The sequence below is a fragment of the Vulpes vulpes genome, chromosome 15 (assembly GCF_048418805.1).
Source record: "Vulpes vulpes isolate BD-2025 chromosome 15, VulVul3, whole genome shotgun sequence".
NCBI lineage: Eukaryota > Metazoa > Chordata > Mammalia > Carnivora > Canidae > Vulpes > Vulpes vulpes.
This window is the reverse complement of record NC_132794.1, coordinates 64,692,693-64,836,871: the sequence shown is the minus strand read 5'-3', so window position 1 is coordinate 64,836,871 and position 144,179 is coordinate 64,692,693. Positions and strand designations below refer to the sequence as shown.

General features: G+C 38.3%; 1 pseudogene; it reads left to right on the top strand.

Moving 5' to 3' along the window:
- Positions 1–35,862: 35,862 nt before the first annotated feature.
- Positions 35,863–94,815, top strand: LOC112917153 (ATP synthase subunit f, mitochondrial pseudogene; annotated as a pseudogene).
- Positions 94,816–144,179: the final 49,364 nt, after the last annotated feature.

Sequence of the window (144,179 nt, the reverse complement as noted above, 5' to 3'; positions counted from 1 at the left end):
AGCAGTTTCTCTAACTCTTTTGGTCTGTAGTCCACCATAACTGAATCACCTAAGCCACTGATTTTATAGTTAAGATATCCCTTAGGACACCTTGCCAAAGAAAAGAGGTAAAATGGCATATATTTTTGTGAGAACATAATGGGATAATATGTAGATTTGTGACATACTGTATAATAATTGTCCATGTCCAGTTATAGGTGCCACCTAATCACTGATTTTAAAAAAGATTTTATTTATTTATTTGAGAGAGAAAGCACGCGTGCACAAGGTGGGGGGTGTGTGAGAAACAGGCTCCCCATTGAGCAGGAAGCCCATCGTGGGATCATGACCTGAGCTGAAAGTAGATGTTTAATTGACTGAGCTACCCAGGCACCCCATGACTTTTTTTCACTAAACTTTTGAGTGCCTAGTATGAGCCAGGTGTGATGTCACTGATCTGCACAGATTTGTAAGAGGTCAACCAGCCTTTGGATTCCTGGTAGGTTATAGGCATTATTTGAAGAGCCATGGCCCAAGGTGAGACATAATAGAGAATTCCATAAATTTTTGTGGTAAAAATTGCTTCGTGTGAAAGAGGATGTTGTAGAGGAGAAGGATGATGATGATAAAGATTTTTTTAATAAGATAGACATGAACTGTTAATATTTGGTTAATTAACCAAATTAATTAATATTTTATTAATATTTGACTGGCCCACTCACAGGGAGGCCCGGCTTGTGGTCCTGACCATTGCCAACACGATGGACCTGCCAGAGCGCATCATGATGAACCAGGTATCAAGCCGACTAGGTCTCACCAGGATGTCCTTCCAGCCCTATACTCACAGCCAGCTGCAGCAGATCCTTATATCCCGACTCAAAAACATAAAGGCCTTTGAGGACGATGCCATCCAGCTGGTAGCCAGAAAGGTAGCAGCCCTTTCTGGAGATGCACGACGCTGCCTGGACATTTGTAGGCGTGCCACAGAGATCTGTGAGTTCTCCTGCAGGAAGCCCGACTCCCCTGGCCTGGTCACTATAGCCCACTTACTCCAAGCAGTAGATGAGATGTTTTCATCGTCATATATCACTGCCATCAAAAATTCCTCTGTTCTGGAACAGAGTTTCCTGAGAGCCATTCTTGCTGAGTTCCGTCGGTCAGGACTGGAAGAAGCAACATTTCAACAGGTGTACAGTCAACACGTGGCACTGTGCAGAATGGAGGGACTCCCGTACCCCACCATGTCAGAGACCATGGCAGTGTGTTCTAACCTGGGCTCTTGCCACCTCCTCCTTGTGGAGCCCAGCAGAAACGACCTGCTCCTTCGTGTGCGGCTCAACGTCAGCCAGGATGATGTGCTATACGCGCTGAAGGAGTGAAGGGCTTCACAAGGAAGGACTGTGACCAGCTCTTTGCAAAGAGCTTGATTTCCGCTTTCTAAGCACATGGGATTGTTGTAGCAAAGTATACTGCATGGAAATGGCTGTCATGACTTTTGAAATTTTCCATTAAATAATTTGCTTTTTAAAAAAAATATTAATATTAATATTTTATTAATTAATATTTTATTAAATAATGAAAACAGCTAAGCAGTTGAGTTTTATTGTAATGAAACTTAAAATGGTGAGCTCATTTATGTTTGATTTCAAGATATAACAGTATACTTATGAGGTCCATGGAGAATGGGTTAACTACAGTCAATCCTTGAAGGGAAAAGAACTTTGAGGATTCCTGTCTACACAGGTATTTTCTTATTAAAGCAATATCAAAATGTTCAAGACTGGATGTTTTCTCCTGTGTTTGTAATTACTGACATTGTGTTAGTTCAAACTTTCATCATTTCTCACCTGGATTATTCTGATAGCTTCCTAATTAGTTTCTCTTTCATGTCTTTGTGATTGCCAAGGGATATTCCTGAAAAGGGAGCCCATGTGAGAGACAGCCCCTTGGCTTCTATCCTTTAGAGGCTGCCATTGTTTTCAGGATCAGTCCAACTTTAGATGAGCAGCAGCGCTAGTGTGGACTAGGTTCAGTACCTTCTTCACTATTATTTCTAAATTCTTCCCCTCTGTGACCTTTGCTCTAACTTTATAGAAATGCCTAGTTTCCTGAGTAAACTCTTCTCTCCTCCCCATCCCAGGTCTGTGTCTGTACTATTCCCTCTGTTAAGAAAGCTCTTCCTTTTCTTTCCTCCCTGACTTAACTCCTCCTGAATCTTCAAGAGTCACTCTCTCTGAGAAGGTGGACCAGGTCTCAGAAGCCCTTCCTGAGTTCCTCTTTAAAGGAACCAGGACTATTGATTGATTATTACAGGTCTGTCTTTCCCATGAGACCCGAGAGCATGCATAAGTGGACAGCAGGCTCTAGAGCTAGGCAGCCTGTGTTAGAAGGTTAGCTTTTCCATTGGCTAGACATGTCCTCAGGTAAGTTACTTAACCACTCTGTGTTGCAGTTTCCTCATCTGTGAAACAGGGATAATAATGGTACCTATTTCTTAGGGATATTACGAGGATTACACATAATACAATTCTGGAAACAGTGCCTGACAAATAATACATGCTATCTAAGTATTAGCTATTACTATTAGTGGTAATAGTGGTAGTCATAGATGTAGACTAATTTAGAACAGTGCCTCACATGTAGTAACTATTAAATTAATTGTTAGTGATAATGATGATTAGCTTCACAAGGCAAAGTTGGCTTGGGAGCCTTGCAGTGAAGGGTAAGGACTCAGAATGTAGAGGTTTGTGGTATCATTGAGACATGTCACTAGAAGGATATTGAATGATGACTCCTACGCTGAAGGAAGCAATTGTTCCCTGCATTCCTGGCTCAGATGCCTAGAATCTCAGCTCAGGATAGTTACGTCAGCTTTGCTGTTGCCCTGGAGATAGTTTTTGGCAAGCAGCATAGTTCAAGATCTGTAAAAGATGGCAGCAACAAATGTGGTTCACGGCTGACTGGTTGACCTTGGCAGTGACTGAGAAAGTCAATATTTAAAGAGCAATTTTTTTCCCCTCTGGTAAGAAGTGATACTGCTGTTGGAAGGTGAGGGAAGGGGGGCAAGATACTGCATGAAACCTTCATTTTGTGATATGGAAGATGTTCTCGGTGTAAAACCACTCAGTCCCAGGACTGCCTATTTCCCATGTTGTTCTGGAGTTCACTAAACAGTTCTGGAACCTGGGACGTCTAAGTACATGGCTTTCAAAATAGGAAAGGCTTACGTCATGGAGTTCCTCTGCCTCTTTACAGGTAAAGTTGTTCTTGTTTTCGTTTTCTTGCAACAGCTTTCATTATCTCTTGTTATCATGTTTCATTATCACTTTTGTGTCTGTGTGTGTGTATGTGCACATTCCTTAGAAGGAAAGGTGGGCCTAAGCAGGAAAGCACATTACTTAATTTCATTAAAAATTAAAGACTTTAGTTCAATTTTTTACCAGTTGATCCTGAGATAGAGCAATGCTGAGCCAGCAATGGCCACATGTATTTTGTTAGCAAAGGCATTTCTTTGCATTTGGTTTGCTGATCAATTACCTAAAGAGGTGTATTTAAAAGAGGAAGCAGAAAGCCAAGTGTAGGAAATGCAAAAGCCAGTTGCCTGCCACTCAGTAGAATCCAACCAGTCATGAAAAGCAGTACTACTTACTGTACTTAGTCCTTCAAACCAGATTGGTGGTCACATACTGAATGTACTTGTAGGGTTTGCCATTTTTGGTCACCAAGGCTATTGGAGGACACCCACTCATTTGCAAATTAAGCCCCTGAGTGACCTTAAGAATTCTTCCCAAGAGTTATTAAAAAGGGGTTTTCAGCTTTTACTATTATGGAATGGAAATTCTCCTATTGGCCATATTGTATAGAGGGCATGAATAAAATAATATGAGTGACCACCCCAGTGTTGTTGCCATTTATGTTTTACATCAAACTAAAGCACATCCCATTGTGTGCTGGCTCCTCTGCTTTGAGTTGTCATTCAGCTCTTAATAACAGTACTTTATATTGTTGGACACTTACTATGTGTCAGGCACTGTTATGAATTTTACAAACATTACCTCACTGAATCTTCTTAACAAACTTAAGTGGCAGTTACTGTTATCATCTCCATTTTACTGAAAAGAACTCTAAGACCCACAAGGTCAGTCAGACTGTAAGTGGCAGAGCTGATTTTATTTTATCTTATTTATTTATTTATTAAGAGCGAGAGCATAAGCAGGGTGATCAGTAGGCAGAGGGAAAGGAAAAAGCAGACTCCCCACTAAGCAGAGAGCTCGATGTGGAGCTTCATTCCAGGACCCTGGGGTTATGACCTGAGCTCAACGTAGACACTTAAGTGACTGGGCCTTCCAGGTGCCCCAGCAGAGCTGATTTTAAACCGAGGTCCATCTGAGTTCCAAGTGACTGTTTTTAGTTTGAGCCCTGTGCAAGTCCCAAGATGTACTACCATTCCCATGGAATTCCATAGTTAGTCTGAGGATACATGTTATTGACCAGATGCCCTCTTGCAGATGAGCTTTTTACCCTCAAAGCCTGGAAAGTGTTTATGTTGGGATCAGCTTTGCCTTGACCCCATATCTCTTTTCTCCCCATACTTGGGAGTCTTTTGTCATTCCCTGCTCCTGCTGGGGGACAGTTCTGGACAGAGGAGGTGAGCATGGACTCTAGTGCATCTCAGCATCAGCCAGCACTACATTAGTCTGCCCCACCCTGGTGCTTGGACCAATATTACTGCCAGGGCCTTACCTTGTCCCTGGATTTGGGTAAATGGGTGCCTGCTCTATAATGGTGCCCTTGTACTGGATATATTGATGTGCTCTGCTTGTCTATCAGGGCATACTCCTTCCTCCTTTCTATTGCTAAGGTTACCTGGACTCTTCTCTGTTTCCTATGATTATCCTTTCATTGTAGCGTCTGCCTTTCTGATGGCACCATTCCCACAGTGAATGGTGCCTACCATTTACTACCTACCACCTGACCATGGGCACAGCCAGCTTTCAGCTTCAGCTCTTTTACTGTCTACTTTCTATTGGTAAGTTACCATTCTGTGTCCAGCTGCACTATTAAACAGTGAGAGTTATGGATACCACATAAGTGATAGTAATGATTGACCACCATGCTATTTCTGCCCCCAACCACAGTGTTTGACATTTGGTGGGAATTATTATTAAATAGTTACTGAGCGTTTGAAATATATAGTGCTATATTGTTTGCTTGACACTGCTAGTTTTGTATAATTTATCTCATTTTGTCTTGTCTTTTTATATTGAAGTGTATTTTCTAGTTTATATACATTAAAATGCATAAATCTAAAGTGTACAATTTGATGGATTCTGACATCTATGTGACCAACACTCAAATTAAGAAATATAAAGAACTTTTATCACCCCAGAAAGTTCTCTTGTGTCCTTCCCACTCAATCCATGAACTCTTCCCAAAAGGAACCACAGTTCTGATTTCTTTAGATGTGGCTTGGTTTTGCCTGTTTTTGAACTTCACATATGACCAAATGTGTGTGTTCTTGGTTGATGAAGGATGGAGTGCAACTGTTACTCAATGAAGTCTTCCTAGAGGGAGGAAAAAGGGACTATAATTATTCAAGAAGATTTAGGGCTAATTTCTGGAGAGAGGCAGCTTAGGTTAAAATCTCAGCCGCTGACTAGCTGTGTGATTTAGGGAAGTTACATGATCTCTCTAAGCCTCAATTTTCTAATCTAAAAACTAGAGATTCTGGGAGTGACTTCATAGGGTTAGTGAAGGGATCAGGGACCATAAAGTGTATGTGAAGTACTTAGCTTGTGCCTGGCATGTAGTACAGTAGTACAACAGCTCTTCCTCCTCTTTCTGATTAAATGAGATGATTTGTATATCAGGCATAGCACTAGGAGCTCTCTATGATCACACTTAGAACTTTTACCAACACTGAGCCAGTGCTATCATACCCTTTTTACTATTGATAAAACTGAGGACTAGGAAAAGAATAAATGGCAAACTTCAGAATCCAAGTGAGATCTGTGAAATTCCTTTTTTTTTAAAAAAAAGATTTTATTTATTTATTCATGAGAGACACAAAGAGAAAGAGAGGCAGAGACACAGGCAGAAGGAGAAGCAGGCTCCATGCAAGGAGCCCTACATGGGACCCAATCCCGGGTCTCCAGGATCGGGGCCTGGGCTGAAGGCGGCGCTAAACCACTGAGCCACCCAGGCTGCCCAAGATCTGTGAAATTCTAAGCTCAGTTTTTCCCTGATTTGACATTTGATTTTGCAAAAAGCCTCTTAAGCTGAGCTTCCAAGGAGTGGTGAGGCATGATATGAGAGGAAGGAATAACAGTAACAATAGAAATTGCTAGTAATTGGGCTTGCTGGGTGGTAGGTACTGTGCCAGACCCTTTCCATACAGCCTCATTGATCCTGACCAGAAACCTCCAAGGTGAGCACTCATAAATCCCCTTTTGTAGAATAGGATATTGGGATCCACACTGGGTAAGTGAGTCTTCCAGTGTTAGCCAGCTGATAGGGGGCAGTTTCAGGAATTTCATATGTGAGGAAATGGGACCTGTTCTTATGTTGGACACTAGAGGTGAAAAACTTGGCTAAGGGCCCATTCTAGTATCCAGAGAAGTGATTGGTATGCATAATTGTGAGGATGCACACGATGAAATGAGACAACTGGCCCCAGTTCCAAAGGTCCCCCCTCCTTTTTTTAAAAAACAGCTTTGCTGTGATGTCAGCAGGTTCTGCTGACTTAACTGTCAGTTCTGCTACTTACTGTCTGTACAGCCTTGTACAAATTATATTACTTCTCAAAGTTTCATCACTGGTTAAAACATGACAAAATATGCCTATTCCACAGAATTGTTAGGTAATTAAATTAACCATTATATGTAACATGTATGTCATCCTGCAGAACACCTGGCAGGCCCTCCATAGGTGATGGCTATGATTATGACATCACCCTCATCTTGGAAGGCACAGAGGAGAAAGAGGAGTCAGGATGAATTACAGCTTATCAATAGAGAGCTATACCTACTACTGGAAATGGGGGAATGTTGGAGAGGAGAATGTTTGAAGGGGGTTCATATTGGGCAAGGGTGGGAAGAAGACCATGAGTTTCATTTTGGATATAGAAGAGTGTTAGAACTACTAGTTGGAAGTAGAGATTGGAGAAACTTATTTGCATACATGTAGCAATCAAATTCATATGAGTGGATGGGTTATTTGCAGGAATAAGTTAAAAGTGAGATGGAATGCACAGGACTGAGTAGCATCTGGTCAGTAGTAAGTAGTAGCTTATGTTAGAGAGAGAGAGAGAGAGAGTGTGTGTGTGTGTGTGTGTGTGTGTGTGTACGCGCGCACGTGCATAGGGCAAAGTAGGGGGTTATGTTTCTTATAATAACTGCTGTGTAACAAGCACTGGAACTTCAGATCAAGGACATCTTCCCCTTTCTAATAGCTTTAAATAATTGCTACAGAACAGGCAAACAAAGTAAGATAAATTTTGCATTTAGCATATGTGGAAATATTATGAATAGTTGCAGACTCCATTCACTTTGATGCCCTTTGACAATCTGATAATTTTTGCAAAGATGTACTTAAAATGCTGTTTCATGCAAAGTTCAGATATTTTTCCCTTGTTTAAAAAATACACGACATCATTAATTTGCAGGCCTGTATATTAATTTTGCTGAGAGCACCGTTTATTTCTCTTTCCTTCCACTTTGTTTAAAGTCAGTTGTTGACAACTCTCAAGCGTGTCAAACTCTCATCGCCAATAATTGCTTAAGAACCCCTAACTTCTACAAATGTTGGTTCCAGCTCCAAACCCCATGCTAGCCCTGGAAGAAAAAAAAAGAGAGGAGGGAAGAAAGAACTTCTTCTGATGAATTTTTGATTTTCCTTCTTAACAAAGAAATGTCTGAGATTCAAAGCAATAGCTTAAAGTGATATTATAAAATAGAATATGGAGTGCACTGTTCTGAATGACTCTTTGCTTTTAATGTGGGGCTGAAAAATTGTCAGTGCCTTTTTTGATTAGATGGGATTTTTTTTTTTGTTCTTGATCTAAGAATTGAGGAGAAAAACATGCTACTTGCATTTGAATATGGCATGAGCAGAGCTGTAATGTATTGGAGATAAAGTAATAGCAGCAATGCCTTAAGGCAGCACCTGTATCTCCGGGTCAGTGCCATCTCTCTTTAGATCGCCGCTGCGCCACTCTTTTTGCGGCTGCTTTATTAGGCCTAATTAGGCGGGCTGTCACTTTTATTGGTGATGGGAAAGGAAGATAAGTAGATCACTTGTGTCATCTATCTCTATCCGGACGTGTCTAAAAAGTCTAAAGTGATTGCTGTAGGCCACAAATATATACCACAAGAGGGAGAGGGAGCAGGGGAAAAAAAAAAAACAACCCAGAACTGTAATAAAAAAAGAAAAGAAAAGAAAAAAAACCTCTAGAAATGCCTTACCTTTGGCACTGCTGTGTATAATTTCAAACCCACAGAGAAGAGCTTGTGAAACATCCTGGAAGCCCTTTTGTTCTGAGGGAGAAGGTTGTCTAATGGATTTTCTGATAGCTGAATGGAATAAGGGTAGGGGAAAATGCTTCCTACTTAGGAGTCTAGCAAGTGGGTTCTCAAGAAAAAAGTTGGTTGTAACAAGAATCACACATATGGTATTGCTGAGCAGTAGAGTCACAGTTAAGAATACCGAAGCTGTTATATGTGTGTGTGTGCGCGCACACGCATGTGTGTGTACATATGTGTGGTGATTGTGATAGTGGCAGGGAAGGGGTTTCTGAAAGTTATAATAATTGAATTCTATATGGGAACAAATAGTGCCTCTTGTTTGCCTGTAAAAATAGTGCCAATAAAGATAAATAGCCCAGAGAAAATTGGTAATGTTCTCTTCAGTTATGGTTAACTGCCTGAGGCTTTCAAAAAAAATGGCTTCATTTCTTCTCAAAAAGACTCCTTAGCTAACTGGGCATTTATGATAAGGCCTGGAAAACCCAGCTTTTTCCAAATATTAGCTTTATGCTATCTCACCTCATTGTGGGGTGAGCTCTAGTTACTGGATCTTGATTATGGTCTGGTAGTTATGGCTTTGAATGGAATCCCTTTGTCCAATCACATCTCCTTAGTAAGGTGATAAATTATACATAGAAGCCATATTTTACACTTTTCTTCTATCTCCATGCCTAGAACTGTGCTAAGTATGTACCAAGAGCTTGAAAAATAGTGGTTTCATTGGCTTCTTAATTCCTGTGACTGAGTTTTTCAGTGTCAAATGAGAACTTTGTTCTTTTATATGGAAAATGATGACCCTCATAAAATAATTTTAATAATAATTATGAAGTACCTCTTAATGATACTTACACAATACCAAGATGTTTGGGCCAACTCAATCTGAATTTTTGTTCATTCCTTTTATGCTTGTTATATACATTATCAAAAATACAGATTGATGGGTGGAGTTTATTCTTGAAAAGTCTGTAGTTTACACCTGCTATTCTGGGAAGACAAAGTTATTATAATTGGGAAACTGCATTGGAAAGGCAAGGTCATGTCAACTGATGCTAGTCGGTGTATTGGTAGACCTGATCATTTTTTTATATCTCTTTAATGCATCTATCTAAAATAACTGCTATTTGTAGCACCTGCTATGTATCAGGCACTTTGCTAAAAGTGCTTTATATACATTACTTCTTTTTAGTTTGATCAAGCCCTCTAAAGTTGCCATTACCCATTTTATAGATGAGAAATCTGAGGTTATGAGCAATTGAGTAACTTTCCCAAGTCCACATAGCGAGTAAATGAAAGAGCTAGAATTCAAATTCATGTCTGTTTGCACAGTCTGCACTCCTAACTGCTGTTAGGCTCAGTCTCCTGCTTCCGCATGTTGTTCATGAGAATGTTTTGCTTTTTTGAGAAAAAAAAATTATCAACTCATGGACTCCTGGAATTTTAGGTTAGAAGCAACTTTTATCACTAATTTTGTGAATTGATTGAGTAGTCTTAGAGTATGATAGTGGGACTTAGGAACAATTTTTATTTTGATCTTTGACTTTAAACATTAAGCATCACTTGTAAATAATTTGGATTCATTTTGTCTGAAATAAATGGTGCAGCCATCAGATTATGGAAACATTTGGCATCTGAAGCTAGAAAATGACTTCTAAGCAGTGATAGGACTTTAAGGGCACCAAAAGCCTATTTGACCAAAATATTGCGTCCTTTTATCCTATCAGTTTATTGTATAAACAAGAATTTTAAAGCGCTAATAGAATGATCATTATATGTCATGCAGGTCCATGTGTTATTTAATCCTTTCAGCACCTCTGAGATTAGGGTATTAATACTCTTTTTTTAAACAGATAAAGAGCAGAAGTCCTCAAATCCAGTGCCTTTTTCCATTTTTTTGTTGCTTTCTAGGAAAAGGTCTTCTGATGGGCATAAAGAAAATGTTGCATTGCCTAAAATTTCAGGGGAGGTATGGAGTGGGGGTACACTTTTGGCAATTGAAATGTTGGAACAGGACTATGGTTGTCTGGAAAAAGGAAGCCTCCTATTTGACAGTGTTGAGATAAGGATAGGACTGGAAGGACTTTAGGCATGTTTGGGTCACCTCACGCTTTTGTGGGTATCAGTTTTTGTCAGTTGGTACAATATATGATCTGTACCCAGAAAGGTCAATTTTTTAGGAGCTATTTGCTAGATCCAAGACAATCTGTCTTCTCATTCTATCTATTTCTAACAAGTCAGCATAGTCTAATGCAAGGGTGGCAAATACCTGACAAACCGCCACTCTCCTTTCCTGGTGTCATGGCAGACATTGCCAATTTGTCACAGTGTCTTGCTTTCCAAGACCAGACCAGAATCTCAGCATAGTGCTTCACATAGTTATTACCAGTTGGCATACAACTTGAGACCTATTTCTCAACCAGGAGTTGATGGGGCTAATGCTAATCCTTCCCTCTTATAGCTATTTGCAGAAACTGGGCAAGCATTAGTCTCTCTGAGCCTCAACCACCATAAAGAAGAGGTATTACCTGACTGACCCAACAACTCCTAGTTCATGGAAGTATCAAATGAGGTTTATAATAAAAATAAGAAATCTCATTTTCAATGTAAGGAGGTACTATTTTTATTGAATTGACTATTTTGACAAAGCCATAGTCCATTAGTCCAGTCACCCAGGGAAGTATTGTGTTGATTTTACTCTTTGCTTCATTCTCCTACAACCAACTAGTCTCCAGATCCTGTTGCTTTTGCCTTAAATCATTCTTGAATCCTTCCCCTTTCTTCCCAGGCACACTGGTATGGAGTCTGTGCCCTCATTATGGGCCTTTAGGGTAAGTGGCCTTTCTGCCACTAGTTTCCTCAGCTTCTAGTCTATTCTTTACTATTCTATGGCCAAAGTGACCTCTTCAGAAAAGTCCTGTTCCTCTCTATATACTTACCATAATAAAACCTAAACTAACCTTGTCTTGCCATGTGGCCCTTCACTTCCCCAGTTCTTCCATCTCCTTTGTATACCTTGCTCTGCTCCTCATTCTCTCAATCCCCAGACTCTTTTATGACACTGTATTGTTCCTCATATTGTGCCATCTGCAAGTGCCATTCACTGTCCTTGTCCACATGGCAAACTGAGACTTCACCTCTTATGGCTTAATTTACTATTTTTTGGCTGGGCCTCCAGAAGAATTGTAGTGAAGAGAAACATTTCTGTAGATGGCTTAGGAATGGCAACCCTTCTCTGCAGCTAGGAAGCGAGCTATGGGACAAAAGGGCTCCCAAGACAGAGGCAGGTGGCAGCCTTCAGTTCTAAATACTCACAGACTAATAGTGTGGCTTCTCCAGGTCAATATGTTCAAATCTCTGAAGAGTACTTAGGGCCTGAGAGAAAGAAGGAAGGGAGAGAACTAGTTGTGTAGATTTAAAATTTTGGTAAAATCCTTGCTTGCTCTGTTCAATGAGAAATGTCACTTCTTGTGCACACCTCAGACTCTGGGAGCATGACGGGACTTCTGCTCTCTGTGGTTGCCCAAACACCCCAGCAAGTGCCTGAGCATTACTCCTTACCCCCTCTTCCTTTTCTTCCACTTTGTGACTTCCTCATTTCTTGTAGTTAGTAGTAATTATAATGATATTTTTATTTTTTTAATTTTTTAAAAGATATTTATTCATGAGAGACACATAGAGGCAGAGACATAGGCAGAGAGAGAAGCAGGCTCCACGCTGAGAGCCCAATGTGGGACTCGATCCTGGGACTCCAGGATCATGCCCTGGGCCAAAGGCAGGTGCTCAGCCACTGAGCCACCCAGGCATCCCTATAATGACATTTTTAAATTTACAAAAAAATTTCACGTATATAACAACCTTATGAGGTGCATAGCTGTTATATCTCAGTTTTAGGGATGAATAAATTGAGGTCCAGAGAAGTTCAGTTATTTAAAGTCACATAGTTGGTAGGTTTTGGAATTGGGATTTAAACTAGGTCTTCAGGGCAGCCTGGGTGGCTCAGCGGTTTAGTGCCACCTTCGGCCCAGGTTGTGGTCCTGGAGACCCGGGATTGAGTCCCACGTCAGGCACCCTTCATGGAGCTTGTTTCTCCCTCTGCCTGTGTCTCTACCTCTCTCTCTCCTCCCCCCCCCTCTCTATGTGTGTCTCTCATGAATAAATAAATGAAATTTTAAAAAATATGTAAATAAATAAACTAGGTCTTCAGCTCTAAATCTCAGAGTTGTTTATTTTTATTAAGTATTGTGACATTGATATTTAATTTGGAATGGTGTTTCAATTTGTTGCATTTTTCTTGGTATTAAAAAATACTGTTTTATAAACTCTCTTCAAGCATCTTGCTTTGATTGCTCTAGATAAAAAGCCATTTTATATGCCTGCATGATATCATGTATCATAACTTGCCATTGTACTTCTTATCTTATAAATCTCTCATTGTGTTGGTCTCCCAAGGACTGTGATCAACTGCCAAGCAGAGTTTATCACATACCATGTCTGGTTTATCACATATCATCAGGCCCAAGCATATAGGCCTGGTGCAGAATAACCATGTAATCAAATTTTGTTAAATGAAAAAAAAAGCAAATTTTGTTAAATGAATGAATGATTAATGATAAAAATGAACATGTATTGAATGCTTAGTATTACTAGCCACTTTGCTTTCTCTTTCTATACATTAACTCCTTCAATTTCAGTTAATTACAACAAAAGTTCTATGAGACATGTACTGTTATGATTCCCATCTTACAGCTTAGAAAACAGTCTTAGGGAGGTCAAGTAACTTGCTAAGGGTCATCCAGCAACTAGTAGATGGTAGAGCCAAGATGTGAGGCCAGGGCATCCTGTACACTGTCCCTGAGACTCTACTGCCAATCTAGTGAGTGAGTAACATCTGCATCAAGGGGTGTGATGAGAAAGAGGTGCTTTGACATTGTATCTGAGTCCCAACTCTGCCCTTAACCAGCTGGGAATCTTTGAGTAAGGCTCTTAATAACTCTGTGCGTCTCAATTTCGTCATCTGTAGACCAGGTGATAACATACTTCACAGGCTGATTGTGAGGCTCAAACTCCATGATTGCTAGGATGTTTTATAATTCTAAACAATTCTCTAGATATGCTGTCAGTGATACTATTGCTGTAGTTGTCACAAGGCTGACAGCAGTCCCTTCTGGTGAGCCACAGGTCTCCTGTGTGTTTTGCTCAAGGCTGGCCCTCCAGGAGGCTCCCCAGCACTGCATTGCGTCCAGCAGGGAGCCAGTGCCCCTGGACTCATCAATTAGCTGTGGAGGGGTGTTTCTAATTATTCTTTAGCCCCAGGGTGAGCCAACACATTTCATCTTTATCTTCTCAAAAGAAAAAAATTCTCTTTTGACCTTTGGGTGAAGCAATCAGAATTCTTGACATTTTTTGCCTTTTACAAGAAAAGTAGCTTAGCCATACCCTTTCCTCCAGTTCCTCAACTCCATTCTTTATTTATGTCTTTTTCTTTTGTCGCTCATTGGCAACATAGAACAGAGATGAGAAGCTCATATAACAACTTGAGAATCAGTTCTTTTGTGAACTGCCTCTTCAATTTCATTCTAGATAGTAGGATTTTTCTGGCTTCTTGCCTAGTGTAAAGGTTAAGCTTGTGTGCTATGGGGTCAGATTTGCCTGAGTTCAAATCCCAGCTTTAAAGGTTCTTTATTGTGTAGAACTCAGTAAGCTACTTAGCTCCACTAAGCCTCAGTTTCCACATCCGTGAAAAGGGGTTAGTAGCAACAATGGCCGTATCATGGGTTTTTTGTGGAACCTAAATGAGCTAATGCTTATAAAATGTTCACAACCCTGTCTGGTGAATCATAAATACTCAGAAAAGTTCTTTAAAAGATGTCTCATTGTTTTAAAGTCTACCACATGGATAAACCTAAGCTGCCGATCACAATATTGAATACTTTGAAATAATTTCAAAGGAGCAGGGGCAATAAAGTTTCATTAGGCAACTTTTTAGATGAGGCCTAAACCTCTGGCTGAACAAAGAGAAATTGACTACTGTTTACTTTTATATATAAAATCCTAAAAATTTGGATATTTCAAAACAGTTGTATAAGCTAATAAAAATGTTCACTTTGTTTCAGCATTACCTAGTATGTAGAATCAGCATTGTGCTCTGGTTTAGGTGAGGATACCACTTTAGTCACCCAAGGTTTTTAAGCTCAGGGTTATAATGCCCTGATGTGTAGTGATCAGTTGTGAGGTATGACCCAAAGAATTGATCATTATTGATACTGTACTTAAAGTTGTGAAAAATTTTTTTAATTTCTTACTTTCACAAATTAGAATAGATTCAAGGCTACATCAGTAATAATACTGTATTTTGAACTTTCTTGTATTCTGGGACATACCTTGAGTGGATGAGGCTGACTGAGTTATAGCTAGTTTCCTGAGACCTGTAAGTATTGTTAGCATATGTGGAGCCTGGGAATTCTTGTGGTGCTTTACTTCTCCATGAATTTTTTTGGGATATTTGAATCTGTATATATGTTCAAGTTCTCTATGTTAATTATCACTTGCTGTGTGTTTCCCAGTACAGAAAACTTGAGAATTGGTGGGTCAGTACAATCTACCACATAGTTTTGCAGTTGTTTTTAAATTTTATTTCTTAGAGGGCAGCCCCGGTGGGTCAGCGGTTTAGTGCCACCTTCAGCCCAGGGCCTGATCCTGGAGACCCAGGATCGAGTCCCACGTCGGGCTCCCTGCATGGAGCCTGCTTCTCCCTCTGCCTCTCTCTCTCTCTCTGTATCTCTCATAAATAAAGTCTTTAAAAAAATTTTTATTTCTTAGAGCCTTGTGGTACTGCCTGAGGAGACTTGGGGGTAAGAACAAGGTGAATAAATGGAGTTCTAGGTTCTTCATCTTTTACTTCAACCAGAACAGTGCTGATTTCATTTGTGTTATATTTTGGGATTTTATGTGAGGTTTTGGGAAAAATATACTACATTTTTTCTTGAAAATGCTATTAATAGCACCCATGATAGTCTTTTAGTCTTTATTTGAGTGCCTCTACCTTATACGTTACCCTGTTCATTGCATTACTGTACACCTCTGCTGAGAAATTCTCATGAGGCCCTGAATCTGCTTCATTTTAGCAGTTAGCCCTGGTCCTAGTTTTGTCTTCTGACAAAACACAGAACAGGTTTCCTTTTACTGCTAAGCAACACATGACTATAAACACTTTTAGAATTAATGCTTCTGAATTAATGCATTTTTAGTTTTCTTGGGGGCATGGATTAGAGTCATTATTTAGAGGATGGTCGTAAGAGTCAGTTATTTGCCAAGAAGTCATCTATAATCCATATCTTTATCTTCCACCTCTTTATCATTTCCCCTTCATCATTATGTATGCAACAATTCTCTTGAAATGAAGAAGAAAAAAATTCTCATTTCCTCATGGAAAGTGGTCCTGAAAAATACAGTAATTCCTATTGCTGTTGGTGAAGAAGAAAAGCAGTCAGGTTTTATGAAGTGATGGCAGGGATGTAGTAGGCCACTCAAGAATTTTAAAACACTATATGCTTAATATGACTGTTGGAATATTTGTGTTAACCTGAAATTATAGTTACAGTCAAACATCTTGTCTTAATGGTCAATAAGAGAGCAAGGAGAACTCATTAGCTTTTCTGTTATTCAGAAAATGACCTAATTGTATTAATGATTTTCTGAATTCCCATATAATCATATTAACATTAGTTTTACTCCTTGAATTAAAAAAGCCACTTCTAAAATGTTCAAATATTATTGTTCTAAATTAAGGCTTCTTCATCTAATTAGTGAGCATTATTGTTGCAATATATTTATACTCACGCAGCACACCAGAGGCAGCACAAACCACTCTTGTGTACAAGCACGCACGAAAAGAACGAAAAAGAGATTTGCAGAACAGTTCTGTTCTTTGACATTAAAAAAAAAAATCTCATAGCTGATTTCCTAATTTTCACTTGCTTGGTAGTTCTTGGTCCTGAAACACTTCAAAAAGTAGGGTTGTTGATGGGCTTCCCCCTCCTCCTTTAAAAGCCCTGTCACAAAACAGGATTGTGTTGTAGCCCCTGTTTGAATATTGAGCAGGCTAACTTTGCTTTTGCTCCTGCCAGATCTCTTCAGGCAGGGAGAACAGGCCACCTCCCGGCAGAAGACAGCATTCACTGCCCACTGCAGGTGATATAACCTATTTGTGAAGCACATTTTAAAGAGAGATTCTGTATTTTAATGGTCAGTTAGTAGCTGGCTACCAACTGTCTGTGCTCTCCGCCTGGGGACAGAAATGCCAGGCTTATTAAATATTGAGAAGTTGTTCATTACTATGGGGATCTGTGACAACAGCCTATCTGCATATTGAGAAAACAGCAAATTTACATTCTTCAGAATAACTGCTCCAGTTCTGGGGAAGGACTAATGTTTGTCTGGCTAAAGATGCATAAAAATGCAAACTCTATTTTGGAGATCTGCTTTGTTGCTTTTTTTTTCCTTGAAAGTGAAAATTTCAAAAACCAAACTTGCTTATGGAGAGAGAATTAAAAACAAACAAACAAACCTTTTGAAAAATGTAGTTATCTAATATAGGCTTTTTTTTTTTTTTTTTTTTTTTTTTTAGAAAATGCCAGATGTTTGAAATACTAACTTACATGTTGGGACATTATAAGAAAATGTATTTAATTAAATTTGGATTCTAAGGAACTAAGAAATTTGGTAGAATATAGGTAAGTTGTAGAGGATAATTAGATATTAACTCTTTCCTTCAAGTGTTAATTTGAAAACTGTAATCACCAAGGGCTCAGTCAATGCCAGCTGCAAAATTAGCAACCCAGGAACATACAACCCATCTTGTCTTCAAAGAGAGACTGTATAAAATGAATGTAGTTGCCAATTACTGATTAAATATCAAAATCTCATGAAGACTATTATATAGGGTTAGGCCAGTGGTCCAGCCAGCCCATTATTAGTTTTCGATGATAATATGACTATGATTACCCAAAAAGAAGTCCCTGAAAATGTCTGGGATGTAACCCAGATATGTACAACTTTCCTTCATGAATAACTATGGCTCTATCACTAATGTGTTTCTGTAAACCCTTGCCAACTCTACTTATAGTTTAAAATAGTGATTCAGTGGTTCGTATGAGAGAGGACTAGTGCCATCTTCTGTTGATTCTCCTCCATCTGCATTGTGACCAGACACATCTATTGGACTGTTTAGCGCAGTGTGTACATACGTTTATAAATGAGAACAGTGAAGTTGTTGATCATTGGGTTAATCCCTGGTGCACCGTGAACCACGTCCTTGTGTTTCCTCTTTCCTTCCCACTCCTTCTGATTCTTCTCTTCCTTTCACAATTGCATATTTGAGAATCTTTCTCTTTTAGATACATTGAATCAGAGACATGGCCTCCACAACATCATTCTTAGAGATGTCCACTAATCATCCCTAACTTCTATTTGTTAGAACAGTCATTGTGAGCAAAATTCTTTCTGGAATTTGCATTTCATGTTTTTCAGTGGATGTATGGTATGTTTCACATAGTTTTCCATCTAGGACATTGGTCTTATTCTGTAGCTAATAACTCTCAGTTTATTACCCCATTTTGCTGCTTTTGAAGAATGTATTAAGAGCTTGATTTGACCATCTCAGTTTAAATCTTTTCTCCACAACTTAATAGTTTTGGAAACAGGCAAGCAAATCACTTTTCTGTGTCTCAGTTTTTCAGGTGTGCATTGAAAACAATAATATCAGTCTTACTGGATTGCTATGAGGATTAAATAAATAACATCAAGTGCTTAATGTCAATGCCTAACACATAATAAATGCTTAATATATGTTAGCAATTATTATTATCATTACGAATTCAACAACACCATACAATGCTAATTGAACATCTTTTCTGTATAGGCACTGAGAATAAAGAGATAATAAAACATAGGCATTATTTTGGAATAAGCATAGAATCTAATGACAGAAATAGACAAGGAAGCAATTGCGATGCAATGTGATAAAGTATTTTTTATAACGGCATATTTATAGATTCTTATTTGGCTCTTAAAATAATTCTATGAAATATTAACCCCATTTTCAGATGAGGAATCTGGAGCCCAGGGAAGTAGAATGAAGAACCTACAGTCTTGGGCAGGGACATATTTCTCCCTTAAGCCTCTTGGTTCCAGTCTCACCTCTTGCTTTGTGCAGCAGACTGACCTGCTTCATGGCCCTACATTCTGGTATTGTTGCTGGTAATTTTGCATGAACACTTCTTCCTCTATTTGACATTGTAACTCTCCATGCATTATAGCCTCTGTTGATTCTGTTTTTTTTTTTTTAAGATTTTTATTTATTTATTCATGAGAGACGAGAGAGAGAGAGAGAGAGAGAGAGAGAGGCAGAGACACAGGCAGAGTGAGAAGCAGGCTCCATGCAAGGGAGCCTGACGTGGGACTCGATCCCAGGTTTCCAGGATCATGCCCTGGGTGGAAGGCAGCACTAAACCGCTGAGCCACCTGGGCTGCCCCTGTTGATTCTATTTGGGACCATGGTACTAATGGAAAGAGCACTGGGCAAAGGGTCAGGGTTACTGTAGGCATATTTCAGGTCTTTTATATTGCATAAGTACTTAATTGGTGGCCTCACCTCCTTGGGCCCCAGTTCCTCCAGCTGTTTAATGAAGGTTCTGATGAACACAGTGGTTTTAGAAGGTAGTTCTGGGGTCGTGCCTTGGTTGCCAGCTTGGAGAGTGAGATCTACCCATTTGTTAAAGGGTTCTACTTTTACCTATGTCAGTACAGCGGTATTTCATGAAAGATCATGTTTATTATGTTTGGAAAAAAAGGATTCTGTTTTTTAGGCTGAAATTTCTGGATTTTAGCTGTTGAAACATAGAAGGAGGAAAAGTTATTTAATATATCCTTACCCTCCCAGTCCCTTCCAAGAAAAGCAAACTACAAATGATATTTTAATAGCTAAATGGGTAGTAATTAAGTTTCTTAAGATTGTATCTCTTATGTAAACAGAAAATTAATAACTTTAATATCAATGTGTGGTATGTAGTAAAATGATTTGGGGGTTGAAAGAAATGGGTTTAAGTTCTAGCTCTTGCATGTATGTATTCTGCATGACCTTCCCTAAGTCACTTTACTGCTCTCAGCTTTGATTTCCCTTGCTCAGCCTTGCTCTTCCAACAACATAGGATTCTTAAGACAAAAATAACTGGAATGAAGATGCTTATAAATCAGAGAAGCTATGAAAATGTTAATTCTCCTTTTATGATTGTTTTTAACATACTGATAAAGTTCCAGTTAATATTTGTGAGGTTTTCAAATCTTCACCTTCTGAGAGTTTCAGACATTTTTCTCCATCATGTTCCCATGGCAGGGATGTCTCTGGAATTTGTTCTGGCAGACAGGTCTTTAGTTAACAAAGAAAAGAGGTGTGTGTGTGTGTGTGTGTCTGTGTGTGTTTGTGTGTGTGTGTGTGTGTGTTCGTTCTTATTGTCATTGCTGTCCAGGCTGACAAATGGGTTTAGGTCCGGCCTCCCCCATCCCCCTGCATTATTAATGAAAAATTGCATATCACCTGAGGCTAACCTAGCTCCTTTCACAAGTCTTTGGCGACTAACAATCTTGCTGCCATCTGAAGAGAAGTCTGCCAAGCAAAGAATCTCCTCCCTGCTCTTTCCCTTAAGAAACACTTTAGTATGTCTAGCACTGGACTGCTTCAAATTAGGTTTGAATAAAACACTGTAATAAATAAGTAAGTGTCTCCCCTACACAGATAGCCACTTGTTTAGGAATAAAGTATCGATTTTTGAATGTTGCTGAGATTTAGACATGGGTTAATTAAACATTTACATATATGTGCTGAACAATATATTGCATGGTACAATAATGTGCACTTTAATCAGAAACTGTGGGTGTTTGTGTTTGCTTTTTCCATGTTAATTGGCACCATGCTGGCTCAAGCTTAGGTATTTGGCTAGATGGAAGAAAATAGACATGGTGTTTTAAATATTTTAATTAGGACCAGCAGTTCTCAGCTCCCTCATTTCTCATTGGATTGTTTTTCATGCATGAATAAATTAGCTAGCATGGAAGTACTCTGTAGAAAGTGGTTGCCCTCTGGCCATAAAAAGAGTCCTGTTCATTAATACTTTAATGAAATTAGCTGTGAGCAAAATATTATTCCTTTTAACTGTGTTCTAATTTCTTAATTTTAATTAGGCACATAATTGTAGGGTGCTGAAATTATCTTCATGTTCAGCAAGTAAAGTTCCATCATCAGGAGCCTGTGGCTGAAACACCACACACTCCCAACATGTTCCAGCAGGAAATTTTCTGTCCAACTTTTTCTCCATTTGCTTTACCAGAGATCCCCCTCACCCCTCCATTTGTGGCCATAGTGTGATATTTTAGAGTTCCTGCTCCTGACTCATGCCATTGGTAATGAAACTGTTGGACTGTGGATCATTTTAGAAGTGAGGCAGTGTGGAAGTCTACAAAGAATCTGGTCTGGTGGGTTTTTTTTTTCCTTTCAGTTTTTGTTTCCTCAGGCTCTCACCTTAATAACTGTCCCCTTGGTATATGTTAGAGTTCTCTCTATTATTTATTACTTTATTGGCTTGTTCATTTTGGATCTATAAGCTCTGTGAGGGAAGGAATTTTTTTCTCTTTCAAACCTCCATTTGTGGCATATAATTCCTACATTATACAAACATAGTTGTTGAATGTTTAATGGAACCGTGGATTCCACAATGCTGAAATTTTCTGATACGGTTGTCGCATTTTACAATGCTTTAGATAAATAAGATGGTCCACACATAAATACCAAAATGAAACTTCCGAATTTGATAGAACGATTCTCTGAATTTGCTGAGTTTTGACTTTAGAAGGAACAGTGTGGAATCTGGATTAAAGTTTAAGGGAGAAACTGAAAATCTATACACATTACTTTGTATTATTCCCTAAAGTTCAAACTGATTTATCATGACATATATTCAGATGCGACAATTACTGAAAAAATGAAAATTCATTCACTAATTGTATCATACTTGCCTACAACCCATATCACACTTAACATAACCTCATACAGCTACACTGGTGGTTTTTGATTGAGGCAACTGACTCATTTATTTAAATATTTTAAATGTATTAAATTCAGGTAAATATTTTATAGGTCCATCAAGAAGTTTCATATTTATCTGGTATGTAAAATAGGTGTAATAGTAATACCTCCCTCATAGGCTTATTGGGATTTTTAAGTGAAATAAATACATACCAGACACACAGAAGAGTACCTGATATATATAGTAAAGCACTCTAAATGTCAGATAATATCATTGACATTCTAAACACTTGGATATAGATTGTCATCTTGCAAACTAATATTTGACTATTTTGCAATGTGTAAATCCCTCTGACTTGTGTTCAAATTTAACTGCATCTGTTTAATAAAAATAGAGATAAAATACCCAATTTTACAGAATGAGGCAAATTTTATCCCACTTATTTTCTTAAAATATAATACCATTAATGAGACCATGTTTCAGATTTAGCTTGGTACTTACACCGGAATTCAGAGATTCCAGTTACTGAGTTTGTTAATGCTACAAACACAGAGGAAGCACCATGCCCATCACCCCCATTACTCTTCCCATTCCTAAAGCAAACAAGATTCCAAAGTTGATTTATATTCTTCCCATGTGTGTTTTCAGTTTTTACTATATATAAATCATAAATAAATAATATGGAGGGATCAGGAGCAGATCGTAGTTTCACATACAAGAAACTTGTAAGATTTTAGTAATCTTTTAAAGTGATCATTCACGCATAATGAAAAAAAGAAATTGTAACAAATTATAAATTTTTAAAACTCACAAGTATCACAAAAATCTAGAAAAATAATAATTTTGTTAATTATTAACACACTTTAGTTACACTTTTTCTCTAATTTTTTTGGATACATACCTTTTTTTTCATACCTTTTATTTCATATGAAATGATTTAATAATACTGTCTCTATAGTTTTCTAAATTAGCTTTTTCTAAATAGATTTCTCCCCTAAGCTTTTAGAGAAATAGCATTACCTAAATAATAGTCTGAATACAAAGACAATTTTTTCCTTTAGCATGGTTGATGAATTTTTTTAAAATTCTTGGTAGTCAAGATTCATAAAGCTTGAAACTTTGCAGACAGAAATATTCATTTTTTTGTGCTACTACTTCTATGGATTTTTTTCGTTTTACACACAAGAATTATGATAAACTCTCTTTGTAAGATTTTCCCCCAAAGAAAAACAGTTTATAATTGCATATGCTGCATTATGAGCCTAATCCTGATAAGAAAGAAATTTGTTTTTATGAGGTATCAATGAAAACCAAATTTCTCATTTACAGTTTTTCATATCTGACTGAAGAATTTTCCACTGACCAGCTTCTGCTTCCATATATTTCAAGCTTTGTTTTTTTTAATCTCATCATACTTCTAGTGCCTAGTGGTATATGACACATTTATGTTTTGATCTGATCTTGCGCAGGGTACCTTAGAGTCATGATGCCATACCTAAGAGTCCATATGGTAGGCAGCAAGAGAATTCCTAGGACCAGTTCCTGCACTGGGTGTAGTATAGTTCATGAACACATTTCACAAAGTCTAACCAAAATGTATCCCCCCAAAAAATTCTCCTGGACTGATCCCAAAATGCCCATGGTTTCTGCAATGCCATTTGACATAAAGGGAAGGGAAGTAGATGGTGAAGTTGGCAATGGTAGAGACAACTGTCTTAACCAATTGTGGTTAAAATATTACTTATACAAATTTTATAAAATATATGATCATATGGACACATTGCCAGAGCCTCTAACAGGGCTCTGAAAGGGGCCCAGAAAAGTAAGGGACCCAGACTAAGTAAGGGGCCCTGAAGTTTAAGTTTCATTAGCACTGGAGTAATTCGACCTCCAATGGGATAGTTATATATGATGACAGATTTTAGATCAACGTTATGATGCTGTTTATCTTTTTTCATCACTCAACTTTAAGGTTTTTAGTTTTATCCTTATCTATACATATAAATCCAGTTTATTTATTTTAACTTCTCTGCAATATTCCATTTAATAGAAATAGCACATTTTATTTTCATTTTCCTTCTAGTGACATTCAGCTTGTTTCCAACATAAATATATTCATAAAATCTTCTGTTTTACAAATCTTTTTTGTCTTTTAATAGTTTTATCATTTTACTCATAAAATTATTACACATAGTTGTAGCTTTTTTTTTTTAACTTTTGGATTTCCCATCTTTGTTTTTTAATGTGCACTTTAGTCTGGCATGTGTGTGTGTGTGTGTGTGTATGTGTGTGTTCAGTTTTCCAGTTCCTAGTTCTCTCCTTTAGCTATGTCTAATCTGCCATTAAACTTATTCATTGAATTTTAAATTTTATTTACTATGTTTTGATTTTGTAATTTCTATTTATTTTAAAATAATGCTTTACAGTTCTCTGCTGAATTCTCTGTCATACCGTCTACTTTCTTAAACATGTTAATCCTTTTAAGGTTTTTCTCTGACAATACCAATGCCTGAATGTCTAGTGAATCTGAAACTGTTTTTTTTTCCTCTTAATTGTCAAGGTATAAGTGTTTGTTATGTTTGCATTAAATATCAGACAATATGTATAAACATTTTAGAGCTAATGGGGTGCCTGGGTGGCTCAGCCAGTTAAATTGTCCGACTTTTGATTTTAGGTCAGGTCATGATATCTTGGGATTCTCTCTCCTCTCTTTCTGCCCTTCTTCCTCTCTCTCTCTCCTCCTTTCTTAAAAAGAAGAAGAAATTTTAGAGCTAATTTGAAACTCTGGATAATTTTATAGTTCTAGTATTTATTTTTATACTAGAAGCCATTAAGATAGAGGCTATATTATCTATTGCTGAGCAACAAATTATCTCAGAACTCAGTAACTTCAGATATCAAACATTTATTATCATAGTATTTCTGTGTATCCAGAACCCAGATGTGGCTTTGTTGGGTGCCTCTGTCTCTAAGTCTCTCACGAGTTAGGAATTCAGCTGTTCACCTGTGAAAGTCTCTGGTTTCATCTTAAAAGCCTCCCCTAGGGGTTGAACATGCTTCCAAGCTCACTCACATGACTGTTGGCAGGCCTCGGGTCTCTACCTGCTATTTGCTGGAGTTATTAATTCTTTGCCATGTAGACATCCTTTTTAGGCCAGTTCACAACACGGTGTCTGGCTAGTCTCAGAACACATGAGAGAATTACAGAGGAAGGGCAAGACAGAAGGACAGTCTCTTTGTAATCTAATCTTCGAAGTGATGCCCATCACATTTGCCAGTTCTGTTTGTTAGAATTGTTAGAATGCACTAGGTCCAGCCCATACTCAAGGAATTATCCAAGGGCATGAGTACTAGGAGATGGGTATCACTGGGGGCCTTCTTAGAGGCTACCTACTCCAGAGACAGATCACTTTGATCCAGTATAGGATTATGTTGATTAAAAACTGAACTTCCGTTACTGTGAAGGCTTATCTACTTCCAGTTCACCCTTATAACTAGAGTGTGTATACTCTTTAGAAGTCCTAGTTGAAAGCCCGGGATATATATATAGAATGTTCACTCTTCCCTGATGGACTCTAAATTCCAGTTCTTCCCCCTATAGTTCTGTGAAACTACTGAAGGTTCTGCTCATGTTTAAGCTCCTCAGCCATCACTTAGAATCCACACATGCCTAAAGGGCAAAAATGTAAGAATCAACTTTCTGAGCCTTTGTGTCTCTAGGATCTTATTTCCCTAAGTCTTGATGCATTTTAGTGTTCTTCTGCCTTCAAATAGGTTTTTTTTTTCTGTATTATCCATCTTTTCTAGGTGTTTTCAGTGAGAGGTTTGTTCTGATCCAAGCTTGTCCATTATAGCCAGAAGAGGAAGAACTACATCTGGTTGGCACTAGCCTGAGTCCAGTTTTTACTCCTGGTTCATTTAGTTGTGATCACGAGTGTCACGTTTCATAGCATAAGCTTAACTTTGGGGCTGTGATCTCTATAGGAAAGGAGAGTATAAGCTAAGTAGATACAAAAGTATCTATTGCACAGATACAACTGAGTTTTACCTTTAATCACCAAAGAGAAACAGGTATTAGGCTAATGAGAAAGAACATAATATTGGGGAGAAAAAGACTCTTGAATTTATATGTTAAAATTCAAAAAAACATTCATATTTTAAAATAATCAAAACATTTTTAAAATTAGGAGATTTCATTCCGTTAGGGTTGATGAGTTACCGACTACACTGGGAGATTTATGAGGGTGGGTTATGTCTCTTTATTTTGGAATTCCCAATGCCTCAAATAGCGTCTGAAATAATTTAGATGTTCAATAAAAGTTTTCAAATTGAGCTCAATTAATATTACAGTAAAGTTACCTTCCCTGAACATATCCTAAATAATAGGGGTAAGGGAATGAGAAGATGATTTGGTGGTGGGTCTAGAATGTAAATATTTTTCCATATAACAATATTCTATTAAATTATTTAATTTAAAAAACAACATCCGGGATCCCTGGGTGGCGCAGCGGTTTGGCGCCTGCCTTTGGCCCAGGGCGCGATCCTGGAGACCTGGGATCGAATCCCACGTCGGGCTCCCGGTGCGTGGAGCCTGCTTCTCCCTCTGCCTGTGTCTCTGCCTCTCTCTCTCACTGTGTGCCTATCATAAATAAATAAAAAAAATTAAAAAAAAATAAAAATAAAAAACAACATCCATTTCAATAGTAAATTCTCAAAATGTTGGGCCTATATAAATAAATAAAGGTAGGAAGAAAGGGAAAGAGAAAGAGAGGAAGAGAGAATTCAGGTGGTAGAGCTCTAGAAGTGAGCACTTTGTCCCTTCAAGGTTATATGTTGGAAACTCATCAACATACTCTTCTGGCTTGGTGTTGGTATTGCACAGTGTACAAATTTCTCTGGGTTTCAGTGCAAAATGGCCACATAGATACAGTCAAAATGAAACCAGATGGACTAAGTATTCTATTAGATATTTGTATTTTTAAACAGTCTCAACTGGTTGGGCAAGAGGAGTTGGGCAAGTTTGAGTATCTATTAAAGAACAATTTAGTCTTGGGTTTTTCCTGCATGAGTTTCAAGTGACATCTGTTCTAGGTGATAATTGCTACAGTCTCCCTCAGGCAGGTGGTATGAGGGTTGTAGTTCTTGAATTATGCCTTTCCTCTGGAAATTGAATTCGGATTGTTTTGCAATTTTAAATAAAACAAAACCAAAAGTATCAAAGTTATATCAAGTTTTGATATAGCTTGGGAGCAATTTTCTGCTTTTCCACAGAATGCTACCAGAAACAAGAAAGCTAAAGGGATTTGTCATTTCTACTGGCAATCTAGTTTTGCTATATAAACAATTTAAAATATAATGTGCTGTACGGTCTGGTAGCATGTGACATGACCATGGGGAGTGTTTACTTTTCACCTGTGGTCAGTCTTCCATCAGCCTGAATACTCTTAGGATTCAAGATGGAAAGACTGGAATCACATAACCTCTAAGCAATCATTCATCACTTGGCCAAACAATTGCTTCTGATTGAGCAAGCAAGAGTATTATTTATTGATAGAAGTAGTTGTAAAGAAACAATTTTGACATTGTCAAAGAAGCAGCTTAGGATTTAAATCATCTTACTACTCAGAATGCAAGGGAAAGTGTCTGTCTCTGTGTCTGTCTGTCTGTGTGTCATCTATCCTTCACTTCGTCTTTCTATCCATTTCTCTCACTGCTCCAAAATGGATTTAAAAGACTTAACAAATACTAATGTGTGCACATACGCACACATATTATTTGCCATGGAAAAGATAGGGAGATGATAGGTATATACATAAGGCATAGAAATAAGATTGGAAGACTGTATCCCAAAATGTTTTCTCTGCATTGTGAGATTATAGATTATTTTTGTTTTCTTGAGGTTTGCTATATTTCACAGTATTTCTGCAGTGAATGTATCATATTGTAATGCTATGATATAATAAAAAATATATATTTGGTTTTCATCCCTGGTTCCTGGTACAGAACTCCTAAAACCCTTATAAAATTTACAAAGTAGTAGGGATAATAGGAGCATCTTCTGTTAGAATATTTGTTCTTAGTACTTAGTTCCTGATGTAAGAGCTTCTAAGACTTTTTGGAGTCTCTGGAGTGGTAAGATTGTCTTTTTGTATACTAATGAGATGGAAGATGACTGGGGACTCCTGGATAGCTTCAGTTTGAGGAGTGGTCATCAGAAAGACTTAAGCATGACTGGAAGCTTGGAACTTTCAGACTGACTCACATACCCTGGGGAAGAGAGAGGGAATGAAGATTGAGTTAATAATTGATCATGCTTACATGATGAAGCCTTCATGAAAATCCCAAAACTAGATAGTTTGGGGAGCTTCTGGGTTGGTGAACACATTCATATGCTGGGAAGATGGCATACCCAACTCCACTGAGGTAGAACCTCCTGTACTTGGGACACTTTTGGACCTCATGCTATGTACCTCTTCATCTGGTGTTTCATTGATATACTTCATAATATCCTTCATAGTTAGCCACTAAATGTAAATGAAGTGTTTTACTGGGTTGTGTGAACCATTATAGCAAATTATCAAAGTGGAGGAAGGGAGGGGGTTGTAGAATTTGATTTGTCGTCAAGTTAGACAGGAATGTGGGTACCCTTAGCACCTAATATTTGCAACCAGAATCTGACATGGAGCAGTCTAGTGGGACTGAGCCCTGAACCTATGGGGTATGCACCAATTCTGGATAGTTAGTGTCAGAATTGAATTAAATTATAGAACATCCACTTGGTGTCCACAGAGAACTGGAGAATTGTTTGGTGTGGAAGACCCACATATTTGGTGATGGAACTGTTGTGAAAAGAGTAACAGCTCCTTTCATATACTTTAAATAAGAAAATAAGTGTTAAATAATAACTGGTTTTAAAAAAATAATCCTGATAGAATCTTGCTAAATAATGAATAGGAATGTGTTAAAAATTACATACACCCATTCAATAAAAGAAAAAAATTAAAGAAGAAAATAAGAATAAAGAAAAAGAAGAATAAAGAAATAAAGAAAATAATTCTTAATTCTTAATTCTTCCCATTCAATAAAAGAAAAAATTAAAGAAGAAAATAAGAATAAAGAAAATAAGAAAAGTAAGCTGAAAGAAAGACTGAGTTTACCTGCAAAGAGGCAGCCTATAAGTATGATATGCTTGGTGAAAAAGGGGCTTCAAATTGGTTATTGAGTTCTTGCTCCACTAACAAAACAGTGACACCATAACGGGTGATTGTCTCATGTGCCTGGGGCTTAAAATAAGTCAATTGCTCAGAAAAAGCAAGAGGATTTTTGGCTTTTGTATTGAAGACTGCTGTCTCTTAGGAGTCTTTTTGAGGAGCTTATTCAACGTGCACATAGATGTTTTGGAGGGCAGTCCTTTCAGGACTCAACGCCTAGGCATAGGGAAAGCAGCAGTGAGCCAGCTCACATGTCACCATGGCAGTTCTCCTGGCATGAGCATGTCCCTCCTGGCCCAGACTATCAGCACCTCTCACCTGGGTGGCTGTACCTGCCAGTGAACTCATTTCCCCATCTGCTCTCTGGCTTCCTTCCAAGTCATTCTATACATGGTAGCCAATGACCTTAAAAATTACACATCAGTGTTGTTAACTGGTTTTACCACTTCTGTTCTTTGACCCACTTCAGTACATTTCAACATGACAGTCAGAGTGACCTGAGAACTTAATTAGGTAATGAATCTCACTAGTCATAACCTTTCATTAACTTCAACCTCCTCTTCAGACAAAGACCAAAATCTTTACAGTGGCCTCCAAGGCCTTTGGTGATTGGACCTGGCCTTCTACCTTTCAACTTCATATCTCCCTCTTTCCTCTTTAGCCCTTCTTGACATAGTACATGTGCTGTGCTGCATGTCTTCCTCCTCCAGGCCCTTTGCACTTGCCATTCCCTGTGCAGGGAGGTGCCCTTCCTCATCTTTTTATACCTATTCGTCTTTCTTTCATTTACAATTCATCTCAAAAATCCAGCTCTTCCTTTTATAATTTCCTATAGGAGCGTATACTTTTCCTTCCAAGTACTCACCACAGTTTGTAGATTTATATTCATTTGTGCAATTGTCTCATCTGTGTTGGTCTTTCATCCCTAAACAGGAATTTTTTGCTCACCGTCATATCCCTTGTGGCCAGAGTGCTTGAGCTCATGATGAAAAATCAGTAAATAATTATTGAATGAGTGAATGAATGAATGAGTCTTAATGTTTTCACTGAAGGATCCTTCATCCACTTCTCTCACCCTTCTACTTTTAATCACTAGTTTAGAAGCAATAGTAAGAAGGAATTGGAAGGCTGGTCATTCCTTGCTCTGAAGTATCTTTCTCAACAGAATAGGGGTTGTGGGTTCCTGGGCAACTAAGGAAAGGTCCCAGAAAAACATAGCTAGTAACATCCTCCAGTCAAAACTTTGGATTTTGGATTCAACACTGTGTTTTCTGTTTATAGCCTTAGCTGCTTTTGGAGTAGGAACAGTTTGCCTCTGTTCTATCTCCATCTCAGTGCAATTATCCCAGTCTTGAGATTATCTCAGTTTTAAAGGAAGAGAGGCATGAATTCTAATATTGCATTGAAGTCATATCAAGAGTTCTTGCAGGAAAAAGAAACATGAATTAATTTGGTGGGATTTTGTGAGGGTGAACAATGGAGGTTGAAAAACGTATGTAAAAACATTGGTGAATTTTTGAAAAAACCATATTTTTCCGAGTATTGACTTGTTCAATTTTAAGCATGGAATTTGGTCATATTCCACTGCTGCTTCTGTTTTTTCTTTTTTATTTCAACCTATGACTGGAGAAATTTTTGTATCAGGGATCAAAATCTAATTTTAAACCTCCAAATGTATCTCTGAATATTAGATGACAAGATGGTGTATCATATTTGTAAGGACTTCCTGTGGGAACATGACTGTTCAGCTGCAGTTAACGATCCTTGCAATTCTGTTCAAAACCACTTTTTTTTTTTTTGGACTGACATTATCTTCAATCTTATAGTTGAGCTTTTTTTGGCTCATTCCATGTTTGCAAAATAGCTATTTGGTTTATTAGTTTGGCCATTTTGCTTATTAAATCATCTTGAACCCATGGAGGTATTCTTAAGATATCTTTAAAGGAGATCTTTCTAAATTTTGAAATAAATCTTTCATTGCATATATGCCATGTAACAGGGATGATTTATTTTGCAATACTTAGGAGAAATAGACTAGAATTAATATCATCAACATAAGACATACCTTGTTATTACCAACCCTTAGTTTATTATTTCTCTAAATGGGAGAAAAGATATGATGTTGGGAGTAGGGGAAAGAAGTGGAGGGGAAGAGTGGAAAGGCACTACATAAAAGTTGGTAGAGAAAAAGAGGGAGGAATTAGGGCAATTACACAGTATTGGGAAAGAAAGCCTTAAATACTGAGGTCTGGAACAGGAAATCTCCAACCATTTATTCAATAAAGAATTCCTGATTATGTAATAGATAGGCACTATGCTGGTAAATCTAGAAGTAGAGAAAAAAAGATCAAGGTCCCCATCTTCATGAAGCTTACAGTGTATTAAAAGAAATAGACACTAAACAAATACAAGTAAGTACACACTTGCAAATTATGTTTTTAAAAATCCAAGAGAGGGGATCCCTGGGTGGCTCAGTGGTTTAGCGCCTGCCTTTGGCCCAGGGCGCGATCCTGGAGTCCCGGGATCGAGTCCCACATCAGGCTCCCGGCATGGAGTCTGCTTCTCCCTCCTCCTGTGTCTCTGCCTCTCTCTCTCTGTCTATCATGAATAAATAAATAAATAAATCTTAAAAAAAAAATCCAAGAGATTTAATAAGATTGAAAGATGTGAGGAGAAGCCAGGGAAAGTTTTTCTATTAAAGCAGTTTTAACGTGAAAACTAAAAGATGATTCAGAGCTGGCTAACTACAGAGGGAAAAGAGCATTTCTTTTTTTTTTCTTTAATTTATTTTGTATTGGTGTTCAATTTACCAACATACAGAATAACACCCAGTGCCCATCACCCATTCACTCCCACCCCCCGCCCTCCTCCCCTTCCACCACCCCTAGTTCGTTTCCCAGAGTTAGGAGTCTTTATGTTCTGTCTCCCTTTCTGATATTTCCCACACATTTCTCCCTTCCGTTATATTCCCTTTCACTATTATTTATATTCCCCAAATGAATGAGAACATATAATGTTTGTCCTTCTCCGATTGAATTACTTCACTCAGCATAATACCCTTCAGTTCCATCCACGTTGAAGCAAATGGTGGGTATTTGTCATTTCTAATGGCTGAGTAATATTCCATTGTATACATAAACCACATCTTCTTTATCCACTCATCTTTCGATGGACACTGAGGTTCCTTCCACAGTTTGGCTCTTGTGGCCATTGCTTCTATAAACATCGGGGGGCAGGTGTCCCGGTGTTTCATTGCATCTGTATCTTTGGGGTAAATCCCACCGTGCGATTGCTGGGTCGTAGGGCAGCTCTATTTTTAACTCTTTGGGGAACCTCCACACAGTTTTCCAGAGTGGCTGCACCAGTTCACATTCCCACCAACAGTGTAAGAGGGTTCCCTTTTCTCCACATCCTCTCCAACATTTGTGGTTTCCTGCCTTGTTAATTTTCCCCATTCTCACTGGTGTGAGGTGGGATCTCATTGTGGTTTTGATTTGTATTTCCCTGATGGCAAGTGATGAGGAGCATTTCCTCATGTGCATGTTGGCCATGTCTATGTCTTCCTCTGAGAGATTTCTCTTCATGTCTTTTGCCCATTTCATGATTGGATTGTTTGTTTCTTTGGTGTTGAGTTTAATAAGTTCTTTATAGATCTTGGAAACTAGCCCTTTATCTGATATGTCATTTGCAAATATCTTCTCCCATTCTGTAGGTTGCCTTTTAGTTTTGTTGACTGTATCCTTTGCTGTGCAAAAGCTTCTTATCTGGATGAAGTCCCAATAGTTCATTTTTGCTTTTGTTTCTTTTGCCTTCGTGGACGTATCTTGCAAGAAGTTACTGTGGCCGAGTTCAAAGAGGGTGTTGCCTGTGTTCTCCTCTAGGATTTTGATGGAATCTTGTCTCACATTTAGATCTTTCATCCATTTTGAGTTTATCTTTGTGTATGGTGAAAGAGAGTGGTCTAATTTCATTCTTCTGCATGTGGATGTCCAATTTTCCCAGCTCCATTTATTGAAGAGACTGTCTTTCTTCCAATGGATAGTCTTTCCTCCTTTATCGAATATTAGATGACCATACATTTCAGGGTCTACTTCTGGGTTAAAAACATATTATGAACAGCTATACGCCAATAAATTAGGCAATCTAGAAGAAATGGACGCATTCCTGGAAAGCCACAAACTACCAAAACTGGAACAGGAAGAAATGGAAAACCTGAACAGGCCAATAACCAGGGAGGAAATTGAAGCAGTCATCAAAAACCTCCCAAGACACAAAAGTCCAGGGCCAGATGGCTTCCCAGGGGAATTCTATCAAACGTTTAAAGAAGAAATCATACCTATTCTACTAAAACTGTTTGGAAATATAGAAAGAGATGGAGGACTTCCAAATTCGTTCCATGAGGCCAGCATCACCTTAATTCCAAAACCAGACAAAGACCCCACCGAAAAGGAGAATTACAGAACAATATCCCTGATGAACATGGATGCAAAAATTCTCAACAAGATACTAGCCAATAGGATCCAACAGTACATTAAGAAAATTATTCACCATGACCAAGTAGGACCCTTTATCCCCGGGACACAAGGCGGGTTCAACACCCGTAAAACAATCAATGTGATTCATCATATCAGCAAGAGAAAAACCAAGAACCATATGATCCTCTCATTAGATGCAGGAAAGCATTTGACAAAATACAGCATCCATTCCTGATCAAAACTCTTCAGAGTGTAGGGATAGAGGGAACATTCCTCAACATCTTAAAAGCCATCTACGAAAAGCCCACAGCAAATATCATTCTCAATGGGGAAGCACTGGGAGCCTTTCCCCTAAGATCAGAAACAAGACAGGGATGTCCACTCTCACCACTGCTATTCAACATAGTACTGGAAGTCCTAGCCTCAGCAATCAGACAACAAAAAGACATTAAAGGCATTCAAATTGGCAAAGAAGAAGTCAAACTCTCCCTCTTCGCCGATGACATGATACTCTACATAGAAAACCCAAAAGCCTCCACCCCAAGATTGCTAGAACTCATACAGCAATTTGGTAGCATGGCAGGATACAAAATCAATGCCCAGAAATCAGTGGCATTTCTATACACTAACAATGAGACTGAAGAAAGAGAAATTAAGGAGTCAATCCCATTTACAATTGCACCCAAAAGCATAAGATACCTAGGAATAAACCTAACCAAAGAGGTAAAGGATCTATACCCTAAAAACTATAGAACACTTCTGAAAGAAATTGAGGAAGACACAAAGAGATGGAAAAATATTCCATGCTCATGGATTGGAAAAGAGCATTTCAAGTGAAAGAAACAAGTGAATTGCATGGTGCCTTTAAGAAATTGAAAGGAGGTTAATGTGGCTAGTGCAGAGGACAAGGGGCAAACGAGGTGTGTTTGTTGGCCATGTGGGGATAAAGGGCTTAGTTTCTCCTTCATGTGATGTGGAAGGTACCTAGGAATTTAAAGTTGGGAGTGGCATGATCAGATTTGATTTTTAAGATCACTCTGGGTAAAGGCTGGGGAATGGATAAGGAGGACTAGAGAAGTAATGGGAATATTTTTAAAATAAACGACTGTGAGATACAAAAGGCCACTTGCCCTAATCTTCCATATCTGCCTGTCCCTGATGCCTAGGACAACTTCCTTTGGGTTGACATACAAAGACTTTCTAATGTGTTTTGGGATGGGGTGACAAACCATTGTTAGGCATCCTAAGATGAAGAAATCAGTCTTCTTACAAACAGAGTATATGAGTACACTATTTTAAAGAGGACCTATTGTAGTTTTGGCTCTACTCAAGTTGATTATCAGTGTTTTTTTGTTGTTTTTTTTTGGAGGGGAGCAATGATACAGATTGGGATACTTGAGGGCCTCAACTATATATCTATAGTGTTTTATCTCCTTAAGAAAAAGGGTCTGAAGCAAATGTGGCAAAATGTTAAGCTTTAACAAACTGAATGGTAAGTTACATTTGTGATTGTTAAGTGATTTTCTATCCTTGTTTCCATTAAATATTTAATAACTAAAATAACCTTTGAGATTTCTTCAAAGGAAACTTAATAAGGAATGCTCATTTTATATGACTACAGCTATAAAGGAAGTACATATATGAATGCCTGCAAATGCCATGTTTAAAGCCCCTAATTTTATAAAATATTACAAATATTTTAATATTAAGTTTTTGAGTCTTTTTATTTCTTATATGTATTATCTTCAATCTGGATGAAATATATTATTGTTGGTAGACAGTAATATGGGTCTGGAATAAGCTGGAAGATATACACAGTTACCTAGTTCTTCGTAAGAAATTAGCAAGTTACTTCGATGTTTCCCTTTCCTTGGGTAAGAAAAAAGGCATCCAAGTCCCATTGTCTTTCATTGTTAATCTCTTTCCATTGCTTTAAGCATCAGAAGTTCTTCTCATTTATTTTTTGAGCACAAAGCAGATGGAATATATGATTAAAGTAACACTTAAAAAAGTATTTTTTTAGATTGCATTTTTTCATAATCCTATACCGTAGAGACTTTAAATCCTTGAAAGGACAGCTCATGTATATACTCCATTTGGTCTTGAAGATCAGCAGATGACATTAGAGGTTTGTTCAGATTGCCCAGACTTGATGTTTATCTTAATATTAGTGGCACTAGAAATAGAAATGCCAAACATGGAAGCTTCCAGAAGAGCTTCCAAAGAGCTTCTCACTTTTGCAGCAGCAGCCAGTCACCTCATTCCTCTCACTTTTGGTTCTACTTTAAAGGCCCAAGTGTTAGCTTTTTAAATAATGATACCAAGCTGCCTGAAGCTAATATCCCTTGTGGTCAGGGGAGATTTTGGCATTAAAGCAAACATCATCAATTTTTTAAGAAATGGAAATGAGTTACAGATGTGGAGAACTGTAAAGGCTCATGTGTGCTGGGCTTCAGTCTATCTGAAACTGGGGACATTTTAAATGAAAATCAGTTAAAAAATAAAGTTCCTCTGGGGAGAGGAAACATTCCCCCTTTCCTAACCTTTACCCTGAATATCCTGTTGATATGAAGACAAGATCAACTTCACCAATGACACGATGAGCAGTGACTTGTTAAAGGGAATCCAGAATTATCAGGTAAGAACTTGCATTTATCTATTTAGACTAAAACCCACATTTACTTCTGTTGGGACTCAGGACATGCTACTCCAAAATATGGTATGTTTGCATATTGAATATTTTAAGCTGAAGGAGTTTGAGAAAACAGCAGAAGCAAGAAGATTACTCTGACCTTCTCCTTGGCCTTCTTCCCTGAAACAGATCATAAACGCTCTTGTGAGAGGTGTCCTCCCTATACCTGGAGAAAAGGAGCATCCTTATCTCCAAAGACAAAAAAGTACTGAGAAGAATCTGAAAAAACAGGCCTTTCTGTTTCCGCAGTTTATACATTTACCTTATATTCTCTGATCTATCATATTTCTATACAACTACCCACTCTTCATCAAACCTAGCATAAAAATACTCAGGTCTGTTTCCTTCTGAAGGCTCCAGAGTCACTTAGAAACTTAATGTTCAGTAAATTTATATGCTTTTCTCCTGTTAATATGTCTTTGTCAGTTTAATTTTCAGATCTAGTAAGGAATCCTAAGAAGGTTAAGGAAAACTTTTCTTTCCCTACACTTTTCTCTTACTATGAGAAACTTCAGAATTAAAAAAAAAATTGATGCATGGCAAATTGAACACTTACAATAAAGTATCTCCCTCCCCTTTCCTTTTCCTCAGCAATATTTAAATGAGAGTTTTGGAAGAAAAAAATAACCATAATTTTTCTTAAATTTTCATTTAATAGTTGATAGAATACCTATTTTACAATTTTACTTGTTTTTTTTTAAAGGAACCATGACTTTTTGGTGCTGTACGTAGTTGCAAAGAACAATATTGGTATTTCTTTTGTAATTACAATTATTAATTATTAGTAGATGAGGAACTTACTGCCAATTGGTATATTGAGTCACATTCCCAATGTTATTTTAAACATGTCCATATATGAAGCTGAATTGTTTTCTTTCTAAATAGAATTTTGTGGTAGATAATTTTCTAATAGGAATAAAGTACCCATTTAAAAAGAAAGATCTAGATTTGTGTAACAAGTCCTCAGAAGCAGGCAGGACTGTGTTCTGATGCCATTAATTACTTCTGATTATTAAACTGCTGTATTCATGCTAATTGCTAAATCCCATGGGATCTCACTAAGATGAGATATGGCCCAGAATAGACAATAAAACCCCAGATCAGCAGAGGTAGTGATTTTAACATCTTGAAGGCCATATTTAAAGATATGTTATAGTCATGATGTTAAGTTAGTAGAGGCAGACACCAATCATTAATGAATAACTGATCTGGGGAGCACCCTGCCTTGATGAAGGAAGTTAACCTGTTTGTTTTCCCTTGAGGTCCCTTCTAACCTCAGGGTATCACAGATTCCACTTCTAGATATCCTCGGGAAGAATTAAGCTGAAAACTGAGTAATTACGATTTTAAATTTTACTTTCTTTCATTTTACTTACATAATGGAGACAAAACCGTTTGTCTTCACTTGACTCCTGTGCTTCTGAGCGTGCATTGATGAAGAAAGACATTATAAGAGAAGAAGACTGAAAGACACGGAGGGAAGGATAGCAGGACAGAGAGTTAAACCAAAGGCAAAGAAAGAGGGATGCAGTGAGAAAGAGAGACAGCTTTAGAGAATGAGGAAGAGGGAATGGCATGTGAAAATGGTTGTGATCATTTTTCCAAGTAGAAACATACTGTGTTTGAAAAACCATCCAAAGCTCAACCTGTGCTCTAAATAGATGCCCATGTAGGCAAAGGTTTCTGAGAAAAGGTTTTCTGAGAAAGAGAACAGTAGAAGTGAGTTGGGGGTTTGCACAGTACTGACCGAATCAAATCTCCCAGTTGGGCCCAAGAGAAACTTGGCTTGTGATCAGTAGATGATCAAATAAATTCCTTGAAATCACCTGCAAAGGCACCAAACAGAAATCCTGGTGATGCTTCCTCTAGGAGTCAGCCATCATATAAGAACCTTTCCAAAGTGGCATCATTTTAGAAAACGCATTACTGAAATTGGGCATGATTAAATGGAAGCAAGTCTCTTGTTTGGTTTTATTAAAATGAGTTTATCTCTTGAAACAGATCCATTTCCCATTTCTCACTATCTTATCAGAGGATGCCTTTGCAGTGGGAACCAAGTGCTCCCTTTCCAATTTAATGGGAAATCAAAAGTGCAGAGCCACCTGCACAGACAAAATCAACAACTCTGAAGGATGACCCTTCAGCAGAAATGCATTATGGGGCAGGCCATGTGTTTTCCTGAAACTCACATTTTAACCCCAGCATGGTTCCCTGTGCTTTATCTTAGTAAGATCCCAGCTTATGTTGTACCTTACATGGTGTGAACGGTGGGCAAACAGCAATTGTCAGAGCTCAGGTTTCTCTAAGACCTCATGTTCTCAAAGTGGATATTATAGGTGTAAAGACCAGTGAAGTTGATAATGAAATAGCAAGTATTCCTTTAGGATTTTGATGTCAGAGAAAGGAACTCATCGTCTCTGTTGCCAAGAAGCTGTCAAATATGCCTTAATTATGATTAATAACATACACATACCTGAGAGGATTTTTTTCTCTCTCTCATGCTGACTTTCTTAAAATGCCTCTTGCTAAATATTATCTCAGGGTCCAATACAGCTATAGTTCTAGGGACAAACTGGATGGTGTCTCTGTATGTTGCACCATTTATAAAACATGAGTACTTGGCTAAACAAGGCAGATTCTGACATCTCTTTGTGTATATTTCTTTTATTTGCAGTTGCTAGTTTTACAGTGAAAAAAAGTGTTTTGAGTTGATAAGTTTAATCTTTCCCTAAGTGAACTGACTTTAAGGCAAATCAGTAAATATTCTCTATCGTTTGTTCTTGAAGAGGATGACAATCATGCTTTAGAACTGAGCAGTTTTATTTTTAGAGGAGGAAAGTAGGGAATAATTATGATATCTATGTAGGGAGTTGAGAAAGAAGCACATATTAACTGTGAATTATGGCTAAACGAATGTAAGAGAGGTGTCTTGATAGTTGTAGTCTCGGATACAACACAGGTCAGTGATAATCGCAAAAAACACGGATGAAATGTTTTCACAAATGAAAACCATTTGTGGTAGAGTCCTATGAAATGATGTATAGTTCGTGTTATTTAGACAGAAAGTAAATTCAGAACTATATATGTTGAAAGAGGGTTTTAGAAAGAATTATCTATGAATTTTGTACAGGTTTTTAACTTTTTCTTTAATCTAGATATATCTTTTGCTTCTCCTTGTTAACATTCCTGGAGTGTTTTATATTTGCAAAGTGCGTTATTCTGTTTTACTAGTTATTCCCAGTGCTAATACATACCTGACATCATTTTATTGTTTAGGTAAAGTTAACAGGGCTCAGAATTCAGCAAGTTGATGGCTCCATCTCTGACTTAATTAGACAGTTTAAGCTCTAATTGGCTGGTGTTAATCAATCAATTAGAGAGTTGCACATTCACTCATTGGGAATTGTGGGAGCAGTTGATGTAGTTGGTGCCAGATACTCCAGGAGAAATTGCTTATTCAAAAAAGAACTACACATTGTAAAGGGCCCAAGTGGTGGGTATCCATGAATGCCTGGCCAGGGATGGCATGCATCTCAACCTTTCCTGTGTGCAGAGTTTCAGGAGAAGCAGATTGTCCTGGAGCATCATGCTAGAGAAAGAAACGTGTTAGAATTGTGTTTCCTCATCAAGTTGGAGATCAGGGAGACTGTCAGCTATAACAAAAGCTGCCTTGCAGAGGGGAGCAAAGGCAAGCCTGAATTCTTAGATATGTTGGTGAGGCTGCTGCGTGATCATGCATAGTAGAATGTAGGCACCAGAGCCAGCAGAACCACTCCAATTCTCATTAGTTGGGCCGTGAGTTCCTCAACTATTGTAACTCATGCATCTGTGTGTCCCTCACAGTGTATATTCCTAGGCCTCATGTGCAGGAATTACTGAAAAATTACTGAATAAACATATGAAAACACTCCAATAGTGGATAACCACTGCTAGAAACATGTATATATTTTCAAAGTCAGTTTTATGCACTTGTGAAAAAGAAGCTATTTCCTTTCTTAAATTATTTGTTTTCTTCTTTTTTTTTAAATATTTTATTTATTCATAAGAGACACACAGAGGCAGAGACATAGGCAGAGGGAGAAGCAGGCTCCCTGTGGGGAGCCTGATGCAGTACTCAATCCCAGGACCCCAGGATCACCACCTGAGCCAAAGACAGGTGCTCAACTACTGAGCCATCCAGGTGCCCAAATTATTTGTTTTCAATTTAGAAACTCAATGTGTACTATTTAATGTTTAATATCTATTTCATGAATGGTCATCTATCTTATTCTACTTTTTTCTCTGACCTTGGTTTTAAGCCGTGTCCTAAGTCAACCCTTCCCTGCTGAGACTATTGTGCAAGAATGTGCTGCATCTCTCCATACAGGGATCAGGATCAACTCTCAGAGCATCCAATTTGACGGGATTATGGATATTTGGTTGCACAAATACTGATGCATATGAAAAAAAGCCAACCATGACATAATGCTCAAAAATTTTAAAAATTTTATTTAAATTCAATTATTAGTTTCAGAGGTAGAATTCAGTGATTCATCAGTTGTACACAACACCCAGTGCTCATTACTTCAAGGGCCCTCCTTAATGCCCATCACCCACGTCCCCTCCAGCAACCTTCAGTTTGTTCCCTATAGTTAAGAATTTCTTATGGTTTGCTTCCCTCATTTTCATCTTATTTTATTTCTCCCTCCTTTCCCCTATGTTCATCTGTTTTGTTTCTTAAATTCCACATATGTATGAAATCATATGGTATTTGTCTTTCTCTGACCTATTTCTCTTAGCTTAGTATCCCCTAGTTCCATATGTGTTGTTACAATGGCACTATTTAATTTTTTGATGGCTGAGTAATATTCCAGTGTGTGTATGTGTGTGTGTGTGTGTGTGTGTGTACACACATACACATATATTTCCATCTTTATCCATTCATCTGTTGATGGACATCTGGACTCTATCCATAGTTTGGCTATTGTGGACATTGCTGCTATAAACATTGGAGTGTATGTGCCCCTTTGAATCACTATATATGCTTTGAATGCAAAGGATAATAGTAGTGCAATTCCTAGGTTGTGGAATAGCTCTATTTTTAATTTTTTGAGGAACCTCCATACTATTTTCCAGAATGGCTGCACCAGTTTGCATTCCCACCAGCAGTGTAAGAGGGTTACCCTTTCTCCATCAACATATATTGTTTCCTAAGTTGTTAACTTTAGCCATTCTGACTGTAGGAAGTGGTATCTCATTGTGGTTTTGATTTGTTTTTCCCTGACGCTGAGTGATATCGATAATGCTCTTAAGTTTTGTAGATAGATAATGGCTTCCTGCAGCTTTATTGTGTATTTTCTCCACCTCTGTGAATGTTCTACAATTTTCTTAATAAGAAGTTAAATAAAAGAATCAGCCACATAACTTCTGTTCTCACCTTGTACAATACATAGACTTGTAAGCTGTCAGATACTCTGCAGGCCATTTAGTCCCTACTCTTACTACTTACTACTTTGCTGAAAAGGAAACTAAGGGCATGACGTTAAAGAACTTTCAAAGCTTCCTTGTAACAGGGCTGATGCAAGAATTCAATCACTGTAAGGGACTTATTTTTCATTGCCTTGGCTATTTCTAAGATGGTACTTTGGGTGTTACCTGGAATGTGTGAGTAAACAGGTTGTTGAGGAAGCATTCTAATCACCATTGCAACCCTGTGGTTGTACCACACAGCCTGAGGCAGTATAATGCTAAATAAATCCAGAAGTCACCATTAGCCTAAATATCCAGATAATTGAGGAAGATAGTTTTTTTTTAATTAATTTTTATTGGTGTTCAATTTACCAACATACAGAAAAACACCCAATGCTCATCCCGTCAAGTGTCCACCTCAGTGCCCGTCACCCATTCCCCTCCAACACCCGCCCTCCTCCCCTTCCACCACCCCTAGTTCGTTTCCCCGAGTTAGGAGTCTTTATGTTCTGTCTCCCTTTCTGACATTTCCCAACATTTCTTTTCCCTTCCTTTATATTCCCTTTCACTATTATTCATATTCCCCAAATGAATGAGAACATACACTGTTTGTCCTTCTCCGATTGACTTATTTCACTCAGCATAATACCCTCCAGTTCCATCCACGTTGAAGCAAATGGTGGGTATTTGTCGTTTCTAATTGCTGAGTAATATTCCATTGTATACATAAACCACATCTTCTTTATCCATTCATCTTTCGATGGACACCGAGGCTCCTTCCACAGTTTGGCTATTGTGGCCATTGCTGATAGAAACATCGGGGTGCAGGTGTCCCGACGTTTCATTGCATCTGAATCTTTGGGGTAAATCCCCAACAGTGCAATTGCTGGGTCGTAGGGCAGCTCTATTTTTAACTCTGAGGAACCTCCACACAGTTTTCCAGAGTGGCTGCACCAGTTCACATTCCCACCAACAGTGTAAGAGGGTTCCCTTTTCTCCACATCCTCTCCAACATTTGTTGTTTCCTGCCTTGTTAATTTCCCCCATTCTCACTGGTGTGAGGTGGGATCTCATTGTGGTTTTGATTTGTATTTCCCTGATGGCAAGTGATGCAGAGCATTTTCTCATGTGCATGTTGGCCATGTCCATGTCTTCCTCTGTGAGATTTCTCTTCATGTCTTTTGCCCATTTCATGATTGGATTGTTTGTTTTTTTGGTGTTGAGTTTAATAAGTTCTTTATAGATTTTGGAAACTAGCCCTTTATCTGATATGTCATTTGCAAATATCTTCTCCCATTCTGTAGGTTGCCTTTTAGTTTTGTTGACTGTATCCTTTGCTGTGCAAAAGCTTCTTATCTTGATGAAGTCCCAATAGTTCATTTTTGCTTTTGTTTCTTTTGCCTTCGTGGATGTATCTTGCAAGAAGTTACTGTGGCCGAGTTCAAAGAGGGTGTTGCCTGTGTTCTCTTCTATGATCTTCTATGATTTTGATGGACTCTTGTCTCACATTTAGATCTCTCATCCATTTTGAGTTTATCTTTGTGTATGGTGAAAGAGAGTGGTCCAGTTTCATTCTTCTGCATGTGGATGTCCAATTTTCCCAGCTCCATTTATTGAAGAGACTGTCTTTCTTCCAATGGATAGTCTTTCCTCCTTTATCGAATATTAGATGACCATACATTTCAGGGTCCACTTCTGGGTTCTCTATTCTGTTCCATTGATCTATGTGTCTGTTTTTGTGCCAGTACCACACTGTCTTGATGACTACAGCTTTGTAGTACAACCTGAAATCTGGCATTGTGATGCCCCCAGCTATGGTTTTCTTTTTTAAAATTCCCCTGGCTATTTGGGGTCTTTTCTGATTCCACACAATTCTTAAAATAATTTGTTCTAACTCTCTGAAGAAAGTCCATGGTATTTTGATAGGGATTGCATTAAACGTGTAAATTGCCCTGGGTAACATTGACATTTTTACAATATTAATTCTGCCAATCCATGAGCATGGAATATTTTTCCATTTCTTTGTGTGAGGAAGATAGTTTTTTAATGTGGTCATGAATTTCCTTCTACTTGATTTTGGGATTTTAGATTAATTTAGTTTCTAACAGCAGAAAGTCTCTATATGATTAGCCCCTAGCAACCCCTCTCTCTGAGCACTTCTGACATGTTCCTCCTCATTCATTACAGTGCAGCTCTCCTGGCTTTTCTGACCCTCCAGTATGCCATGATTGTTCCCACCTGCCAGCCTCTTTGGACTTATTTCCTCTTCCTGGAATTCTTCTTCCATCTCTTTGCAAGTCTGAGTCCCTCTCGTTATTATCATTATTTTAAATAAATTTTATTTTTTGAAGCAGAGTTAGGTTCACAGCAAAACTGAGTGGAAGATACAGAGATTTTCCAGATACCTCCTACCTCACAAGCAGAGCATCCCCATCATCAACATCCCCCACCAGAGTGGTGAATTTGTTACAATCAATTAATTTATACTGACACATCATTATGATCCAAAGACCATAGTTCACAGTAGAGTTCACTCTTGGCATTGTATATCTTGTGGGTTTGGACAAATGTGTAATGATATGAGTAATATTAAGTGATATAATGATATCTGCTGTTAAGGTATCATATAGAGTAGCTTCACTGTCCTAAAAACCCTCTGTATTCTGCCTATTTATCCATCCTCTCTTCCCTCCAACACTTGCTCATTATTTTTTAAATCTGTGTTCATATATTACCTTCTCAAGACCTTCATGAGCAGCCTAGCCAAAATAGCAACCTCATCTTACCCTAGTCTTTTTCTACCACTTCTGTTTTCTTTACAGCATTTGCTAACACCTACAATTATATCAATTTGGTCACATGTTTTTTTTCCTACCTCTGTCTGTAAGATCCTCGAGTGGAATATATTGTTTATCCCTCTATCCCCCAGGTCCTAGAATGTTGCCTGGCTTATGGTAGATCCTCAGTGAATATTTGTGGGATGTATGCATCCACTGAATTTCTTCATTGTGTCAAGAACTGTACTGGTGATACCAACATGAGTTAGGCACAGCCTCTTTTCTAAAGGAGCTTATGATTTAGAGGGGGAACTTAGTCACATTTATAATATAATTTGATAAGTACAATGATTAGACATCATGCTATGAGATTCAAGTGAAGGACTATGTAACTACACTGGGAGAATCAAAGAAACTTTCCTAGAGGAAATAATACTTGACTAAAACTTTAACAATAAGGAGGACTTACGCTGAAGAATAGATACTGTCACTCTCCTACTCTATCTCCTTGGCATTCACCATTTGGATGCTCCCAGACCCCAATACTTCTGATTTGTCTGAGAGCTTTCTCTTGCTCTCAAGAGAACAGGCTGAAAGTGCTGGAGAGTTAAATACCTTCTAGGAGAAGCCCACTAATAGGAAAAGGTAATCAATACTCGGCTTCCTTGCCCTTTGGGGAAGTGGGTCATCCAAGGTACATTCATGATCTCTTAGAGATCCCCAGGGGGATAGAATTTCAGTTGCTTATAGTTTGGGCTCACTGTTGCATTCCTACTCTTCCCTTGTCTCACATCCCCAGTCCCCCACCTGTGTTTCCTGGGGTCACCTTTAAAATAAGTTACCTTACCTCAAATGCTTGCTTCAGGTTCTGATCCTAAGAGCATCCAACTTAGGACATATGGCAAAGAAAAAAGAACCAGGGTATTCTGGGACAAAGACAGTGGCTTATATTAATGCCCAGAGCTGGAAAAGAGCCTGAAATATTTAGAGAATAATGAGAAACTACTTTGGATTGATTGTGAGGCGAGTGGCAGGGAATAGCAGGAGAGGAGGCTGAAAAATATTACACTGGCTTATTTGCCTTTTGTCTAAATTTTTCTAAAAATAGTGGTGACTGATTTGCACTCTTCTACCAATAGTCCTCCCTATGTGAACAGGAAAGAAATATTTCTGTGTATACAAAATTTTATATATATATATATGTGTATATATATATATATTTTAAGATGGGCTTTTTAAAAAAAAGATTTTATTTATTTATTAGAGAGAGAGAGAGAGAGCGCGCGCAGGAGAGTGCCAGATGGAGAAGCAGGCTCCATGCAGGGAGCCTGATGTGGGACTCTATCCTGGGTCTCCAGGATCACGCCCTGGGCTGAAGGCGGCGCTAAACCGCTAAGCCACTGGGGCTACCTGGGCTTTTTTTTTTTTTTTTTATAAGTGTTGAAATCTACAGTTTTGGAATAGAGCATAAGTACCTGGTTTATGCTGGAAATTATAATCTTGTTCTCCTTCAGACTCATCTTCTCATCAAATGTACTAATTAGACACAGAGCAGTAGTACAGGTGAATCATAGTTTTATATGTGAAGTCAAAATGAGAACAAAAATCAGTCAATACAAAATAATTTGTACCTTGATCTGGAGTTTTCAAATAAAGACCTGAACAGTCTGTCAGGAATAAAATGGCTTGTGCCTGAGTCTTCCCCTGCTGCCCAACAGATTTGATGGGAAGAAACTATCTGTGACTTCCAAAATGTTTTTGGTCCCCACATCCCTGACCTCATGCATTTTTCGAAGGGGAATCTTCAGAGAAACCCATGCTACATTTAACTTTGGGATCTCTCTTGTGGGCTTGTGTCTAACCAGACAGAGCCAATCTGAATATTTCCTGCATGCTAAGCAGACCATTGTCAGCCGCTTCCTCTAGGCTAGATTGTTATAAATGCTGTTTATGATCCTGCTATGACAACTGTGAAGGACATGGCAAAGAATTTATCACAGGATTATTCATCCACCAGCAGAATACCTAATAAGATTCTAAATGACCCAAGATGATAATAAGATCTAGCTTGTAGCAATAAGGTATTAATAAACTGCTTTTTTCAATAAGGGAGAGTCCTGGCATCATTACCCTGACATATTTGTTTTGCTTATATTTTGCGAACAAAGTAGGGCTGCTGGATTGAATAGTAAATTTATAAAAACCCCTGATGTATGAAAAATACAACCCACATGAAGTGGAACCCATAGGTTAAAGTCAAGAGCATGGTGTTTGCCTATGACATCCGAGAGCCAGACTCCCAAGCCATCGATTCTAATTGTTCCGTGCCATTTGCCTTTGTATTTAAAAATTATATAAGAATAATATATTGCCCGCTGTTGACCACAAGGCCATAATTCAAATGAAGAAATTTAGTAAAATCATAAACCAAGAAAATGCAGTGTAGATGAATAATGGATGAAGCAGGAACAGGAACACTGAATTCAAAATGAAATCTGGGATTCTGCTGCATGTTCCTGTTTTGAAAATAAAACTAGTATTAAGTTAATTTAAAAAATGAATCCTGTTCATTGTCACTCAGCTATTCCTAGGGAAGAAAATAGCAGAGATTCAAGAACCTGTTATTAAGGAATTTTCAAATAGCAGAAGCTGTAAAAGTGAGATGTAACTCCACACTGGCCTGATTCTACCTTTCTGCTTGGACAAGGCCCAAAAAGCTGAAAATACTTTTACTTCTCATTTCCAGGAAAGTAACCTTGTTGTGCCTTGGATGGTGTTCTCTAGTGGATTAAATTGAAATCAACAATATTCTTTGTATATTGAGTTATAATGTATATACGATAAAATAAGCAGTGTCTGAGAGTATATAGTTTGAAGAATTTGACAATTAAATTCTTGTGTAACTGTTAACTCGAAACAAGTTATATAACATTTTCATCTCCTGAGAAAGTTCCCTTGTGCTTCATACCAGTCAGCATCTTCCCCTTGTTCAGCCCTGGCAACCATTTTTCTGACCTCTTTCCCATGGGTTAGATTTGCTTATTATTGAACTTCATGTAAATGGAAACATATAGAATAGTCTTTTGTGTCATTTTTCACACAACATAATGTTTCTGAGATTAATTTATGTCATGCATATCAATTCTTCATTCCTTTCTGTTGTATGAATATGTCACATTGTATTTATCCATTCTTTTGTTGATGGACATTTGGTGGTTCCCAGTTTGGGACCATTATGAATAAAACTGCTATGAACATTTATGTACCAGTCTTTTTGTTAACTCAGAATGGATCATGACCTAGATATGAAAATTAAAACTATACAACTTCTAGAAGAAAATAAATAGAATCTTCACAACCCTAGAGATAGGCAAAATTTTCCTAGATTAAATACCAAAAGCATGAACTGTAAAATAAACAACCAATAAATTGGACTTCATCTATATTTAAAACTTCTGCTCTTCATGTAAAAGCATCTTTTGTGGACCTATGTTTTCATTTGTCTTAATTAACAGCCTAGGGATGGGCTAACTAGGTCATAAAGTAGATATAGGTTTTATTGTATAAGAAGCTGCCAAATGGTTCCCCAAATTACCCATTTTGCATTCCCACCAAGAATGTGGAACAGAGTTTTAGGTGCTCTGTGCCCTTGCCAACACTCAGTATTGTACATTTTATTTTAGCCATTCTGGTGGGTTTGAAATGACAGCCAACCGGTAGTTTTCTCTATAAGCAAAAATGACCAAAAGGTAAAATGACCAAATAGGTAGATTGGCAGCTGTGATCGGATTTTTGTTTAGTTCGGAATCACAATTTGCCACATTCCCTTTTGTGTGAAGGCCACAGGAAATTTTGATCATTGCATTTTACACTGTCAAGTCATCTTCAAATTGTCTTTTATCACATTCCTTCCATGTTTGTCTTCAACTCCAGTTCCTTTCTTTGTCCACTGATTAGTCATAACTCATGAAAAAGATTTAAAATTGTTAAGTGTTTCACCTGACTGGTCTGAAAGGCACACAACAAAATGAGCTAAAGCCTGGAGGGAATTACTCAAGTTACAAAGAGTATTATTTCATGTGTAGGACAAAGATATGCAGGGATTCTAAAATTCTTTTTCTATTAAAGAATTAGATTGTGCAAAGCCTGCACTGGGGCATTGGGTTTAGATGAAAGTCTAATGGAAACTACATGGTAGACCTTCTCAACAAATTAGATTCTGGGCCCTCACTAAAGTAAGAAATGGTAGAACCGCTGCTTGCTACCAATAATTTATGGCATTTACTGTAAGAGAATCTCTTGACAAATAAAATAGGGACTTTGACAGCTTTTAAAACATAAATTGTGCACTTTCAATCCACCACGTGGGACATACTTACACCTGAGATAGGACATACTGAGTTGTAACTGAAATGGCTGTCTTCTTTATTTTTAACTGAGAGCCGCATGATAATGGCATTCTATTCCATTATGGGATACCCTTAGTGTTCTTTACCATGGAACTTCACATCACTGATCTTCAAAGAACTGCTTTCTTCATGATGTGCTGGAAAGGCCAGGAAACCTTCAAGTGTCTGATGGTTACATTGCCCCTTTCTGAGAAAAGTAGCTAAAGGCTATCCCATGATTATAAATTTCCCTCTCTATGTGATGTGACCTTGCAGCTTTGGCCACAGCTGATGGCCCAGAAATTGCCACCTGTCACAAAGGCTGAGCATGAGGAAAAAGATGATGATAATGATGACATTATACAATAGACATCTAATCAAATACATATGACTATCAACTCTGTGTTCTGTAGTTTAATATTTTTGTTAAGAAAATTACCCAGAAAATAGAAAACTTTTTGGGTTGTTGTTCTCTGCCACTAGGGGGTAGCATGATTGTTATTGTCTTGAGTCCATTAAAGGTGAACTCTATTTACAGTTCTTTTAACTTTTCCAAGTGTATTTTTTCCCCATTTAGAGTGAATAAAAGTGATTTTCTGCCTAATGCAGTAATTTTATAATTTAAGAAATGATCCTGATGTCTTATAAGTGCTGCAAAAGATGTAGAGTAAGATAGAACAGTTTTTTTCAATCCGTTATTTTATGTCTTCATTAATTATTCTACTTAAAATAGTTTGCTTGCTAAAAAAAAGGCTCGTATCAGTAATAAATTACTAGTACACACTTTTCGTGCTTTTCATTTGCTTTTAACACTTAGCCTTCCATCCATTATAAAGAAAGAGTTAATTTTGGGTGGAGGAGAAATGCGTCACATGTGCTAAAGAACATGGCAGAAGACATGCACTCTTACCTCAAGGACTGTGCAGTATCATTATGGAGATGAAATATATGCATGCCAACTAGACTTACCAGAATTAAAACAGTGTTTTTTAGAATTTATCAACTTCCTCTTGTAATTCAGTGAATTTTTTTCTTCAGAGGCAATGTTGTTTGATTCATGATTCATTCAATCTCATAATTGTTAGATCATCTTGGAGAATTAACTGATTCTTTTATATCTTGTAAATTAATTATAAATTCTTAACCCTAAATAAAAATTTTCCCCTTAACTTATTTTTTGTGATATTAGTACTTTTAAACTTTCTTTGAGTTAATATTAGATGGCTTATCTTTTTCCTCATTTAAAAAAATTATTTGAGAGTAGAGAGAGCAAGAAAGCATGAGAGGGGGAGGAGGAAGAAGGAGAAGCAGAAGAAGAAGAAGGAGGAAGAAGGAAGAAAGAGAAGCAGACTCCCTACTGAGCAGGAAGTCTGATTTTTGGGGGTCGGGGGCTTGATCCCAGGGCCTGAGATCATGACCTGAGGCAAAGGCAGACACCCAATTGACTGAGCCACCCAGGTGCCCCTCTTTTTCCTCATTTCTTACCTTTCAACTTTTATGTGTTATATTTCATGCATGTATCTTTCAAACAGCATATAACTGAATTATTAAAAATTTAAGAATATTTCACTTTAGTTGGCCAATTTAACCCTTTTAAATTTCACGATTTATGTCACTATTTCTTTGGATTTTTCGCCCCACAGTCTTGTTTGTTGTTTCAGCATACCCTGCCTTTTCTTGGTTTAGTTTTTCTCCTTTGCTGGCTTCCCTTGAATAGACTGAATTTTCTTTATTCCTTTTCTTCTCTTTTTTCTCTTTTTTCCTTTTCTTCTATTTTCTTCTATTTTTTTTTAGTGGTTATTATTAGTTTTTTACTATGCGTGCTTAAAGCCAAAATGTAATATTTTTTCACTTTTCCTAAATTATACGAGAACCTTTATACCCAAAGATCCCTCTCATCATCCATGATGTTTTCCCCACTTGGGATTTTTATTTTTCCTAGGTTAAAAACTAGTCATCTCTACTGTTGCTTTTTCAGCATGTGTTTATTTAGATTTATCTCACATTTATTAACTTCTTGCCTCACTATTGCTCTTTGCAATGGGTTCAGTTTTCTTCCTACTGTGATACGTCTTTTAGTGGCTCTTTTGGCATGGGAGGTGAATAGTAAAACCTCACAATCTTCTTTTGATTAAAGAATGTCTTTGTTTTGTCATGCTATTTGAACAATTTCACTGACTTTTTCTCCTTAAAGATATTAGTCTTTTGCCTTCTGGTCTGTCTTTTGAACAATTTTTGTTGAAATGTAATATACATGTAGAAAAGCATACATATTGTGAATTTACAGCTCAATGAATCTGTGTAATCAAAACCTAGATCAAGGTACAGAACACAGCCAGCACCCCAGAAGCTCTCCTGGTGTCCCCAGCCAGCCACTAGCCAGCCCCCTAATAGTTAAACACTATCTGGACTTCTACCAGCAGAGGTTAGTTTTAGTTTCTGTTTTTGCTGATGAGAAAACAGCTGTCAATCTAGTCTTTATTTACTTATAGTTAATCTTTTTTTCTCATGTCTTTCAGGTTTTTTTTGATGACTTACAGTTTCATATATATATATATATATATATATATATATATATATATATAGCTGTGGATTTATTTCTGTTTGTGCTACTTTGCTCTTAGCATGTTTCCTGGATATAGGGAGATGTTCTTCATAAATTCTGGAAAAATCTCATCCATTATCTTATTGAATATTTCTTCTGTCTCATTCTTTTCATCTTTCTAAAACTTAAGAATATATAGTGGATCTTATCGTGTCCTTTCTAACTTTGGACTTGTCTTTGATTATTTTCTATCTCAATTTTTCTATGTTGCATTCTGGATTATTTCCTGATTCATCTTTTTTTTTTAATTGATTCTCTTCTGTTGTACCTGATCTACTGCTAAATTTATTTGTTATGAATTGAATTGTGCGCTCCAAAAGAGATACATTGAAGTCATAACTCCCAGTACTTTAAATATAACTTTATTTTAGAAGTAGGGTCTTTACAGAGATAATCAAGTTAAAAATGAAGTCATTAGAATAGATCCTAACCCAACCCGACTGATATCCTTAAGAAGGTGGCAGGGCAGGGGGGTGGGTGTTGAATTCGGACACAGACACACTAAGCCTAGAGAGAGGGCTGTGTGACTGGAGTTAGGCTGCCACAAGCCAAAGAACATAGGGGCTGCCAGAAGTTAGAAGAGGCAAGGAAGGATCCTTCCTCTCTGGGTGAAGGAGGGTGGTCCTGCCAACTCCTCAATTTCATACTTGTAGCCTCCAGAACTATGGGAAGAAACATTTCTTTTGTTCTAAGTAAAAAAAAAAAAACCTACAAAAAAGAGTGGGAACAGCCAATTGCTCTGTTGGGCAGCCCTGGAACACTAATATGCCATTTATTTAGTCTTAAATTTCAGTGATTCTTTTTTAATTTCCAAGTAGTTCTTTTTATTATATGATATCTTGTTCTTACATCATGGCTTCTAATCTTTTGTCTTTAATGATTTTGAACATGCTTATTTTTATTCCCTGTTTCAGATTGTTCTATCATGTTAAATTCTTAGAGTGTTAATTTTCCTGTTTGTCTGCTTACTCTCTCTTTTGAAGGATCATTTTGCTTGTGATTTGTAATTTTTTTCTTTTACTTGTGAACTTACTTTCACCAAAGGGTTGTCCCTGTCTTGGGGACATCCCATGATCTTTGGGTCGTGAAAGTATTTCTGCAGAGGAGCTTTGTATTTTCTTATGATGAGTATCTCAGTGATTTCATTGGTCTGCAGCCAATTTTTATTTTAATTTCTTCACTGAGGTTTCTTTATGGGTGGATAACATGAGTTCAGACTCTGCACCCTAGATGCCCAAACAGGCTTGGAATTTTGATTTTCCATAACTGACTTTTTTTTTCACTTGGGACTGAGAAAAGACAAAGTTCCTTGACTCCTTCCTGTGCCTTCTAGGATCTTGACTTTATACAGGCTTGTCAGTTCTGCCTCCACACCATGCACAGGTCCTATTCTTCCTCTCCTGCTGCTAAGTGGGCATTTAAATTCCAACCTCCCACCATTTGGGCTTATATGTAGAGCCACACCCTGCTGGGCCACCAAAGCATCAGTTCACAAATGGCAAAATGGCAGCTCTGGCTATGTGTTTCTCTTTATTTCTAGTACATAGGAATTTCTTTCATCTTTACTCTCTCACTTTCTTTCAAGTTTGTTTGTTTGTTTGTTTCAGAATAATTTTTGCTACATTTCCCTGAATATTTCTGTGTATTTTTAGAAGAAGGAGATTGGAAGCTATGTTCGTGCAGTCTTACCATTTCATCCGAATGAGGAGCTGAGACCAATGTCTGACATTGAGTGATTGTGAAGAATGAGCAGTACATACTAATATGGGTTTTAAGGAGGGAGAGATTCACTGAAGAATGGAAACAAAAATAACAAGCATTGGTGAGGATGTGGAGAAAAAGTCCTGTTCACTGTTGGTAGGAATGCAAACCGGTGAAGCCACTGTGGAAAACCATATGGAGGTTCCTCAAAAAAATTGAAAAATGAGATTACCATATGATTCAGCAATTCTACTCTTGGATATTTACCCAAGGGAAAAAAATACTAATTTGAAAAGATATATACACCTATGTTTACTGCTGCATTATTTACCATAACCAAGATACAGAAGCAACCCCAGTGTCCATCAATAGATGAATGAATAAAAATGTGGTATATATACAATGGAATATTACTCAGCCATAAAAAAGAATGAAATCTTGCCATTTGCAACATTATGGATAGATCTAGAGAGTACAATGCTGAATGAAATAAGTCAGAGAAAGACAAATATAATATGATTTTACTCATATGTGGAATTTAAAAAACAAAACAAATGAACAAAGTAAAAAGAGAACTAGTGGTTATCAGAGGAGGTAGGTGGGAAGAGAGGTGAAATAGATAAATAGGATTGAAAGGGGTATACTTATCATGGTGAGCATTGAGTATAAATTGTTGAATCATTATATTGTGTATCTGAAATTAATATAACATTGTGTTAATCATTCTTCAATTAAAAAAAAAAAAACTACAAAAAAGAGTGGGAACAGCCAATTGCTGAAGGATACCAAGTGGAGTTCAGATAAAGGAGGGTTAAATACTTTAAAAAGTATTTTTACATGTCAATTAGAATTAGAGCTATATGTAAGGACAAAGATATGTATGTAATGTCTAGTATAGTCATAGACACACAGCATTGTTATTTTCTGCAGACTGACAACTTGACTTTTCTTCTCTCTCTTCCCCATGCCTTTTCCTTTGTAGAAACAAAACTGCTCTGTGAACTGCAGGAAGCCAAGTTTTTGCAGGAAACACCACATGGCTTCAAAACCTTACCATGCTGATTTAGTCCTCAAGGCAGTGGTTGGTTGTGAAGAAAGGAATTAGAAATATTCCTAGGGCATTTCAATCTGTAGTTAATGGAGGTAGGAGGCTCAAGTCAGAATTTTGGTTTTTAATTTTTAATTTCATCAACTATGACTTCATTGTTATAGTCCTCATTGTCTGAAAAAGAGAGTAGAAAGCAAATCTTCTGTCCACTTTGAAATGCCCTTAACACCCACTGAATTGGAGATACCTTCCTAATCTAACTCCTGGAGGAGATTACAAAAATTAAATGAGAAAGCAAAAGTGAACACGCCTTGAAACAAAAATGTGGTATATAAGAGAGGCAACATCACCTAGTAGTTCGGTACAAACTCCAGAGCCACACTGAGTTTGAAGCCCCAGGTCCAACACTAACTAGCTTTTTGGGAATGTTGATTGAATTATCTGTGCCCCTTTCCACGTGTCTCTCTCATATCATATATATATATATATGTATATATATACACACACACACATACATATACACACACACACAGAGATCATATATATATATGTATGTATGTGTGTATATATATATATATATATATATATAATTGGGGTTGTTATAGGGGTTAAATGAAATGTAGTAGTTACTGACATATAGTGAGTTCTCAATAAGTATTACTTTACATCCCTGGATATCATAATCTATATAAGATCTAATCTTAGGTCCAAGGACCCGAGCAGAAATAAGATCAGTGTTTGAGAATCTTCTGGAATTACACAAAAAATTGTGTGTGTGTGTGTTGTGTACATCTGCATATGCATTTGTTAAGAGGTTGGTGCATTTTTCTTGGGAGCCAGTTAATAGTTTCCATCATATTCTTAAAGTATGCAACCTCTGGGGCACCCGGGTAACTCAGTCAGTTAAGTATCTGACTCTGACTCTTGGTTTTGGCTCAGATCATGGACTCATGGCTTGTGGGATTGGGCCCCCTTTGGGGCTCCATGTTGAGTGGGGAGTCTGCTTGAAGATTCTCTCCCTTTGCCTCTTCCTCTTATTTGTGTGTGTTTAAAAAAAAAAAAGGTATGCAACCTTCTAAAAGTTAAGCACCATTTTTGTTTGAATCTAAGGACCGTAGAACTAAAAACTCTTATGCATTCCACATGGGTTTTATGGCTCTTGTTTGGCTCAATAAACATTGATTAAGAACTGGCACTGGTCCTTGGCAGTTGCTCAGCCACACAGTGTCAACACCTTACTCAGATAACTCTGTATTTAGGGAATACCCAAATGAGAACCCAGAAAATCACTCAGATGATTTCTGCTGAAGTTTATTAATGTCACAGTTTCCTTTATGGGCAATTTCAGTGCCAAGCAAGTCAAACTTATTACTAAGATGTTCTGTGGAAGGAGTAAGATTCACTTAAAGTTTTTCTTGGAGTGCAAGATTTCACCCCTTCCCATGAAATGCCATGAGAGCCTTCTGGTCATTTTCAGTGAAAATGCAAAGTCATGAGATTGGGAAACCATGGTGAAGCACCCTAAGATGCATAATGGAAGACTCCCCAAATTTGATGAATTCTAAGGATTGTTTTCTTCTATCCTTTGAACCTTCTCTTGCTTTGACTCAGCCAAAACAGATTTGGCAAGGCTTACAAAGGTACAAATGTCAAACTTTATTTTTTTTTAATGATGTGTGTGTCATCTAAGTAGTGATGCCACCAATAGAGGATGTTGTTTCTGTTATTTTTTCCCTTCTGCTCTCAGATGCCTTTTAACATATATAAAAATATTTATATAATGTTTCAAGTCTGCAGCATTTAGCACAGACAGGCTCTTTTTGAGTTCTCCCTTTTGGTAATATCATACTTAACTCAAAAGAAGTCATAGGCATATTGGGGGCAGATAGTAGGTACAAATCTGACAAAGAGCTAATGAGCTCTCCTGTGATTATCAGGGAGGCCAGTGACTCATTAAATCTCATTTCCTGGGCACGTCCACATAGGGAGAAGAAATGATCTGAACCAAAGGCCTGGGAACCTAATGCAGTCAGATTTATGGGCATCCGTATAAGTAGCCACATGATAATCAGTGCAAATAGTGAAATGTTTTAATGAGGCTCTCTGAAATATTTAATTGGTTGCTTTATTAAATTTTTTAATAGTTTTGTTGTTTTCTGTGAGGAATTAGCCCCACAGCAGGGAGGGTCTTAAAACAAAGTGGGGTTGTCTTTTGCTTGGATTCAATCCAAGCTGTTGTTCCCCTTCATAGTGTCTCTTTATGTGTATTAACATTATCATTGATATTCAAGGCTATACTGAAAAGAGGGTCAGGTTGGTTAGAATCCATAAAAACTCATTTTGGTTCCAAAGTATATGAGTATCTGCTTAGAATTAATCCTCTTCAGGTTCATTAGAGTGAATCATTGTTCATTCTGAAGATTATCTACTGCTAAGAAGAAAATCTTTCCAAAATAGGACAAGCCAAAATGAAGATGAAGAAGAGACTATAATTTGTTTTTGACGCTTTAACTTCGTTTTAAACGTCCATCTTCACCTTCTGGTTGTCTCCTTTATATCTTGTTCCTCACCCTTCCATCCTGGTAGCTTTTTAATCATGAATTAGTTAAATGACAAGAACTTAAGATACTGCTCTTCTCAGGACACATTAAGTCCAAATAAATTAATTTCTGGTGGTAGAATTTTAGATGTAACAGGTTGGGTAGGACTGTGATAATTTGCGTATCTCAGATCCCACCTCTTCATCAAGACATCCTTGTGGCTCAATCATCCCATATGTATAGGTACTTAAAACTATTTGTTAGAGGAATTGCCAGTTAACTAGTGAGGGGAGACCATGGAGTGGTGTGTGGTACCTGTTGCTGAGTGACCAGTTACTGCTTGTGACTAAGACCCATGCTTTTTGCCACAGCCATGGAGAGAAGGATCACCTATAGGTATGATTTATTTTTAAAGGCCATGGGCAGGATTCCTAATGGAGCAATCATTCTGGACAGCCTTTTCATAGCAAAGATGGGTTTGCTAGTTTAAAATGTCAAGATGATTTGGATAAATTCAGGTTCTAACTCATGTGCACATTGGATACTTATCCAGTGTTAGAAACTATCCATCTTTTAAGGTCATAGATATCTAAGATAATATATTGGGGTAAACCATGGCAAAAGAAAGATCTGGGTTATGACTTTCACATCATAAAAGATGAGTGAGTTAAGTACCATATTTTTTTGATTCAGAAAGGTACATAAAAACATTTTAAAAAAGAAAAACGCTTCAACAATTGATGGTTCATAAAATAATCTTATAGTTCATAAATATGCTTAATAGTATTTTTTTTATTACAAAAGTTGTTAAATCTTGTAAGCAGTGTTTTCTTAGAATCTAGGCAATACTACTCATTCCCTGTAGGCTAGAAGGTTTTCTTCAGAACTTGTTTGCATTTTAACTTATAAAACCACCATGGCTACGTCTTATATTGTTGACTAAAGAAAGGCCAGGCAACTCTTTAAAACAAATAAAAGGTAAGGGATACCTGGGTGGCTCAGTTGGTTAAGCATCCAACTTCAGCTCAGGTCATGATCTCAGGGTCCTGGGATAGAGCCCCACATTGGACTCAGTGGGGAGCCTGCTTCTCCTGCTCCCTCTGTCCCTCCCCCTGCTTATTTTCTCTCTCTCTCTCTCTCTCTCTCTAATAACTAAATATTTTTTAAAAAGATGTTCAAGTTGAAACAGATTTTATTATTTTTTAAGATTTTATTTATTTGTTCATGAGAGACACACAGAGAGAGGGGCGGGGCAGAGGGAGAAGCAGGCTCCATGCAGGGAGCCCAACGTGAGACTCGATCCTGAATCTCCAGGATCACACCCTGGGCTGAAGGTGGCGCTAAACTGCTGAGCCACCTGGGCTGCCCAGGAAACAGATTTTAAACATGATAAATGGCTGAACTGATTTAGAACTAGAGCAAGCTGTCAAGGCCAAACTGTTGTGAGTGAGAACCTAATCCATGGTCCTGTGGCAGACATGAAGTTAAAAGTGTATCTGACGTTGGAGGCTAGGATAGTAAAAGAGAATGGGCAGATTCAGAGCTACACAGATTTCAGAGCAGAATCTGTAGAGAATGCTGGAAGGATAAACCTAAAATAATATATCTGGTAGATGTACTTAGAAAAAGTTAGAAGGCTCTGTCCCAAATAATTAACTTAGAAGGTTATGCCCCAAATAATTAACATTGTTGAGGAGTAGGATGGTAGGGGTGGGGAAGAGACCTAAGCACTCTTACTTTTCATTTACATGTACATGTCTTCTGTTAAAATATCTTATAATGAACATGTAACTTTTTAATTTAAGAAATTATAAAAATCACTAAAGAGAAAAAAATACATCCCAGAAATAAAAGCCATTTGCAGCTGCTAAGATATAGGCCTACCAAATCCAAAACAATTTATTTAGACAGCTGTTGGCACCTACTCTACTTCCCACGTCCATGTATACTCTGTCTCTTGATCCTGCCCCTGGCGATATGAGGGCCTTGACCGTCTCCCTCCCAACAATGGTGCCAGGATTCCTCCTCCAGTGATTTTCCAGGCAATGTTTGAAAGAGGAAGCCTAGCTCTAGGCTGCAGAGGCTACTCAGTCAAGAACAACCTGGGGCCAGTGGCTTAGGTTCCCCTTCTCTATACCTGGAAGTGTATGTGCCTTGTTCCATGCTGATGGGAGAGGGGAAATTCGAATGCTCTGTTTTATGAAAGTGAACATTAAGTTAGTTTCTTATGCTTTAGGTCCTTTGGTCAGTACCCACTTAAAAGGAAACCTTCCTTTCCCCCAAAGGCCAGGAGCTGGGAAAACTTAAATCACTAATGCCGTTGTTTTTCTGGTGCCATGAAAAAGACAAGCCAAAGCTGAGGGGAAAACCTTTACCTTTTCTTCTCTCTCATGTTCATGGAACAAGAAAATGAAGTTATATGGTGGCCTATCTGTGACTGCAAGTGGAAAATGCCTCCTATAAATCTTCATTCATGATTTAAGTAAAAAGGAAAAGGGGAGGCCATTAAAACTACCAACATCATTTCTTTCTTTTCTGGGAAGATGTTCACCCACAGCCTGTACCTTCAGAACACTTGAATTCTTGGTTTCCCAGAGTCCTCTGCATCCTGACTACATTTCCCTTTTTGTATTGTCACCTGTTTATTTCTAAGCATCCTTTTTACTAGAGATACTTCAGCAACTTTGAAAACCAAGTCCTGGGAACCAGTGTGGCTATACCTATCTGGGTAGGTATACATGTTTTGAAGTGGGTACCATTCCTGAGTTAAAACTGAATTGGCAAAGAATGCATTGACTTAAACAAGGGCTAGTAATTTTGCTTGGACCTTTGCAGTAAAAATTCTTGAAAACATCATCATTCCAAAAATAGCTAGAATGGTTTGATGATGATGTTTTCATCTGGCTGACTTGCTGCCTTACTGGGGAGTTGGAGCCACATGGGCATGATGTAAAGGGTGAATCCTAATGAAACATTACAAGTCCCAGGCAGCAATAGGCAGAATCACAGAGTTGCTCTGCTATCTGCTGCTGCTTACCTTATGTGCCTATTTTTCCTTCAAACTTCAATGGTTTTTTTTTCCCAATGTCCCCCTTTGAAAGAGATTGATGTGACTAGCAATGGCGAGGGGATTAACATGAATAACAAATTATTCTTACACGTTTGAAGTTATAGGCCTATTATACTTGCCCTTTAGGGAAACACTGAGCTTTACTGAGCTATTGCTATTCTCAACAAATTTCAGTAATTATTAGTGCTTGGAGTTGGGTTGCTTGGTTTCAGATTAGTTTATACAAATCATCTCTGCCTTTTGGGAGGCTTCTTCGACTACCTGATTCACAATGAAGGAGGCTGCATGGGATATGGCAATATTTCCCAACCTTAAAATTTGCAACTAAGTTTTAAATTGTCTAAATATTATTTATTTTGGGCCTCAGGCATGACCGAGAGGAAAGAGGAAAGAGAACCCAGAGTAACTATGTTTGTTCAAGAGAAGGTAGAGGAGAGAGGTGGGCTCCAAATAGGAATAGTTTGCCCCGAATAGAAACACCACTGAATGGTGGCTGGGAATTGGAGAAGAATTAGAAAGAGCAGGTTTAAATCTGATCAAGCCTAAATCAGCTATGTGACTATGACAACTATATAATCTCCTGAACTCATCCTTTGCTCATCTGTAATTAGGGTATGATACAATACTGATTTCAGGCCATTTGGAGAAGTAAATGAAATAATGAAAATTCCTCACTGTGTACATGCTTTTTACAACTATTATTTTTAGTACTACTAATATTAGCTTGACTATCTCCTGTATCTGAAGTTCTGATGGTAGTCATGAAAAAGAGGGCCCTCCAGTGGGCTGTGTAAAGTATCTACATGGAAAAACATGGGTCAAATCAATATAATAAATTCTATTAAACACTTACCTGTGCAACCAGATTCAAATCCAAGTACCACCAATTATTAGCTGCATGACCCTGGGAAAGTTAACACCATTTCCATATGTCTGTAAATCAACAGTACCTGTTTCACAAGGTTGTCATGAAAATTAAATAAGGTAATTATCTGTAAAGCTTAGAAGAGTGCTCTGGAGTTATCTCAGCATAACAGGTCACTAAACCTCCTGAGAAACCTCATACCTTCCTTGGTGATAGAATGAGAACATATTCATTTTGTAGCTTTTTAGAAGATGCTACTGTTTTCTTCTAAAGAGGTGTTCATTTTAGTATTACTAGTATTTTATCACACATCAGGTGTGGGTCCATCTTCTCCTAGAGGTGCAATATTGGCATTTCCAGAGTGGATGAATGGGTAGTTTGGTTTGTTTCTGGGTAGATGCTTATGTGGCATAGATACATGTGAGCTGTGTCTCTACCCTGGGCTGCTTTTCTTCCTTCAGGACAGTGACCATAGTGGACTAGATGCCTGAATTAGAACAATGTTGCAGATTTGCTATTAATAGGAAATTCAGAATTCCCAAATCCCAACTCTCCATGTCTCCTTCTGTGGGGAAAGAATAAGACTTGCTCCCCATCACCGAATGGAACCATCCTAGTAGAAATATCTGATGGAAAGGAAGTAAGTGGATAAATGGAAACATGGTGGAATCAAGACAGATTATTCAGGTAATGAAATAACACATAAAAATCCTTTCTTCAAAAAAAAAATCCTTTCTTCAGACATTTGAAATGATTCCTTTCGATATAAGGACATTTACTGCCATACAACATCTTGATTGAGATTAACGTGGAAGGCAGCAAGGGATCTAAGACAGTTACTATAATTTATACCACGAGGTATAGGTGCAAATTTATACAAAACTCATTTTATACAAACCTTCATGTGAAAATCTGAATTTCAAGAATATTATTGTTAAAAGATAAACAGTCATATTAACACTTTTAAAAGTTTGTTTAAGGAAAAATCTATTAACATCAGGCAGCATCCAGCCTAGCATATAGAAAGAAGCTCTGAGCAACTATACAAAATGAAAGATTTTTATAGGCAGAAGGGAGCTGGAATGAGGAAATAATAGTAGGCAAAAAGTAGGTTGGTTATTGCAGAATTAGTTCCTTTAGAGCCTGGCATGGGTCTGTCAGGCAGATTACGTCACTAGTGCTGATCTAGGATTCCTGGCTGACTGATTTAAGATTCCAGTTCTGGAGAGCTGAAACTGTAATTAAGTCTCAATTTAGTGATGGGAGCTTAGCATAAACAATGTCATCTTGAGCCTGTTGTCTTCTTTTTAATGCTACTAATAACTAATGCTAATACATAATACTTTAAGATTTTCAAAGACTTTTCATTTTTTTAATTTAAATTCAATTAGGGATCCCTGGGTGGCGCAGCGGTTTGGCGCCTGCCTTTGGCTCAGGGCGTGATCCTGGAGACCCGGGATCGAATCCCACATCGGGCTCCTGGTGCATGGAGCTTGCTTCTCCCTCTGCCTGTGTCTCTGCCTCTCTCTCTCTCTCTCTCTCTCTCTCTCTTTCTCTGTGACTATCATAAAAAAAATTAAATTAAATTAGCTAACTTATAGTACATACTTAGTTTCCAATGTAGTATTCAGTAATTCATCAGTTGTGTATAACAGCCAGTGCTCATCACATCACATGCCCCCCTTAATGCCCATCACCCAATTACATCATTTTCATTTTATAAACAGAGAAATAGAATTCACTACACATAGCCTGCTTGTCCATATAATATCTTCTGGGATGTTTGAAATACGATTGTGCTTGTCAAAATCCTACTTTCTCCTACTTTTTCAGAAATTCACTTATGAAAAATAAAATATAGAAAGTAAATGAAAAAATATGGTATATATTGTGTTTATATTAATAAATTATCAGTTTTCGATGCAAAATTATGTAATCAACACAGTTGTATGCTTTATAAGACAAATGAGGGATTAAATTAAAAACAATAGTCCATAGAGCACCACAGGGAGTGTGGACCATCTGTGGGGCCCAATTTAAAGTTTGTAGTTGAACATCTTTTGATTATGTGAGTGTGCCTCAATGATATATATGTATCAGTTCATTTAAGGCTGAAACAAAAGTCTAAAATTTCAGGCTTTAATGAATGAGAAGCTCAGGTAACACCACCCCCAATTCTGCCTGTAATAAGCAAGTCCCTGATACACATACACACACACACACACACACACACACACACCCTCTAGTTGGTGAAAAACGTACACATCCTAATTCACTCTGACCTCCCAAACCTCTCCCTTCTCAAGCCCTCTGACCAACATTTGGGAGAAGTAGCACCCTCCTTTGTGTGACTCCCTTCCACTCCATTACTACGTAAAGAAACAAACTGCAGATCATCCAGCTGGCGGTATAAGCCAGAGCAGTGCTTATACCCAACTTGCTTGCAGGGACCCATGTTGGCCTACAAACGGTTCATTACTGGTCCAAGATATGGTAAGCATAGCCATTGAGGGTAAGCTTTTAGAAACTTTTGTATAAATTTGACATGGCTACAATGTCCAAGTGTAACTATTGTGCTATAATTTTATGTCTTTTCCGTTTATTTTTTAAAAAATTGGCGTTGTCTTCTATATGTTTTCATTTTGTGTTGCACCTTTCTAGCAATTTTTTCCTTTTTTTTTCCTAGCAATTCTTCTCTATTGTTTTTTTCCACAAATATATGGTTTGTAATTTATTGGAAAGAAGGAAAATGGGTTCTTCATCACAGATAATTACAGGCATAACTCACTTTATTGCACTATGCAGACATTGTGGTTTTTTGTTTGTTTGTTTTACAAATTGAAGGTTTGTGGCAGCTCTACATCAAGCAAGTCTTTTGTTTCCATTTTCCAACAGTATTTGTGCATTTTGCAATATTTCATACTTTTTAATTATTTTATTTGTTATTGTGATACGTAATCAGTGATCTTGGATGTTATTATTGTAATTGTTTTGAGGCACCATGAACTGCACTAATAAAGACGGCAAACTTAATTCATTAATGTTGTGTGTGTTCTGACTGTTCCACTGATCGGCCATCCCTCACCACCTTCTCCTCGGGCCTCCCTATTGCCTGAGACACAACAGTATTGAAATTAGGTCAATTAATAATCCTACAGTAGCCTCTGAATGTTCAAATAAAAGGAGTAACACATCTCTCACTTTAAATTAAAAGCTAAAAATGATTAAACTTAGTGAGGAAGGCATGTCAAAAGCTGAAATAAGCTGAAAGCTAGGCTTCTTGTGCCAAAGTGTTAGCCAAGTTGTGAACGCAAAGGAAAAATTCTTGAAGGAAATTAAAAGTGCTACCCCAGTAAATACATGAATGATGAGAAAGTGAAGTTTTAGTGGATTGGATAGAAAATCAAACCAGCCACATTTCCTTTTTTTTTTTTTAATTTTTTAAAAATTTATTTATTTATTTATGATAGTCACACACACACAGAGAGAAAGAGAGAGAGAGAGGCAGAGACACAGGCAGAGGGAGAAGCAGGCTCCATGCACTGGGAGCCCGACGTGGGATCTGATCCTGGGTCTCCAGGATTGCGCCCTGGGCCAAAGGCAGGCGCTAAACTGCTGCGCCACCCAGGGATCCCCAGCCACATTTCCTTAAGGCAAAACTGAAGCCATAGCAAAGCCCTGACTCTCTTCAATTCTTTTGAAGGCCGAGAGAGGTGAGGAAGTTGCAGAAGAAAAGTCTGTAGCTAGTAGACATTAGTTCCTGAGATTTAAGGAAAGAAGCTATCTTCTTAACATAGAAGTGCAAAATGAAGCAGCATGTGCTGATGTAGAAGCTGCAGCGAGTTATTCAGAAGATCTAGCTAAGATAATTAGTGAATGTGGCTGCACTAAACAACAGATTTCCAATGCAGATGGAAAAGCCTTATATTGGAAGAAGATGCCATCTAGGACTTTCATAGCTGGACAGAAGAAGTCAATGCCTGGCTTCAACTCTTCAACAGACAGGCTGACTGTCTTGTTAGGGGCTAAAGCAGCTGGTGACTTAAGTTGAAGCCAATTCTCATTTATCATGATGAAAATCCTAGGGCCCTTAAGAATCATTCTAATCTACTCTACCTGGGTTATATCAGTGGAACCACAAAGCCTGAATGACAGCACATTTATTTGCAGCATGGTTTACTGAATATTTTAAGCCTACTGTTAAGACCTGCTGCTCAGAAAAAAAGATTTCAAAATACTACTCCTTTATAGTGTACCTGGTCACTCAAGAACTTTGATGGAGATGTACAATGAGGTGAATGTTGTTTTCATGCCTGCTCGCACAATGCCTGTTCTGCAGCCCATGGATCAAGGAGTACTTTTGTTTTTCCAGTCTTATTATTTAAGAAACACATTTTATAAAGCTATAGCTGCCACAGATTGTGATTTCTCTGATGGATCTGGGCAAAGTCAATTGAAAAACCTCTAGAAAGGATTCAGTATTCTAGAGGCCATTAATAATGTTTGTGATTCATGGGAAGAGGTTAAAAATATCAACATTAGCAGAAGTTTGGAAGAAGTTGATTATAACCCTCCTGGATGACTTTGAGGAGCCCAGGATTTCAGGAGAGAAAGTAATCGCAGATGTAGTGGTAATAGCAAGAGAACTGGAATTAGAAGTGGAGCATGCAGATGGGACTGAATTGCTGCAGTCTCATGATAAAACACAAAAAGCTGCTTCTTATGATGAACAAAGAAAGTGGTTTCTTGAGAGAACCTCTACTCTTGGTATGGATGCTATGAAGATTGTTGAAATGACAACAAAGGATTTAGAATGTTACATAAATTTAGTTGGTAAAGCAGTGGGAGGGTTTGAGAGGATTGATTCCTAAGTTTGAAAAAGTTTTCTGGGTAAAATGTTACTAAGCAGTGTCACATGCTTCAGAACAATTGTTTGTGAAAAAAAGAGTCAACTAATATGACAAACTTCATTATTGTTTTCAGAGCTTGCCACAACCACCCCAATCTTTAGCAGCCACCACCCTGATATGTCAGCCGCCATCCACATGGAAGGAAGACCAATCATCAGTGAAAAGATTACAACTTGCTGAAAGCTCAGATGGTGGTTAGCATTTTTTAGCAATAAAGTATTTTTTCAACTAAGGTGTGTATGTTTTTTCTTTACATATGTTATTGCACACTTAACAGACTGCAGTATAGCGTAAACATAACTTCTATATGCACTGGGAAACCCCCAAATTCACTTGATTTTCTTTATTGTAATATTCTCTTTATTGTGGTAGTCTGAAGCCAAACCCACAATATCTCTGAAGTATGCCTGTAAATAATTCAGGGAGTCAGCCTAGAGCCTAAGTGTGTTGACTCTAGAGTAATAGTGCCTAAATAGGTGACCTGGTTATCTGGATGAAGTGTGAGTATGTTATCTATATGACTTTGAGGAACTTATTTTCTTCTGCCTTGATTTCATTATCTGTAAAATGGGGGTGGTAGTAGTAATTGTACCTACTTTGTAGAATTGTGAGGAATAAAGAATATTTGCTCTTAGAAAAGTGTCTTGAATAGAGTAAGGGCTCAGTGCATTATAGGTATTGTTGCTTGTATTTCTAGACCTTACTGCTCACCTGTATCTTTGCATTAGCCACTGGTTATGACTTAGACATTATGGCTTTTTAAAAAGATTTTATTTATTTATAAATAAAAATAATAAATAATAAAATAAATAAATAATAAATTTATTTGTTTGTTTATTTATTTGTTTATTTATTTATTTTTAAAAATTTTTTAATAATTTATTTTTATTTTTATTTATTTATGATAGTCACAGAGAGAGAGAGAGAGGCAGAGACACAGGCAGAGGGAGAAGCAGGCTCCATGCCCTGGGAGCCTGACGTGGGATTTGATCCGGGGTCTCCAGGATCACGCCCTGGGCCAAAGGCAGGCGCCAAACCGCTGCGCCACCCAGGGATCCCTGTTTATTTATTTATGAGAGAGAGAGAGAGGCAGAGACACAGGCAGAGGGAGAAGCAGGCCCCATGCAGGGAGCCCGATGCAGGGACTCAGTCCTGGGACTCCAGGATGAAGGATCACCCTCTGGGCCAAAGGCAGGTGCTAAACCACTGAGCCACCCACAGATCCCGACATTATAGCTTTTGAGTGCCCTAGGCACTTTTACCTTTATGGGCCTCTTCTTCCATTAAAAAAAAAATTAAATACTGTATTTTATGACTGCATTGGTATAAAAATGAGTATAACTGGCTAGATTAGTCTATATTCATTATCATTGTATTTATTTTTCCTTCTGTTTTTGAGATAAATAAGACTAAAACATTTCTGTGGTCTCCTAAAAGTATCTTGGACCCTGGGCACTATGCTCACTGTGACAGACACAGACAAGTTGGAGCCTGTTGACTAAGTTGGCTGTGTAAGCCCTTCTTACCCTTACTGGAATACTCTTTTTTTTTCAAGTATTTGCTCTTGAGCATTATTCTTTCTCCTCTTGAGCATCTCCTCTTCATCATTTGAAACTCCACCCAAGTTTCCTCCTCAGTCTGTCCCATGGATACTGCAGTGTTATAATTGTCCATTTCTCAGTCTGTTTCCCAGCCTAGACTCTGAGTTCCTTGAGCTCACGAAACAGCTCTGTCTCCCCAGTGCTGATAAGCATATAGTTAATTACTTTATGAGGTTGGATAAAGTGTGTCATGGTGTAGGAAGCAGCATAGATTAGGGACCCAGGTAGTCTTGAAAGAAGGTTTATTCAGAAAATGGGGAGAGTTTAAAGGCCGTTTTTATATTCCTATTTCCACCCAGCACTTGAACACTGGTAGATTTCAAAACACAGAAAGAAAAGTTGAGCATCAAGGAGCAAGAGCTTTACAAGAATGTTGCCCAAGCAGTGGGAACTCTCCATTGATTAACATTAAGAGGAGCTCCATTCATATATCACACTGAGAACAGACCCCTAAAGGCTGATCTGCTGCCTCATTAGAACCCAATCAAAGGCTTTCAGTGTTGAGTAATAGGTTTGGCTGGGCTGGGCTGGCTCTAGGGGCAGAACTGCATCGAGGTTCTCTGCTAACTTCAGATGTTGAGGCAAGGCTGGTACAGAAAGGAACACTGGCAAGAGGATGTTGTGGTTGAACCATGAGGCCAAAACCTCCAACAAGAAGATGATCCAGTCTGATGACATTTCCTGCTATAGCACCTTCCCCACAAAGCAGAAACATGCTTTTGTTTCATAGCATTGCCCAGTCTCACCAGCCACTGACTACTGCAGTGGTGTTTTAAGTTCAGGTGTGTACAAAGCACCTAGGAATCTTGTTAAGTATGCAGACTGTGGGCTTACTCTCAAAGTTTCTGAGTCAGTGGAACTGGGTCTGAGCCCAGAACGGTAGGTTTAACAAGTAGCCTAGCTAAATAATGGTGCAGATGGATTAGATCAGACTTTAAGAACATGAACCTTGCCAGATACATAAACTTTGAACAAGTAAGAATCCTATGTTCTGGCCCCTGTGCTCTATGTCCATAGCTTCTTGGCTCTTATTTCTTGGTTGCCTAGAACATAGAATAATCCTTAAGCATAGAAGGAAGCCAGAAATATTCCCTCTATGTCCCAAACCATCTCCCTTGCAGATCCTGGGATCCCCCCACCCATCTCCCTTGCAGATCATTTTTCGTGATCTTCTGGTCTTAGGGGTTGTCATTTGGGCATCTGCATGATAGAGTTATATGTCTTTTTTCCAAATCAGGATTGAGTCTTGTGAAACTGGCTTGCTGGAACTCTGCACTAGGGTTCCATTTACTATTAAGGGCTCTAATGAGGAGGGACAGGCAATTATTATTATTTATTTCACTAATTAGCCAGATAATCATTCATTTTGAAACTGTTCAGGGTTGGAATCTGTTCATTTTGTGCCCTTTGTGTAATGTGGATTCATTCTATTTTTCCTCTTTCCTTTAGAAAAGCGGCTGCTTTGTTAAATGAGGGGCAAAGGTGGGAGTGAGAAGGGGGGGGGCTTAAAAAGAGAGAGAGAGATCATTTCTGAGCTGTGAAGATAATGCAACAAGGAACCAGAGTCCATAAAAACATCACCTTTCAGTCTCGGAAGACATAATGCTTGATGATAACCATAAAACATGTTAGTGCAAAATAAATTGCTGTTCTATTCAGATCCTTAAGCGTACTACTGTGGATGTCACTGGAGATACGCAACTCTTTTTTCTGATCCTGAGGTGTATTTTATCATAATTTGTGGGGTGGGTGACAGCCTTGTACACATGATTGCCTTTTCCTGCTCAGTTAGCTTGTCAAGGTCAGAGTCCTTTGGCCTTTTATGAATGTAGGACTATTAAGAAATGAGCAGGATAACTGAACAGCATGGAGAGGAAACTTTATTTTTCTCCGGTAATCAGTACATTACATTTGCATGGTGTTTGCTTATAATAAGCTACCATTTTACTCTTGGGTATTTTGGAGAATGGGAGGGAATGATGTTTTGATGCTCTGCATCTTATTTTTATTGTGAGATGGAAAGAACTTCTGGGAGGTTGAGATTCATCTTTGGTGTCACAAAACTGTCAGAATTTTTTTTAAGGTAGCTGATTACAGTGGGAAGTTGGTGCTTCTTTAGGTTGGTGCTTCTGTAGAGTAGAGATGCAGTATGTCTCTTCATAAGCCAAATGTCAATAATACCAGCCTGGTAGATCTGGCTGAGAGTATGCTTTTTTTTGGTTTTTGTTTCTGTTTCTTTATGACTTCTATTTTGAGAGTTAAAACCAGATCTGAGGATAACAAGTTGTAGCCAGGGATCTCATCCCAAGGAAATGTGAAATGGTAATCATTTCTCAGAGAACTGGAAACCCTTGATAAGTATAGGGTTGGGGAAGTGATCCTAGCTAGAGGTAGAGAAGGCTTTACTTCCCTAAAAGATGACTTTGCTAGCACCCATAACTTACCAATACACGCTTCACCTTTGTATAGTAGGAGTTATGGGATTCAGTGTAGGGAACTTGTAGCTTGAATGACTCTTTCCCCGTAGTGGGCTCCTTTGTTGTCCGTTAATGCTGGAAATTGCTCAGAAATCTTGATAAAAAGCAGTCAAAATGTCATAAACAAGTCATTGTGCAGAAAATACAAGGAACCATTGTTTCCAGGTCTTCAATGGCTCCCACTAAATTTTCAGAAGCTCTATCAGAGAGAATTTTTTATACCTGGTATTGTAGAGGTATCAGTATTAATTCTGATAGAAGGAGCCACAGGAAAAATGTCCTAGTATCTACTCTACCCACCACAACAATGATAAAATATTTACTGAGAAGAGTAAAAAGAACTTTAAGAAGCCTTCTACATCATTGAATATATAGATCCTAACATGTTAATTTACTAGAATTGATCTTTATACAGAACAAAGTAAAGTAAATGAAAGATATATTTACACTACTTAAGAGTGAGATACAATTACTGAATCCAAGAACCACTTTAATATAGTGTTGGCATATTAAAAATGAATTTGATTATTTTAAATAATTTTGTTCTATTCTTGAAAGCACTTTCAAGAGCTCTAGGGAAAGAAAATGTGAAGGTACTGAAAAACTAGTCAAGCTGCATTTTTTAAAGGTTTTAAGTACTTCTGAAGACCATCTTACCAAGTTATATACACTGTGTGATGACTAAGAAATAGAGAAAAGGGGCAAATGCCAGAGGCCAAGTTGTATACTAACACCTACAGGGACAGAATTTTTAGATCAATCACTTATTATGGCAAAGGATAGAAATTAAATCTATTAAAAAGGAAAATGGCTGACATAAAGGGAAAGATGTAGTTATACGAGGTAAGCTGGGAGCTCTCTTCCCATTGTAAGGTCCTATATCTAGTACAACTTTAAGGTAGCTATGGGAGCGTTACCTTATAGTGTCATTGAGGCTGGGTAAAGGCAGTGGTAGCAGCTAGAAGAGGCTTTGCTTCCCTTAAGAATAGACTTCTAAAGTGGTGCTTTCTCAAACCTTTGGACACATGCAGGGGGTTTGTCAATGTAAACTTGGTAAGCAGTGGTGGAGTTGGGCTTAAAATGAAATCTTGAGGTCTATGTAAGGCCAGTATTTCCAGGTAAAGTGGCTTATGGAAATAAAAATATGTTTTCCTGATCAGTCTCATCACTAATGAATGGTCTTCCTGTGATATGTCAAACACCCGCCTGTATCAGGAATTTAGATATGTTGTTCCATCCCCCTAGAATATTCTTCCCCCAGATATCCTTGTAGCTTGCTTCCTGACTTCAATTAAGGATTCTGCAACTGTCACTCATCAGGGCTGCCTTCCTTCTTCAGTCACCCAATTGAGAATAACAACTCCCTGGCACTCTCTAATCCTACCCTCCTTTTTTTCTACCATAGCACTTATCATCATCTGACACAATTTTTTGTTTGTTTGTTGCCCTGAATGGAAGGTAAGTTTAATGAGGTTAGATTCTGTGCCATATGGAACATCCAAACAAGCTGAGAGTTGCTGAGTGCCTCATACAGTGCCTGCCATGTCATAGGAACTCAGTGAATTTTTATTGAATAAATGAGTGAAAAAAAAATAATAGCTTTCTTGTGCATTTTCCACATTCCACACTGAGTTCCCCAATTTACTGCACGCCATTGCACTGTACTGTAAGCTAGATCACCATTATTTGGCACTCTATTTTACAGACAGGAACGCACTTCTAGTGGCCCTATATACAAGAGTCTTCTGTAAGGAATATAGAGCCTCCCCAAGGCTTTTAGCACTCTGTACCTTTATTCTGATTAAGAGTTGCTGTGACCTACATTAACATAGAAGGAAAATGAAATTAAGAAAATATCAACATTACAGAAAAAAATAGGGAAAGAGGAATGTTACTCAGAAAGATTTTTATGTTGACAGACTTCCTGGGAGGGACTTTTTTTTACTGAGGATAGTTTTTTATATTTTTATAAAATGGGCAAGGCTGGCATGTAGGATGCCCAGTTAAATTTGAATTTCAGATAAGCAATAAATGATTTTTTTAGCATGAGCATGTTCTGTATGTTATAGGACATATTAAGCTAAAAATTATGTTTTTCTGAGATTTAAATTTAACTGTGCATTCTATACTATATCTGGCAACTCTATTTTGCTATACTTTTGGTTTCCATTTCTAAAAAGTGCAGAAAAAATAATAATGAAAATAATAGTAATAAAACTACAAAATAAAAAATAATAGTAAAAAAACCATTACAGTTATGGCTTCTCTTCTCCTGGAACTGTGTGCATTTTGCATCCATCATCTCTGGTTCTCATAAAGACCCTGCATGGTAGATATCTCTTATTGTGCATATAAGGACATTGAATCCAAACAAGCTGAGAGTTGCTGAGAGGATAAGTAATTTGCCTAAAGTTACAAAGCAAGAAAGGCCATTTTCCTTTCATAACACTTAGCATCATGTGATGTAAAAATACTTTAACTTTTTTGTTTGTCTCCTCTACCAGAAAATAAGTTCTATGAGGATAGAGTCTGTGCCCCCAGAGAATGTCCTGTAGTCCAGGCCTCTCTATTTCCTACAGCCCTCTCTGTTCTTAGAGGCACGAGGCTAGAGCCAATCCACCAGCAAGAAGAGCCATTCCTAGCTGAACCCCAGAAGGAGCTGCCAGGATCTGAACTCTCATCTTTGCCTCCTTAGTTCTCCCATCCCACACCACTTGTGCCAAGTCTGGTCAATTTCCTGTGGGATCATTGATACATAGGACTTCTTTGTTACTACCTTTTTTTTTTTTTTTTTTTTTGCTTCACTTGAAAATAACTAAGGATAAACAAAAAAACAACAGTATATGCTGTTTCTGTTCCAGAGTCCTGTGCATTTTATTCTAAATGACAATATTTAACAACAAAATTGCTTCATTTCAACCTCATTGCATTTCTTCAAGTGGGAGTACTATAATTTAAAAATAATAAATGCAACAGAGTGAATATATTGCTTTCATTAATCCCCAATACTGCTTATTTTCAGCACTTTTAAATTATTTGGGTGTGCTCAATAGATTTAGTTGAAGTGGAAAAAAATCATTCAAATTTCAGACCATTTGCAATTATCAATTTATCTGCTGTTTTCCAGCCAAGTAACTGAACTTCAGAGTAGCATTTAGTTTGAATGATTTCCTCCCTACCCCCTGCCTGGTATGAAACAGTGAATTAGTCAAGTAAAAATGTCTGTGGAATTGAAGATGCTATAAACAAGGGCATCATATACTCTGAATTATCAGCCAGCACAGGTGATGTTGATTGCATGTCATGGTGTCCCAAGGACACCCAGAGTGACAGTGGAAACTTTCTGTCTCTATGCCCAAAGTGAAGTGAAGAATTAAGGCAGTAATCTGAACATTTCTCTTCTAACCTGCCCTTTGCTTGATTCCCAAGAATTTAAAGGAAAATATGAAATTTTAAGGTCTTTAAGTACTAGAACTTAAGCACTAAATTGCCAGATAAAATACAGGATGCCCCCATTAGATTTGAATTTCAGATAAACAGTGAATACTTTTTTAGTGTAATTCTGTCCCAAATATTGTACCATGCCTGTATTTTTATCTGCTATATCTGGCAACCCTTTTGAGGATCAAGACCCTGCATCTTGTTAATTTGCATGGTTTTTTTTGTTTTTTGTTTTTTTTTAATATGGCATGGTAGTGACTAATTGTAGTAGTTGGAATTTATTGAGTGATTACTATATGCCAAGCATTATCCTACATGCTTTACATTTATGATCATCTGGTCCACACAACAGTTCTGTCAGTTAAGTGTACTGTTGTCTCATTTTACACATACAGAAAGATGAGGCTTAGAGAGGTAAAGGTACTTGCCTAAGATTGCCACAAATGTGTGGTTTTAGAGAGTGGTAGCTGGAGTCAGTACCAGCTGACTGATTTCACTATGCCCTTTCTGATTTCAGTATGCCATTATGCCTTCTAATTAAATGAAAACAAATGACCAGTTGCAGATAAGATCATGTATCTCTCTAACTTTTCTTTAAGGATACAAATACAGCCCTAAATTCATATGGACATATTCAAGGTTGAGTTTTGCAGTGTATATATTAAGGCATACATGCAGAACTCATCTTACTGGCAAATGGACTGACCCATCCCCTATTATTAAAAGGAAACTCATTTGGCAAGATATAAATTGAAGGTATGAAATGCAATGGCAGTAATTGGACAGAACTTCAAATGAGTGAAAGCAGCTTCCAACAATTAGTTGTTTTGAACCCAGTAAAATTCCTGTTATTTCACTTAACTTTAAACTCATTATGGGTTGCCCTGAGGTATTTAAATTTAATTTGGGGGTTTTTGAATTGTGGATTTGCTTAAATGTAGGCTTCATCTCCTAATTGGTTAATGAGCAAGTGCATTTGCAAATGGGCCAGATTCCACGCTGAGGGTCTCATCATAACATTTCTTCTTAAATATCTATTGCATGTAATTATTGAAAAGATGATGAAACATTTTGAAAAAATTCAAGAGAAAACAGCACCCACGACAGAGCACAATCATTTTCATTTTTGCATATTCCTTTCCTGTTACTGATTTCTGAAGTGGCCAGAACCGATAGAGATTCCACGGAGCTTGTTAGAAATGAATTCATGATTTTTGTCAAGAAGAAACTGCCTACTTAGAAGAAAAGGCAGATGAGGAAAGAAAATGTCTTGCAATTCAAAGCAATTCTGTTTTTTGTTCTTTTTTTTTTAATTCCATAAACAGGACATGCAGTGAAGTGTTAAGCAGTTTTTTCCTTTCTCACTATAATTATTCCTTTGACTTCAGAGGTACTGTGGAGATGCGAATTGATTTCTGGATTCTGAGATCAAGGTCCAGGCACCTGCCATAGAATTAACTGAGACTGACACTAGGTGGGACTCCTTGGTTTTCCCAGGGCTCATTTATTGAGCGGTACTAGGTTAAGTAGTAGAAATACACACACACACACACACACACACTGAACTAGAATTTACCATGCTGTGACAGAAGTCTGAATTATTGTAGACAGATAGCAGCGTTGTGCTGATGGACTAACATGATCAACATGACAAGATGATCAAAGGATCATGGTTCTTCTTCAAGAGAGCCTGCCTCGACCTAAGAGTGTCTATACGTGCTAGGAAGGACTATGGATCGTTTGGTCACAGCTTTTGCCCTCAACCATTAACAGTACTCCCTGAGATGAGAAGACTGGTAAAACATTTAAAGGAAACAATGATTTGCCAGAAAAAGGAATTCGATAGCAACCCTAATAGAGCCACTTTGTTAGGTAATACAAACTGCTCAACCATAGGATCAGTGCAGGGACCACAGAGGAGCTAGCTACACTAGTAAAAAGTGAAATGATTTACATTTGGAAGCCACAGCTGGTATGAAAATAAACATTGAATCAGTTCCTTCCTCTAAGTCCATGTTCCATTAGAATAACTACGGTAGGTGACATTTTTCACATTTTAATTGGTGTTTTGCTGATTTTATCAGAATTTTTGCTGATCAAAGCAAATTAGCTATTTATTTATTTTGCAATGAAGCTAACTGTTCACTGCAAGTTTAATGTACTGTAATGAATTTTAAATATCCTCCTAGTCAGATTACAAAGTGTTTGAATCAAGATGTCCTTGTTACACTTAAATTATTAATTACTCAAATGGACAAAAGGCAACTTTCAGATATAATGTCACATTTTAAATGGATCTGAGTCGATGAAAATGTTGGGCCTGCATTAAAAGATGTCAGAAAAATAAAAATGTTTTCCCCAAAGTCTGCTTAACCCACTCGTACCTGCTTGGTTTTTAGACATATGATAAATACTTTCATTATTAGTTTATTTTCAGTAGCTTAAAGAACAATAAGTTTTTATGTTATTTACACTCCAGTGACTTTGGTTTAATTGGCTTCCTTTATGTTATTTATATAAATATAAATCATACTGGGTTTTAAAGTATTAATGATGCATTTTATGTTATAATGCTGTTTTCATCCAGATTAGCACTTCATAAATTCATACCATCCATGGATAACAACTAAGGATTCTTACAAAATCTTTTTCAAAAGTTGAAGCAAATGCACTTGAACTTCAACAGAATTTAAGTTTGAGATGAAAAGATCCACTACATTAACACTTCATTTGCATTTGAGTCAGCAAATTAATTTATTCAGATATTTCTAGAGGGCAGTTCTCAGGTCTGTATGGTTGGGAAACTACATAGATTTATTTGTCAAGGCACTATAACAAAGCAAAGTGAAAACCCCATTTAAATAGAACTGAGTTTTAAATATTGCTTCTACCAGTTGAAGGAGTGTAGGTGAGCCTACTCCAAAAGCCCTCAGAGATGGCATCTGTCAAGTAAAAAGGTTGGTTGAAAGGTCTTTTGGCACTATTTAAATGTTTGCAGTTGTAGGTTTTTCTAAGCACCCATTTGGTGTTCTTTGGACATTTGCTCTTAAATCCTGAGATGACCTTTTGAGTAAATGGAATTCTCTTTTACAGCTTACATTTCTAAATAAATTTTATGATTTTATGGATATTTAGGCTTTTCTGAGTGCTTCTGCATACTACTGACCTCTTTCATTGATGAAAAGCATATGAAAAAAAAGTCAGCAAAAGATGTTTTTGAATAGACGAACAATATCATTTCAATTGTTAAAAATGATGTGCTGTAGGGTTGGAGGTGGGGGAACAAATAAACCAATATGACAAGTTTAAACAAAACAACAGAGGTGCCTGAGTGGCTCAGTGGTTGAGCATCTGCCTTTTGATCAGGTCGTGATCTCAGGTCCTGGGATCGAGTCCTGCACTGGGCTCCACACATGGAGCATGCTTCTTCCTCTCCCTCTGCCTATGTCTCTGCTTCTTTCTCTGTCTCTCTCATGAATAAATAAATAAAATATTTAAAACAACAACAACAACAATAACTGTGTAATGTGATAGGAGTGGTAATTTGATTTTGATCTTAGGGAAAGTTAGGTGCCATTCTGAAACACAGCCCTGATCTTTGTCGTGGCAAAGATGGTGACTAGAGAAGAATGAAATGCTTCTTGAGCATTCATTTTAAAAATGTCACTTGAACCTCACCTGAACACAAGTTTTCTTGAAATGCATATGAGATAAGCTGGTTCATTTGTCTTTGTCCTTGTCTTTGTCTGTTCCGTTTTCAAAGTGCCAAATGAGTTCCAGGACAAGATGATTTTTTTCTACAGGATGGGTCTATTAAAAAAACTTTTGGAATCAAAGAGATCTTTCTAGTTGGAAAGCTTTTGGTAAAGTTATTTAACCTCTTTTAACATTGTTTTTCTCATTTATAAAATAAGAGTAGCTATAGTATTTGCTTCATGGGGTTGTTTTGAGGAATGAATGGAAGGAAGTACGTGAAGCCTTAGTACAGTACATTGTTCCTAAATAGTTGCTCGATCAATCCTTGGTTTTGTTTTTGTTTTTTTTTTTTTTAATTTTTATTTATTTATGATAGTCACACACAGAGAGAGAGAGAGAGAGAGAGGCAGAGACATAGGCAGAGGGAGAAGCAGGCTCCATGCACCGGGAGCCCGACGTGAGATTCGATCCCGGGTCTCCAGGATCGTGCCCTGGGCCAAAGGCAGGCGCCAAACCGCTGCGCCACCCAGGGATCCCCAATCCTTGGTTTTGTAATGTGTCTTCTGTACAGTTACTCTGTATATTAAAATTTGGAAGGATATCAACAAGTAAGTCGTGCTGCTATCTGGGGTGTAATTCCAACTCAGATGGAAACCACTGGGGGAGTAACAAACATTTATTCAGCAAGAATGATGTCACTAAAGAGAAACATGTCTGGTATCTAAAGAAGTACTATAGAAGATGCTAGAAGAATACCTTGTAGACTGTGACAGCTGTTCTTAGTATGAATTGAGCGTTCTCTAAAAAGTTGGTAGGGTGATTAGTTGGTGGAGAGAAACCGAAAGAGGCAGTTTATTGGACTTACATTGCACCTGATGAGGAATGAGGGGAAAATCACTATCAAGTTGGTGAATGTGGCGTATGTTTGCTACCTTGCCTTAAGCAGCTATTTCAGTTTATAAAGGACTTACGCATTTTCTCATTTTGTCTTTATATCAGCCCAGTAATGCAAGTGGTTCAGATAAATTTTCCTGTTTACAGGTGAAGTCCTTGTGTCTCAGGGAAGTAAAGGACTTTGCCAGAGGCAGAATTTGAGCCAAATTATTCTGCCTTAATTTCATGAAAATAACCAACAAGCATTAAAACAATTCATTTAGGGGTGCCTGGGTGGCTCCTTTGGTTAAGCGTCTGACTCTGGATTTTGGCTCAGGTCGTGGTCTCAGGATTGTGAGATCCAGCCCCACTTTTGGCTCTATGTTCTGTGGGGAGTCTGCTTGAGATTCCATCTCCCTCTTCCTCTGCCCCTTACCTCTGCATTCACTCTCTCTCTCAAGTAAATAAATAAATCTTAAAGCCATTTAATTCTTATACCCATCCTATGAATAGGTATACTACTATTATACTACTATTATATTTTATTATTTATGATATTATAGATCATTTTACAGATAAGGAAACTGAAGCACAGAAAGGTGAGGCAATTTGTGCAGTAGCATATAGTTGGTGGGAGAACTAGAATTTGAAATCAGAAAAATCTAGCTCCAGAATTCATATTCTTCACACTATACAACCTCTAGTGGACCAAAATTGAGAATAAGCTATGATTCTCAAGCTTTAGCAAATAATCAGAATCATCTGGAAGGTTTGTTAAAACACAGATTGCTGGTACTCACCCCCAAAGCTTCTGATTCATCAGTACTGCAGTGAAGCTTGGGAATTTTCATTTATTTTTTTTAAATTTTATTTAAATTCAACTAATTAACATATAACATATTATTGATTTCAGAGGTAGAGGTCAGTGATTCATCAGTCTTATATAATTCCCAGTGCTCATCACATGCTCACCTTAATGTTCATCTCCCAGTTACCCTATCCTCCTACCCATCTCCCCTCCATTGACCCTCAGTTGATTTCTTATGATTAAAACTCTCTTAGAGTTTGTCTTCCTTTCTGATTTCATCTTGTTTTATTTTTTTCTCTCTTCCCCTATGATCCTGTTTTGTTTCTTAAATCCACATATGACTGAGATCGTATGATAATTGTCTTTCTCTGATTGAATTATTTCACTTAGCATAATATCCTCTAGTTCCATTTACATCTTTGCAAATGGCAAGACTTGATGGCTGAGTAGAAGTCCGTTGTAGGGGGAAGCCTGGGTGGCTCAGCAGTTGAGTATCTGCCTTCAGCTCAAGGTGTGATCCCAGAGTCCTGGGATCGAGTCCCACATCAGGTTTCTCGCAGGGAGCCTGCATCTGCCTATGTCTCTGCCTCTATCTCTATGTCTCTCAGGCATAAATAAAATCTTTTTTTAAAAAAAGTCCATTGTGTGTATATATACCACATCTTCTATATCAATTTATCTGTCAGTGGATATCTGGGCTCTTTCCATAGTTTGGCATTGCTGCTATAATCATTGGGGTGCATGTACCCCTTCAGATCACTATGTTTGTATCCTTTGGATAAATACATAGTAATGCAATTGCTGGGTCATAGGATAGTTCTATTTTTAACTTTTTGAGGAACCTCCATACTGTTTTCCAGAGCAGCTGCTCCAGTTTGCATTCCTAATGACAGTGTAGGAGAGTTCCCCTTTCTTCACATCTTCGACAATATCTGTTGTTTCCTGACTTGTTAATTTTAGCCATTCTGACTGGTATCAGGTGGGTCTCATTGTGGCTTTGATATGTATTTCCCTGATGCCCAGTGATGTTGAGCATTTTTCCATGTGTGTTTTGGACATTTGTATGTCTTCTTTGGAGAAGTGTCTGTTCATGTCTTCTGCTCATTTCTTGATTGGATAATTTGTTCTTTGGGTATTGAGTTTGATAAATTCTTGACAGATTTTGGATACTAGCCTTTTATCTGATGTGTCATTTGCAAGTATATTCACTCATTTTGTAGGTTGCTGTTTGGTTTTGTTGACTGTTTCCTTTGCTGTGCAAAAGCTTTTTATCCTGATGAAGTCCCAGTAGTTTATTTTTGCCTTTGTTCCCCTTGCCTCTGGAGACATGTCTAGCAAGAAGTTGCCGTGGCCAAGGTTACAGAGAGGTTCCTGCCTGTGTTTTCCTCTAGGATTTTGATGGATTCTTATCTCACATTTAGGTCTTTCATCCATTTTGAGTCTATTTTTGTGTATGGTGTAAGAAAGTGGTCCAGTTTCCTTCTTCTGCAGGTAGCTGTCCAGTCTTCCCAGCACCATTTGTTGAAGAGACTTTTTTCCATTGGATATTCTTTCCTGCTTTGTCGAAGATTAGTTGACCATAGATTCTAGGGTTCATTTCTGGGTTTTCTATTCTGTTCCATTGATCTATATGTCTGTTTTCATGCCAGTACGATACTATCTTGATGTTTACAGCTTTGTAGTAGAGCTTGAAGTCGGAATTGTGATGCTACCAGTTTTGATTTTCTTTTTCAACATTCCTTTGGGGGAAAAAAAAAGAAAACATTCCTTTGGCTATTTGGGGTCTTCTCTGGTTCTATGCAAATTTTAGGATCATTTGATCCAACTGTGTGAAATAAGTTGATGGTATTTTGATAAGGATTGCACTCAATGTATAGATTGCTCTAGTTAGCATAGACATTTTAACAATATAGACCCTTTAATTATGATATAGTGTCCTTCCTCATTTCTTATATAGTCTTTGGTTTAAAATCTAATTTGTCTGACATAAGGATTGCTATCTCAGCTTTCTTTTGATGTCCATTAGCATGAATGGCTTTCTGCTCCTTCGCTTTAAATCTGGGAGTATCTTTGGGTCTAAACTGAGTCTCTTGCAGACAGCTTATCAATGGGTCTTGCTTTTTATCCAGTCTGATATTCTGTGTCTTTTGATTGGGTCATTTAGCCCATTTACATTCAAAGTAACTAATGAAAGATATTAATTTAGTGCCATTGTATTACCTGTAAAGTCACTGTTTCTATAGATTGTTCCTTTGGGTCTGTGTTATTTTTGGGCTCTCTTTACTTAAAGGATCCCTTTTAATATTTCTTGTGGGACTGATTTGGTGACCACAGATTCTTTTAGTTTCTCTTTTTACTGAATGTTGCTTTGTTTTTTAAATCTCTCTTTCTATTTTGAACAAGATCTAGCTGGATAAAGTATTCTTTGCTGCATATTTTTTTCATTTAGCACCCTGAATATATCATGCCTGTCCTTTTTGGCCTGCCATGTCTCTGTGGATAGGTCTTCTGCCAGTCTAATGTTTCTACCCTTGTAGTTTACAGACCTCTTGTCCCAAGCTGCTTTCAGGATTTTCTCCTTGTCTCACAGACTTGTAAGTTTAACTTTTTTTTTAATTTATTTTTTTTATTTAAAAAATTTTTTTTTTTAGTTTAACTATTTTTATTGATTTTGAGGGGAGTTCTTTGTGCCTCCTGGACTTGGATGCCTGTTTCCTTCCCCAGGTTAGGGAAGTTCTCTACTATAATTTACTCCCCTATACCTTCTGCCCCCTCTCTCTTTCCTCTTCTTTTGGGATCCCAATTTTCTCAAATTCTCCCCTGGTGATCCAGTAGTTGTTTATTTCTTTTTCTCAGCTTCTTTATTCTCCATCATTTTATCTTCTAGATCACTAATTCTCTTTTCTGCCTCATTTATCTTAGGAGTTAGAGCCTCCTTTATTGCATCTCATTAATAGCTTTTTTTATTATGACTTGATTAGATTTTAGTTCTTTTCTCCAGAAAAGGATTCTCTAGTGTCTTCTGTGGTTTTTTTTTTTTTCAAGCCATGCTAGTATCTTTATAACTGTCATGCTGAACTCTAGCTCTGACATCTTACTTATGACCATAATGATTAGGTCCCTGGCACAGTCCTGCCTCTTGTTCTCTTTTTTGAGGTGAGTTTTTCCCATCTTGTTGTTCTACCCAGAGTAGAATAGACGGAGGAAGGAAGAAAATGCTAAAATGGCAATGATTACCCCAGAAAAATATACACTAAACAAATCAGAAGAGACCCAAAATTGAAAAAAAGAGAATATAATCAAACAGGTGAACAGAATAGAGCAATATCCTGGATCCTGTGTGTTATTTTGGTCCATTTGTTAGAAAACTAGATCTCAAAATTGTAACAGAAGAAAAACTTTTATGTACAAAAAAAATTCAATATAACGAAAGGGTAGAATGTAATTGTAAAAATGAAAATTAAAAGACAAAAAAAGGAGTATAAACATAAAAGTGAACAGACAGAGCAATACGCTACATCCTAAGTGTATTTTGGTCAGTTTATTAAAAGAAACTACATCTCAAAATTGTAAGGGATTATAGGGGAAAGGAGGGGAACTGAGTGGGAAAAATCAGTGAGGGTGACAGAACATGAGAGGCGCCTAACTCTGGGAAATGAACAAGGGGTAGTGGAAGGGGAGGTGGGTGGGGGGATGGGGTGACTGGGTTAGGGGCACTGAGGGGGCACTTGACGGGATGAGCACTGAGTGTTATACTGTATGTTGGCAAATTGAACTCCAATAAAAACAATACATAAAAAATTGTGGGGAGTAAAAAAAAAAAAACAAAAAACCTGAAGACTATATGCTGTATTCCCCTAGTGGGAGTTTTCAGTTCTTTGTGGTCAGTAGACTTGGTCTTGGCTGGGTGCTCTTGCTGATCTTCTGGGGGAGAGGCCTATTGTACTGGTTCTCAGGTGCCTTTGCCCCAGGTGGAATTGCACCTCCCAAGCCAGGGTAAGTAATCTGCTCCGAATTGCTCTAGATGGCTTCCCCCCCCCCCCCCCCCGAAGGCTTCCCCCGTGCTTTAGAGGATAAGAGTGAAAATAGTGGCCTCCCAGTTTCTAGCTCCCAGCAGAAAGCTCAGGGCTCCACTCCTCAGTGCACTCTGAGGGAAAAGCAGTGAGTTACTTCTGTCTGCCTGGTCCCCGTCTGCACTCTGTGCTCACCCAGCCTGTGACAGCATTTCTATCTCAGGCATGTGACCCTGTTTTGAGTCCCAAACCCTGCAGATTCTTGCGTCGTCACACACATTGAGGAGGAATCCGTGGTAGTGGAGGCTGTCTCACACACTGGTTCTGCCACTTGCTGGGCCCCTGCTCTGAGAACTGTCACACTGATGGGCCATGGTTGTTGGTTTATGGCAACTCCAAGCTGAAACTCTTGGGTTTGCTGATTGCAGCCTGCTTCCCTCTTCTGATGCCTGGGAACTGCTGCACCCAGGGACCCCCGTCTTCCTGTGACCTCACGGAACCTGAGACCACACTGTCTCACCCAGGATTCCACCCCTGCTTTCCCACCTAATCACCTTTCAGGCACAAATGTCCCTCACCTGAGCAGACGTCTAAAAGTTCCAATTTTGCATTCACCTGAGCAGACTTCTAAAAGTTCCAATTTTGCATTCAGCTCCTCTATCACTTTCCAGTAGCCAGCTGCCAGAGGCTCCCTCTCCTTGCTGTTTATCTTCCCATATATCTCCTCAAGTTTGCTCCTCTGAGCCTCCTACCTTGCAGAAAGTGGTTGCTTTTCTATTTGTAGAGTTGCAGCTATTAGATCTCTGGTTGTGTTTGCATGAGTTCAGAATGTTTTAATAGCTATCTAGCTGAATTCCTGGGACCAGATGAAACCAAGTTCTCCTACTCCTCTGCCATCTTGGACTCTCTGCATGTCAGAATTTGCATTTCTAACAAGTTTCCAGATGATACTGATGCTGATGGTGTGAAAACCACACTTTCAGAACCATTGGTCTAGACTAGAGACACGTCTTGATAGTCCAGACTTCAGGGTTCTTTGGCCTATGAAAGAATGTTGGTAGATACTTGACTTGAAGGGGAGGGGACTGTACTTGGGGCTCCAACACAGGCTCGTACCTCATGGCTTCTCTAGCATCCACAACATACCAAAGCAAAGCTACTTGTCTGAATGCTCATAAAAGGACTCCCCTAGAAAAGCTAGTTTGTATAGTTATGGTCATTCCCAGAGATAATAGTTAGGGATGTGGAGGTAGGAAGATTACACAGACCCACTTCCAATTACTATATGTGTGCATGATTATCATGGGAAATCTTGGAAATTGATAGGACATCATCCCTTTGCCTTCATAACAGGAGTTGGGGAGAGTTATGGGAATATTAGATACTTTCAGATCTCTAGAACTATGGTTGTTTTTCTGGAATTGTTTGCAATATTATTATTCTAATGCTAAGGTGGAAGTTAAAATGCCCAGTACCAGTGAACTTGTTTATTCATTTGCTGATGTGTTACAATGAAAATAACACAGTAATAAAGAATACAATAAGGACTGTGCTATTTCATTCTATTTAATATTTACTGTAGTTATCTGAACTTCTTGTTTTATGCATTTATTAAACTTCATACAAAGATACAGTAATATAACAGTTATTATTTATTAAACCATTCATTTGAAAAAAATTTAAAAATAGTAGTGATGTGATTCTTCATAAAAATCTGTGCTTTTCCCTCAATTCCCGTAGAGTCCAGGCAATCCCTGCCCACAGGTGCCATCAGTACTACTTGCCATGGGGTGCCTTACATCCAGTCACTTGTCTTTGTCAGGCTCCACAACTCTCTGTGGAGGACATCTGTTCTATGCCAGCTTGGCTGAGTATCCAGGCATGGAACTTAACAGAAGAAATAAGTAGTTGGCAGAGAATAAAACTTTGAACCCACTGCTGACAGTTGCTTATCAGAATCTCAGGAAGAAATACATTCATGGAGAATTTTCTGAAGGAGAGGAAGTTCATCCCCTTACCTAATATGGTACTCTCCATTGCTGGGGTTGGCCAGATCACCAAAGAATCATTTATTCAATTGGCATGATTTTGACCACCTCCCTACCTTACCAAATTGCTTAGACTGAATTGCTTTTTTTTTCAGCTATTGCTGTTTCTTTCAACTGTCTTCATCAAGAAGTATTAAAAAGAAAAGGCTGTAAGACCTTGTACTGATTGTATTTACTTTGAGATTGTTGAAATACATTGCTCATTATATTTCACCTGTAAACTTTAAATATTTTTCTTTATATTTATGACATGCTTCAAACCTACAGAAAATGATAGACTCAAAAGTACCATGAAGTTTACTTTTTGCTTTATCTGCCTTATTTCTGAAAAAGAAATGGAATGTTACAGTTTAACACTCCCCCCACCCAACCTTAGAAGTAACCACTATTCTAATGTTGGTATGTATCTTTCCTTCCACATTTTGTGCACTATTAGTACATATCCAAGTATCTACAAGCAATATGTAATATTGTTTTAAAGATTTTCAAAAGTTTCCATAAATGACATACAACTCACCCCCATTTGCGCACAGTGGGCTTTTCATGAAGACATGTAAGAAGCTTTTATTATGCTGAGCATCTGTTTTTTACTCATGGATACCATGGAACATATAAATTAGGTTTCTCTCTGTGCAGTAATAGTTGGGAAATCTCAACTCTGATTTACTGTCCACTTTAATTTCATCTTTTTACTTCATCTGAACACATCCTTAACCTTATATTCCCTCTGCCTTCATGTCTTTGTTTAATTTCTTAAAGGTTGTTGCATTTATATTCTTGTAATAAGTTCCTTTTTTCTTATTTTTTGGACCTGCTCTCTTCCTTCCCTATTCAGTGTCTCCTTCAGTTACATTCTTAGTTACCAATAGGCACCATTTGCCACCATCACTCCTCCTCCTTAGTACTGAAACCATGACAATTGGCGGGATTTACTATATGCTAAACATGACATTGTATTTAGCAAAATAGATTTTGTAAGCCTAAAATCCAGATGTGTTATCTGTTAGTATTCAAGAAAACTGGTATAAAATGTACAATGGATTTCCATGTTAAAATACTTCCTGCTCAGAAGTGGACCCCTGTAGTTTAATCCCCAGTCCAAAAATTGTTTTCAGTAATAGAAAGAGATTTAGGATTATAGGTTGATGAGCATACATCACAATATTTTCATAATTTGGAGCTAAATGTACTGCAAAGGAGCAGCAGCCTGGGGAAGCTATTAACAATTTAAGAATTTGCCATTTCCAGTTGGTGCAAGAATGTTAATTCCATTCCCAAAGAGAAGCCATAGAAATGGCATGTGTTATGATTCTTAGAGATGTGTTTTGTATAGTAGAATATTGATATGTCAGTGTTTGGAATTTTACCCTTTGAGCCTTTGCTAAATTTCCCTCCACTGTGTAGTTAAGCACAACTCTGGGTTTTTTTTTTCCTAAAGGCAGTCATTCTAAGTGCATCTGAATTCATATTCTTGGGGTTATAATAGTCACCTTGAACGGTTGTGTTAGCCTCAAATATAATCAGGTGATCCTCCAACTTTAGGCAGTGAACAAGAGTAGTTATTAATTTTAATATAGGGACACCTGGGGGCTCACTGGTTGAGTGACGGCCTTCAGCTCAGGGTGTGATCCTGGGTTCCAGGATCGAGTCCTGCATTGGGTTTCCTGCATTGGGCTCCCCACGGGGAGCCTGCATCTCCCTCTGCCTATGCCTCTTCCTCTCTTTGTGTATCTCATGAATAAATAAATGGAATCTTAAAAAAAAATTTTTTTTAGTATAAGAGAATATTTGCAAACAGAAATATTTGCTTTAAAGGGGTAAATGTTTTTATAAGACATACATAGAAATGAGTATCTACAATGTGTTAAGATAAATGATATTAATTTTAATATTTCATTAATATTCATCCATGTTTCAATTAAGGCTATCTTTTTTAATGTTCACCAAGTTGTAGCTCTAATATCTGCACAAATTATTGTGTTGATAAATAATATAGTTTTACCAATACAACAGTTGTAATAATGTCATATGTTACCTCATTCATCCATCCGTACATGCATACATTTATTTAAAAAGTTTACCGAGGAGCTCCTAGATGGCTCAGTTAAGCATCGGACTCTTGGTTTAGGCTTAAGTCATGATCTTGCAGTCCTGGGATTAAGCCCTGCATTGAGCTTTGTGCTTCGTGTGGAGGTTGCTTCAGATTCTTTCTCCCTCTCCCTCTGCCCTTCTCTACCCATTCTCCCTCTCTCTCACACACACAAAGAAATCAAACCTTAAAAAAGAAAGTTTACTGAACTTTGTTGTATTATGGACACTGTTGGATCCTAGAAATATAAACATGAGGAAGATCTGTACCATGCTTTCAAAAAACTAACAATTTCATGTGAATGATAGAGTTATAAACAAACTGTAGTAAACTGTGATAACTGCTATAGTTGATAAATATATAAGTGTTATGGAAGTATTGATAATGAAGTAAATTAATCCTGCATGAAAAATAAGAAACGAGTTTACAATTGAGTAAGAGTAGCTAAGAAAGCATTTTCTGACTCCCTAGGGCAAATTTAATCTTTCTCTCTCTCTCTCTCTCTCTCTCCAGGATAATACATATTTATCTCAAGTAAGTATTAACATATTTCATTATAGGTAATGGTTCCCATATCCTTCTCCTTTACTAGATAGAACTCCTGAAGAATGTTTTATTCAACTTTGTATCCTTAGTACCTAGTACAGGATAGAAGCTCAGTGGGACGCCTGGGTGGCTCAGGGCATGATCCTGGAGTCCCAGGATCGAGTCTGCATTGGGCTCCTGCTTTTCCCTCTGCCTAGGTCTCTGCCTCTGTGTGTGTGTGTCTCTAATAAATAAATAAAACCTTAAAAAAAAAAAAGGATAGAAGCTCAGTGCAATGTTTGTTGGTTGAATAAACACATGAGTCAAAAATAAATCTCAGGGGAAATTTAAATATTCAAGCATATTTTTGAACTAAATGAAAATGAAAAGCATCAAATTTGTGCAGTGCAGTGAAGAGCAATGATGAGAGAAAAATTTATAGTATTAAATGCATATATTCAAAAAAGAAGATAGATCTGAAATCAGTCATCTAAACCTTCACCTTTGAAAATTAGAAAAAGAAGAGCAAATTAAATCCAAAGTAAGGAGAAGAAAAGAAATAATAAGAACTACAGCAGGAATCATGAAATTGTAAAAAGGAAATTAATAGAGATAATTAATGAACCAAAATGCTCTTACTTTGAGAAAATTAGTAAAATCGATAAATCCCTAGCCAGACTGGCTAAGAAAAAAAGAGAGATGACACAAATTACTAATATTAGAAGTAAGAGATGAGACATTGCTAGAGATCCTGTGGCCATCAATATGGTAATAAAGGAATATTACAACCAACTCTATGTTCACGAATTTGATAACTAGGTGAAATGAACAAATTCCTCAAAAGACACAACTTGCCAAACATCACATAAGAAAAAATAGACTATCTCAGGACATCTGTATCTATGAAATAAATTAAATCAATAACTAATAACATTCCAAAACAAAAGACAGCAGGCCCAGGTGGGTTCACTGGTGAATTCTTCCAAACATGTAAGGAAGAAACTATACCAGTTCTCTACAGTGTCTTTTAGAAGATAGAATCAGAGGGAATACTTCCTAACTTGTTCTATGAGGCCAACATTAATGCCAGAGAAAAATGCTACAGTAAAAAAACTACAAATATCTCTCATGAACATTGATGCAAAAATTCTCAATAAAATATTTAGCAAATTAAATCCAAAAATGCATATGAAAACAATTTTACACCATGATCAAGTGGGATTTGTCCCAGGTAGGCAATGCTGGTTTAGTATTTGAAAATCAGTTAATGAATATGATCCATCATATCAGCAGGTTAAAAAAGAAAAATCACATGGCCATATCAATAAATACACAAAAAGCATTTGACAAAACCAACACTCATTCATGGTAAAAACTCAGTAAACAAGGAATATCTAGGAACGTTCTCAACTTGATAAAGACTGTCTACAAAAAAAAACCTGGCAGCTGACATCATACTTAATGGTGAGAAACTCAAAACTTCCCCTCTAAGATCAGATACAAGATACAAATGTCTTCCCTCACCACTCCTTTTCCCTTCACCACCACAATAAGGTTTAGTTAGTATCCATCACCTCACATAGTTACAAGGTTTTTTTTTTCTTGTGATAAGAACTTTTAAGATCTATTCTCTTAGCATCTTTCAAATATATGATAAGTATTTATTTTTAACAATAATTATCATACTGTGCATATTATCTCCAGAACTTATTTATCTTAGTGGAAGTTTTTACATTTTGACCACTTACCCATTATCCCCACCTCCTCCTCACCTATGGCAGCTACCAATCTGTTCTCTGTATGAATGAGTTTAATTTTTTTTTTTTTGGATTCCACATATAAGACAGCATTGGTTTTTCTCTGACTTATTTTGTTCAGTAAAAGATCCTCAAAGTCCATCCGTGTTGTTGAAAAGTGACAATATTTTCTTCTTTCTTATGGTTGAGTAATATTCCATTGTATATACATACATACCACATTTCCTTTATCCATTCATCTGTCAGTAGTCACTTAAGTTGTTTGCATGTCTTGGCTATTGTAAATAATGCTGCAGTGAACAAGGGTGTGCAAATATTTATTTGAGACATTGATTTCCTTTCCTTTGGAAATAGACCTAGAAGTGGAATTGTTGGGTTGTTTGATAGTTCTCTTCTTAATTTTTTGAGGAACCTTCCTACTATTTTTCATAGTGACTGCACCAATTTATGTTCCATCAATAGTACAGAAGTCTTCCCTTTTCTCCACATCCTGGCCACCACTTGTTATTTCTTGTCTTTTTAATTATAGCCATACATAAAATCTTGTAACATTACATTTGAAATACCAGTATAAACTCAGCATTTTGTTTTGTTTTTAAAAAATTAAAATTTCCCAGCTTTGTTTTTTGGGCTTTTTAAAATATTTTATTTATTTATCCATGAAAGATACAGAGAGGCAGAGACATAGGCAGAAGGAGAAGCAGGCTCCCTCTGGGGAGCCTGATGTAGGACTCAATCTCAGGGCCCTGGGATCACAACCTGAGCCAACAGCAGACACTCAACCACTGAGCTACCCAGATGCCCCAAATTTTCCTACCTTTATTAAGTGAAAAAATATGAAAAAGCTATGAAGGACAATCACAACAAATCTCTTGCTCTCAAGTTGTAGTTTCTAAATATCATAAGGAATCAGGACTCCTTGGAGGAATGATTGATTTCAGGTATGGGATTGGAAATTTATAAGATGTCTCTCAAATGTCTTGTGCGTGAAAGCAAGGGAGTTATCAAAGACTAATGGGTCAAGGTACCTGGGTGGCTTGGTCAGTTAAGCGATCAACTCTTGGTTTCAGCTCAGGTCATGATTTCAGGGGTGTGAGATATATCCCTGTGTCAAGTTCCAGGCTGACTGTGGAGTCTGATGGAAATTCTCTCTCTCTGTCCTTCCTGCTCATGCTGTGTGTGTGTGTGTGTGTGTGTGTGTGTGTGTCTCAAATACCTAAATAAATAAATCTTTAAAAAATAGTAATGAATCATATCAAAGGGATATGGAGCAAACATGAAGGAGTTTCCTTGGCTAAGAATGGGAAGATTTTGGCATCAAAAATCGTAATGCTTTCTACTAAATGAAAAACACTGATTACGTAGATTCCATAATGATAACAACAACAAAAAACGAGAAAGCTAAAAAAACACCCTAGAAGGCTTCATTGAAAAGTAATTAGGACAATAGCTTCTTACTGTAAAAGGTGTCAGTCATATGGAAAGATTAAACACCTTGTCTTTTTGATATGAACCGTATATTGAGGTAATCAAATAGCCTCAGGGGATGAGTGAAAGGTTTTTGTTAAAGGAAAATTCCACAAAATGAAAGTATAAGAAATAATAGAAAGTCAGCGTTTTTGTTATAGGAAAACTTCACAAAATGAAAGTCTAAGAAATAATAGAAAGTCAGCATTTTAAACCTCTAATGAATAATTTGGGGAAAATTTGAGCAAAAACCATCAATGGATAAAACCATTGGATGAAAAAAAAAACATTGGATAAAATTTTGTTGGAAGCTTTACAGTGAAGCTGATGATCATGCCTCAGCCCCATTGATCAGTCTTAGCATCTTAGCAGTCTTAGGCTGCGTGTACCTCTTCATATGATACAGTTACAAAGGATAGGTTATGATTATAAAGTATTCTTGTCAGAGAATTGAACCTGAATCTAACCAGACCTTTAAAGTTAACTTTATTATGAGGGATGAAGTGAAAAAATCAATTGACAGAACAGGGAAATAAACAGATAAATCTGAAATGTTCATTCTTCCGTAGGACACTATACTTGGTTTCTTCAGAAGTCAGTTACCTGAAAAAATAAAGGTGAGGGAGGAGAGACAATTCTAGACTGAGACTTTAGATAACTAAACATAATGTGTAGCCTTGTTTTGGATCTTATAAAACCAAATGCAAAAACATTTTTAAAAACTGTAGAAATCTACAGATGCCTAAGTATGAGGCAATTTCAAGAAAATTTTACATTTACTTGTGTATAAAGATGGTCTAATGGTTATGTGAGAGAATGTCATATTATCTAGAGATGCATACTAAAGTAGAACTGAAATGACATGATGTCTGTGATTTGCTTCAAATAATTTACTGAAGGGTGCCTGGGTGGTTCAGTCACAAGTTAAGTGTCCAACTCTTGATTTTGACTTAGGTCATGATGTCAAGGTCATAAGGTTGAGCCCTGCATCAGGCTGGATATGGAGCCTGCTTAAGAATCTTTCCCTCAGGGCACCTGGGTGGCTCAGTCGGTTAAGTATCTCCCTTTGGCTTAGGTCATGATACCACGGTTTTGGAATCGAGCCCCAGGTCACATTGGGCTCCCTGCTCAGTAGGGAGCCTATTTCTCCCTCTCCCATTCCCTGTACTACTCCCCCTGCTTGTGCTCTTTGCTTACTGTCTCTGTCTAATAAATAAATAAACTATTAGGAAAAAAATAAACAAGAAACTCTCCCTCTGCTCCTCCACCCTAAAAAAATTAATGATTTACTGAAAGAGAAAGAGAGAGGCAGAGAGAGAAGAGGGAAGAAGGGAGGAAAGAAAGAGGAACAATAATTAAAATAGAAATAATGAAGACAGAGTGAGGAAAAAAGGGGGAATTAATCATAGCTATAATAAAATAAACTGAAGAAAGTCTCAAATGCTCATATCCTTAGGAATCAACATACTATGTAGATTCAAAAATGTATACGTCCTTTCATGAAATTAACAAGATTGAGCATGAATATATGTGGGGGGGTTTTGAGGGGGGAGAGGCAGAGGGGAGAGAAAAATAGGATCTCAAGCAGGCTCCATGCCCAGCACAGAGCCTGACATGGGGCTCTATTTCCCAACCCTGAGATCATCTCCTGAGCCGAAATCAAGAGCTGACACTTAACATAGACTGAGCCAAAAAAAAAAAAAAAAAGACTGAGCCACCTAGGCACCCTCATATGTAAATTTTTAGCCAATAAATAGAGGACCTACATTCTTTTCAGATAACTCCTTAACTTTTACTATAATTGGCAGTTGGTCACAAAGAATATATTGACTTTACTGGTTGTTTTTTTCAGTGATAGTGTTCTGGAAATTTGATTTGCAAATTAATTGTCCTTTGGTACATTTTCTCTGTCTCTCTCTCTTTCTCTTCTCTCTCTCTCTCACCCCCTCTTTCCCTCTCTGTCTTTCTCTCTCACTCTCTCTTAGGCTTCCAGTTTAAAAACATGGTTATTCTTCTGGTGCTGGGCAAAATGTGTTGATATTAGAGCTACTTACCAAAATTGAGGGTGTTTTAACTGTGTCTTTTTTTTCCTCCCCAAATTTAGTTGGCTAGGCTATCCCTTACACTTACTGTTTCAAAATAACTTTACACCCAGTTTGTCAAGTTGTATAAACTATCCCACTATCATTTTTGGGGGGTTGCATTGATTTTTGTAAGTTTAATTGTTGAGATAATTGATACAGCAATGTTGATACAACATTGTGTCTTCTCATCTAAGAACAAAGAAGGTATATGTCTCTACTATTCTGATCTTTTATACTTCTCAATACATTTTATAGATTTTTTTCATATTGTCCTCACACAATTCTATTACTGTGAATGGGCTTTTTAATAATAATATATTAATTATTGGTGATATATTTTAATTGTTGGTAATATATGGAAAGCTCTTAATTTTCATATATTACTCTTACATCTTACCATCTGAGAAATTTGTTATAATTGTTTAAAAACTCATTGGAAATAAATTAAATCTTTATCAATAGAGGAATGATTAAATTAATCAGGATAAATCTAGTTTATGGAACATTATGCAACTCTTTAGAAATTATATGTATATTGAAAAAAGAAAAGAAATTATACGTATATAATATATGGTAAGAGAGAACCATCTCCCAGATAAAGTGGAAAAAAGCAAGTAAGCAAAAAAAAAAAAAAGTTGCATAGTAATAATATAGTATGGTCCAAGTATGTAAAACTACTATATGTGGATATATGCATATGCAGTATAAATTTGAATAAGGTCTGGAAAAATGCATTCCAGTGTTAATAGTAATTACTCTTGGGTAGGAGAGTAAAGGAGATTTTTCACTATTTTACTATAATATTTTTGTATTATTTGAATTTTTCCTAAAACATGAATTTACACAATGCTTTTGTAATTAAAAATTAAAAGAAAAATGTAAAAGTAAGATGCTGGGAAATAGACAAGTTGATAAAGATTGACATGGAGGAAGCTCCAGGGAGAGTAGATATAAGTCCATAGAAAACTCTCATGGGTCATTAATTTCTACAATATCTTTAAAGTCACTTCCATTTGGCTTTGGAAAATCTGTGGCTCTACACAACCTGTCAAGAAGTATTACTAGCATCTATTAGAGCAGAAAATGAAGATAAAATGTAACACAACTGTCCAATGAAATCAGGGGAGACATCCGCCCTGATGTTTATCTTCCTCATGTGATTTCTCCCATGCAAGGGCTATAGACTAGTGAAAGACCTAAATAAATTATCTGGCTAAATGAATTGGGTAATTTTCCTTCTAGCCCTCTCTCATTGCCAGCTGGAAACCAGATGAGACCAGCCTCAATTTCGTAGGTCTTCATAGTGTCTAGAGTTTATATATGGGAAACTCTTCCAAACAGAATGTAGAAATGGGAGTCTTCTTGGTCTACCTGTATCAGGTGGGTTGAGGCATCCTCATTTGCCTCCAAGTGAGGCTCTTTCTTGGCTTGCATATGAGATCTTTATAAAAGGTTTTGGCCTACTTCATATCACATAAATACTTATGTTGTGCTCCTACCAGTGATTTAGAGTTATATCTTAAGTTGTAACATAAGCAAGCTCTGGCAAGTGTGTTACCTGGACTTTTATTATTATAACATATTAAATTGACATCAGTGGTAGAGATGAATAGATCACCTAACATGGTGTCTAGTGGTGTTTCTCAAACTGTAATGTAGGAATCACGTTAGGATACTCATTCAGTAGGTCTGGGGTAGACCCTTGAACTTGCATTTCTAAGAGGTCACAAGTGGCTTGTCCAGGATGTGGCCTGTCCAGGAACCACACTTAAAGTAGCAAGAGAGTATAGCACATGCTTATTACTCAATAAATATTTGTTGAATGAGTCCTCTTCTGTCCTAACACCCAGAAATGTGAAATTGCCTATGGAGACACACCCTCTTGGACTCTGTGTTAGATGGTGATGAATTTTTACTTTCTCAGAAGCTAACTCTGTCAAGCTATTGCGATTTACATACTCCCACCCCCATCTCGATATTCTGCCCACATGGAAGCAGGACCCCAGGATTGTTTTCCATATAGGCAACATTGCTGTGTGCACTCTGATCTTTCACCCTTTCCTAGCCCAATCTGGTGTAATTAACAGTCCGCCCAGTGTGCCCCACTGGGGCTATAGGTCAGCATCATAGACAAGGCCAAGAGGAAAACTAGAGGCCCCTTCTGCAAGACTCATTCCCTTCAGAGCCAGGTCCCTCCCCTCCTCTGTGGTAGGGAGTTACTTGAGCAATAAATTGGTTCACAAAGCTTAACAAACCAAAAAATAAAAATCAAGCCACATGAGAACTCCCAACATAGAGATACCTTAAACTGAGCAAGAATTATAAGTTAACCAGACTCACTGCAGACACCCAAGGACTCTGAGATGGTCAGTCATACCACTGAAAGAGAAGTAGCTCATGGATGTCAAACTAGGAGAGCTGCCAACCTGGATACTGATGTGGGATTTCACCCCTAAAGGCATGGCTGGGTTGCTTCAAAAAGGTTACTACTGGTATTACAACAAGTATGTCAGGGTAAAAAAGGGGGAGCATCGCTGGGATTTCTATGGTGCTGGCAGTTTACATGCTTTTCAACTACTGCCTTTCTTACAAGGAACTGAAACATGAGCGGCTGTGCAAGTACTGCTGAAGCGGGCCCAGTGTGAAGGGCACACACTGCATTCCTGACCATGACCTTTGGTCAACACTCCTGAACCCTTTTGTTTTTGTTTGTTTGTTTGTTTGTTTTTTGTTTGTTTTGTTTTGTTTTGTTTCTTTCCCTGAACCCTTTTGTATTCTGAGAATTAACAGCCAATAAAAGATGACTAGTAGATGGAAAAAAAAAAAAGTTAACCAGACTAGTGTCTTGAGAAATGTATTGCCTGGTTTTCCTTTTCACCCGGGCGGGGGGGGGGGGGGGGGGGGGCAGGGGGGGGGTGGTGGTGCCTGTTGAGCTATAAGCAAGATTACTTCATAAATTAAAATCTCAAGCTTGGTCCTTTTGGGGTATATATTTTCCTTAGAGTAGAATCAAAAGCCAAGTCGGAAAATGGTTGAATATGTATGTTGAAATATTTTTTGGAAGGAACTAGGCATGTTCACAGATGACAATGTTGTTTTATTGTGTGAAACCATGTTTAGTATTTTAGGAATTGCCTGTTCAAGATCGCTGGATTGTGTAGACAGAAAAATTCTGTTGTCTTATGATCAATTTAACACTCATTCTCGATTTAACAGTTATTCTTGTTCACTGGCTACTCAGCTGGGGGCTCCAGGGGTACAATGTTAGCAGAATTCACTAGGGGATTCTAGCATGTGCACATTAGCTGAATACATTGGGCTGTGATTTGTAGCAAAAGCCTGTTTTACAGGGAGCATTTTCTACCCACCCACAGCTTCATGGAGATGTTGAAATCTGTCTAGTTGGTGGAGGATCAGTAGCTTAAGGAGCTAATGAATATTCATTTCTTTTCCCTGGGTACAAAGTAAAATAACCAGTAATTAGTATAATATTTAATACTTCTATTCAAAATAAATAAATCTTTTGTAAAAAAAAACCTAATTATTATAATGTAGCAAATTCCGCCTATGTAACTGGAATTGGATGTGGTGTTTTGAAAATGCTACTAAGCCCTCATTTACATGTTTTGAGATTAGTTAATTATTCCCCTTGTATGCATAAAACAGAACTGTAAATTTTTACCTGCATTTATTATTCATTTTCCTATCTCCCAAGTTTAGCTGATTCTAATATTTAAATTTTACATTTTCTTGATACTGAAGATATTTGTATTTTGAAGTAATGATTTGGATTTGGATTTATTCTCATTCTCCTTTTCTCTTGTTGCACAGTTACAGGATGCAGATGGCTTATAGAAATTCCCAAGCTGTGTTTCTTTTTTTTTTTAATTTTTTTTTTAATTTTTTATTTATTTATGATAGTCACAGAGAGAGAGAGAGAGAGAGGCAGAGACACAGGCGGAGGGAGAAGCAGGCTCCATGCACCAGGAGCCTGATGTGGGATTCGATCCCGGGTCTCCAGGATCGTGCCCTGGGCCAAAGGCAGGCGCCAAACCGCTGCGCCACCCAGGGATCCCCCCAAGCTGTGTTTCTTATCTGATCCTAGGTTTATGTAGCAAGGTTTAGCTGTTCCAGTTTTTAAAAATATACATCTTTGAGCATGAATTACATGGTAGACACTCTGTAGGGTGCTTTCACAAATTGTCATCATTGTTTTTTATTCTACAATTGTGTGGAATTTATTTTTCTGCCACTATTCTGTAGATAAGGAAACTGAGCTCAATGTGGTTAGTTAACTCCCTTCATGCCAAATGTAACTTGTAACTTACCCATCTATCTGAAACTAAATCTAGTTTACACCACAACTACAAGTTTCTGATGTCTCTTCTGCTAAGAGGAGAAAGGTTTGGAGGAGGTGATGCTATACTTGTGTGCAAATAAAAATTCACCAGGGTGTCATCATAGGCTTGGGTACTTGTGAGTGCAAACCTCTGCCAGGGCACAGGGACAGTCTAGGATCAGTATCCTTGCAGGCAAATACTTTTTTGGCCTGTAGCAAATAAGGAGACTTTTCATTTGCAGCCTCGAGGTCTCAGTATTACTGGCTAGTGCCTGCCAGAGAGAATTTACTTTCTTGTCCAGATGTGAATGGATAGATCTATGTCAGATACAGTCACAATCCATGAAGACCTGGGTAATTGTGCTGCTATTCCTGCATTCTAGGGGAAAATGCAAATGTTGACTTGCCCGGAGTTTGTATGACTCATCTGAGGTGGGGAGCAAATACAAGGCCTTTATTCTGATTCTTTTGAGAGATTCCCAGGATAACTAGAACAAAATTCAGACCCTGTAGCCTCATGTGGCCAGGCTACTGCCTGCCTCTCCCATCTCCTGGTGTATTTCCCTTCTCCCCTGTGCTTACCACCAGCTGGCCACCCTAGTCCCCCCCTAATTTGCAAGTTTGTTCCTGCCTCCAAACCTTTGCATTTATTATTCTCTCTGCTTGGAGTGCTCTTCCCTGCTGTTTCCACATGGCTGATTCTTTCTCATCTTCAGACCTTAGTTTAGATACCCTCCTCACACAGAGCCTTCCTTGACTCCCTATCTAATGGATCCTCTCCCCCTGACCCCCACCTCACCCCCCACCCAGCCTCCCAGGAACTCATTATCATGTGACCCTCTTCAGAGCAGTTTTGCTTTCTGAAATGATTTTTCTTTATTTTCTTTCTCATTGATTGTTTTGTTTATTGCTTTGGCACCCAGAGCAGCTCTGGCACATAGGTGCTTGATAATATGTGTTTAATAATGGATATGAATGAATGAAAGTTAGACTTATAGAATTACAAATTCTAGAGTTTGAGGGCACTGGCTAGCTAATCTGTCCCAACTTTGCATCCAGTCATCTTTATTTGATTACTACCAGAGAGAGAATGCTCATACTTAACAAAACAGTGTCTCCACTGTTTATATTGAGAGACAGTATGGGACTCTGGAAATCAAGTCAAACTCATCTTAATTCAAACCCAAATCTGTTACAGACTAGCTGTGGACCATGATTAGGTTAGTTAGCTTTGCTGTTTTCTCATCTCAAAAGGGAGGTAACAAAAAAAGGGGGCGGGGAGGTAACTACCTATCTGGACAAAGTGCTGTGACAAATAAATGAAGCATGTACACAAGTGTCACATTTATATACATGGTATGCAGGAGGTTAGCATGTCAAGAAGGTCAAATCAATGTTAATTTTCTTTCTCTGTTCTCTCTGCCTACTTGTATATTGTGTATCTCATGCATAGTCACATCTCATCCTACCTTTGAATTAAGCACACTGTGTCAATCCTCTTTTACAGATGAGGAAACTGAGGGTCATGCTGTTAAGTGATTTGCCCAGTGTTCTCCTTCTAAGAAATGGTTCAGTCACTGTGTGGCCAATTGTTTTTCTATCTCACCAAAGCTACCTGTGTCCTCTGTCCCCAAAATCAGTGAACTGGTTGATGAAATGGAAGGAAGCAAATCCGTTGGTCAGTTTAACTCTCAGAGTGGCAAGGGGCCTCTGTGTCACCCCCAAGGGCAGCACGGCCTGCTAGATAGAACTTGAGGGCCTATGCCAAGGAGATGTACAAACAGTACAAAGGAGAACACCTCTACCTCTCATGCTAGTCCCCCACCTTTAGCGACTACAGCTCTATTTGTTAATCCAGGCTCTGGACCTGAAATGAATGAAATTATTATTACCACTTGTCACTTGTAGATTGTTTCTAGGTACTGTGATGCTGCAGTTATAGTTGCTGGGTATTATGTGGACTAATTAGGAAGTGGTCATTTGGAAGGCAACAGAGCAATGAAGAACATGGGTTTAGAGCCAGACTTGAGTTCAAGTTCTTATTCCATAATACATCAACTGTATGCCTTTGTACAAGTTACTTTCTGGATTTCCTGTTTGCTTCTTCTGTATGACAGGAATAGTTCCATCTACCTCACAGGCTTATTTGGAGAATTAAAAATTTCCAGCCCATGTCACCTTGTAATACATGATAGCAACTATAGCCATCTACCTTTTCCTGCAAATAGCATTATGCTCTGGGTAGAAAGTTAAGGGACATGGTTGGAAATATCTCATCCTACCATGACCCATTGTAACAGGACCAAAGCGTAGAAGTTTTTGTTTCCCACTTGTGGTTTCTGAGTGTGATAAGTGAATTCTGGGGGAATTAGATAGTTTACTTCTGAACACTTAGAGTGGAAATAATGTAAGTAATAAATTATCCTCTCCTCCCCAAGATCTTCCTGGTTATTATTCTCTAATCTAATTAGAATGCCAGATGCAGATCCATCCATCTTCATCAAGAAGCAATGGTAAACTGGGGAAAACACTTACTAAAAAGGAAAGATGGATTTTCCAAGAAGTAGTCAAGGCTAAAACTTAGAAACTTGAGCTAACATACAGAATCATATGTGTAAATTGTTCTTTGCTTTCTTTTCCAATAGGCATGTCTACATACTTGCTTTCCTTTTAGTAGTCAATCAAATGTTTATGTTAGAAATATTGATGAATGGATAAAGAAGATGTGGTCTATATATACAATGGAATATTACTCAGCCATTAGAAATGACAAATATCCACCATTTACTTTGACGTGGATAGAACTGGATGGTATTATGCTGAGTGTAGTAAGTCAATCAGAGAAGGACAAACATTATGTGGTCTCATTCATTTGTGGAATATAAAAAATAGTGAAAGGAAATAAAGGAGAAAGGAGAGAAAATGAGTGGGAAATATCAGAGAGGGTGACAGAACATGAGAGACTCCAACTCTGGGAAACAAACAAGGGGTGGTGGAAGGGCAGGTGGGTGGGAGGTTGGGGAGACTGGGTGACAGGTACTGAGGGAGGTACTTGATGGAATGAGTACTGGGTGTTATACTATATGTTGGCAAATTGAACTCCAATTAAAAAAATATACAAAAAAAGATAAAAAATAAAAGAAAATAGAATCGGGAAATAAAAAAAGAAATATTTATAAGGTTTCTAGAATATATGCTTCTTATGTTGTTTTCCTCCTTCAACATGACAGGAGAGCATGTAGACTTTTTTGGGTTCCCTCTCCTCACAACCCTCAAAATTTCTAAGGCCTATAATCCAGGATATAAAGGGTCATTTGTGGTCATTCATGACATTTTTGGCTTTCTGGAACATTTGTGTGGCTAATACATCCAGATGATGTGGCAGGAAAAATATCTACCAAGTAGACCCAGATAAGTCTTTCTTTCCTATGCCTAATATTTCATCAGAATTGCTGTATTTATACTTTCCTTCACTCACCCAACCATCTGTCCTTTTTCTATTCCTTTATGTGAATGGCTATGACTTGGTAAAAGTGGGTGTGCTAGTTGTGTTGCTTACCATTATTTCTCTAGATATATAGTGGGAGCTCAATAATTTTACTAAATAAAATTCCTAGTTCTTCAATCCATAGAATTAAAACTGTGTTTCTAAACCCAGATATTTATATACTGCTTTCCCAATATTTGCCAGATCTGTGAATTACCTTTTTTTCTTCTATTTATTTGACATTTTCCTTTAAGTTGACTTCTCTTTATGCTTAGCATTATCCAAAGCAATAGTATGTATGAAACTAAGGATTTGGTGTTTATTTACAATTTTTTTCTAATTCACATTAAATTTGTAACCGTTAAAACATTCTTATTTCAGCTATAATCATCTTAAGGGCCTCTGTTAAAATACAGATCTTGTCTGGAATAAGTTTAAATGCTGTTGATCACATCTACTAGGTATGAACCTCTAAAATAAAGGAGGCCCAGGAACAGAAGTTCTATAGAGGAAAGACTTCAGAGTGGAGGCTGGTGCTCAAGGGAGCAAAACACCTGTGCACCCCAGAGGTCAGTGACTACTGTGAGAAGCGTCTACAGTTGTGGTTCTAGGTCTTTCTGACCTTGGCTGGGCAAATCATTTGCTAAACCTCTTGTCCCTCAGATCTCATATGAAAGCAACAAGCATAACCACCCCCACCTTACAGTTTGAAAAGTACTGCAAAAAATGTGAAGAACCATATATACCCAATAATAACTAGCAGGTGTACAATACATATTTTTAATTTACATTATCATCAGTTTGCTAAGCAATTAATATGAATTCCAATAGGAATGAAGTTGAAGTTGAATGCCAGAAAGCAGTAAGAAGTTACAGAAGAGAGCTGGAAAAATATTTCATTCATTCATTTATTCATTCATTTGTTCATTCAGTTGTTCAGTAAATCTCTGACTGTGTTCTAGCCACAAAACTAGATGCTGAGTGTATTGCAGCAAAAGACAGTCTTTTGGGAGAGAAAGATAGTTAAACAATTGCATGTATAATTATTTGATTATAGCAGAGAGAGATACCACAATGATAGAAACAACGTGCTGCAATAGGATACAGTGGGGGACTAACTAATCTGAGGAATTGGGCAGGGCATTCTTGCAGAAGTCATGTTTAAGCAAAGGCCTAAAACATCAGTAGAATTTAAGCAAATATATAAAGAAGCATTGAAAACCTACTTTCCAGGGGCACCTGGCTGGTTCAGTTGGTGTAGAGCATGTGACTCTTGATTTTAGAGTAGTGAGGTTGAGCACCCCCACTGGGTGTAGAGATTACTTAAAAGAAATAAAATAAAATAAGTCATAAATAAATAAAATAAAAATAAATGGTAGTTTAAAAAACAAAAAAGAAAACCTACTTTCCAAGTTTTATGAAACTAGATGTTATTCTACCTTCCTTGTTGCTTATTCTTTTTCACTAACCAGAACTTGACATTCTGGTGGGTTTATCCTCTCACTCCTTTGCCAGTTGGTGGAGCATATTGGCTGCCACTGCCTTAAAAAAGAATCTGAAAGTGTGGCTCCAGGAAAGATCACAGAACTCCGAGAATTTCACACAGCAAAGCACTAATGAGAATATGTCTCTATTCCAATTACAAAGAATTAACTGTTAAAAATTTAGTGTTTCTACTTCTTCTGGGAATTCTCTTTGCCAAAGAAAAGAGCAAATGTAGTAGACATAGATTCAGAGTTTGTAAATGTAGGATGGTGAGAGTATGAAATTTGTAATATGGCAGACATGGGTAAGTGTAACATATAAATATCACTGTTGAATATATTAGGCCCCTGAGTCCTAATGGGGTTTTCCTTAACAGATTAATAACTAAGAGAAGGGGATATTAGCTGGCCATCACTGAAAGCAACAGTAATTCTAGTCATATTAGTCCAGCTTCTTCCCTGCTTGTGAACTCCCAGAATGCTTCATTTTGTTTATTTTTCTTTAGTTGATTTGGTTCTTTTTTTTAAACAAAGGATACTATGCGTATTATTGTAGACAGAAACAGCAAATATAGATTCATAAAAGAAAGTGAAATAAAAATTAGCCTTTGCCTCACTACCTAGGAAATACTAACAGTGGTATTTTGTGGTATATAACTTTATATATACATAGGGATATAGATAACGAACTTGTAATCTTACTCATCTCATACTATTGATTATCAATTTTTTATAGTAGTTTCTTTTTCCTAACATTCAGCAATGAGTTACTTTTAGAATAAACCTTAGGCCTTCTATGAAGCCAAGTCTCCTAAAAAATCATTTGAGGAGATTATTTATCCTAATAGTCCACAGTTCACAATCCCTCTTAGGAGAGTTTGTTAACCTAGAGACTAACAACAGGCCCCTATTGCGGTGCCATGCAAGTAGCTGCCTCTGTGGAAGGGACTGCTGGGGTTGAGGAGCATTTTTGCAAAGCTGCACAGGAAAGTGTCACTTAGGCTTTTCCCCTTCCTTTCTTTGCAGTTTGCGAAAACAGAAGTTGCAGTCCCCTCAAGCAGAAAACCAACTTCAGCTATGGTTGACAGGAGCTCAGTATTTTGGAAATAATATATTCTTCATCAATTTATAGATTAGTAAAGATGAATTCAGACTTTAGTGATATGGTAACTATATGCCAATGTTAAAGCGTGGGGCTAAACTCTGTGAGCTACAATTGAGTTGTTTCTCCTGTTTCAGGTTTTGAAGGTGGTTCACAACACTACTACACTGTAAACATGCTCAGATTAGATGGCTTTGCTTTCCTACTCAAATAGTAAGTGCTTCCAAACTCCTCAACATCCCTCCCCCTTACTTTGTACCCCCTCCCCAACATTCTGGGACCATTATGCTCTAAACTTCTAGACACAGACCTATCAGAGAGGAGAGCTGCTGTAAAAGGGACTAGAGGCAAAGGGCTCATGCTGGTGAAGGATGAGTTTGTTATGGAAATGATGACATTAGTATACCTGTTGGGGAAGGAGGTGATTGCTACATTTTTCTCACAGCGCCTGTGCTGGCTGATTAAAGCAGAGAGATAATGCAATATTGATAAGCAAAGCCAGTTTGGTATACTAGGGGGAGAACAGAATAACAGTCCTTCTGAGGTGCCTAACCAGGTTGAACTTGGCTTGAGGTCCCATTAAGATTAAAAAAAAAAAAAAAGAGGTGCCTGGGTGGCTCAGTCAGTTAAGCCTCTGCCTCTGGCTCAGGTCATGATCCCAGGCTCCTGCAATGGAGCCCCAGAGCCCCACATCAGGCTCCCTGCTGTTTCTCCCTCCCTCTCCCCTCTGTGCTCTTGTTCTTTCTCCCTCTCAAATAAATGAAATTTTAGAAAAAGATTCATGTCAGGAAATTTGCTGCTTTCATTATAATCTTTGTTCAAAACTTCTTTTAGAACTTCAATTTCTAAACCACTCATGAAAGGAAATTACAATATCTGATCTCCAAAACAAAACAATAAAAAGCAGTCCAAGCATGTAATACATTCATTTGTCTAGGTATAAACTATAGTAGCTAATGTCTTTTTGACACTTACTATGCCAGGCATTCTCTTATGTATTATCTCATTTAATTCAATAACAATCTGAAATAGGTGCTGTAGTTCACTTGGTATTTCAGGAGAGGAGCCTCAGTCAAGCAGACATTCACTAAGGCCTGGTTTGACTCTGAAGTCCATGTTCTTAACACTGACCTCCACTGCTCAACCCGAGTTCCTTTGTTTTGCACTTGTGACACTCCCACAAAAGCAGCCGCTCAATTGTGACACTAGAGAGATGAACTCAGGGCTCTGAAGTGCTTCTTAGGAAAACTGGAGAAGCTTTGCAAAGTGCACTGGTAATGGGCCTACTCTTGGAGCTCACTTCTCTGGTCTCCTACTGCTAGGATAGAATGAGAGATCTCAATCAGCTTGGAGTGGAAATAGTATGTAAAAAGTTGTGATGTTCAGAGATGATAAAAACATGATTTAACAGAAGTTGCAGTTTCACTTTTCAATTGAGGTGGAGTTATTTTAAAAGAGGAAAAACACAAGAGTTCAGCCTGTTCAACATGGCTCTCTGGCTTGGGTCAAGCTCTTGACTTCTTTAAGGCTTGATTTCTTCATATATTAAATAAAAGGATTGAGCCTGACAATCGTCAGTGTGTCTCAGCACTGAATGTGAGTTTGGTCTTTCTCTGGGGTGGCTGCAAAGTTGGAGAAAGAGGGCAGCCTCTGCTTGTTTCCCTTTTTTCTCTTTTCCTTCTAACCCGTCACATTAAGGAACAACTTTTTTTTTTTTTTTTTTTTTTGAGAGGTAGGGTGCATACAGACTTGTCCTTCAGTCTGGAATGAAGTATAACAAATTCAGTGGCTGTATCAAATAGGTATATATTAAAAAAAACAAAAACAAAAAGAGGTTAGGGCCCAATGTATGCTCAGTACCATTTTCCTGAAAGCATCAGTTGCTCCTAATCCCCTGTATAACTCTTCCATTTTCAGTAAAGATAATGATTTAGAGAAATATTTCCCTATTAAAAGAAGAGTTGCATTATGCAAGTTACATGGAGCATAGTGGTGAGCTGGACTAGCCATGGGCCTACCAGTTTGCTTCCTTAGCTCTGGAGGTTGTGCATCCTACATCAACCAGTTGATGCAATGCCAGTTTTAAAATCTTGAGAGAACTATTGTATTGTTTTTATGCTGATCATTTATGTTCACCCAGAAGTTTCCTTCTGGTTTAGCTGGGATCTGGTTCAAAAAGTATCTACAATCATTCTCAATTACTCATGCAAAAAAGAAGGGAAGGGGGTTATGGAAACTGGCAAAGATCATTCATGAGTAATGTATCACTTTTAGAATTCCCTCAGTGTCTGGAAGCAGACATGTCTTCCCAGTGTAGTATCTGGGATATATTGGGCACTCAAAAAATACTTGTGGAATGAGAGGATGAATAGATAGATATTTAATAGATGAGATAAGGTAAAGTCTTGTGTTTGGTGACAAGAGGCCAGTTGGAGGTAAAACTGAGACAAATACAGGTTTGCCAATTCTAAACATAGTGCTCATTCTGCACTCTCCCTGTTGTGTTTTGCTCTGCTTGTGTACAATTTGGTGCCTTAAAATCATGCAACTGTGAACCAGTAGTTTCCTACATGCTTTCTTATGCTCAAAAGTGTGGTCTCTTCTTAGAGTTTAGGGAGATGCCCCAGCACTAAGGAGGAGTGTGATGGCTGCAGCCACACAGACATTTCTCTTTCGGAGGTAAATAGGAACATGTACATAGAGTAGATGAGGTAGGATGGAAAAAAGTGCTCTAACCCCTAACCCATCAAGTTGTCAAAGAGCTGACTTTTTTGGGGATCAGCAGAGTATTAAGTAGAAGCCAAGTTGCTAGCCTCTCTGTGGCACCCTCTTAGAATTACCATTCAAATGTGATGCAAAATACTTTAAAGACCAGATGCTTCTCAGATTTATCATCAGCAGGCAGCTAAAGGCTGTCCTAGCCCAGGATTTATAAAATTCACTTGTCCTTGGCATTCTCCCCCTACAGGTTTTTTTTCTTAATGGAACATCATGAGAAATAATATTTCCTGCACACTGTTTGAGAAACACATTTTAAATGTTTTGGGACACTTGAGTGGTTTCTGAGCTGTTTATTTCAACACAACGGACTGTGCAAATGCATTGAAGATTTTAAAGAATATTACTAAGAAATAAGTCAATTATTACTGTTAAGGTTCTTAAAAAACAGCTGTATGAGAAAATGTTCTTTTATATTATGCTTTCCTCAGTAGGAACATTGAGAAATGAAACAATTCCAGGATTTTGCTGGCTATAGTCTCTGTTTCTCTATCCAATCTCTCTGTCCATCTATGTTGCCTTTGTTTCTTTTCTTCCTATCTAGTTATCTATGTTATTATTATGAACATTTTTTTAAAGTGGTCTCCATGCAGGGTGCCTGGGTGGCTCAGTTGTTGGAGCATTGGACTCTGGGTTTTAGCTTGCGTCATGATCTCAGGGTTGTGGGATTGAGCCCTGCATCTCACTCCATGCTTAGCACAGAGTTTGCTTGAGATTCTCTCCCTTTCCCTCTCCCACTTCCTCTGTCCTACGTGTGCACATTCTTTCTCTCTAAAATAAATAAATATATATATTTTTAAAGTAGGCTCCATGCAGTGTGGGCCAATGCAGGGCTTGAACTCATGACCCTGAGATTAAGACCCAAGGCTGAAATCAAGAGTCAGAACCTTAACTGACTGAGCCACTCCAGGTGCCCCTATTATGAACATTTTTTAAACAAAGAATAGCTAATAAATACACATACCCATTTCCCAGATTATTATCAACATGTACCATAAGTGGTTCAGCAGATTTTTTGTGCTGGAGAAAAAAATACTCTCTACAACCAACGTGGAGCTCAAACTCACAGCCCCAAGATCAAGCACTGCATGCTCTACCAACTGAACCAGCCAGGTGTCCCTGTGCTGAGTATTTTAAAGAAAATTACCAATGTCATGAATTTGACATCTAAAAATTGTAGTTCTCTAGAAATGACAGACCACTTCCTGTGTAACCACAATACTGTCATCTCACCTGACAGAATTATCAGAAATGCCTGCGTCATCTATTAGCCAGTCCCTGTTCAGTTTCTCAATTGTCCTTAAAATGTCTTTTAGAGATGCTTGTTCAAACAGGACCCGACCAGAAACCACACATTTGATTGCTATATCTCTTAAGGCTTTTTAAATCTAGAACTAAATTATATAGGAAAAAGCAAAACTAGAGACTTATGGAACAAACACCAGGTTAAGAATCAGTAGGTCCAATTTTAGTTCTGGCTTTGCCACCAAATAGCTGCCTGTCACTGAGCACAGCACTTAGCCCTCTGAGCCTCTTTGATTTTGTCTATTCATTCACTTAACTCTTCATTCCTTCATTTAACAAATGTGTATTGAGGGGCCTAGTTCTTGCCCTAGGCACTGTTCTAGAAAGTCAGCTTCCCAAAAAATGATAGAATTCCATAATTTCAATTCTTGTGGATTATCTGTTTCTTTGTTTCCTCTCCATTTTCATGACATTGATTTATTGAGGATACAAAACCAGTTGTCCTGTAGAAATATATCACATTCTTGAATTGCTTGCATCTTCTTTCTTTCTATGATGTCATTTATCTTCTTTTACTGTTCCCTCTATTCCTGTAATTTGGAAGTAGTACCTAAGGCTTGACTAGGTTTGGATGAAATATTTTTGATGAGAATATTTTATAGGTGGTGCTGTGTACTTTATGTGAATCTCATCAGGAGGTATTTAATGTCTGGCTGTCCTAGTTTTGTAGTGCTAAGACTGATCTTTGGTTTATGTCACATAGCCTGATACTCTACATGGTTTACCCCTGTGACTGGTAAGAAATCTGGTTGGGGGGAGGTAATACTTTGACACTAAGAAAATCTAATTCCCTATCAGGCTTTCCCATAATATCTATAGATGATCTTTGCTTAAATCTGTTATTTTTTTTAAAAAGACACTATTTACTTATTCATGAGAGACACAGAGAGAGGCAGAGGCATAAAGAGAAGCAGGCTCCCCATGGGGAGCCTAATGCAGGGCTTGATCTCAGGACCCCAGGGTCATGAGATGAGCCAAAGGCAGACACTCACCAATGAGCCACCCAGGTGCCCCTAAATCTGTTATTTTCTTATGGATTGCAAAATGGTGATTTTCTAATTTTATCATTTCTTCTATATAACCCAGTATTTATTCATAAAGAAGATCTTACCTCATGAACTGGGGCTTAATGGTTATCCTAAAATAGTTTTTTTTACCAATTTTTTTCTCTTTTCTTTTCTTCTTTGAGATAGGGGAGGTGAGGGCAGAGGGAGAGGGAGAGAGAGAATCCCAAACAGGCTTCATACCCAACACAGGACCCAAGGCAGGGTTTGATCTCATGACCCTGAGATTGCAATCCTAGCTGAAATCAAGAGTCAGATGCTTAAGCTACTGAGCCACCCAGGCACCCCAGTTCTTTACCAATTATCAGAGTAAGGAGTTGGTATAATGGCCAACTCCAATGATAACAAGTGAGGATTTGTTTGTTGACTAGCTATCTCTTTTTCAAGTATCATTTTGGACTTGTGGATATTTAGATATTCAAAGTGCTTCAGTCCATTACAATCTGCTGTTCATCTGATGCTCAAGTGGTTCCAGCTTTGTGGGTATCCCCTCAAGTCAGGTCAGTATTTGAAGATGAATGATGAAAAGAGATCCTCTGCAGAAAGCACATCTAAGAACTTGCCTATATCTGTTTGGGCCAAATGCTAGGCAAAGAGGATCATGTTCACAGACTTGGGTTCTTCCATTAACACTTCATCGATAAGTCCTGAAAGTCTTAGTGAATAATCAAGAGCAAACCGCAGAGTGAGCTGGCTTACCTTTGAATATGCACTCTTTCACCAAGCACCTGGGGTAAATTGAGTCAGCTGTGGCCGCTGAGGATGCAGTCAGGTAGCTAGTTCAGCAGATGGTAGCCAGTGACTCAAATGTACAAAAAGGTAAATCAGAACCGAGATGTGGGGTAGGTTTCAGTTTTTCTGTGTTTGTTCTTTTTCATCTCTTGTGCTAAGTGCAGTTACAAAAGCTAGATCAAAATGATCTCAGCATTTGAGGCATAGTAGTTTGGGTGGGGTGGAGGGCAAGGGGAATGAGAAAAACAGGTGTTGGGGAAAGGATACTTTAATCTTCCTTCAGTACTTACTAGCTGTATGGCTAAAGCAAAACAATCAGCTATCTGCACTGGACATGGTACAGATTCCCTGGTGACAATATGGGCCTGAGGCCTGCTGTGTGAGGCTTTTGATGATGACCAGTGGCCATAGGGCAGACATGGAAGCGTTAGACTAACTGGAAGACTCATTGTTGGTTAATAATTGGTAGGGGTCTCCTGACCACTTGTCCTATAGAATATATCACAATTCTGGAGGTGTCTGATATTTTTCCCTTGTAGTATAATTTATCTTGTTCTTCTATCCCTTGTGTTCTAAAACCTACAAGTAGGGGATCCCTGGGTGGCTCAGCGGTTTAGCGCCTGCCTTCCATCCAGGGTGTGATCCTGGAATCCTGGGATCGAGTCCCACATCAGGCTCCCTGCGTGGAGCCTGCTTCTCCCTCTGCCTGTGACTCTGCCTCTTTCTCTCTCTCAGTCTGTATCTCTCATGAGTAAATAAAATATTTTTTAAAAATCTACAAGTAGAATCAAAAGCTTGAAATGTTTTTGATAACATTTTAGAGGCCAAATTACCTCTCAAAATAAGAACAGTAGGTGCCATTTTTTCAGTGCTTAACTTATGTAACCCTTTCAACTACTTTGATGTAGATGCTGTTATTCTCATTTTACAAATGACAATACTGAGGAAAAGGAAAGGTTTTTTTTAAAGATTTTATTTATTTATTCATGAGACACACACAGAGAGAGAGAGAGAGAGAGAGAGAGAGAGAGACAGGCAGAGGGAGAAGCAGACTCCATGCAAGGAGCCCAATGTGGGACTCGATCCTGGATCTCCAGGATCACACCCCAGGCTGCAGGCGGCGCTAAAGGGGCTGCAGGGGCTGCCCAGGAACAGGAAAGTTAAGTAATTTGCCCAAGATCACACAGCCAGTAAATGACAGACATAGAATTTGAACCTGAGTTTCCAAAGTCAGAGCTCATAACTACTCTGCTATGAGTGACTATTTTCTGGAGAAATCTGTAATATACGTCTGTATCATTTAGTTTCCATAACACAGATTTGAAATTTTAATTTGGGCTTCTAAGGAGAAGAACATTGGTGGTGATGCTTTAACCAACAAGATGACTAAAACAAATTTCTCCATCCATGATTGAGGCTGTTCATATCTTTTTTTTTTTTTTGTCCTAGAGTCACCTATGTAATTGGATATCTAGAGGGACTTTACCTGCCTAGAAAAGCAAAGCTGATGCTTTCAGTTATTAGCTATATATAATTTAGAAGACCCAAATACGTACTTCAGTTAGCTTGGTCTTGGTAGAGAAAAGCATCTTACTCAGGGCAGTTGAGGCCAGTGGTTACATGCACAGGCTCTCCACAGATTTGGGATTGAATGGGGCTCTGCCTCTTGTGTATTCTGTTAGAAGATCTTGTCTTGGATAGTGTTAAATGTGTGAACTTGAGGGCAAGGCTGTCTGAGTTTGCAAGTGACATACACAAAGTTTGGTGCATGGTAATCACTCACTAAAGGCCAACTATTGTTTCTCAGATGAATGGCATTTTTAGCTCAAGAGTGGGTTATGAAGAGAATCTTCAGGCACTTCTCTGGAGATTAAGACCAAGAAACACTAGTTCAGAGATTCTCAAAGAGGGTTCTAATACCACCTGCTGGGTGCAACCTACTTCAGGCAGGATGCGGGATATTCATAACAATGGTGGGGAATTCCCCTCCCTTAGCCCCGCACACGTGTTACACCTGTGTCCTGGGACAAGCTGTGTTAATCCCCACTCCCCCTACCAAACAGCCAGTGTCTTTGAAGCACCACTTCCTATGGATCCTTCCTGCTGTGTTGCTCAGTGACTTGAAAAGAGCTTTGAGTCTCACTGCCCTGGCTTGAATCCCAGTTTCCCCACAGAGTCACTGTGACTTAGGGCCACTTACCCAGCTTTTCTGAGTTCCATCTTCCCAACTGTAAAAAAGACAATTCCTATCTCATGGGTCATCATGAGAATTTGGAACTAATAAAAAACACGGTTCCTGGACCTCTGGAGGCTCCCTCTTCTGACTGTAACCACCTGCTAAAAGATCAGTGACTGCATCTGGGAGGCACTTGGGACTGAGAAAGGTAGCTTTAGTGCTATTTTTAACAAGCAGGGTTGAGATCTTAAAATAGTGAATTTTTTAAATTTACTTTTTTCAGTCTGCCAAGTGTTCCTGCCATCCAACACTCTAAACAGAAATAAGGTAATATGAGAATTGATAATTACTGAACCAGATGATTCCAATAAAGGCAGCCCCGGGACACGTTGGCACCCGTGAGCCAGGGTCCAACAGGCATAGCTTTTTTTTTTTTTTTTAAGATTCCTGTATTTTTAAGTAATCTCTATATCCAACATGGGGCTTAAACTCACAAGCTAGAGATCAGGAGTTGTGAGCTCCACTGCCTGAGCCAGCCAGGTGCTTCAGGTATAGCTTATTTGTAAAGAGTGACCTTACAATATGTAAGGTTGAGATTTTTTTTTTTAAAGGCTCAAACTAGAGTAAGCAAATTCATAGAGACAGGAGAAAGGTAGCTGTCAGGGACTGAGGAGAAAGGGATAAGGAGTTATTGTTTAATGTACAGAGTTTCAGTTTTACAAGATGAAAAGAGTTCTGTGGATGGATGATGGTGATGGTCGCAAGAACAATGTGAATGCATTTAATGCCACTGAACTGGACACTTAAGATAGTTATAATGGTAAATTTTATCTATATTTTGCCCCAATTAAATAAAAATATTAACGCTCAAATCATGAGTGGACACAACCTTCATTCCCTTAAGCCTCTGAATCCTGGCAAGGAGACTAGAAAGAGGCACATCTGGCACTGTGTTCTAGATTCGAAAAGTGAGAGTCAACAGCCCCTTTTCAGAAAGTAGTAACCCTGTGTGTGGTCCTCAGCAGCTGGCAATGGCCAATCTTAGGATCTGGACATATTTTTTTTTTCGTTTTTTGTTTTTCCATTTCTAAACCTGAGTCCTCTGAAAGGAAGGAACCTATTTGTTGAAAACTCTGTAAAATCAGGTTGGTGAGAATTTTCAGGGAAATAGCTCCATAAATTGTGTGTAGATGCAAAACTAACAGGCACATGAAAGATTTGTATTTTGAAAACAAAACCCCAGTGGGATTCTCTCAGCAGAAAATGAAAAGGTCTTCTTAACATTCAGTTGAACTATTAGAGCTGTTTTTGCTGTTGCAAGCACTAATGCAGGTACAGACATTGCCACAGCCCCAGATTGCAGTGCAGCAAATTAGCAAGGTTTTAACTTGGCTGCAAATATCAAGCTGGCTGCTTGTCATTATGCAAAAAGGGACAGGAGTGGGAGGGGGGACCGGCACCTAGCGGCAAAGCACATTATAATTGTTTAAGCAGGCCCCACAAGTCATGCATTTCAATTATTTGTTCAAAGCAGTCTGCAATTAGGAGTTGCAAACAAGGCTTTTGAATGCAAAGTCAGACAATTAAAATGTTTCATGAGTACATTAGAGAAAGAAGTTCTGAATTAGCACTTTGAATACACAAGACCTCTTTTTCTAATCTCTAGTCCCTTTCACTCTTTGGGGAAAAAAAGAGAGTGAAAAGAGAAAGAGATGTTTAGGCTGTGGTAGAGGTGATTTCGGTGTTTACTTATTTATATCAAATGCCCGACTAATCCAGGGAAGATTGAACCATCCTAATCGGCCCCTCGTACATTTCAATGTCTCTTGTTACTTGCCAGATCCTTGTCCCTAGCACAATGGCCCAGGTGCCAAAACCCCTCTCCTAGGGGGGTCGTAAATCACTTTAAGCATCTCTCCTCCCTCTTCCCTCACTACTCCCCACTCTGTCCTTTGAAGAAGCGGGTCTATTTGAACCAGTGATTTGTGGCTTTCCACTATTTAGGGCACAACTCCGGGCTGGTTGTGTTGATACACAGAATAGGAGTACACTGGACAGGGTTGGGATCAGCGAGGAAAGTGTATGTCTTTTGGGGTTGCTGATGAGCAGAAGCTGGAGGCTCTGGGGAAGCATGAAAATGCACTAACCTGCTGTATAATAGGAAGACCAGTGGCTAAACTCCCTCTCCCTCCCCAACATATTCACTTTGCCAACCAACAAACACCTACTGATATTTAAATTTTATTTTATGATTTATTGTTCCTTAGGACACCTTTAGGGTTTTTTTTTGGGGGGGGGGTTATTAGCACACTTTTAGTGGAGGAGGACATACCCAACACAGGGAGATAAAAAGGATGTTCTTCCTTTTAGCCTTCTTCCCTATAGATAGTAAGACTTTCTAAAATGTATTATGTGTGCAAGGAATCAACCATTAGTACAAAGTAAGAGATCACACTTTATATTAATAGTTGACATGTGAGATTACCAGGAAAATCTAGACAATTTAAGGTGACAGTTGCCAGCATGTCAGTTATATGTGTGTATGAATGTGTGCATGGCTAATTTGGAATCTAGTAGGTAGTAGTCTTAATTTCTCATTTCCTGAGTAGCTGAATTATGAAACATCATTTAAATAATCTTATTTATCCTTCTTTATAAAGAAAACACTTTTTAAAAAGTGCAGTTTTGTTGATTGAAGTTCTTTAAAAAAATAGCAACCCACCTTCTACATGGGTATTTTGAATTTTACTTAGGCAATTCTTTTTTAATTACTTTACCTCCAAGCAATCATTGAGGACTCAGAGCACTATTAAATACCAGGTGATAGGTTTTTTTTTTTTTAATTTTATTTATTTATGATAGTCACAGAGAGAGAGAGAGAGAGAGAGAGAGAGAGAGAGAGAGAGGCAGAGACACAGGCAGAGGGAGAAGCAGGCTCCATGCGCCGGGAGCCCGATGTGGGATTCGATCCCGGGTCTCCAGGATCGCGCCCTGGGCCAAAGGGAGGCGCTAAACCGCTGCGCCACCCAGGGATCCCCAGGTGATAGGTTTGATGAGCCTTTATACGATCAATTCATTCTATTAGTAGGAAAATTTTGTTTTTCCATGGGAAATACTTCTATTATGTAGGTCTTTGTAAAAATAAGTTGTTTTTGCAACTAGGCTATGACATAAGCAAAGATGCAAACATGATAATATTAAAATCGTGTCATTTTAATGATGTACTATAAGTTGACTAAATGAATTTTTTAAAAAGATGCTTTCTACACAGAAAAGAAAATAAAATGTCATTTTAATGGTTGAGATCTGTAGACATAAGAAAATACTATGATTTGTTTTTTTAGTTGGCACAGTTTCAAATCTGCACTTTTTTTTTCTTCACAGCCAGCTCTGACATTTTACATTATCTTTTGAAATGCCCAAAGTGATAAACTGAATCATTTAGATTGATTGGATTTTTGCCAGTCTGTTTTTTAAAGTAGTAAGTGCCATTAAAAAAAAAAAAAAAAAGACTTTTACTTTGAAATCAAAATAGATACAGATTCTTTACCTAAGGCTTATCTCAGGTAATTTACAATAGAACAGAGGGAGGTGCAGTGGGAAGCCCTGCATAAAATCACACTTAGGTGCAATATGATTCTCCTCCCCAAATGCCCTTACAACCTCTGCCTAAAAGGGAAACTTGAATCTAAAGGTGAAACCCACTGAAATAAATGATAGCCAAATCATATGTTAAATTATTGGGAAATGACAAATAATAAATTAGATCTGATGATTTCTGTGTGATTGATTCAGAACTTTTGGGCCTGTTCATTTATATACTTAATATGTTTATGAATGTTAGTTCTATAGCTGGCTCTTTATCTCTGAAGAGGTAATTCATGCAGAGAGTGTATCTGTAAGTGGTACCAGTATAGCCAGCTTTAAACTTTTAATAGCTTAAAAACCAGCTTTCAGGTCTCCTTAATTTGACTCAGGGAGGGAAAACAGAAAAGAAATATCCTCCAAAATGTTTCCCCCTCAGCTACTGTCAAAATACTATTCCTTCTGAGGAATGAGTTAAAGAGAAAAGCAGTTGCTACTATAAATAAGAGAGCGCAAAAAAACCTTCCAAGCCCTGCTTTTCTACAACTTGGTTGAACCTTGGGTGTGATAGGTAAGCTAGAAATGCAACTGAGACCTTTTCAGGAGGGAGAGACTCTGCTCTCCCTGTATTACCCCCATTTACATGGAACGTTTCATTCCAATCCATTTCAAGAGGTAATGGGAATCTTGCCACTAAAATGCCACCATCTCTGGAACCCAGGGCTGGAAGCCAACCAGCCCTTTGGATATCTCAGTAGGAGGCAGAGAGAAGTTTCTGCTGAAGGACACCAGTACAAATGCCTTTTATGCAGGGGGACATGGGAATACTTCAAATTATCTACCTTGAAAAGCTGAGTGTTTGAGTCGCTACCCGAGAATGGATTCCTGAGTCTGTGAAATGGAAAAACAAAGGTGTTCAGACTGGGTAACGGGACGAAGGCTTTTCCCAGCTGTAGAATTCAAGGATGATGAAAGGGAGATGCAACAGAATATAAAACAAATTGTGCACTGGAGGGTGGAAAATACAGATTTGAAAGTTAAGTGTCTGGAACAAGAGAGATATGAGTCACTGGAATTTACAAGTTACTATAGGAAACAAAGATAAAGAGATCATGAGAGAAGTAGTAACACTGGTAGCAAAGTGGCATTTTGTTAACTGCAAACCTAGGTGCTGGCAGAAACTGTTCATCAACTCAGGAAAGGGGTAGTAATTATAGAGGACAACAGCAGATAATAACATTTACAGAGTGACCTACGGGACAAAATTGGGTGTTTGGCAATTATGTCAACTGGTAATACAAATTTTTCTTTCCCTTCAAAATGGTAAATCAGAAAAAATTAGGTCTGAAACGGTGAAGCTTGGTTTGCTAGAGGGCAATGGTGCTCCAGCCTCAAGGAAACTGCTTTTCTTTGTACCAAATAGTGTGTTTCTCTTATGTTAAGGTGGATAACCACTATTCATGTTAAGAAATAGAACACTGACAGCCCCTCAGTATATCCTTTCCAACTATAAATCGCTCCTTCCACCAGAGGTTCTATTTCAGCTTTTATTGTAACAATTCTCCTGCTTTTCAGTTTAATTTTATTACTCCAGTACACTACCTAAACAACATAGTTTATGTTTGTCTACTTTTGAACTGTATATATTTATATAGATACAGATAGAAATGAAATAATTTTCTAAGTATCTATTGGGCTTGCGTTCTTTTGTTCCTCATTATTTTTGTTAGTTTCATTCACTTTGTTGTGTATGGGTGTAGTTTGTTCACTTACATTGCCAAACCACATCCCATTGAATGAACGTATCACAATTTATTCTATTGTTTATGAATAGTTCGTGGTAGAGGTTAATAGCAAATCAGCACCTCTCTTTTTTCCTGGGTTCCTCTTCCTCCTGGGGACTTCTCAACTGCATTTACCAGCTTCCCTTCCAGTAAGGTATGGACATGGGTTCCAGCCTGGCCCATAGGAATCTCCCATGTGTGATCCTCTGTGATTTTTTCATCTAGACTGAAGATGACCTCCAGGTAACCTTGGAAGCTGTGTGTGCAAGCCACAAGTTAGAGAAACCCTGGGTTCCTGAATCACCATTAGGATGGGAGCTTCCCAGGAGAGCCCCCTATATAGGAGCATCGATACTGGGCTATTATGGGAGTAAGAAATAAACTTTTACTGTTTTAAGCCTCTGAGATTTTATGGGCTATTTCTACAGCAGCCAGCTTCCCCTTAACTAATATAGTTTCCAATTTTGACAATTATGAACAATTTGAACATGTATCTCAGTGTATATATAATCTGTATTTCTGCAGGGTATATACTTGGGAGTGGAGCTGCTGGGCCAAAGACTATACCTGTCTCCAACTTGATGAGATAATGACAAACTACTTCCAAAATGAATGGCTAGTTTACACACTATCAGCAGTGTATGAGAGTTACTATGCTCCACATCCTTGCCATTACTTGGTTTGATCAGAATTTTTACCTTCAGCCAAACTGAAGGGAGTGTAACAGTTTTCACCATGGCTTAGAATATTCATTTCCTTAACTGAGATTGCTCATATTGTCATGTGTTTAATTGGTCACTTGGATTTCCTCTAAGAGGTCCTTCTCCAAATTTTTATCTTGGGTACCTTTTTTTTCCTGTGGTATGTAGGATTTCTTTATATATTCTGGTTACCAGGTCTTCATTAATTTTATGTGTTGCAATTATCTTTACTCATTTAATGACAAAAACTGTCTCTGGTAAATATAGTTTTAATGTAGTAGAATTTGTGATCTTGCCCTCTATGGTTAGTATTTTTTAAGTGTCTTGATTAGGAAATCCTTCTCTATCCTGAGGTCATAAATATATTCTCCTATGTTATCTTACAGATCTTTGTAGCTTTGTCTTCTTTTACATTTAATTTTTTAATTCATCTGTAGTTATTGTTTGCATATTGTATGAGATAGGAGTTCAATTTCAATTTTTCCCTTATGCGTACCCAGTTGTTCCAGAATCATTAATTGAAAAACGTATCCTTTCTTCACTGCTCGCTTTGCCACTTCTGTCATATATTGTGTCCATATATGTAAGGTCTTAATTCTTTAAAAAAAATTTTTTTTAAGTAATCTCTGCACCCAATATGGGCTCAAATGTACAACTCTGAGATCAAGAGTCTCATGCTCTACTGCCTGAGCCAGCTAGGCACCCCTTTAAGGGTTTACTTTGGGGCTTTCTCATTTATTCCAGTGGTCTGTTTAACTCCACCAATTCTACAACATAGTTTTTTGTTTATCTGAGAGAGTGAGAGCATGAGAGGGGGTCGATCTCAGGACCCCCAGATCATGACCTAAGTTAAAGGCAGATGCTTAACAGACTGAACCACCCAGGCACCCCTCACATAGCTTTTTAAGACACATTGTGTCTGATACAGGAAGACTTCCCAAGAATTCTTTTTCACAAGTATCTTGGATTTTTGTATCTCTTTGCATTTCCATGTGAATTTCATGATCATCTTGAATTTTTCCGGAATAACATATTGAGATTTGAACTGGGACATTATTAAATCTGTTAGTTAAATGGAGGGAGAATTGAAAACATCATTGAGTTCTCCAATTCATGAAGTTGATTTTAGCATATGATTTTATATCTAGAAAGTTGATTCATGTTAATTCTAATAATTCAACTGTAGATTAAAAAATTCTACCTATGTAATCACATTATTCACAAATAACTCACATTATTTCTACCTTTCCAAAATTATAACTTTTATTTTTCTTGCTGTGTTGTCTAGGACCTCCAGTACAAGGTCCTAGGTTTATTGGGAATGGTCATAGCAAGCAACCTCATCTAGGTCTAAAACTCAGAGAGAAAGCTCTTAATATTTGAATACTTAATGGTATTAAATTTATCCCTTACCAGATAAAGAAGTTTCCTCCTAACTCTGATTTGTTGAGAATTACTTTGATCAAATGTGAGACTTGCATACTGATATAAATCAAATATTATTGGATTTTGCTTACAAATAATTAAAAATTTTTTGTATTGATTTTCATGAGTGATATTGGCCTATGATTTACCTTTCTCATCTTATGGTCCTTGTGAAGTTTTGAAATCAAAGGTATACTAGTTTCAAGTGAGCTGGGGATATGCCTTTTTTTCTATTCTCTGATGGCTTGCAGAAAGGTATAATTATATCAATATTATGTCTGGTGGAACAGGTTTTCTGCCTCTTCTTGAGTCAAACTTTTTCAGGAGTGTGTCCATTTAATATAAATCATCAACTATATAGGCAGAAAGTAGTTTATAATATTCTAATTCTCTCCTAATTATCTGAAGAATAATATGTACTATTGTCTCAATTTTCATCCTCATATTGCTTATTTGTGCCTTTTTTCTTTCCTGATAAATATCAGCTGCAACGTGTCAATTTTGTTAACTTTTTCAGAAGACCAACTCTTGTTTGTTGATCTTCTCTATGGTATATTTCTTTTCTATTTTGTCCCTTTTTAAATTCCCTCCTGTTTCTCTTTTTTCTTCATTTAAAAAAAATATTGTTTGTTTGTTTGTTTATTTCTGAGAGAGACCGAGAGCAAGCACATGAGTGGACAAGCAGACTCTTGTGCTGAGCACAGAGCCCAAGGCTAGGCTCAATCCCAGGACCCTGAGATCATGACTTGAGCCAAAATCTAGAGTTAGACGCCCAAATGACTAAGCCCTCTCCCATTCCTTTCTTTGAATTTATTTTGCTACTTCCTTAAATTTGTTTTTATGGCTATTATTTATCCAATTTAATGCTCACTTGGTAAAAGGACATATTAGTGACATTATCTACTGTCTCATGGGATTGAGGAGAAATGAAATCTTGCCTAGCATCAACTCTCAGTGCAAGTTGTACAAACAAACAATCATGAGTTCCAACATTGAAGATGCTCATTCAGATACTTGTTTTAAGAATAGATGAGAATAAAAAAAAGAGTAGGTGAGAATAAATTGAGCTGTCATTTATTTTAAGGCTTAGGATGGAACACAGAAGTCTCTCTACAGCTTAGAAGGTTAGTTCCTGATAATTACTATTGTAAAAAAATTTTGAAATTAAGAAACTTGGGACTGTAGGGGAAAAATATGATTGGGGAGCCAAGAGTAAAAGCCCACTAAATGGTAATGTATTTAAAAAGCTAAAACGATAGAGACAACACCTTCAATTAAAGGCAATCTCAGGCAGCCCCAGTGGCCCAGTGATTTAGCACCCCTTCAGCCTGGGATGTGATCCTGGAGACCTGGGATTGAGTCCCGTGTCAGGCTCTCTGCGGGGAGGGTGCTTCTCCCTCTGCCTGTGTCACTGCCTCTCTCTCTCTCTGTGTCTGTCATGAATAAATAAATAAAATATTAGGGGGATCCCTGGGTGGCTCAGCGGTTTCGCGCTGCTTTTGGTCCAGGGCGCGATCCTCGAGTCCCAGGATCGAGTTCCCCGTCGGGCTCCTGGCATGGAGCCTGCTTCTCCCTCTGCCTCTCTCTCTCTCTCTCTCTCTCTCTATCATAAATAAAAATAAATCTTTAAAAAAATCTTAAAAAAAAGGCAATCTCAATGATGTTTTACATACTTTGTTCAACTAGTAATTAAATTGTTACCATTGGTTTCCAGTGACTATCTCTTGTTCTACAGAAAATTGTTTCTTTGCAGTTTCAGTAGAAGACTTGTAAATTCATTCTGTATATGTGTGCATGTTTGCATGTGTGTGTATTTACAGATATGCATATTAAGCAACCATTTTTTAAAAGATTTATTTATTCATGAGACATACACACATACACACAGGCAGAGACACAGGCAGAGGGAGAAGCAGGCTCTTCACAGGAGCCTGATGTGGGACTCAGTCTCGAAACCCAGGATAATGACCTGAGCTGAAGGCAACCACCCAACTGCTGAGCCACCCAGGCATCCCATTAAACAACCTTTTCGCTTGGATCTTATATTTCTCTTAATGTGTGATCTTTTCTAAATATATTGTTCAGGAATTATTGAGTTCACCTCCAACAATTGTTTTTTTTTTTTTTTTTTATTTACCACTCCACAGACACTGTTAGAACATATTTGTAAGTTCTTGGTTGATTTATTCCTTTGTTCCTCTTTTCCTTTCTCCCACAAACATCTACTGAGTGCTTACTATTTACTATCTAGGCAATGTCGAATGGACTGGGGATATAGCTGTGAACACAACAGAAAAATTCCAGCTCTTAGGTAGCTTACAGATTTAGTGGGAGTAAGCAAGCAAGAATGAGATAAATAAAATATATATTTCAGATAATGGTGAGTGCTATGGAGAAACATAAATCAGTAAAGGGGGTGGGAATGCCAAGAAGTGAAAGATGGGGCTGAAATACGTTTGCAATTTAGATGATGTAACTGAGGGAAGACCTCACTGAGAAGGTGACATTCAAGTAAAAGCCTAGGGAGAATAAAGGAGGAGCATGTGCATACGGGTAGTCTGGGGCAAAGAACATTCCAGGCAGAGGGAACAAGTGTAAATGCCAGGTCATGAGTCCTTGTAGACCATGGCAAGGCTTTTTTAATTTGGGGAAAATAGGCAACTATGGGAAAGTTATGAGACAAGTGACATGGTATGATTTTTGCTCCAAAGTATTACTTTAGCTGGGTTCAGAGTAGGTCAAAGAAGGGCATGAGTGGAAACAGGGAGACCAGTGAGGAGCCTGTTGGGATAAAGTCAGATTTACATATATATTTTGAAAAAAGAGGACAGATTTATTATTGATGGATTAGATGAGGAATGTGAAGTCAAGAATTGCTTCACAATTTTTTGGCTTGAACAATTAGAAGACTAAAATGGACACTGATAATGATGGGGGCAGCTACAGGATTAGGTTTGGAAGAGTAGATCAGGAGCTCCATCCTGGATCTGCTAATTGAATGTGTAAGGCAGCCAAGAGAGGCAACTGGATATTTGGGTCCAAACTGAGGTACAAGGTAAGCTATCACTATAAATTCAGGAATTATAGGCATATAGATATTTTGTACAACTTTATTTTAAAAATGTCTTTTCCAGGGCATGACTTAATAGAGCATGTAACTCTTGATCTTGGGGTTGTAAGTTTGAGCCCTACATTGGGTGTGGAGATTACTAAATATATATATATCTAAATATATATATATCACAAATTACCCCCCATGTTCCTACCTTCTGTCTCTCTTTTTTAAACCTGGGGCTTGAACTCATGACCCTGAGATCAAGAGCTGAGCTGAGATCAGGAATCAGAGGCTTAACCGACTGAGCCACACAGGTACCCTCTTTTTTCAAATTAATTATTTTTTATTAAGTATAGTTGACATGCAGTGTTACATTACTTTCACATGAACAACATAGTGATTCAACAACTCCATACATTATACTGTGCTCTCCACAAGTGTAGCTACCATCTGTCACCGGACAACACTATCACAATACCATTGACTATATATATCCTATGTACCTTTTATCTCCCTGACTTATTTATTCTATAACTGGAAGCCTGTGCCTTCTCTTTTTTTCCCCTAATTATTCTAAACAAGAATGATTTTGCTCTTCTAAATGCAATTCTCCTAGTGTAGCTAATAGTTGAGAAATACTTTAAGCAGTCACACTTAAATTTAAATTTCTTAGAAAATGGGCAGCCTGGGTGGCTCTGTGGTTAGTGCTGCCTTTGGCCCAGGGCCTGATCCTGGAGACCCTAGATCAAGTCCCACGTCGGGCTCCCTGCATGGAGCCTGCTTCTCCCTCTGCCTGTGTCTCTACCTCTCTCTCTCTCTGATTCTCATGAATAAATAAATAAAATCTTTAAAAATAAATAAATAAATTTCTTAGAAAATGACATAAATTCATCAAATTAGAAATATAAATTTAAAAAGTAAAACAAAGTAAGACAAATATGTAATTATTATCTACAAATCCATTACAAACTTAAGTTCATAACATATGGAGCAAGAATTTAAAACTCTAAACTCAGATACACTTAGTTTCATCTCTCTGATCTCAACTTAATATCTGTTCCTGATAACCTAAATTTTGGTTGTCCATTTGCTTCACGAAGAGTCTTTACATCCTCTCATCTTTGTTGCTCATGATTTTTGCACCCATTTTCCTCTCCATGGCTTCCCGTGGCCATGGCTATCTCAGCCAAAAAAAATCTTTGGTTCTTTACTTATATTGTTCAAGGGAGATACTCAGAGATTATTTTTGTGAATAATTTATTTAACACTGGTTCACTGCAGGAATTATAATTTGAAATAACAATATTTCACAAGCTAATAGGATACAGAATAATGTCTCTTAATAAGCCATTAAAGAAATAACCTATTCCAAACCAGTGATAGATTGATTATATTATTGTTCCAAGCAAAGAGGAGATGAAAGAAATAAAAGATAAATTTAATTGAGATATACCTTTCTACAGGTTGGTTCTTGGTAGTCAATGTTTCTGAGTAAAAGAATCAGCTGCTGGCATAGGTCCCTCACTATTGGGGCAAGTAGTTAACTGGAGATGGCACTGGTGTTGGCAGGCAAGGTGGGCTGCTCGGAAGGTTATTACCCCAGGGACCATTACATGGCTTGTGACACTGCCTATGAGGAGTAGCCTCACCGAGGCAGGAACACGTTGTTTCTTCTCTTCCTGCAACTGTTACAGTTTAACATCACTGCTGACCAAGAGTGTCTTGGCCACGCCACAGCTGGAGCGAGTGTCTCAAGATTATTGGATCAACAAATAATAGCCTTGACCAGACCAAACACTCTCAGTAAGTCCTCACAGATTCTTGGTGTTTGTTTTTAATTTTTTAAAAGATTTTATTTATGTATCTGAGAGAGAGCATGAGCCAGGGGAAGAGCTGAGAGAAAGGGAGAAGCAGACTCCCCACTGAGCAGGGATCATGACATGGAGCTCAATCCCAGGACCCTGAGATCATGATCTGAGCCAGAGGCAGACAACCGACTGAGCCACCCAGGTGTGCTGATTCTTGGCATTTAGAGTTTAAATGTCCATTACGTCACAGCTGCTCTTCCATATTTTCTTATTAATACATCCCCAGTGGCACCTGCCAACAGTTGAACTAGTAAGCGCTTCGATAACATTGACAACTGATGTCAATGACAACATCCTGACACAGCTTCCTCACTGTGAACAAATTTACCTTAGATCAAAAGAACTTCATTTAAATCATAAACAAGTGGATTTGAAATTATAACAAACCAATACCCAACATCTTCACACTGCCTACACTGTAAAAAATGTTTATCATGTGTTTTTTTTCTTCTTAGCTCTTACTAAATAAACACATTTGGATAAAACTTCTTGCCATTCTCTATCTTTCCTGAGATTGGCCAAACCTGAAAAATCAGAGAAAAGATCACTTGCCTTTCTCCTCATCTCCTTAATGATGTAGCAGATAGTCTTCCAATCAGGAGACCTATTTGAAATATTTTTTAAAAGATTTTATTTATTTATTCATGAGATAGAATAAATCTCTCTACTTCTCCTTTCAGATGCCCCCAATCCCCAGAATACCCAATTCCTGTTCTTTTTTCCATATTACATGGTTATAGTCTAGCCTTCTAGCCATGGCCGCAGGCAGCTTCTTAAAATTTACTACTTTAGCTCTTGTTCAAAGTTACACCCAAACATTCCTCAAAACTCACGTCTGGGAGCTTGAAAATTTATGGCTACTGAAGTGTCTCATGCAACTTCAGTAAAGAAATTAAGGAAAACTGGAATTTTGTTTTAATACGGGGGATTCCAGTTCCTTCTGATCTCAAAGTATTTCCATGGTAATTCTTCCCTTTCCTCCTTTTGTCTCCTCTATTGATGATAGGTGTCGTTCGTCATGCCAAAACTTATCCCTCCCTGTCCTTTGAGCCCACACCCACCCACCCCTAAATTGCATCTCAAATCTGCCCTCTGCTAGATCCTTTCCTCTGCTCCTCAACACATTTGGGTGTCTCCCAGACCTAAAAAATACCTTCTCTGTTAGCTCCTGCTAATATTGCCACACACATTACCTCCTATTTCAACTTGGCCACCACCTTCTCACTCCTTGGCCCTTTGCTGTCTGGCTCACACCCTTACTGTCCTCCTGACTATTCCTCTCCAGATTATCAGGGACCCAGTACAGTGGCCTAAAACAACACCAACAAAAAAACAAAAACAAATAACAACTTACTATCCTCAACTCCTCTCTATAAAATTTAGTGCCAGGTGAAGTTTGACAGAAGGAGATACTGATGGTTAAAGAAGAGTTGTTGGTAGGAAAAAACTGCTAGTTGGCAAAGAGTTGGTTTATTTATGGTGATCTGGTCCTCAGTCTTATACCAGAAACTGGACTTTTTCTATGTACCCAGAGATGAAAATATCTTTGGGAATAAGTTGATACTCATGAAACTCCCAGGTGGTGTGGAGGGCCAAATTATTAACAATTATAAGAAAAAATTCTTTCTTTCCTGATATTTAACACCCAGCAAAGCTTGAGTATGGTCACAGTATCCCTCTAAGTATCAGCTGCTGTATGTTGGAGTGAAATGGAAAGGCTGTAAAATAAAACAGAACTAGGCTTGAATCTGACTCCATCTTATTGGCTAGTATCTAATTTTATAGACTAGTTTAGCTCAGTTTTTGTGTCTGTAAAAGTAAGTAGTGATATATATATATATACATATATATATATATATATAGTTTATCTGTAATTTATCAACATGTCATAGTAGTATTACTTATAAGGTGCCTGATGTCATCACCCTCATCACCAACAAACATTTGAACATTCAGGCCTGCCAGGCACAGTAGCTGACCAGGTTATAAACTGTGACTAGCACACTGACCCTGTGCTCAAGAACTCCAGTGTAGTGCAGATGACAGAGATGCCCAGTCCAATGCAATGGAGCAACTTGTATGGAAGTATGTCAAAGGCATTGTGTATGCACAGAAGTACTGTTTATCTACATGGGTTTTCCCTCTCATCCTTTCTGGACTAACTCATGCCATTCTCTATGTCTCAGGTTAAACATCATATTTTCCTTCATGTGATTTGGTGCCATGTGCTCTTGTACTTACGGTTTTATAGTATTCATCCCGCTACCTGCTACTTGTTCAGTGTCTGTTTCAGACTCTTAGCTCTACGAGGCCAAGGACTATCTCTGCCTTGTTCATTGCTATGTCCCTGTGGCTAATACAGTGTCTGGCACATAGTATGAGCTCAAGAAACTTGTAGTTGAATTGGAAACTATAAGGGATTTAGTGGGGTTGTGTGAGGGAAGGATTGGAGATAAATGAAAAGATTATAGAGACAAGATAACGAAGAGCCTTTTCTGCTATAAGGAGTTTGGATCTTATATAGCAGAGAATGGTGAACCATTGAAAGATTTTGAACAAGAGATATGATCAATTTGGAGTTTACAAAAGTTCATTAAGGTACAGCTTAGAGTATTGGATACATATAAATGTGGGTATGGGGAAAAACAGGCATCCAAGAGTTGAGTTAGGAAAATTTTGCTAGAGACCAAGTAAGGAATTAAGACCCAAACCAAGGTAATAGCAGTGGGGATAGAGCAATTTGTTTGAGAGGTAGAATTAATGGGATTAGGTGAACAAGTGGATGTGAGAAGGAAGAAGAAAAAGCTTATGGAAGAAGAAAAAGCTTATGTTGATCTCAAAGTTTCTAGCTTATATGGTGGATACTGGGGGGAAAATTCATTGTAATCAAAAGATAAGATTTGGCATCAGACAGCTAGAATGTGACATTAGCCTTTGTATTCCCATCTGTAAAATAAAAATTTTAATATCTACCTTTTGGGGTTGGTCTAATATGAAATGGCTGGCACTGAGTGGAGACAACACTTAAGTTAGTATGTCCCTCCCATCCTCCCCGCACCAGGCCCCCCACCAATTTCAGTTCCACTTTAAACTTACTAAAAAAAAACAAAAACAAAAACAAAACATAAACTTTTAATGTAAATTTAAAATATAATCTAAAAAGGTAATCAGGCTCTGGCTAAAAGAGTAAAAATAGATTTAGTGAGGGAAGACAGAGAATTTGGTTTTGCACACTTTAACATTCAGACATCTTACATTTTGAATATACAGTTCAGTTTTAAAGCTGAAACTAGGTCCTACAACATTGTAAACTTCTCCAGCTTAAGAGATTTTTCTTAGAGAAGTCATGATTTTTTTTCTACTTCATATATTTTTGCAACCTGTTTTGAATAGAACAACTTGAAACAGGTTTACTCTGTAGAATATTAAAAGAGCATGGACTTTAGGAATAAGACCTGATAGAAGACGGATGGCTAATTCCAATTCAGATTCCTCACTAAAGAGTGAAACTGGTTGCTGTCCCTCAGGATGTGCAAGGATGAAAGCCCTTGCAGTAGGATACCTACAGTATACATGTCTGTACATTTATTTACTCAATAAATGTTAATTTCTTTCCTTCATAATCTTTTTGTTTTATTTTGTTTTGTTTTTATTTCTTTTTTTTAATTTATTTTTTATTGGTGTTCAATCTGCCAACATATAGAATAACACCCAGTGCTCATCTCATCAAGTGCCCCCCTCAGTGCCTGTCACCCAGTTCACCCCCACCCCCCGCCTACCTCCCTTTCTAGCACCCCTTGTTCGTTTCCCAGTTAGGAGTCTCTCGTGTTCTGTCTCCCTTTCTGACATTTCCCACTTATTTTTTCTCCTTTCCCCTTTATTCCCTTTCACTATTTTTTATATTCCCCAAATGAATGAGACCATATAATGCTTGTCCTTCTCCGATTGACTTATTTCACTCAGCATAATACCCTCCAGGTCCCTCCACGTGGAAGCAAATAGTGGGTATTTGTCGTTTCTAATGGCTGAGGAATATTCCATTGTATACGTAGATCACATCTTCTTTATCCATTCATCTTTCAGTGGACACCGAGGCTCCCTCCACAGTTTGGCTATTGTGGACATTGCTGCTAGAAACATCGGGGTGCAGGTGTCCTGGCGTTTCACTGCATCTGTATCTTTGGGGTAAATCCCCAGCAGTGCAATTGCTGGGTCATAGGGCAGATCTATTTTTAACTCTTTGAGGAACCTCCACACAGTTTTCCAGAGTGGCTGCACCAGTTCACATTCCCACCAACAGTGCAAGAGGGTTTCCTTCATAATCTTAAATCACAGCACAAATACCTTTTTTTTCAGTTACAACACAAATACTTAATATGTTTTAAGAACCACTTAACTCCTGCAGGCTGATCTGTAGTCAGTATACACTCTGTCAACCAAAATTCCATTTCCTCAATTACACAACAAAGATTGTTTATAATAATGTATTGACCAAAGACAAGGCAATTAATGGAGTCAAAGGCCAATTTGCTAATATTTAGGGCAAATTAGAATACTAAAATAAAGATGAATGTTGTACAGGAATTTCAATAGGAAGAATTAAAATGGAAAGTAATTCAGTTATCTCTCAATTACCCAGAAAAATAATTTGTCACAGTGCCTCAGGACTCCTGAACATTTTTCATTGTTAAAATTAGAAGGCAAATTTACTTTGCTGCTATTTTTATTTGGGGGACATCATTTCTAATGTTATTTCTATCACAAGGGTATGTATGTAACTTTGTGGAAGATACATGTTCCTAGCAGGAAGAGAAGAGCAAATGTCTTTTTAAAACTTCAAATCTGGGATTCCTGGGTGGCGCAGCGGTTTGGCGCCTGCCTTTGGCCCAGGGCGCGATCCTGGAGACCCGGGATTGAATCCCACGTCGGGCTCCCGGTGCATGGAACCTGCTTCTCCCTCTGCCTCTCTCTCTCTCTCTCTCTCTCTCTCTCTCTCTCTGTGACTATCATAAATTTAAAAAAAAAATAAAATAAAACTTCAAATCTTTTAATTTAAAATGTTATGAACATTTACCAGTTATTACTCTTCAATTGCCAGCTCCTGTTTTAATCCATAGTCACAAAGAAGTCAGCACTTTGTATGTGAAGTTTTTACAAGCAAAATTCCTAGGATGAGAGTAAAATTGAATATTAGATGCAGCAAAATGATGCCATTATATTTTTTTAAAACAAACAAAGATAGTTAGAACTCTACTATTTTCACTGAAATGTTATATAAATAAGCATTTTGGAGCATATAACCAATAATTTACGTTGTGGTAAGAAATCTAAGCCTATTTTTTTGGAGGAGGAATTTCAGGCAGAATTAGGCATTCCCTCTGTCAGTTTAGTTTGATTCCTAAGCTTGTGGTCTTTCTCATATATCACAGGTTAAATCTGTTTAAACTTGTTCTCTTTAAAAGAGGTTTCAGAAATCTGCACATGTGTGTACATATGAACGTGAGCAGTGGTGTGACAGGCCAAGGTATCAAAACCATTCTTTTTATGAACAGATTAAATTCAGTAAATTTAAGGAAAATGGATAGTGTTTTTCAAAATATTAAGTTGTAAAAGTAAATCTAAGACTATAATTTCTATGAAAAGACATTCTTGGTTTGAAATGGGATAAATGGCCTAAGTTTCTCACTCTTGTTAGTAACATAACACTGTGGTCACCATTTTGTGAACTGACATGATCCTGATATAGGAAGGTAGATGAGGATTGGTGAAAGACTTTCTCTAACAAAAGCTGGTAACTTTATTATGGCAGTTTTGGAAGTGGTATCAGAAATGGCCAATAAAGAGGATCCCTGGATGGCTTAGAGGTTTAGTGCCAGCCTTCGCCCAGGGCGTGGTCCCGGAGTCCCAGGATCGAGTCCCACATCAGGCTCCCTGCATGGAGCCTGCCTCTCTCTCTCTCTCTGCCTATGTCTCTGGCTCTCTCTCTCTCTCTCTCTCTCTCTCTGTCTCTCATGAATAAATAAATAAAATCTTAAAAAAAAAAAGAAATGGCCAATAAAATTTAACTTTATTTGTGATATTAAGTAGTTGAGTAACTTGAGTAGTAAACAGAAAAGTCAATATGCAATATGACACCAGTATGTGATGTCACTGCCTACATATGACTATTGTTTACTTCCTCTGTAATTAGGCTGGCCTACTGCCCTGACTGGCTTGGGACTTTCCTGGTTTTAGCCTTGAAAGTTTACCTCAGTCCCAGGCAAATAGCAAGGACTAATCACCCTAACTATAATCCTAGATTTAAAGTAGTCCATGGCAAGCAGTGTATGTTCTCATTCATTTGGGGAATATAAATAATAGTGAAAGGGAATATAAAGGAAGGGAGAAGAAATGTTGGGAAATATCAGGAAGGGAGACAGAACATAAAGACTCCAAACTCGGGGAAACGAACTAGGGGTGGTGGAAGGGGGGAGGAGGGCGGGTGTTGGAGGGGAATGGGTGACGGGCACCGAGGTGGACACTTGACGGGATGAGCACTGGGTGTTTTTCTGTATGTTGGTAAATTGAACACCAATAAAAATTAATTAAAAAAAAATAAAATAAAGTAGTCCATGGCTTTTAAAAAACATATAGAATATTATCCAAGATTTTTTGGAAAAAGGCAGGATTATATGCAATAGTTTTTCCTTTGGTGTGAGGGGAGGGGCAGGGTTACTAAAGAATATGTCATTTGAATTTGGCATTATCAAAACAGATGGTATAATATTTTCTTTTCAAATCTAAATATTCCTGATTTTTATTTTTATTTTTTTAAAGATTTGTTTATTTATTTATTCATGATAGACACACAGAGAGAGAGAGGCAGAGACACAGGAGGAGGGAGAAGCAGGCTCCATGCCGGAAGCCCAACGCGGGACTCTATCCCGGGACTCCAGGATCACGCCCTGGGCCAAAGGCAGGCACTAAACCGCTGAGTCATCCAGGGATCCCCTATATTCCTGATTTTTAAAAAGATTTTCATTTATTTGAGAGAGACAGTGAGCGGCAGAACACAAGTTGGGGGGGCAAGAAGCCCAAAGGGAGAGGGAAAAGCAACTTCCCTGCTGAGCGAGGAGTCCAATGCAGGGGCCTGGGGCCCATTGCCAGGCTGGATCCGGATGCGGGGCTTGATTCTGGGACTCCAGGATCATGACCTGAGCCGAAGGCAGACACTTAAGTGACTGAACCACCCAGGTACTCCTAAATATTCCTGATTTTGAATCAGAGGAAACAGTAGATTATCTGCCCCTACAAGTCTCTTTCCCTTTCCACTCCTATTTGTTCTTATGATCTCATTTTCTCATGAAAGGCATCTCAGGATAGAAACTTAATAAAGCAACTAAGATGGGCAATTGATCTACTTTGTTCATGGAAAAAGAAAACCAATGTTGTGAGCAACTAGTCTAATTCTCTGTGAAATTTGCTGTCCCTCATCAAGCCTGAGACCCCTGAGAGTAACAAGCGTAGACTGGGCTCTGAAGCCACCTCCTCAGTTTGGCAACAAAGTGGTCAAATCACCTTTGCTGGTGATTTCCAACTACTCACATTTACTGCTCCTATCCATGTCGGTTCTGAGTCCCAGCTGCGGTTTTCTCCCTCGTTGTGGATCACTTTGCTACAGAGCAGAATCCCTGATAGGCACTCTGTTCAAAGCCACCGCCAGCTGGGAGTTACAGAGCTTTATGATCCAGCACTGCTGGCTTGCCCTGTTCTTCCCAGCTGTTGATGCAGCACTAAGGGCAAAAGGTGACTAGGTCACGTCTACTCCACCTGCTTCTGTTGTTGTTTCTTTTAAATCCTCTTAAATGGACTTTTAAGTGTGAACTTTGCAACCATGTCCTGGCCAAAGAACAACCTTAGAGGCAGCTGCAGCCTGTTCAAAGAGATGGCCTGGGTGGGAACCCCATACTTCTGATCTCTGTTCACAGGCTCTCACTAATCTGGCAACCAGGTGGTTAGTGCCAGTGTTAACTGCATGGACTTGTGAGGGTGTTCCTTTGCCCAAAGGCTGCAGGAAGTTGATACCTAGAACCACCTAAGTCTGAATTTCTCCTGTCTCGGGACAGACTGGGAAAACAGAAGTATCTCCTTGGCTGTACTTAAGGTGCTAAAGCTGGGATGGGCTTTAGAAACCAGCTAGCCAGAATCACAGAAGTTACCTTTAAGACTGGACAGGTTGCTATGTCACAAATTACCCCTTTTAGAGTGAAAACTGAGATGATGTAGTGTCTATAAGTAAGGAGAGTGGAACTGGTCTGCCTGGGTTTAATTCCTGGCTCCCCAACTTATTAGCTGTGTGACCTGGGATTAACTTGTCTCTCAGTTTTTCCATCTATAACATAGAAATAATAATAGTATCTACCTCAGAGGGTTATCTCCAAAAACCAAGTAAGTCAATACCTATAAAGCACTTAGTGTCTGACAGAGCTACATAATCTTTGGTTGATATTAGTAGTATTAATTACAAACCCAGTAGCTCATCAAATAACTTGATGCAGCCTCAGTTCTTAGGATAACATTCATTAGACTTGCCATTACTGATCATCATTACTGCAACAGACTCAATGTTTATGGCCCCTCAAAATTGATATGTTGAAATCTGAACCCCCACAGTGATGGTTTTAGGAGGTGGGGTCTTTGGGAAGTGATTAGGTCTTAAGGGTAAAGCCCTCTTCAATGGGAATAGTACCCTTATGAAAGGAACTCCGGGGAGCTCTCTTTATGCCATGTTAGGACACTGCAGGCCACCTACAGAATGGAAGAGGGCTCTCACCAGAACCTAACTATGTTGGCACCCTGATCTTGCTCTTCGAGCCTCTAGAACTGTGAGTAATAATTTCTGTCATTTATAAGCCACTGAGTCTTTGGTACTTTGTTGTGGTAGTCTGAACAGACTAAGACAGTTGCCAGTATTTTTGATCTACAAACAATGGGCCCAATACTAAATAAATATTTTACTGATATTATCTCCTTTAAACTATGTAAACCTCAATGAAATTGGTGCTGTCATTATCTCCATTCTACATGGGAGGAAACTGAGGCTCAGGCAAGCTAAATATGATGCCAGGTTCACCAGGTAGTAAATGAAAGAGCTGGGGCTCACACCCAGAAGTGATTTTGGATATGAGCTGATACCATAATGGGTTGAGACTTTAGAGGATAGTAAGATGGGAGTAGTTTTATTTTATATGTGGGAGGAATTCAAATTCTTGAGGGCTATGGTAAATTAAATAGTCCCTTAAAGATACAGGGTCCTAATCCCTGCACCCTGTGAACATTACTGCATATGGTTAAAGAGGACATCAAAGGTATGATTAAATTAAGGATCTTGAGATCAGGAGATTATCCCGAATTTTCCAAGTGGGTTCTAAATGCAACCCTATGTCTCCTTATAAGAGGCAGAGGGAGATTTGCACACAGAAAAAGAAGAGAAGGCAATGTGATCACAGCGGTGGAGATTGAAGGGATGTGATCACAAGGAAGCCAAGAATACTGGCAGCCACCATAAGCTGGAAGGGGCAAGGAAAAGATTCACCTCCTGAGCCGTTCTAGAGAGTGTGGCCTTGGTGTCACCTGATTTCCACCCAGTAATACTGATTTCAGACTTTTGAAGTGTGAGAATAAATTTCTGTTGTTTGAGACACCAAATTTTTGATAATTTGTTGCAGTAGCCTCAGGAAACTAATACAGCTGACCCTTGAACAACAGGGCTTTGAACTGCATAGATCCACTTATATGCAATTTTTTTCATTAAATACACGTATAATACAACAAATGTCTTTTCTCTTTGTTATCTTTTTTTCCAGATTACTTTATTGTGAGAATACAGTATATAATACGTATAACATACAAAATATGGTAATCGACTGTTTATGTTATCAGTAAGATTTCTGGTCAACAATAGGCTATTAGTAAAGTTTTGGGGGCTTCAAAAGTTGTCCTCAGATTTTTTTGACTGCATGGGGGAAGGGGAGTGTTGGTGCCCCTGAACCTCCACATTATTCAAGGGTCAGCTGAACAAATGCTAAGTAATATTTGGATCTCTGCCTATTTAAATATAATTCCAAGGGTGCAGATGTTGAATAAAGTTTCCTACATCTGCACAGTTGTGCTTAAATGAGGGCCACTAAGAACTTTTCTTTGTCAACTAAGAACGGTGGTTCCCAAACTTAGCTGAACACTGGAATCACCTGGGGAGATTAAAATTCCTAATTATCCAGCCACCACCCAGACCAATTACATCAGAATCTCTGGAGGTTAGACCCAGGCATAAGTTCTTTTTTAAGCTCCCAGATGATTAAAAAATGTAGCCATTTTTGGGAATGGTTGAGTTAGAAGTCAGAAACACCTCTATCTGTGCTTGGATCTCTGCCTGTAATTCTGGGCATGTATTTCCAAGTGCCTTGCTAAGTGCCCTCGTCTGGTTGCCACGTACCTCAAACCAAATATATCAGAAACAGAGCTCATTCCGTTATCTCTACACACTTGTTCCCTGTCCATGCACCCAGCATGGATACTGGTGCTACCAGCTTCTCTGTCATCTCAGCACTCTCTTCTTCCCGCCTCTCTCCCTCACCCATCTGAGCCCTAAGTGAGCTCTGAGATGGGGTGGAGGAGACAAGTGGATGCCAACTTGAAACCTTCCCTACTGTCCTGTAGAACTACTGCTTTTAAAAAATATCTGATTAATAAATTAAAGTTTTATGAAAGATAGCATTGGAAAAATGGGTTCTGCTTAAAGAATGGAAAAAGAAGTGAAAATAGTATAGCTGCATTACACATCCTGTGTCTTAAACAGAAGACCTATATTTTCATGGGAACTGTAATATGCGGAGCTGCTAGGAATGGTAAACTTGATAGCTTACTATGTTTGGGCAAACTGCAACAGGGAAGCTATAGGAGGAGGCCCAGAAACAAAAAAGAGAACCATAAGAAGTCTGAAAGGGAAGGCGATGCATATCTTCAAAGCCAGAAGCTACTCCTTACTACAAAACTAGGAGACATTCTTTCCTTTTCATGTAAACCAAAGTTCAGAAAGGCTCAGGCGCTTATCCAAAGTGACACAGCTAATAAATTGTGGCTTCTAGATTTGAATCAGAATCTTACTCATCCCAAGGCCCCCAGACTTAAACTCCTAGTTTGATCTGTTTTCATCATCCTCAGTGTTTCGTAAACTTCAGTGTGTGTACGAACACCTAGACTGTTAAAGATGCCAATTCCTAGGCCCAGCAGCTGGGAATTGATACAAGAGGTCCAGAGCAAGGTCCAGGCACCTATATTTTTTAAACCAGTATCTGAGGTGATCCTCATGTAAGCAGAATACAGACCACACTCTGAAAAACCTAACATATGTTTTATGCAGGATTTGTGGCAAGGGCAAGATGTCCTTGGCTTTACCCTATGTTTTTTGCAGCATTATTTATAATAGCCAAGCTATGGAAGCAACCCAAGTGTCCATGTAGATGAATGGATAAAGAAGATGATATATCTATAGATATTGATGAAGAAGAAGATATATATATATATATAATGTGTGTATACAATGTGTGAATATTACTCAGCCAGGAAAGAATAAAATTTTGCCATTTTCAACAACATGGATGGACCTAGAGGGTATAATGCTAAGTGAAATAAGTCAGAGAAAGAAAAATACCATATGATTTCACTCATATGTGAAATTTAAGAAACAAAAGAACTAAGAGAAAGAAAGAACTAAGAGAAGAAAGAAAGAAGAAAGAAAGAAAGAAGAAAGAAAGAAAAGAGATAGAAAAGAAAAGAGAGAGAAAAGAAAAGAAAAGAAATAAAATCAAACCAGACTATTAAATGCAGAGAACAAACTGGTTGTTGCCAGAGGAGAGGTGGGTGTGGGAATGGGTGAAATAGATGAAGAGGATTAAGAATACACTTATCTTGATGAGCATTGAGTAATAGAATTGTTGAATCACTGTATTATACACCTGAAACTAATATAACACTGTATGTTAACTATACTTCAAAAAAAGAAAAATGTCCTTGGTTTCAAGAACTTGTTGAAACAGTTGCAGACTATGAGAAGCTTATGCCCCCGCTTTCCAGAAAGTGGCTTTTGGGGCTTAGACTGGCTACAGGATTGGAGGATTGGGCTTCTGTTAGCATTCCAGCAAGATCTTACCAAGGGCAAGAGTAGCTGCCTGTCCCATGGGGAGCATCTGCTTCCTTCTCAACCTCCTAAATCCTATAGATCCCACATTTCTACAGAGCAGGTGAAGTGATTTTAACATTGCCAAGAGGACCCAATTTTAAGGTCAGATTTTGCAAGAATAGCCAAATGCTGCTGCAGTAGCTGTCAGCTTTGTCCCCTTTGCAGCCTGCCTGAAAGAGAGCGATACAGACTCACTTATCGGTTGATCTGGCTCACAGCTACAGGATGCTTTCTGCTACCAAGGCTCAATAATGGCAGCTTTGAAGTCCGGTGAGAGTGTGAATTTATTGTTTTGTAAAGACCAGATTCCTGAACAGGTCATAAATTACCTTGTTAGACAAAGGCTTCTGGGGAAATGTAATGTGTTGAAATCCTTCAGTGGGTGATTATCCTAACACATTGCTGGCAGAGCAAATAACTGGCACTCAAACACCAAAACCCAACAGCTGCCAAACTCCAGAGACACTACAGCTAGGCTAGGCTTTGAAATCTTAGTTAACCTTTCTCCTAGGTGAGAAAGAGGAGAAAAAAGAAAGAGAATAGCAATTTTTAAAAATTGACTTTACATTCCTGATCTTGTTTAGGAAAAGTCTGTTTTGGGAAGCCAATGAAATATAGCTAATTACTGTTAAAAAGACTTTGGTGGCATTTTTTTCCTGGATCTCAAGAAGATTCCTTTTCATTTTTGGAACATTGGCTTTTTGGTGCTCATACCTTTCCTATCTGTCTAGGTGACCTCCTCACAGTTATAACTGGCATAATTAGTTCTTTGACAAAGGGCGCTGATTGGTCATTATCTGATGATTCTTAGGGTCACTTTTCTACTCTTCAGGCCTGGCATGAAATATCAGCCTCTGTTAGGAACTCATCATCCTCTCTTACCTCCTCCAATAGAGTTTTTGCAATTTCTAGTTAGTTGGAAGACCTTGAGTAGATTAAAAATGCAAACTAAAGATAAAATCAGATCAAAATTTGGATTGTGAACTTTCTTTTAGAGTAGTATTTTTAAATGTGCATTGCACGGAATTTAGAAAATAGGGAATATTGAAAATACACAGAAGAAAAATAAGAACTACCCCACAGCCCATCAGCCAGCTAATAATAAAGCTATTATTTACATTTTGGCTTAAAAATGGGCTTACACTAAACTTACTTCTTTTTAACCTATTTTTCCACACAGCTAGATATCATAGTCATTTGCTTATGTCACTGACAATGTATGTGCAACATCTTTTCCAATGACTACAAAGTAGACCTCCTCCTAAGTTTGTTGGTTAGAAGATAGTGCTAAGTATTCCCCAGGTACTTAGTTGGTTAAAGGATGTGAAAGATAATTGCCTTCTTCTCTGTGGGTCAAGAGCATCATTCATTCATTTGTTCAGCAAATATTTATTGAGTACTTACTATATTTCAGACACTGTTCCGGATGCTGTGGATACAGCCTGAGTAGTCCAGACAAAAGTCAGTCCTCCTGAGGCTCTGTGGGAGTGTCAGAGAGTACACTTTTTAAAAAGTTGCTGAATTCCTTTTAAAATTGAGGACTTGGGTTGCATATACCAAACACCCCTCAAACAAAGGCCACTGATAGTATATTAAATCTTAGGAATTAATGTTAGTCATCATAGAATATCATGTTTTTTGTTTACACTCCATCTAGCACAGGACCTGGTACATAGTAAGAGCTCAGTAAATATTGGTTGAACGAATTTATAAGTAAGTGTCTCCCACATAATTGAAGTTGGGTTTGCTTATCAAAAGTTAGGATTTCTTCCTGGAATTCCGGAAGGGAAACAAAAGCTAAATGTTATAGTGGCTCTTGTCTCCTTAGACATTTGTCCACAAAGGAGAAGACAAATTAAATCAGATAGCCTTGTCAAGAGTTGCCTCTAAGCCTGAGTTTTCTCGTCATGGACAGAGTGCTATATGCTCAAGTACTAGAGACCTTCATATCTTGGCATTGCAACATGCCCTCTGGAAAGGAGAGGGCTGGGTCAGCTCCACATTGTTCAGACATTTTCAGGCAACGAAAGAGAATCAGCTTATTAATCTCAGCAGCAAAGGAAACAGTTCTCTGCAGAGGATTGTGAGCTTTGGGGAATGCATTCAAGTATGTGCTGTCCCAGAGCAAGACATAGGCTTGATGTATGTGGTATTCAGAGACTCAGAAACTGGAAAAAACAGAGATTAGATCAAGTTCTTTTCACCTATTTGATTTGTGTCTGATGCCTACATTCTGACAGATAAGTAGCAGGTCATATAGAGTACCTGGAAGGCACTGAAATATTACAATTTACGGGTAGCCAGCTCCAGATAGTAGACTGTATGTTAAGAGTCATCCCAAAGTTGGATTGCCAGATCTCTGACACTTGGAAAAAATGATCATAGAAGATGTTTGAATTTGCTTTAAGGCAGAACCTGATAAATATGTGCTCATTGTGGGAATTGAAGCAGTAAATCTGTTATTTTTGCTTAGAACTAGCAAACTCTGAGAACAGAATGAGGTGAGAGGAAAGTTTGCTGAATTAGAGAGGGTGGAATAAAATGTGTAAATGTCACTGAAAGAAATGTTAATGAAGCAGAGCTAATTTCTGTAGGTGAGGGGTTTTTGGCCTCTAGAAGGATATAGAAAAAATGGCTGGTGGTTTGATGGTCAAAGTTTCTTTCTTAGAAGAGGAAGACCCACTGAGAGTTTGTTTCAGGTCTGTTTTATATCTGATCTCCCTTGACTTTTGTACAACGTTGGATAACAATAAAATAATAATCAGCTTCTGTATAGAAAAGGGGAATTGGGCAGCCCGGGGAGCTCAGCGGTTTGGCACTGCCTTCAGCCCAGGGCCTGATCCTGGAGACCCGGGATGGAGTCCCACATCCGGCTCCTGCATGGAGCCTGCTTCTCCTCCTGCGTGTGTCTCTGCCTCTCTCCGTGTCTCTCATGAATAAATAAATAAAATCTTAAAAAAAAAAAAGAAAAGAAAAGGGGAGTAGTGGCTGAGTCCTGCAGGTGGAGGAGTCCAGGCCTGGGCTATTCTCCAAACCTTTTATTCACCAGCCTTTTGAGAGCAGACCCTGGCCCCACTTAATTATACTATTACTTGGGCAAGTTACTCACCTCTCAGTTTGACAAGAAAAACTTCAAGGGAAATGTTCTCTTCTGAGTAGAAACCCACAGATGATGATTAGGAAAGCAAATGAGTTTTAGAAATTCTATCCCTGTTTGAACTTGTAGGAATGCGTATCAACTCTAAGCCTCCTCATACCTATCCATGTGGCTGTGTCACAAATATTTCAAATTCACTGTGTTGAGAACATTGCGCATGTACCTACCTCATAAATGCATCTGGGACCATCAGAGCCATCCATTGCCATCCCCACATGCCATTAGACTGCAAGCTCCAGGACAATCATGGAGTTGATGTCACTCATCACCATACTCACAGTGCCTGGCACAGCACCTGGCATATTGCAGGCACTTGGTGTTTGCTTCACGAATGAAGGATTGTCTCCACCTTCTGTCTTTAGGTTCTCCTTTTTCTAGGATCTCCACACACTGTCACAGAGCTGAAATACCAGTCCCATGTATTACCTACTTAAATATCTTAGAGGATACCCCATTGTAGGAGAGAAAATGTGTGGAGACCCTCCTGATAATGAACTTTGCTTACCTTTCTGACATCATCATGTTCTGTTCCCCTTGGCCCTTCTCTGAGCTCCAGCTGAAGAGGAACAGCTCAGGCCTTTACACCTCAGTGCTTTCCTGTATTTCTCATTCAGGCTAAAGACCAGTTTGTGAGGAACTAGAAAATGCCTATCCACACCCCTAAAAAAAAGCCTTGAAAGTTTCTCCATGATGGTTAGCATCAAAATGATGTTAGCCTCTGCATTTTTCAGATGAGATGGCCATGCAGATGCATTATGGGGAAATGCATTTGTCAAGAGGGAAATATTCATTTATTTGAGCAGACCTATCAAGGTTACCTTTAAAGATAAATGAAACTTTTACTGTTAGCAGATAAAAAGCCTTAAGTACAATCACTGTGCTGCAATATCACTACATGTAGGAAAAGCTCATATTCTGCCTCCAGTCATATCTTATCTGGGGACAGAAACAGTTTTGGAACCAGTTATAGTTCTGACCCTCAAGAAGGGGCAATTGTTGCGGTGACTTGGGGATGGGAGTGGTGTGGTTGAGAGTGGCTGGGAGAGCTTCTCCAAGAAACTTCTGGAAGAGAGTTGGAGAACACTGGGAAGAAAAGCAGACAGGGATTTGAGGCCTAAGCTCTGCTCAGGTCTTAGTCTTCTGCTTTGTGATCCACCTTAAGATGTGAGCTCAGGTTTATGGGCACTTTTGGGAAACACCCAGGGCTGCAAAATTTATTTTCCATGGCACCAGAACATGTACCTTTCAACTTCTTGTCAGCCCTCTCCTACCACAGAAGGAGAAAAACAAAACATCGCCTTCCCTCCCCACCCCAACTTCTTTTCTCCCTTTTTTTCTCCTCTTTGCTCCACTCAAAAACTGTTTTCTACTTCACTAAGCCCATTAGCTGAACCAACACTGTAAAAACTTCATTTTGTTCCTCTCTCAGCTTAGGGACTCTTTTCCTAAAATTCAAAGGAGGGTAGTTTTGTGGGTACATAGGGAAAACCTGAGCTCTCCAAAGAAGTGAAGTTATGAACTAATAGGCTCAGTGGCCAAGTTCTTGGGGAATTTGGGGCTTCTTCATTAACATAAAGAGTATGTTTCTCTCAGGTTCTGAGTGAATTGGTCCTATCTGTATGTTCTTACTCTTGAAAGTTAATTTTGTATTTTCTAGTTTCTTGGTGCCATTCAAAACTCCTTCTAAGACTGGCCCTTCATTTTTCTTGCTCTCCTTTGGGCCTCTGGATGTCAGTGAGAAAAGTCTAACAATGACTCGTCTTTTGAGAATGTGAGTCCCTGTGGGTATCTAGCAGGTAAAGAGGAGGTCATGGAAGCAGCAGCATGGTCATTTCGTCAATATTTCCTTTTGAAGGCATGGAAGCTCTGGCTCACCAGCCTGCCTCTGCTTGACAAATGATGAAGATAATGAAAGTGAAGGTGCAGAGCAGAACGGCCAAGGCAGTCTGGGCACGTCTCTCATCACCACCTGTTTGGTGAGCTTGTGTTTATTCCCTGCCTTTGAAGGGCTGGCAGGCTGTGTGGCCTGGGCCTGCGAACACCCAAATCCTGGAGCAAAGAGAGGTTGGAAGACAGATGAAGGGAATACTTTCAAACAATATTGCTTTCTCTAATTAGTGCAGACAGAGAGCCCCCCGAGGAGTTTCAGGTGACCTCAGCCTTGCAAGGCTCCGGTATTTCTCAGAACCGACAGGGGCTGGAAACCTTTTCACTTTGCACAGACTGGTCTGGGAATCTTGAAAGAATCCATTTTCTTCTGACCCACAGTGCTTCTGGGTGTGCATGTAGTGGGTTGGGGGTGGGGTGAAAGATTCTCTAAGACATTTATTCTCATTGTTCTTTTGGTTGTGATAAATCCCATACACAGAAAAGTCTGCATTCCTAGGTCCTTCTGTTTGAGGTTCTATTTGAGAAGCCCAGGCTGCCCTGTGCATGACCTCTTTTGATCATGCCCTGAAAGTTTATGTTTCTCCTTCTTTACCTTTGCATACTGTAGAGGAGAAATTGTAATAATGCTTACTGTGGGCCAAGGCCTTTTTTATGCTCAGGGCTTTGGAAGACAGTAATTATCATCACTAATGAAGAGAAAACTCAGTTTTATAGAGGCCAGCAACATTCTAAAGCCCCATAGCAGGTATCTCATAGAGTTAGGATTTGTACCCAGGCCTGTCTAGCTCTTAGCCACCACACCATCCTGCCTCTGTTGAGAAAAGGATGGTTAATATGGGTTGTGTTGATACAAAGCAGCCTCCTGAAATCAGCTTTGCATAAACGAGCAGCAGGAATGTGCACATTTCTCAGTGCACATTTCACAGTAGCTGTTTGAAACCTCAGGACTAGGGATCCCTGGGTGGCGCAGCGGTTTGGCGCCTGCCTTTGGCCCAGGGCGCGATCCTGGAGACCCGGGATCGAATCCCACGTCGGGCTCCCCGTGCATGGAGCCTGCTTCTCCCTCTGCCTGTGTCTCTGCCTCTCTCTCTCAATCTGTGTGTCTCTCATGAATAAATAAATAAAATCTTAAAAAAAAAAAAAAAAAAAGAAACCTCAGGACTAGCACATTGGCAGGGCTGTACTATGTTAGGAGTCCAACATGTCAGATCCTATTTGTACTATACTATCCCTGACCATGAGAGCTTGAGGAAATCACCTGAGCTTTCTGTACTGATTTCCTCATCCAGCAAATAATACCTATATTTTCCACCTTGCAAAAATGGTTTTGAAGGAGCTTTGTGGACTAAAAACGACCTTATGACCATAAGGGCCACCTGGATGAGGCATTTTCAAAATAGAGCTGTGAGTACAGAAATTTTTTTGGCATATTTTATATTTTCATGATAGGTCACTGATATGTTTTTAGATATGTGAAACCTTCACAGTCTCACCTTCAAAATCACAGTCCAATAAGATCCTAGGCTTCTTTATGTCTGAGTTACAACAAATAAAAGAATACCAATCCTCTGTACTTGTTAGAAAACGCAACTTCCTTGAAAGTATTGTCTTGGTGGGTATTCTGACTCAAATGCTTCCCAGTCTGGTTAGATTTTTTAAGAATGTAATATGACCATCTTCTGTGTTGTTTATTGGGCAGTATGTTTCATGCCTCATTTGCCCTCAAATTCATATTTTTATTCATCAGAGTATTTGTTCTGCCCTGTGTGTATGTGCTCTCATTCACAGTCACTGAAACCTTTGCACTTTAAACATTGGCCAGATGATAGGATATTTATTTTTTATTTTGCCATGTTACATGATTTCTATATATATTTTTAAAACCAAAAGAACAAAGGAAAAACAGTTAAGAATTTTGCTTTGAATAAGCAGCCAGTGACATGCTCAAGATGATGAGGGTCAGTTTCTACTCCATACAAACCTCTTAATTACATGCAGCCTAAATTGGGGCTCTGACCTGGATGGCCTGTTATCATGTACTCTGATGGGTGCCATCCACCATTGTCCATCTTTCATGTGAGTCCATAATTTTGTCCTCCCAGCAGGCAAGGGGACTAGAGCCAGGCTGGTTTCCTTACAATTACTGAATAGTAAGAGCCCATAATTATAAAATTCCTAAGGAGGATCCTCCTTTTAGCAAGTTCATCTTCTCTCCCTCTTTTTGCCAATTTCATACCTACAATCACATCCCAGTGGGGTTGGGAATTTTATTATGTTTATTGGCAATCTGTTTTGTAGACTATTTTTAAACTGCCATGGACTTAAAAAGATGTTAACCTTAAGGGTAGATCATTAAGTTAATCATAGTTCCCTTATTATATTTATTCTTTTATTCCCCATTCTGATTCCCTAGCATGCTTTCAATGGTAACCATTTCAATGTGTCTATACCATGTGTACGCATGTGTGTATGAGATTGTGTTTTTGTAAATGGCTATGAGCTTTCATCACTGATTTTTTTTTTTCCCTCTGCACCCAACTATCTCGGGAGCTTTCAGGTCACCATGGATGTGTTTCTGTTTTTTGGCAAGTGAATAACGTGTATACACATAAATCTACCATTTTCACTTAGAAATGTGGCCAAAGTTCTTATAAATTCTGTTGCAATGAGTCTTTCTTTTACTCACATCTCTTGAGAAGTCACATACCTGATAGAATCTTAACCTTTGAAAGGTACTTCTTGTGATTATCTCATCTTTGAGGAGGAGGGGATTGATGCCAAGATGTGATGGAACTGAGAGGTAGAGGGAACCAAATAATGGCAGACGGGTGGTAGGTGAGACACCTAGGTCTGACATTATGTTAGCCACAAGGCGTGAACCCTTGGAGAAATTTACATAAACCACCAAAGCCTCCGTTTTCTAATCTGGAAAATGGACTTAGTATCTGTGTTACAGTGTTGAGTTACAGTTAAATGAAATAATATATTGACAAGCACCAAACTCAATGCCTGGTATATTCGAAGCATCCAGAGGGTGTTGGTTGGATCAAAAGACCTCTTATGGATAATTTGAAGTTTCATGCTGAATTTGGGTAGTAGGGAAGAAGCCCTTACCTGAGATGACAGGAAAAGAAATGTTTGAATTGCTGCAAGGGGCTCATTATATTTGCCTAAAAATGAAGGCGTAAGTGCAGGGAATAGCCATTGGCCTCTGCAGAGTTACTTAACAAAGATGAGTTGTGCAGGAGGGCAGAAACAACATTAAGATACCTATATCCTTTTAATATATTGCTTCTCTATTTCTCAACTGTGAACACAGTGGCTGTCTCTGAACTGGGAGTTGAAAGCTTGATTCCTAAGATTCAACTATGAGCCTTAGTTTCTTTACCAGTCAGAAAGTGGAAAGGTCAGCATTTCTCAGTGGGGCAATGCAATTCTTCACTGCATGCGACAGACCCAGGACTGCAGAACAACAGTACCCAGGGCCATTGTTACCCCAGCCTCTTTCACTGTTCAACATGCTCCTTGAGGGAAGTTGCCACATCTCCAGGGTCCCTTCTGGAGCTGGCTTTCAGGGAATCCATGTTACTTACCCAGAGTGGGTAACAAAGCATTGTAGTATTGGTAGGAACGGTCATTTCGCTTACTTAGTTCTAAATTACCTTCATGAATGAACAGATTGAGTGGAAGAAGCTGTAGGCTGGTATAATGGTGACCGGAGCAGACTGCATTCTGTCTCTGAGCCCAACTTCATCTTCTGCATTTGAGAGAAAACCACTTGCCACACACCATTCCTGTAGGACTGACATGGGATGGCATTCACTAAGGCAGAAACACTATG